This window comes from Diabrotica undecimpunctata, chromosome 4 (assembly GCF_040954645.1).
Source record: "Diabrotica undecimpunctata isolate CICGRU chromosome 4, icDiaUnde3, whole genome shotgun sequence".
NCBI classification, from domain to species: Eukaryota; Metazoa; Arthropoda; class Insecta; order Coleoptera; family Chrysomelidae; genus Diabrotica; species Diabrotica undecimpunctata.
The window spans coordinates 75,263,685-75,407,863 of NC_092806.1; the positions used below are offsets into that span (position 1 = coordinate 75,263,685).

At 33.5% G+C, this 144,179-nt stretch overlaps 1 protein-coding gene across 1 annotated transcript; it reads right to left on the reverse strand.

The window, feature by feature from the left end:
- Window positions 1-33,160: 33,160 nt before the first annotated feature.
- On the reverse strand, window positions 33,161-104,093 carry LOC140439694 (glutathione synthetase-like). Its single transcript, XM_072529779.1, has 8 exons — window positions 103,426-104,093; window positions 91,006-91,139; window positions 76,377-76,419; window positions 66,287-66,525; window positions 57,017-57,115; window positions 53,238-53,450; window positions 45,168-45,395; window positions 33,161-38,055 (listed from the first exon to the last, which is right to left on the reverse strand). The coding sequence occupies exons 1-8, from the start codon at window positions 103,789-103,791 to the stop codon at window positions 37,929-37,931; spliced, it is 1,449 nt and encodes a 482-aa protein (XP_072385880.1). The 5' UTR covers window positions 103,792-104,093; the 3' UTR covers window positions 33,161-37,928.
- Between the last annotated feature and the right edge of the window lie 40,086 nt (window positions 104,094-144,179).

Sequence of the window (144,179 nt, forward strand, 5' to 3'; positions counted from 1 at the left end):
TTTTTATTATACCGTATTGAATAGAAGAAAGAAGTATGTAATACAATATCTCAAAAAGAAATGTAATAAATAACGCCCACTGAGTGGTAAAATTAACAATAGCATTTTTTACATATGCGATCATTTAAAACGGAAATCAATGTATCTTTCAGAACCCAAATATATTTATTATTTCGGAGAAAACTAACTAAACACCGCATTTAAATAAACTCTAAAAATAAATCCACATGACACTGTGCCCACAAAGGTGTAGAACATAGTGTGTGTAGCAATATGGTGCATATGATAGTTAACGTGTTAATTGATATTAATGTCTTCGAAAATTTTATGTTACACAGTAAGTACCGTTATCAATATTTTTCTTGGTAGTATAAAGAATGTTTATTTACATTTGTTTTGCCATTTCGATTTCCTATCAGGAAATCGTTTTCAAAAAAAAAAATTTAGAAATTATTAAATTTAACTTGCGCATGTTAATAAATTGGCGCTGATTTATTATTCTCCCAGTTAAAAATTGTTACATTCACAAGGTATTTTATAATTGATCTCTCCTGTGTGTTATCGGGTTTGGTTTTAGAAATAATATCTAAGTGGGTTGTTGTTTTAAATGTTGCGATTTTGTATTTATTTCCTATTCTTTTTAATTTTTCTGATAAGCCTTTTACATATTAATTGTAATAATTAACTATGAGAGTTTATAATTAATCATAATGTTAAAACGGTGCTGGTATTTTTTATTTCGAAATAAGTTAAATGTGTATGTGTGTATGTAAGTTATATTGCACGGTACCTGTGATGATGAGGGTGGATGAGTACACAAAACTGAAGCGTTTCTCGCCCAGTGGATATGCAAAGACTGAGTTATGTGTGTGCACACCGAGTAATCTTCGTCTCCCTTTGTGAGGGGCCGTTTCTACATGACCGTATTAGTTTACGTACGCAAAGACATATGCACACGTTAATTAAAGAATTAAATAAAAAAAGAGAATAATAAAAAATACTTAACAAAAAATATATGTGGCGAGAGGGAGAGACGGAACACCCTCGCCCACCAAAATACATATTTTCATTTTAGTCAATATATGACAGAGGGATAGATTCACTAAAGGTCGCCTAAGTTCACATTTCGCGGTCAATATATGACAAAGGGATAGCTTCACTAAATGTCGCCTAAGTTCACATTTCGCGGTTTGTACGGTAGCGACAAGAGCAATACCATCTCGACCGAAAGTTAATGTTTTAATTCGACCCATTTGCTTTTGTAAGGGAGGCTTAGTCTCATTACTAATTAATACTAGTGTACCGATATCAGGATTATCCTCATTTTTATGTCACTTTGTGCGCTAATGAAGAGTGCGTAAATATCTTCTGCTCCATCTTCGCCAAAAGTCTGCATGTAATCGTTGCAGTAATTGCCAACGTCTATTTAAACGAACAATCACTTTAAAGGTTCTTCTTATGGTGCCTATCCGTTACGGATATTGGACACTAACATGGCTATTCTGACTTTGTTTTTCTGTTAAAGGTTCTAGTGTCAGAAAATGTCCAGGTGTTAACACTGAAAAATCATATGGATCATTACTGACAGGACATAAAGGATGAGTATTTAAGACAGCTTCTATTTGTACAAGTAATGTATTAAATTCTTCATAGGTTAAAACTGGTTTTTACACTTTTTATACTAGCTTCAAACAATCCACCAAAATGGGAAGCTGCTGAAGAATTTAAATGCCATGTAATGACGTCGTTTGTATCAAAATGTGACTTAATGTCTTCTAAATAGGATTTTGCGCCTACAAAATTCGTTCCGCAATCAGAACCGAGCAACGTCCTCGACGTGCTATAAAACGTCTGAATGAGGCTAAAAATGTCTCTGTACTAAGTTCAAATATCAATTTTTAAGCTTAATGGCTCGTATCAGAAAAGGACCGCTAAAGTCAACGCTAATGAAAGAAAATGGTTTAACTTTGGATATCTGTAGGCCGGGAAGAGCCCCCATCGGTGGCTGATAATTTTGAGGTTTTAGTCTTCAACAGGAAAGACATTTTGTACGAAATTATTCAAAAGTTTTGTGAGAAGACGAAATGCGTACCCTGAATGCCTGCTTGTAGATGTACAATATGAATTTTAGAAATGAAATAAGCAATTTGATAGAATTACCTTTAGAAGGTAAAAGAAGAGGAAAGCGCTTGTCATACGCTAATTCTGATTGATTAAAGTCTTCGCCCCACTATTAGGAGATCATGTAAGTCAAATAAGGGATTTATTTTTTTCAGATATTTTAAAGAAATAAATCTTTGTAAGGCTAAACGTTTTGTGTCACCAAAAGAAGGTATTTCGTTTTTAAAAGGTAGATTTACTACAAATCTACCCTCTGCATTTTTGTAAGTAGTACTAGAATATAATCGAAACAGAAGAAATCTTCCAGAGAACAAAATTTAACTTTTGGTACTTCTTGAACTGCTCATAACTGTTTTAATATTGCATCTAATTGCAAAAGAATGAATTTTTGTGATGTTTGTAGGTAGAATATTTTCCATCAAAACATAACCCAAACTTGTTTCAAGAGCTGAAGCCTGATCATTCCGGGTTTTAATAATTCCCCCTATTAAAATGTAAGGAACAATTTGCTCGTAATAGAATGTCAACTTTACCGTTAATATTTGCCATTTTATCAGCCAATCTTAAATGTTGGAAATGTGACAAGTCCAATAAAATTGGAAAAGTTGGCATGTTTTAACAGATTTGAGGAAGAATTATTGCATCTCCCCCCCCCCCCCCAATGTAAGTTTATGTCATAAGACGAAGAAATTTTTAATTTTACACCTCATTTAGCTGGAGTACAAATTCTATCAAGACCATGTATCGATAAAGCCGAATGGAATTTAGGGAGACTTGTCTGAACATTCATTAGTAATGAAGTTAGCTTGAGACACACTGTCTAACAAGACTTTACCTAAGGAGGGCTGTAAGAAGGAGTGGAAACGGAATGTGTGAATGCATCGTTTGTGTGTGTCAACTTTTCAACATCTAATTCAGCTTTCAGCAATCGCCGCTGGAGGTGCAAATGTTGCAAAGTGTGATACAAATTTAAAAAATGTAATAGTGTCAAATTATATACAAGCAGCACAACCCGAAGATCTAACGATCGGAACATATACTTTCGAAGTAATAAGAGAGTTTATATATCTAGGCTCATAAATTAATCAGAATAGTGCAGAAATTAACAGACGGATATATCTGGCAAATAGAGCCTATTATGGATTAAAAAAAATTTTAACAAGCCTAGTTACAAAAAGAACGAAACTAGTGATATACAGAACTCTTATCAAGTCCATACTCACCTACGCGTCGGAAACATGGACGATGACAAAGAGCGATGAAAAACGTTTAAGATGCTTTGAACGTAAAATCCTCCGGCATATCTATGGAGGAGTACAGGAGGGCGGATTATGGCGTAGACACATAGAGAGAATGAATGGTATGGAAACGCCAAAACATATTTATAACCAAAGAATAGATGGAGTGAGAAGGTGAGGCAGACCCAGAGTACGATTTAAGGATCAGGTGGAGGAAGACTTAGTAATGTTGGGAGTACGAAACTGGAAAGCCAAGGCGAAGAATAGGAGAGAATGGAGACTTATCCTTGAGTAGGCCAAGAACCACCATGGGTTGTGGAGCCAATGATGATGATGATGAATAGTGTCTTATAGACTTATTTATTGTGTTATACATGTTTTATGCCATAAATAAATTATTTTAACATTATAACATATCGACGTGTGGTCAAAAGTGTATTATTTCTATAGAAAAGATGGAGATATGAAATCAAATTTAAATTTGCCATTACTGTAATTTGGGACAGCTTATTTTGAAGCCGAAACATTTTGTCACACTATTATCTAACTGCCTCATTCATTTATATACCAACGCAAATTTCAACTGCAAATTAATTGATATTAAAAAGTTTGTTAGTAAGAGCTGGGTAAGATATAGAAGAGTAGAATGGAACGATCATATAAGTATGATGAAGAATGACAACAAATAGAGTAGTAAAGACGGCAAGAGACGATTCCCCAATAAGAAGAACACGAAAACGATGGAACGACAACTTACTGGAGGAACATTGAAAAACAGAAAAGTCATGTCTACAATAAAAAGCAGAAGAAGTTTGTTAGTTGAAAATATCAAATAATTATTAGTGAACCAAATTAATATTTTTCCAGGAGCACCTTCGTCTGATTTTGGAGATAGCTAGTTATACAGTGAAATCGAATTAATATAATTTATTAATGTTATTGATTGACGACGGATTATAATGATACTTTAACATTTTCCGAAACATCAAATTGCGACTGGAGCAAATTTACATAAGTACCTGCCAAGATTAATAAGTAAATCTAAATTTTTACGTGCGCGCTTTTAATTTTAACAAATAGTAGGAATATTTGTGCATTTTAAAATCTCAAGCCAAACTAATAAAGTTTTAACTTAACTGTAATTGTTTTTGAAAAGTTATTTAAATTATTTGAAGTTTATTGATCAAATCTTTTTTTGAATGAATCTTTTTATCAAAATATAAAATACTTTTTCCTTTGAACACTTAATTTATATTCTGAAGACTTCCATAAACAAGTTTAAGTTTAGTTAATAAAAATATATGTAAATTATAATTAACCATTAACAACAGTCTGATTTTTAACAAAATTAATGTTAATTTTTGTAAAATACTTTTGTCTCAAAAAAAAATGCATTATTTCGACAGAAAAACTTCAAGATCTTCTTACTATTACCACACAGTGGCGCACTTCGAATTTTCTTGTGTGTGGGGGTGGGGTTACGTAGCCCCCTAGCCAGGATGGAAATGGAAAAGGTATGTTAAATATGATATAATGTTAAAATTAAAAATTAATAGCAAAACATGAAATAGTTACTTATAAACAATAAGTCATCAAAAATCACAATTTTAATTACTTTCTCAAATTTTTTGTTCTTTCTCTGTTGTTTACAAACAAAATACATTCTCGTGACGAGGTAGAATCGGATGGTTGCAATGGTAAACTGTTTACATTCAACAAGATCACTATGTGTTTCTCCCAACTTTACCAAAATTTCAGAAAGCCTATCACTGAACACTGTTGGCTAATAAAACATCTAACACAATACACTCTATTGTTGATATCAAAGAACAGAGAGATGTTAAAGGATATAATTAATAACCTTTTACTCTTAACTTAAAACTTTTCAATTTTTTATCGGAACGATTCTAATAATATATAGGATTGTTACTGTAATAAGACTAATACCGCTGTCACTATTCTAATAATATATAATAATTTATTATTGGAAGCTGTAATTATAATCTAATATACCCCTCTAAGGAATTGTCTCCACTCTGATAATATGCTGTCACCATTGTAGAAGACGCCCGTTCAATCTCCTTAGCAATGCCTCTACAATCCTTAGGGGATACTTATCCCTGCGAGCGGGGCAAGGCTTACTGGCTCCACTAGTCTGAACTGACTGGTTTCGCCCTCGCGGATTTACAAGAGGGTAGAAAAATCGGTTGGGAAGGAAGAGGATCAAGGACTTCTCGGTCTCAGGTCCTGTAAAGAGTGAGAGGCTATGGGCTTACGTTAGAAGCCGGAGCACTGCATAGCGAAATGCGTATCTCTTCTAGTCTCGACCTGTAACGGCTAGGAATAACAAAACAAATCTCGAATTTACAATGTATTAACTAGACTGTACATTACAAATATCAGTTATGACAAAAATGTTCGCTCAGGCGCGAAGGGAGACGAGAAGAAATCAGCAAGGAATTAAAGATCAGACAATTTCCGTATTATTAGATATACCTGGGGTTAGTATATAGAGATCTTAGTTACCTCTGCGTATCTAGGCTCTAGCTAGGGAATACGCCTCCAGTCTACCGGGATTTGAGATTTCGTACCTTCGAATCTCCAGTTGCCGACACTATATACGTCACACTACCCCGTCGAGTTAATTAACGCGTCCACGGTCTGCGTACCTTCCGATCTCCACACCACGGCGTGGAGCTGCTGCGTGAAAACTTCCCACTAACTCCGCTGGCGCGTGGGGCCCTCAGGCGCCGCGCTACTACTGTCCCCTACGACCAACTTCTGCTTGTTTTTATGTATCGCCAACTTCTACCTTAGATTCTTTATGTCACGTATTCCATGTGTTAAACTGGATCACGCTATGTAAAACTACTTACTCAGCACAATTCTTCTTACTTGTTTAACAATTCGTACTATGTATTAATTTCCAACAAGGTCTAAGTGTCGTAATTTTTAAACATTCAGGCTTGTGTTAAACTGGGTCAATTATTTTGTTTTTAATTTGAAATGTATACGTTAAACTGTGTCGAATTTATTCTTTATTAATTTGGAATATATAATAATTACTTAAATAATTATTACTCTTTACTAGGCTAATTGTCCCTTAATTTTTTCTTCTTTATTTCCTTGCTGTTTACATTACATTACTCCCTTCGCAAAAAAAGAAATGGCCTGAGAGGCCTTTTCCTTTTCCAACCCATAATAATTATTCTACTTACATCTTACATTACTTATATCCTACTATACTCTTTTATATTAAGTCCCAATTATTGTGTTATATTAATTTGAAATGTATACGTTAAACTGTGTCGAATTTATTCTTTAATAATTTGGAATATATAATAATTACTTAAATAATTATTACTCTTTACTAGGCTAACTGTCCCTTAATTTTTTCTTCTTTATTTCCTTGATGTTTACATTACACGATAACCCGTTATACCTTCCAGTACGAAACAAGTTCTACTGGTGTAAGCTTTCTTAGCACTCATATTTAAATAATATTAACCACCAAAACCTGTAATATTATACTAACTACGAATTATTAATTATTTTCGAAATTTACACATTCTCTCCACTATACTACCAACACCCTTCTATACACCAGCGTCGCCCTAGCGACAAACCAAGCAAACAGGTAAAATAGTGTACACAAATTTAAAGGTCGCCCAATCTCGATCCTTCTACTATTTATAGGTCTCCATAGCTTTACCAAAACGATCAAGAACAAAGATTGTAGCTAGCAAGACATTATTTGTCAAAGTAGTTGATAAGGCGGAAACAGAAGGCACAGAATCGTTAGAAGAACTAGCAACCTCGTTATGAATGATCATTTGCATTGGGACTATCAAAGTGATGAGACGTATGAAGTTTTTTATTAAAATGTGTTCATCTTCTGGATGAAAGGGATGAAACCGTAACATGAGTATTAAGACAAACAGTTAATACAGCATTATTTGTTCTATTTAGCAAATTGAAAACGAGGTGATTCCGCAAGAAATTGATTGCATTTAAATACAGCTTGGTCAGAACCACACAATAGGCACTTATTTCTGACAGAACTGGTCAAAAAAAAGTTTGCGCTCCTATCGGAGGTTGGAAACCATTCTGGCAATTATAATTTTGTTGGTTACGCGCCTGAATAGTTCAATTAAACTGCATCCCAACCCTTCACGGAGATTGCGTAGCCACGAGATTTTACGTCTTCCTACGCTTCTTCTGCCTTTGATTTTACCCTGCATTATATTCCTTAGTAGTTCGTATTTTTCACCTCTCATGATGTGCCCCAAGTATTCCAATTTCCTGATTTTTATGGAATTTAAAACTTTGCATTGTTTTCCTAGTTGTTCGAGACGAGACGAATGCTTTACGTTATTAGAATTATCGGGACTGAAAGATTTAACATTTTTGCTGACTTGTCTTTTATATGACTGCAATGAAGTACAACGCTGCAGTGCGAACTTACAAAATTCCTCATAAGTAGGTATATTTTTTGAAGCAAAGTGTGATTCAAAAGCTCTAAAACGTTAATTAAAGAATTAAATATAAAAAGAAAATAATGAAAAATACTTAACGAAAAAATATATGTGGAGTGACGGAACATATGGTATTGTTGTTATCTTCAAATGCCTTCTTGTGAGCATTTCTGGATAGTTTTTGGTGTTTTATTGTTTCCTTGTTGTTTTATTTTTCCATGGTGAATTAGATTGATTCTTCTTTACAGGTGATGTTCATCAAAAATTTGTTCAGTGTTTTTAGTCTGTGAGTTCAAATGGAGCTCAGATCTAAGAAGAGGCCATCATCTACATATATCCACCATACTCTGGGATTTTGGACATGTTTTTGCACAATGTTTTGATCAAATGCTTTTATGAATATATCTGCTAATAATGGAACTAATAAAGAGCCCACGGTTAATCTAAAATCTTGTTTATAAAAGTCCTTGTCTAATTGAAAAGAGGTGTTGTCCGTGCATAGCGTTAATAGCTTCATTATAGTTCATACATTCAGTTTTGTTTTTGTTGTCAATGTATCATCCATCTCTAGTATGGTTCTTATTATTTTTTAAGTTTTTTCCAGAGGCACATTAGTGAATACGCTGGTAATGTCGAAACTGGCTAGCATATTGTTTAGGTTGTAATCTATTTCTGCTAGTTTTTTTATAAAAATGTTCGTCATATGTTCCAATGGTTGTATTATAACTAGAAGAAACTTGGACAGTTTGCTGCAAGAAGAACCCTTCTTCTTTGAGTGCCTCTCCTATCGGAGATTGGATATCATTAGGGCGATTCTAATTTTATTTACTACTATTTTCAATAATTCGTTAGTGGTACAGCCAAACCACTCTCTTAAATTTCTCATCCAGGACATTCTTCTACGGCCTAGATTTCTGCGTCCTTGGATTTTTCCTTGCATTATATTTTGTAGGAATGTGTACTTTTGTCCTCTCATCAGGTGGCCTAAGTATTCAAGTTTTTATATTCAGTATAACTTCTGGATCGTTATTTATTCTGCGTATTACCTCTTCATTTGTAATTTTATCCACCCAACTTATTTTTAGTATACGGCGGTAGCATCACATCTCAAAGCTTTCAAGATTTTTAACATTCCTCTGTTTAAGAGTGCATGCCTCAACACCGTCCAAGAAGAAGGATTATTAATGGTATTCTCAAAAATATTCCCGTTTATTGTTCTGTTCTGACAAGAAAAGGTCTACGTGAATGTTAGGATTGCACGCTAATATTGACAGGGTAAACCAATATAAATGTGATGCCAAACCAAAATATCGGAGTGAATCACAACGGATTAACTTCTGGATGAAAAAGTTGAGTAAGTATTTAGGCTTTATAATTTGGAGAAATATGACTAGTATAGAAGATACTATCATCATCATCACTGGCTCGACAACCCTTTTTGGGTCTTGGCCTGTTCCAGGATTCTTCTCCATTCTGATCTGTTTCGTGCTTTTTTTTCTCCAGTTTTTTATTTTTAAGGTTGTTATATCATTTTCTATTTGTTCTAAGTATCTCAGTTTCGGTCTTCCTCTTGTTCTTTTTCCTACTGGCATCTGTTTGAATATTTTGTTTGGTATTTCGCCTTCTTCCATTCTTTCTACATGTCCTATCCAACGCAGCCGTCCTATTTTAATGAATGTGATAATATCCGGATCCTGGTATATTTTGTATAGTTCAGAGTTGTATCGTCTTCGCCATATTCCGTTTTCTTTTGTGCCCTTATATATGTGTCGCAAGATTTTTCTTTCGAAGGTGGCTAACAACGTTTCCTCTCTTTTAGTGAGTGTCCAGGTTTCTGAGCCATATGTGAGTACCGGTCTTATTAGGGTTTTATATATTTGGCATTTTGTCTTTCTTGCGACGTTATCTGATCTTAGGTGTCTAATTAAGCCATGGTAACATTTATTTGCAATAAATATTCGCCTCTTCACTTCCTCCGTAACGTTATTATCAGACGTGACTAGGGATCCCAAGTATATAAAGTTTTTTACCCCCTCTATGTTGTATTCTCCTATTGTTATATTTTGTGGCTGCCTTATTTCTGCGTTTTTACTTACCTGCATATATTTTGTTTTGGTCTGATTGATTTTAAGACCACTATTTTGTGCAGCTCGTTCTATTTGGTTGTATGCCTCTATCATTTCTCTTCTTGATCTTGCGATTATGTCAACATCATCTGCGAATGCTAGTATTTGCACGCTTTTATTAATGATTGTTCCTCGTGTATTGACTGTTGTGTCCCTCAGTATTTTCTCGAGTACGATGTGGAACAAGATGCATGATAGAGCGTCTCCCTGGCGTAGTCCCTTTTTCACATCTATTGTTTCCGTTAATTCATTTTGTATCCGGATTCTACTTTCTACTTTTAGAGATTCTTTTATCAGTTCTATTAGTTGTGTTGGTATATTAAATTCTTTCATTGCTTTTATTAAGAATTCTCGGTTTATATTGTCATATGCGCTTTCAAAGTCTATGAAGAGATAATGTGTGTCGATGTTATATTCACTTGTTTTTTCGAGGATCTGTCGCAGAACAAATATCTGGTCTATTGTTGACTTCTGTCTACAGAAGCCACTTTGGTATTTGCCAACTATTTTTTCAGCGTGTGGTCTAAGTCTTTCATAAATGACATTGGACATTATTTTGTATGCTGCATTCAGCAGCGTGATTCCACATTCTAACTGATTTCCTTTTTTATGTAATGGTACAATAATACCGCTATTCCACTCCGTTGGTAGCTGTTTATTCGACCATATCTTTGTTATCAATTCATATATTGTTTTTTGTAGTGCGTCTCCTCCTTCCTTTAGTATCTCCGATGCTATTTGGTCCGATCCCGGTGCTTTATTGTTCTTTAATTTTTCTACTGCTGCTCTAATCTCGGCTATTGTTGGTGGAGTCTTTTCTCTGTTGTCTGCTTGGTCTAATGGTATGTCAGGGGTCGTCTCTCTCTGATCTCCTTCAAACTTTTCCGTAAAATGTTCTGTCCATCTACTTAGTATCTCTTGCTGTTCTGTCAATATATTACCTTCCTTATCTCTACACATCGTTGTTCTCGGTAATAGAAGATACTATAATTAATTAAAATACTTTTTGTTAAAAAATTAAAACAAAATATATAAATACGAGTTCTAACCTATAACTAAAAGCGCAAAAGTCCATTATCGCATTTACACCAAAATTGGACAGACATAATTTGTACCATGAGAGTCAAAAATAAATTATATGGAAATTTTCGCGAAAATAAATTGTAATGATAAGACTACCAAAGAGAATTGAAAAACTATTATAAAACAATAACTCAATCCAACTATTGGAGCTTATCGTCTAGCTCAGTCTCAAGTGTGAATTCGTCTTGTCTTAAACAATGAAAATTCAGTTGGTAACAAATAAAACAATGAATTAACTAATCATATTTATTTAGCATAAAACAAACAAAATAATGATATTTTGCACAAGCAAACCCTGCCTATTGCTTTACAATAAACAAATTTAAAATTGATACTTATGGCTTCATGTGGTTGACAGGTAAGTTGTTGATGGCTCCTGATGGTGGTTGGATGGATTGTCACTAAATGAGCAGATTTCAAGTTGATGGAACGCGTTGTAGTTTTAAGCAGAATTCATTGATATAAATTTCACCTCCGTAGACATCGTTCCGTCTTACTACACTAGTACCAATAAATTATTCCTAAACCCAAGAGGTTTCTGCAGACCATAAAATGAACCTTATAATAATTTTTACTTTCTTTTATAAATTTCAACTACACACAAAAAAGAATATCCCACCACGTTAGAAAAGTTGATTGACTGAAATAAGTGGGAGACAAAGGATATGACTACAATGAAGTATAGCACAGATGCCATAGAACATATGTCTATGATGGAAATAGCCCATCGAGTTAGAATCTATGGAGAGGGCATCACGTGACTAAAAACGACCTTCGGCCATATCGTTAAGATTGTTTTGACACTTTTGACAGATCGTATATATGTTTGTTTACGTTTGTTGTTTTTCGAATATTTTTAGTTTTATAATACTTTTATAGAAACTGTAATAATATATTGTGATAGTGCATAATAATGGTTTCTTGTTCTCAACGTAGTTGCAGTAGCAGAAGCAATGTTAATAAAAAATCTTCAGGAATCTACAGATTAGTATACAAATATGTAAACAAAGTAATGACCCGTACTTCAGAGAATAAATTAATAGTATTTGACTGTATTAATTTATCTTTATGTATAATATATCGTGTTTTTAGTGTTTACCGCGGGATAAATAAATCATAGTTTATTAAAAATGTATTGCACTTTTTTAGATTATGATTAAATCTTCTGAATAACTAGTCATATTTTTATAGTAGTTTTAATATTATTGAGTCTGGCCATGATCCCACCGCCATATTGGTATCATCGTTAGCCACGCCTACCTACGCCGTTTTTAATACACACGTTAATATGCTCATAGCTTCTCCATAGATTCTAACTCGATGAAATAGCCCCTCTGTCAACATAGAACAGAATATTTAGTATACCGGACAGAAAGAAAGAGGGCCAACTATTTTTTGAAGAAAAAATAGTAAAAAGAAACTGAAACTGAAGGTTAAGGAATTAATAAATTAATAAAGAAATTAAAATAAAATAATTATTTAAATATAAATTAATAAAGATTTGAAAATTTTTTAAAACTAAATATGTTAATAACTTTCAAAATAAATAATTGATGTCTAATATCAGCAAAAATAAAAGGCAAAGCCCCGATTAATATTTCATGTTATAATAATTAGAACTCAAAACTTTCTGATTTAAATTCTGCATTAGGTATTCTGACAAAATGATTTTTAAATATATCTTGATCAGAATAATTTTTCAGATGGTAAAAATTCCAGATCTTATCAAAATACTAAGTAATTCCCGAGTTTAGCAACGTATTCATCAGGTACATCAATCTCAATATCCACCAATAAATAAATTTTTATCTCAAAGAAATACTAGGAAAAATTCTTAATTTAAGAAACGATCTTCAAAGTAATCAAATTCGAGCCAAGATACACAATTAAACATTTGTAAGCTAAATCCGAATAGAAAGTTTCAGACAGGTACTCCAATAACCATAACGACAGTATTAACCTCCGAATCAGAATCGAAATATTTTCCAAAATCCAAATTTTGCAAATTGAAATCAAAATTTCATAGCTGATGAACTTTATAATATTTATGATTTAAATTTCTTAAAGAAATTAGCGAAAACAATTATGATAAAATAAAAATAGAAGTAAAAAATATTTAGATACTAGCTAACCCGGTGAACTTCGTACCGCCTTAGAATAAGTTCTGTTAAATTATTAGCCGAGTTCTAATAACATTTTTATATTAAGATTAAATTAACTAAGTTTAATAAAAGTTAAAAAATGAGCTAATTCACGTGGCATAATTGTTACTGTTTTATATTCAAGGCAAATGTAAAACGAATCGGATTTTAAATTCGAATGGCATATCGGTTGGCATCAGGAATTCCCGGAATGAGAACTTCCTCATTTTCCTCAGATATATATATATATATATATATATATATATATATATATATATATATATATATATATATATATATATATATATATATCCTTGTTTTTTCACTCAAACAATTGTGACTTTTGTGCGTAACGGTAATGTTCGGGAACATTTTATTAATGAGCTCGTATTTCGTTGAGACGAAATGTCAAAAATTGGTGAAAACAAAATCAAACTATTCCATTCGACGACAGAAATACGACCATTACCGATGACCAGCAATTGTTTAAAAAACTCTTCGACAGAAAGATCATTTACAAATGCAAGTTTCTGATTTGTCGTCAGTTAGTTAAATTAGCTTACCGTGTACTTCCTTCTATTGTAGGTTTAATATTGGTACATTCGTTCGAACTAAATGGTTCAATGCATCTCGATCATATTCACTGTTAAGTTACGATTCTCCATTGAAACCATCACTCAATTCACTATTTGGCAATGGCATTCCTAATTTGAATAAATGTCTTCATCTAAATCAAAAAGCAAAGTCTGGTTATGTATCTCTTCATTCACCTCTAGAATGGGATTCATTTTAACTAACATGAATTCAATGTAAAATGTCGTCTGACAGGTCATGCTCGTACTTGTTTCACAGTTCACGTTGATTCGATGTGAGACATGCCGAAATAATGAGCGCACGCAACAAGCGTATCTAACTTGGAGATGCAGAAACAATAATTGCTTCAGCGATTGTCCTATCCCAGTGATTATGGTTTTCAAGCAAATTGAGCTGTTGTCGCCTTGTTTCCTACGTTTAAATTTCTTAGATGAGGCGTTCTAAGTGTAATAACCAATTCCAAGTAGGATCTCAGAGTAGAGTTTCGTGCGTGATTTTAGCGTTGGTATCGGGATTTTCAACGCCAAAAACCGCCATATAGATAATTTTTTTACATGTTTGCTGTGTATTTAATGAATTTCACTCAATTGCAAAATTCCACGTTGCAATGAGTCTGTTTTGGACAGAAGTAGCGAATGAGAAACAAGTCATGTGTTGTCGACAACTCAATCGTTTTCTTTCACTTTCATTATGATAGTTCTGCCGTTAGAATGCTGTGATCGACGCTGATACACTGGGTAACCATGGTTGGCATTGATAAAAACTATTAATAAAACATTTAACATTAAACCATAATTTGAAAGAACATTCATTTATAATTTATAATATTTATAAACAAAAAGGTATACCGAGGTTACAATTGAAACAAAAACAATAATATGCTGCTTTCTGCTAACAATTTTTGAAACCTTATTAGGTGGTTAATCTAAAATAAATTAAACTTGGGATAATTAACTATTTGATTGCAACTATCTTGTGTTTAAATGATCGAAGACATATATTTAACAGTTAATTATTAAAGTGTTGAAATTATAATATTAACAATTTGTTAATTTATAATATATATTTCATAAACAAAAAAATTAGATTTTAAATAATTAACTCAACCTGGTTTTATTTGCATAGATAGCAATATTCATGCGCATCTATTTCTGCATCTTTAATTTTTTTTCTTAATAATTATGCTATTCCGGGCCGATACAAATAAAAAAATCAAACATCATGAAAATCGGTCCAGCCGTACTTCAGTTATAAATGGTGTAATATGATATAATGGTTCTTTTTAAGAAAAGATCAAAGATTAGAGCTTCTGCGGCATAATAATGTAAAACAAACATGTCATATACGTAACTAACACGATTTACGACCTTTTTTTATGTAAATATATAGGTTTCAAAAGTGAAAGACAAAAATGTACCAGCAGATTACAGGCTATGTTAAGCATGAATTAGATGTGGAAGATATACACTGATTACTTATTTATTTCACTTTAATTTGATTAATTGTTTAATCATTTATAAGATATAAAATTACAAAAGATAAAAAGTTAATGAATTTAATAAAAACCAAAAGTTTCTCACCGGAGAAAAATCGAACACCTGTCTTCCGCTTGAAATGCGGAGATGCTGACCAGTATACCACCGTATATTGCATTAAACTGCGAGCCAACTGACTCTTTTAAGCATTAAACTATGACTATACTACAAATTTGAGATTACGGCCATTAGATTGAAATGGCACGTAAAAAATCCTCGAAAAAAAAAACAAACAGCACCATGTTAAGTGGAATTACAATTTCTTAGTAATTGTAAAACAAGAAATTGTAACTTCACTTAACATGGTGCTGTGTTTGCTTTTTTTTTTCGAGGATTTTTTACATACCATTTCAATCGAATTACCGCAATCCCAAATTTCTATTAATGATGATAGTATAAAGCATACCAAAATGTATTTGATTATTGAAAAAAGACTACTCTTGGCTTTATTAATCCAGCTGTATACCCATTAATCCCTTCTTGTGTATCTAAAACTGATCTTACACTGATTAATACCTTCCAGACTACATAAAATCATAAGTGTTACATATTGTTGAACTAGTATTGAATAGGAGATTCCAATAATGACTGAATAAACAGGGTGATGAATTTGAAAAACCAAAGTTACTAATAATATAAGAGAAACGGCAAATCTGGCAACATTGCAAATATCAAATATGGTATCTCCGTGTCCCAAAATAGGTGTACCTCAAATTTTGTAAAATTATGACTAGCAATTTACGAGATAATTGGTCGTTTCCAGATTTTTGGGCCACTCTGTATATGTATATATATATATATATATATATATATATATATATATATATATATATATATATATATATATATATATATATATATAGTAAACTCCTAAATATTGGGGAAATCTGCAAGAAAGACTCTAATGTGTATCAATTGTTTCGCCGAACGTTTTCGCCAAAGAGAATTAATTTGGCTTCTTCAGGGCTGAAAGAGAATAAATTATAATTAGCTACCATATATTATCTATTAAAACATTATTGATCTTACCGTAACTTAGAATTGTAGAGTTAGAATATTAAAAAACTTTGCTAGTAACATAGTGGTGTTTTTTGTTACTATGTGCAAAAAAAGTTTTTTTTAAGGTTTGAAATGTATGGTAGCTTTGAACTTGACACGTAAAGGCTTACCCAAGGTTAATCGAAAAACCCAATGTAACTACATATATATATATATATATATATATATATATATATATATATATATATATATATATATAACCCTGTATATATATATATATATACAGGGTTGACCAAGAGTTAAATGTATAGGTAAATGTAATGGCATGCCTCACAAAACAAGAAAATAAAAAACAAAATAGGTGTATCGAACGTAATAGCTAGAATAATAACAAGGAAAGAGATCCTAAAAAGGGAACAACAGCAGACATAAACGCTAAAGTTAATAAACAGAATAGAACGAAGCCGCGCAGGCGTGTTAAGACGATCTAAACAATACTAGCCAAGCGTGTGTGGCTGAGGGTGGTTTTAGTAGGTAGGCAAGGCATCATGGACGCACCCGAGGGCACAACTTCCAAGAGGGAAATACACTCGCGTTTATCCTTTTGCTCTAAATCTAACACACGTTTTTAGAAGATCTTACACCCTCAACAAAAAAAAGGTCTCGGCGAGACAAGGTGGAATGGAATGGGAGAACACGTCGACATGGAAGGCGACCTGCTGATATACTCTGGTAAAATTTGTGTAGGAAGAATAAAAATGGAGTAGAATTCCTGTTTAGTAAAGCCTCTCTCATGTAATTGGAATCAGTTTCACAGCGAATAATCATTGTACGGATTAGGGTCAAATTAAGACAGGTATACTCGTTTTCATCGTTCTTGGCGTGTGCCTGAAATAAGCTACTACGGAATTTTTAATATTCGTCTCTCTCTGATACACAGAGAGATAAGTTCGGCCTCTTTACGAATACAGATAGCTGGCAGTGACGTGTTTTTTTTAACATGTTACCCTGATCTGTGCAGGTTTGAAGTAGCTGATGAAATAGTTTTTATAAGTAAACAGTTTTTAATTAATTAATAGTTATTAGTAATTAATTATTAATTATTAGTTAGTAATTAATAGTGAGCTCTTACTGTGGGGAATTCCATTACATAAAATAATACTCTCGACACCTTAAAAATTCCAGTTTATTATAAATTAACTCTCTCTCTTCCGATACCCATTGCAATAATGAGTTGTGGCGTTGTTCTTGAATGAGCTGGCTAATAGGTTTATAATTGTAGCAATTACCATTGATATTTTATGTTGTTTTAGTCGATTTTAGTCAGTCATTGTTGGAATTTGTTCCGAACAGTTTTACTTATTATTTTTTGTTGTGAATAACTAATTGTTCTATTTAATAAAAAAAAATGCCGGGAAAAACGATAACAGGAGAAATGCGACAATGTGTAGTTCATTTATTGGAGTATTTTAAAAAAGAAAAAGAAAACAACGGACCTTTGCTTTCGTTATCATCGGTACATGAACGAGTAGCGGACGCTTTGAAAATCAGTCTTCGGACAGTGACAAGAATAAAGAGTGAATACACGACAGGGGCAGCTCTTACTACACCAGGAGAGTCACGTAATGTACAAAAAAAAGACTAATGATGTCAGCGATACTATAAAAGGAGAGATTAGAAATGTACTGTATGGCATGAAAGCAAAAGGAGAGCACGTTACAATTAAAGTTCTAAATACACAATTAAGAAACAAGCATCTCTATGACGGTTCTGATACAAGTTTGTGGCGTCTTATGAAAAATTGTGGGTTTTCATACAAACTAGAAAATAGTAGACGAGTGCTATGTGAGAAACCATGTATTGTCTCCAAACGACTGTATTTTTTGAGGCATTGTATGAGAAATTTTTTAAGTCCAAGCCCACTTCAGTTCGTTTTTTTAGATGAAACATGGATATTCCTAAAAGGGGCATATAAACGTACTTGGCAAGATGACTGTGTGAAAAGCATCAGAAAAGGACACGAAAATACAGGTAAACGCTTTGTTGTTTTACATGCCTGAAGTAGGCAAGGATTTGTTAAAGATGCTGGATTACTGTTCTCTACGAAATCGAAGAGTGCAGACTATCATGATTCTATGGATAAAGAGTCTTTTAAAAAGTGGGTCTCCGAAAAGCTGATACCAATGTTGGAGGAACCATCTCTAATTATTATGGATAATGCCGCATACCATAGCTCTTTAATAGAAAAGTTACCGAATGCCAGTTGGAAAAAATCGGACTTACAAGAATGGTTAAGAGCGAAAAAAATAATTTTTGACGACGATTCGGGCAAGACAGAGCTATTGAGTCTTTGTCGCCAGAATAAACCACAAAATACCAGGTACGTTATAGACGAGCTACTCCAAGAACATGGACATCAGGTTTTGAGATTGCCTCCATATCACTGTGTTAACCATACTGAAAAATTAATTCAGGACGACTGGGCAAAAATGGTCACATATGATGAAAATGAAAGTAGGATTATCATCGATTTGGCGGAAGATTCCAATGATGAAGACAGTTCCAGTGAAGACGCTGACTGATTAGCTAATTAATCAAGGTCAGTACGTTGTAACAGTTCAGAATTCGCTACAGTGCTTAAAACTTAAAAAATCTGTATCATTTTTTTAATTAAAGTGGGTTAAATAATTAACACTTTTTTGGGTATATTTCAAAATCCTTTTAAAATGTACTTTTCGTTATATCCTGTCCTATTGTAATGCAAGCTAGAAAAATACTTCTTCGCAATTTATACGTATATTCCGTTATTAGAAATTTAATGAAAAATAATTTATAATTTTCTTTTATAACTGTTATTTCGTTTGACATGCTACATTTTGCTCCGCCACTGGAGGAGGTAAACGAATCGAGCTTAGACAAGGAAAGACAGATGAAACAACTTATTGCAAGTGTTTTTACACGCACACGCCAAGAACGATGAAAACAATTATAACACTGATTCGGTGCTATGCACCAACAGAACAGGCAATTGAACAGAACAAGAAAAAAGACTTTCTACGAATGCCTTGACGCCACATTAGAACAAATTAAAAGATCCGATATAAAAGTAGTGATGGGAGACTTCAATTCCAAGGTTGACACTAACCTTGACACGTTATGAGAAAGCATGGCACTGGTCAGAGAAATAATAACGGCTAACGCTGAATTCAACGGTGTGGTAGGTGTGGAGGTTGCACCGGTTAAATCGATCAAGTATCTGGGAGACTGGTTGTCGGAAGGACTAAGGTTCGGAGTACACATCCAAAAGACGGTAAAGAAGGCGAAGCGAAATCTGGAGGCGTTGATACGGCTGATGCCAAACATTGGAGGCCCAGGTAGCACCAAAAGAACGGCGCCAAATGGAGTTTTCCAGTCGGTGGTAACCTACTTCGCAAAGGCAAATGCTCCTCAGGGTATCTAGCGCATATGGGACGGTTTCAAATGAGGCTCTATATGTCACTGGGGCGGTGGTATCGATCGTTTTGTTGTGCAAAGAGCGAGCGAGGGTGTATGCGAGGAGGATGGATGTAAATATAGATGAGAATGAGAGAGAAATAACGATAGTAGAGTGGTAGAAAGAATGGGCGAATGATAGCGGATTCCCGATCTAAGGCCGTGGTGGGAATGTAAGTTCAGGAAACTAGACTACTTCCTGGCGCAGTTTCTGATCGGACATGGTAGTTTTGGCACATTCACAAATAGAATAGGCAAATCTGCCTTGGCAGACTGTACTGTTTGTGGGGTACCGGATGCTCCCGCCCACATTTTTAACTGCCAGAGATGGCAAATGAGAGGGGAGATTTCGAGAGGCAAACGGGTTTCGGATTGGATGGAAGAAACATTGTAAACATAATTTTCAGAGGAGACAAAGAATGGAGAGAAGTACACTGTGTGATTTCTGGGGCGATGAAGAAAAAGGAGCAGGAGGACAGAGGAGGAAATTGAACCAGGGATCTGAAATTTATGATTAATATTATTTATTAGTTTATGGCCTAACGTCTGAAATATTTTCAGATTTACGGTAATAGGTATGGTTATTTATAAGTTTTTAGTTTTTTATTTAAGTTGATCATTGTGAGTGGCAAGATCACCTCTCTGGAACGGTGGTTAAGATTTTAGCCGGAACACGGTTAATCCGGCACTACCCTGGGGTCTTCTAGCCTAGTATCCTACTCGGCCGAAAGATGCCAGGGTGTCTTGCTCTGTGACGTAGATATCCAAAAAAGATTTCCCCCACCGTTGCCTGTCAGAATTCAATGGATACCTTCTTAGGCTCTTACTGGAATCTGGCAATACGGCAATTAAAAAAAAAGATGGAAAACACATAGCTATGAAAGCACCTGCAAATAGCGGCAGCGTGTATTACAATTACAAACGATTTAATAGCATAGTGTTAATGGGATTGGTTGATGCAACATATTAAGTTTATATACGTTGATATTGGCTGTAATGGAAAAATTTCAGATTGAGGCGTATTTAATAATTGCTCACCATTGCGTGCTCTATCAACCAACTCAATCAATCTACCACCAGCTCAACTTTTACCAGGACGTACCAAAAATGTAACTTATGTTATTATATCTGATGACGCCTTTGCATTAAAAACGTATTTATTGAAGCCTTATCTGTTTCATGGACAATCAGCACCTAATCGCATATTTAATTTCGAAACTCGTGTGTCACAAGCTAGACGCATTGTTGAAAATGCATTTGGTATTATAGCCAATAGATTTCGCGTGTTAAGATAACCAGCGGAACTATCTCCGGAAAAACAACAATCATAGTATCCGCAATATGTGTATTACACAATTTTCTTATGACACGTCGCGCTGGATCTTATGCACCACCAGGTACTTTTGATACTGATGAACAACCTGTAGAATGGAGGCATATTGGATTACCAAATTCTATTGGACTTACCAAGAGTACAAGCTTATAATTACACTGAATCTGCCAAAGACGTACGTGATGAAGTTTAATAATAATTGAACAAATAAATAAAAAGTATTCTCAACACATGTATTTGATTTTTACTTACCAGGTTATTAATGGTTTTTGCGTCGGTGTGACTACCTCGAATAAACATCAATGCACGGAAAAATTTCCAATTACTGATACATATATCATCAGTTCTAAATCCACTAGGTTTTAGTTCAGATTTTCGCAGTCACTGATAAACTTTTTAAAGCATTTTTTTTATTCTATTGCGGTAATCTTTACTTTTTATGTCCCAGGGCTCCGGAAATAATTCCCATTGCGATATTAGGTCTACGGTTTTCTGTTTCAACCAATATTTTTAATCCGCGATCTTAATTTTATAAAACTCTCGCAAATTATTTCGGATGCTTACCGAAAGTTAAATTGGGGGAACCCGGGGTGGAACGGGGTACCTAAGTTTGATAGTAATTTGTGCGATATTTAATGAAACTACACCATCATTTGACAAATCTTATATTTATTTCTTTACAAGGAAAATATAGCTAAAGTTATAAAAAACAAACGTTTCTGAGAAAAATGTGCATTATAAAAATAAAGGGAAATTTCCCATTCTGCCCCACACCCCAAGGCACAATGGGGTGCCCCGTACTATAGCTAATATCATTGGTAAAGTTCACAGACGAGAACGCTTTCATCATAGTCACTATCTAAATCAGTACATGCTAGATGTGCCCATTTCTTACAAATGCTACAAGAACGCCAGCCTTCATTGGACTTAGATCTTCTTCTGCGCTATCTTCGGATTCAATTTCAGATATTTTTTGTTTCTTTGCCTTAGTTTTAACCTGTTTGTTCTTATTTTCTTTCCTTTTTCGTTGAGTTTCAATTTCTCTGGGTTTGTTTTTATCATTTTTAAACATTAAGCTCTGTTTAATTTTTTTCTCTTTAGCTTCCTTTAGAGCTTGCATCTTTTTTATGGATTCTTCCACCAGTTCAACCTTATAAGGTGAGGCGGTAAGGACAGCAGTCTTTCCACGCTCTTTTTGTTCTGGCTTTAACTTTTGGCAACGGAATTAGGTCTCTTGGCGACGTGACTGAAAAATGTGTGTCGGTATTAGTACGAACAGGGGAATCGGGCATCCAAGAACATCCTGGTTTAGGGACATTCACTGGTGGGGGAAGATTTTCGTCAATTGTCGTTACGGATGGATTATTTTTGACAGGATTATCAATTACGGGTGTGGGATGAACATGGGGTGAGGAGAAATGCTTCTGTACTGGTGTAGTTGGCGTTGAGTCAGTTGTCTCTGGCATAGCCGGCGATGTTTCCTGGATTGTACTGCCAACAGGATTTTCCAAGGGAATATCTTTTGTTGCTGATGGTAGAAAGTCATCATCGGTAAATTTATTCATATTGGATGGCCAAATACCAGATTTTTCAAAGCCATTAATGGCAGTTCTCATATTTGCTACACTTAAGAAAGCCTGGCCAAAAAGTGTTGATATGTCGAAAAACTGAACCACTCTTCCTGGATGCGACCTGAGCCACTTCCTTATTTCATCCTCATAATAAAAGCTCAAGGGCTTCATGAATGCAACGTCCAATGTTTGAATTTTGTGAGAGAGGAGGGAAGCACAATATTAACACACCATTGCCAGGTACTAGATCTATTGCGGCCAAGTTCTTTATGTGTGACGTATGACCGTCAAGAAGTAAGAGAACTGGGCGTTCTTTCGTCGCTTTAGAAAACAGAAAGCTGTTGTAGCCATTTTACGAAAATCTCTGCAGTTATCCAACCAGAGTCACTAACTTCAGCCCAGCCTCCTGGTGGGAGACCTGTTTCAAATTCACGTTGTTACTTTTTTTGCGGAAATATTAACATTGGGGGCATGCAACATCCCGCGGCTGAGCAACATATTTAGTCTGTGACAGTGGTGCCTCTTGCAGCAGAACTTAAGACACCCACTTGACGTTGTCCTCTAACAGCTATTATTTTCGAAAACTGCTTGGGAACCACGCTTTCAAACGGAATACCCGTTTCATCACAGTTGAAAATTCTAGTGGCATCCAATTTGTGCTTGTCCAGAATTTCATTAAAAAAATTTGATACTGCTACTCCATTGAATCCCATAGCATGTGCTCCAGAAGTTGCTTCGGGTTTTCTTAAGCTTAAATCAGGGTGATGTTTGAAAAAACCTTTACACCAGTCTTCTCCTGCCATTTCCGATGTTACGTTGAAGTTATGCTTGAAGTTATTTTTTTCTGCTAGCTGAAACTCTTTCACAGTCATGCCGAACAGTTCTTTTAGCATATCTTTCAGATAAACGACAAGCTCAAGCTCTTGCTCAATAGTGAAAACAATTTTATACTTTCCTAACGTTTTATCAATGACAGCGTCTGGATTCTCCCGTCTTTTCTGAACATATCGCTCCAGCGTTGATGATGGGACACCAAACCGATTAGACGCAGCCACATATCCCATTTGTCCACTGATAACCACATCTACAGCTTGCTTCATAACATCGGTAGACCACGACTGCCGGGTGGTTTTCTTTTTGTAGTTACGTACCATCTACGATCAATAAAAAATATAATCAATACGAGAATTTCAAACGAGAAAATACGAGAAGAAAAATATTTATCAATACTAAATATAATCGGGGGCGGAATGGGGTATACCCCATTGTGCCCCAGACAACCGTTCCCAGAAACATTAGTGTTATAATAGGTTATGTTTATTAGACGCGAGTCATTACTACAGTTTTAGAGAGCTAAAAGTATATTGAAACAAACATGTAAGGTTAATTTCGAAAAAAAGAATAGTAAACAGTATAATTACCTTAGCGACACAGCGAAAAAATTAGAATTTACAGGTTTCTTCTTTGATCTCCGATAAAACACCAACCATGTGTACTCCCAGACTGACAACGACTAGTTCATACGACTCGACGTGACGAACTAAGCGTTTTGTGTGATATTCGCGCGTCTATGTCGTTTGTAGGTAATATCACGTCGGTTTCCCATTCTGCCCCAGTACCCCGTTCCACCCCGGGTTCCCCTAACTATTCAGACACTATCGTACAGGTGTTTACACATAACTGGCCAGCAACTTGCTGAAAGCGACTATGTAAGTAACTTGCGCTTGCGGATGAACTCTCAAGACATGTCTATACAAGTCTGAGAGTCTCTCGCAGGAAATGTCGTAAGTTAACTTGCTAGTGGACCGGTGCCTTAACAAAGGTAAACTATAATAGAGGAATTTACTGGGGATTAACAAACAGACTGGAATATCTAGATTACGCCGATAATCTTAAAATCTTAGCACATACAAAATATGACATGCAACTACACGTAAACAGATTACAAGAAGAATCAAAGGTTGGTCTAGAAATAAACATCAACAAAACTAAAGAAATGCAATTTGGCACCAGAAACAACCAGCCCGTTGTGATCAACAACCAGGAAATTGTGAGGATGTAGGAATTTGTATATCTGGCAGCATTATTGACTGTAACTATGGTAAAAAGCGTGATGTGCAGGAAAGGATTAATAAGGCTCGTAATGCCTACAATATGCTTAACAACATATGGAAATACAGGATTTACCCAATTAAAAATCATAACATAAATGTAAAAGCTGTATTACTATATGGCTGTGAACCGTGGAAGATATCAGACATATAGTACACCAATTACAAGTTTTAATTAACAGAGCGTTATTTAAAATCCTTCCTCTTGTTTGGCCTAATCGAATCTAAAGGAAAATTTATGGAACCAAACTAATCAAGAAAATGTTATAAAGCAAATAACGCGAAGAAAATAGAAATGTCTGGGTCACACAAGCCGTAGACCCCCAGAATGACGACGGAAAATAGGCAGATCTAAAAAAAAAAAAAATGAAAAAAGACCGTACTGAACGAAAGAAAACGGGAAACTTCTGGCTTAAAATCAAAGCACTAGCTGGAAATAGAGTTCGCTGGGGACACTTCGTGGAAGGCGTATGTTTCTCTTAGGAATCTCGGACTATATATATATATATATATATATATATATATACAGGGTTGACCAAGAATCCACCCTGATATCAGCCTCAACTCCAACAAATAGTCGAGTTCTGACATCCGTACCATAAACAAATTTTTTAATGGGTTTTTTGTGGAGTCCAGTGTAGTCTTTTATGTATTTTTTTCAAAGAAATATCTTAATTTAAAGAAATAGCTTAAAAGAAAATTGTGGATTTTCTCACCAAAATGGGATCTCTCCCAAGCAGTGGTACTTTTTAGAACTTGACCATAGCTCTGAGGATGGATTTGTAACCCAAAGCGCTCTGTTAGGAAATACATGTTTACACACTTCAAAAATACTTTTCTTTTCCATTCTTTGATTTGTCATAAGGGTGTACAAAAACGTATCAGTCTTTTCATTTTTTATGTGAAATGTTAGCGACGAACCCCCGAATTGTTTCGCCTACACCCAGAGCCACCACATGGAATAGACCCGGACTGGAGAACCTGATATAAAGACAGATTTTGACGAAATCTGTGAATGTGGAGAAATACAGATTGTAGAACACCTGAGAGTATGCAGACTTTGTTGATCCCAGTGCACCCTCGAAGATTTATGGCTCGCAAATACAAAGGCAGTAGACGTAGCCCGATATTGGGCAGAAAAATTTAGTCAGATCCACAATCGAAAAAGTAAGTAAGTTTAATTAATAAGAAACTAATAGATACATTTTTTAAAATTAAATAAAAAGCTTTCTGACTGGTTGTGTTGACTTCCAGAAAATATACTCTGCAAATACTATCTTCGAGGTAGAGAAAAAACAATAGAATCAATATTTACAATTTCTTATAGAAAATAACAGGGAGAAGCCTCTCAAACGATCTACTCTAACAATCCGAAGAATCAGGCGAGAGTTTCTACATATATATATATATATATATATATATATATATATATATATATATATATATATATATATATATATATATATATATATATATATATATATATATATATATATATATATATATTCACAGTCGTTGTATGTCAGTAAACAAATTTTATTTTCCCGTTAACGTCATTATAGCTAGAAGTAAGAAAAGGAGAAAAAAAGGTACAATATTTTCACAACATTTTTTATTTTTACAATATTTGCATGCAATAGTTCTTAGTGTTCATGTTTAACAATGTTCTACAAACGAAACGAATAGTGAACACAAGTGAAAACATAACTGTGTATATTTAATTGTACAGTGAGTACACATTTTAAGTCGAATTTATTCTTAGCATAAAAGATGTGTGTGATCTTGATATAACAATCAAGTAGCAATATTACTATTAAGATTACCGTATATACCTATATATATATATATATATATATATATATATATATATATATATATATATATATATATATATATATATATATATATATATAGGTATCAGCACACTTCTCGTACAAATAGAAGCAGTACTAAACTCACGCCCTCTTTGTGCTATGTCAAATGATCCAAATGACTTTAACACATTGTCTCCAGGACATTTCTTAATAGGAAAACCAATTACGTCATTTCCTGAAGAGATAGTGACGGAAATACCTAACAATAAATTAACAATTTGGCAAAACTACATGAAGATTCAGCAATCATTTGCCAAACGCTGGAAAATTGATTACCTTAATCAACTTCAGAATCGCCCCAAGTGGTTAACACCACAGAAGAACCTTGAAGTTAACGACTTAGTTCTATTAAAGGAAGATAAAGTTCCACCCCTACACTGGCCATTGGCAAGAATTGTTAAATTATTTACTGGTAAGGACGATAAGGTCCGTAGTGTTAAAATAAAGACTAGAGATGGATATTTTAACAGACCTATTACAAAACTCTGTCCTCTTCCTGTGGACAAAGTAGAAAATTAAAATTTTAAATTTTGTTACATTTATATGTATTACTCTAGTTTAGGAATAGTTATTTCTTAAATTACTTTTAAGTTAAGTTTGCTTACTTTCTCAAATCACTCTTTCTTTAGTTTTGAAGTAAATACTTCAACGCGGGCAGTCTATGTTCCAGAAATGAACATATTGTTTTAAAATATGAAATAAAAGTGTAATTCTTTAGATTTTTCTTAGTGTAGAATAGCTCGAATAGTCATTTCATCAAGTTTGTTCGCGACACCCTGGCGTCTTACCCTCTTAAATATTTTTTTACACCTAAATAAAAGGGGAGTAATCTTAACGTTCACGTATCAAGTAGTGATTTATCAGATCAGTTCATTCTCACACTTCGCCCTGGAGGCATTGAATTTTTAAACACTCTCAATTCACGTATTAAATATTTCTCTCCGCCGAAATCGACCATTTTTCTCATACCGGGTTTCTCTTACGTGTTAGAAAAGAAAGAATTTTTTGATATTGTATAGTACGCTACGGCCGTGTTGGGCCTCTACTCTAAAAAGATTTAATTATAAATCGATAAACTTAAAAGTGATTTTATTTCTCTGGAGCTATATTTGCTCATATTAAGAATCCCTATCCTTCAACGGTCACTGAAGAACCAAACCTATGGAGATACATCCATTCACAAGTCCTTTGAAGTACACACGGAATAACCTATCGATGACATTACTTATTTATATGATTACGTTACAGGTTACGAGTAACTATAATTACATCTCTAACAAATGGACTATTATGATTTACTAACGAACTAATATTATGCTGACCTAAATTGCCTCTGTGTTAACTATATTTATAACAATATCGATTATTAGGCCAACGATGATGTTTTTGTAAAAATGCTGAGTCTTTAAGGTTAGATTTGTAGCAAAAGTATTATGAAACAAGACACATATCGCTGCTTTGAATGAATAATCACACATTTAAAAAAACGTAATTTTTCAGGAGAGGCCGTCAAAAATTAAACAAAATATTTATTCTCATAACTTTTTATTAAATTGAGATCCTTTCACATTAAATATAAACATTAGTGGGCGTTAATCATTATTTGCTTGTGATATAAACTTTTTGTTACTTGGCCATGACAAGAACTTCAACATAATGAAAAACATTCAGCACTTCGACTTATGACAAAGTAAGTACAACAAAATTATTTTGAATAACATCACAAAGCATAATGCGTTACTCGAGCTATTTTCAGGTTGTCTTGAAAAATGACACAAGTGGTAATAATACTTTAAGCGATATTAAGAATTTTCTAAAATAGTGACACAATTGCAGTAGAGACAATATTGATGAAAAATATTTTGTTATTACTATACATTTTCTGGTTTTATGTTAAGATTAGTACGTACAGTGAATTTATCTAATGATTTTGTGTTGAGTTCCATTAACACACTGTTAATTAATAATTCAAAAAAATAATAGTCTCATCTTTGGATAAATATTGCACTAATAATAAACAAGAGACAAAAACGTAACCTAAAGATACACAATTATTTTTTTCAGTAAGTAACAACCTATCAACACAATAATTATATCGAGCGTCTAGAAAATCAACAAACTTTTCTGTAAGGTAAAAAAAATTCTAAAAACTTAAATTTTGATATACCTATTCTTCTAAAAAAATTTACTAAACTTAGGTAATCACTACAGTTATAAATCAACGTCAAAAACAAAATTAGTCTAAAAAATTTAAAGTAGAATGGCAATTTTTTATTAGGTAGGTATTAAATAACTAATGGGGAGCTCATTATCAGATTTCCTTAAGTACCTACAAAAATGAAATTTTTAGAGATTTTTAAAAAATTGTTTATAAAACCTTGGAACTATGTTCTTTGTAATTAAATCAAGCAATCCCTTTTTTTTCTTATCACATACTGGTATCTTTTCTCTGTATGCTTGTTTCAAAACAACATTATTATTTGCAGTCTTTCTTGTTTTCCCAATGTTGTCTATTTTAACTATTTTAAGATCCGTGTCTTCGTATGATGTCTTATATAAGTAACAATAATTACTGTCCGAGTCATTCTTTTCCACTTTCAAAATTTTTATGTCTCCCATCTTTACTGTTTCTTTTTCTATGTTCTTAGAAACATTTTTGCCTATGGAATTTGCCAGCTCTTTTATGTCATAAAAATTATCGTGTATCAACTCATTTACTTCATAGGCTTTGCCAGTTTTCTTTGAGTTTCTAATTATGTGCGCATATTGGTCAGGTGAATATATAGGTCCTGACTTTAGAGCTTTTTTTATTCCTCTTTCGATGAGGGAGTGAACATTGTCTCCCTCATTTTGAGTATGTCTCTTAATTAGGTATTTATGAGTGATGGAGTTGATGAAATCGAGATGGTAAACTGCATACACATAAAGCGCTATAATAAACTGATTTTTCTGCTGCCCGCAGCAGTTATTAGAGTAAAAAATCAAGTCTAATTTTGAAGCGAGTTCCTCCGATTGGTTTTTTAAGCTGATCATAAATTTGAGCAGACAGTTCCAATTTCTATAGCTCCTCGTTTGCCTTCACCCTCATGCCAGACAAAACAAGCAGTGTCTTTAGACTTCAAGTTATATATCGTGAAGTTGTACACATTCAATTTTGATACGTAGTAAAAGTTTGACGCATTGCCTCTAGGACAAGGCACTGCAGCTTACACGGCTACAATACAATTATCGGGAGTATACTGTTTGTCGTCTTCTTTATTTTGTCTTGCTAGATTCTTTTCTTTTAAGTGCGTATCATATTTTTTCCTCAACTCTTCCTTATCTTTTTCTACGGCATTACTAAAAGATGTGCAATCCTCACACTGATCCTTTTTCGGTTGGAAAAAGGCAATGTTAAATTCGCTGTTAAAAATTTTATAATAAATTAAGTAATTGCCGCTTGGTAGATCTTTTGAATCGCAATCGAGTTCATAATCTCTATGCAACTCTGCTATAGTTTTACCTCCATCAATATAAAGCCTCTTTGTGTCGGCCCGACAGTAGTGGCTTTCAATTTTAGCTATGGAGTCTATGTGGCGTCTAATACCCTCTTTTTCGATTGTCCAGATCTAGTGTTCCACATGCGTTATTCTTCTTCTTAAGAACGGTGCGGACTGTAGTATCAGTAATATCTAAGGTGGCTTTAAAAATATTTTACATACTCTAATTCGTTCATTATTAACAGTAAGATAAAAAGCATTATTTTTTCCACGATTACTATTATGCATTTTGTACAAATATCTTGGTTCAACCACTGAAAGATGGCGTAGAATAAATTCACGTTGTCTCTGCAAGTCTCCCATGATCCAATAGTTATCAAAAATTTGCTGGCGTTGTATTTCTGTAACCTTTTGTACACAATTTTGTTTGCATTTTTCAGAACATGGTGCTTTTAATGACTTTTCAGGGACTATGGTCATTTCTTTTTTTGAATTAGACAAGTAAGACTTACCAGAATTTCTCAAAATTTTCGCTTTGGCGCGTAACCAGTTATTGGGTGTAGCTTTTCGTTTCCGTTCTTTTCTCGAATTAACATTTTCTTTACCTTCAATACATGGAAAAGCTGTATCTGCAGAAATTGTAGACCGTGAATGGTATATATATATATATATATATATATATATATATATATATATATATATATATATATATATATATATATATATATACCATTCACGGTCTACAATTTCTATATATATATATATATATATATATATACCATTCACGGTCTACAATTTCTATATATATATATATATATATATATATATATATATATATATAAATGTTTGGATGTTTGGGGTGGTATTGTTGGGGATTATTTGGGTATTGTTGTGGACCACATTTTTTTGACGGCCGTGTAAATGGTGTTATATATCTGGATTTTATAAATAATCATTTGCAAAATGTTCCACTTAATTTTTGACAAATAATGTGGTTTTTAGACGACCGACAGCCCAGTTCAACACAGCTCTTAATCACAATCATCTAAATAATAACTTTCCTGCGAGATGGATAGGCAGAGTAGGACCAACTGTTTGGCCAACGCGTCACATTGATTTTTTTTGTGGGACTATATAAAAAACCTTGTGTACCAGAAGCCTTCGCCAACGCCAGATAATATGAATAATAGAATACGAGAAGTTTTTAATAATATTGACTAAATATTGTTTAAATGTTAAGAATGTAGCTCGCTCATTTGAATATCGGTTACAAACTTCCATAGACGTTAGAGGTAAAAATTTTGAACATTTACTATAGACTTGCTTCCTTAATATCACAATAATTGTTACATTAATTGCATATTGTTATGGTTTATATTTTGTATTAGTTACTTATCGAATAAAAATAATTTTGTTATAGCACAAGTCTCATTTATTTCTACTTACAAAAATTTAAGGTATTTCTGAAATTTGAAGAAAACTAAAATATCTCGGGAAGTTCTGAGATTAGGTATATAGAGTAAATTAATAATACTTCATAAAAATTTAAGAATATCATAATTGAAATATTTAAACAAAATAAAATGTGGGATTGTACCTTTAAAAAATATGAGAAAAGCATACTTTCTTTTGTAGTTCATTGTGTATATGAATATTCGACAATGATTGTTAAATTTACTTTGAAAACTAGAACATACCTGTTGTTTACCTTATTATGTAAAATGAATAATTATTTATGAATTCCTTCTTCTTTATATACAGGGTGTTTATTTCATAGCGATATCGATGTCATAACTTGTTAAATACCCTATATAGTAGTGTGAAACTTCATATTGTACGAATAGGGATTATGAAAGGGATCTAAGTATGAGAAAACATACAACGTGCCCTATATAAAAAATTGTGTGTTTGCTTAAGCACGCAGTGATTAATCACCCTGTAGAATTCGGTATATTTTTTAAGTCTGGAGAATGTCATTGCCTAAAATTTTTCTATATAAATTTTTTTTGGATATTCTGTATCATAATGGAATTCTGGACAGATCTTCTTACAGTGCCTAACCGTTCCGGATGTTGGCGATCAGCATGGCTATTCTAACTTTGCTTGCAGCTATTCGGAATAATACGGTTGTAGACATATTAAACCACTTTCTCCTGTTTTGAAGCCAAGATATTCTTCTTCTCCGTGGTCCCCTCTTTCCAAATACCTTTCCCTGAAGAATGAATTGCAACAAGCCATACCACTGTTCATTTTTCATAACATGGCCAAGATATTTTAATTTGCGTTCTTTAATTGTGTTAATAATCTCGCATTCCTTGCCCATTCTACATAGGACATCAATATTAGTCACACGATCCATCCATGAAATTCTTAAGATGCGTCTGTAACACCACAGCTCGAAGGTCTCGAGCTTTTTTAAAGAAGCTTTAGAAGTTGTAAATAGTATCTCATGATAAATATTTTGGTAACAAGTGATAAATCGTGACTTCTGAACAGAGACTTCATCTTTACGAACGCTGATCTTGCTTTTTTGATGCTTTGTTTTATTTCAGTAGAGTTGTCCCATCGGCTGTTTATGTTGGTGTCAAGATAAGTGTAGCTGTTTACCCGGTCAATTGGTTGTTCGTAAACCAAAAGCCGTATATTTAATATTTCGCGTTTACTGACTACCATGTACTTTGCTTTTTTCGCATTGGGATCAAGTCCATGTTCTCTACTTAAATATAATAAGCGCGGCAATATTCTTTGGAAACCATCTAAGCTATCTGCAAAAACTACTAATATTGTTTAGACTCCGTTAGGTATACGCCTTCCTAATAGGTACGCCTTCCTGTAGGTCGATAGTATCGACCAATGTCCTACTAATATATATATATATATATATATATATATATATATATATATATGTATATTATATATATATATATATATATATATATATATATATATATATATATATATAACAGAAAATTACCGAAACGAAAGTAGTATAAAATATTTAATCTTATTTTTTATTGATTTTTTAACATGCCTATTTGTATAAAAGATTACTAAGTTTTTTATTAGTAAAAATACTCAATTCAACATTATATTTGTTTTTAACAAGAATATCAATAAAAAGAATTAACACATTAATATAAGTACTTTTTAAGTGCTTATTAAAAAAGTTATTGATAATTAAAATAAATTTTTATGATTTGGAATAAAATCACCATCACAATCATAAAATTAAACAATGTTTTTTCCTTGACCGAAGAAAGTATAACAATAAATGCAATAAGTAGTCTTGTGTGTTGTAAAGCTAGTTTACACTCTTTCAATTGTTTCAATAAAGACTGAATTTTATAACAAAACGTTTACTTTATTAATACATACAGACGCACGCACGCGTACGACCTCCACTCGCTTAAGTGTATAGAGCAGTAGCTGTTACTATTACCCAAATAAAGCGTAATGAAAATCATTCTGGGCTTGTTCATTTTGGAGATTTATAATTATGATTGGAAAAAATTTAATAATATAACTTTTACAAAAGCTCTTAGTTCCCGACAGGCGTTATATGATCAAAGGTACTAAAAATGTCTGAGTTATCTATGTAAGTTGCTACATGGAAAGTAAGAAGTTACCAGAAACTCCAGAAAAACTGAAAAATGTATTAGACGACATGGAAGGACTCCACGTTAATATTTTAGGTATCAGCGATAACCAATGAACTGGAACGAAAAAACTCAAACTAAGAACGACCTTTCCGGAAACATAGACCCAAATCACCGTTAGGGGGTGTAATACCGACAAACCTGTTAATCAATCTATAATTAGCTATTTAACATTATTAGACCCAGGTATACTTTTTAAACTTAAGGCAAAGCCAATCTCTTTCAATTTCATACAAATCATTGCACTAACACCTGACAAAGAACAAGATAAAATTGAAAATTTTTACCAAGAATTAGACAGTTTTGAAAACACACAAAAGGATAAAATCAATATTACCATAGCCGACATATAATACTGTGAATACCATTTTTTAAGACAACAGCGATATCATTGTACTAAATTAGATAGACTTTTTTATTAATTACAGATACAGAAATACAATTTCTGAACATTTATCAAACATATCATGAGGTTGATGACAATTCCCACACGATCCTTTTGTATATAGTCTTGAAGTACGTCTTATGTATTGTCTTAAGACCAATAACGAAATAATCTATGGAAGTGAGAAGACTAAAATATCCGCATATTTTGTAAGAAAAAAAACTGAAAATAAACCAAAATCTCAAAAATCTGCCACAATCTCAGAAACATCAAGAATAAAGAAATATGGAATATTATGAAAAAAGCAATAGCCACTGACAGTCGAAAAAAATCTAACGGTATTTAGAAATATACAAACAAACAGAATTGGAAGACTGATGAAATTTTGTAATTAATGGAATAGAGATGGAAAAACAAACAAAACGCACCAAAATACAAAAACTAACGGTAAATATTAAAATATAAATTAAAGAGTATAAAAAGAAGTATCGACTGTCGACATAAAAAAATCAAAGAGATTACTGGGGTAAAAACTCATCAGCAATGTATAATGATAAAGAATAATCTTGATATCGGACATTGAACAAGAGCTAACTCGTTTAACACCACAACTATGGGATTTTTTTTTTGTAAATAATCCTCAATTAAAATATTCATGAACCGAAGGCAGTCAAGTAAGGATTACATAAATTTTAGGGGCGTAAAACTATCTCGTCTCTACGTGGTGCACCCCGGGTTAATAAAATGAGCAGCAGCATGGAACCGCCAGACCGTCTTCCAGATCTACTTGCGAACACATTGCAAATAACCAATATACAAACAAAAAACGAGTTTTCTCAAAACCATCTGACAATCGGACCAACAATCAGAGAATGAAGGCATTAGCCAAAGTGCAAGAGCGAATACATACTGCTGATGACTTAAAACTGAACAACCTAAGTCAAATTCCAGGATATAGCTTAGTAGCCTCACTTAATCCCCCATAAAATGGGATTGCTACCTATTGCAGAACAAACATAATAAATATTAGCGCCATACACTCTTATTCATCTCAAGAACTCTTCATCCTGGCAACCATAATAGACAAAATCACAATACTTAATATTTATTTACAATCCATCAAACGCAATATGGCCACCAGATGTGCTCCCTTCATTACCGTATCTATCAATATACACAGGCGACTTCCATACTCATTACACTGAATGGGGCTATAACCAATGCAACCCCTAATTCGAACAAGTAATTGAATGGGCAGAGCTCAAAAACTCTTACACTTTTTACACGATGTAAAACAGAAGCCACCTTTTTTTCCGCTAGATGGCAAAAAGGCTATAACCCAGATCTAACATTTATATCCACCAAAGACGACTCCATAATCATGCCACCAAAGAAGTTCTTGCTGATTTCCCAAAATCGCAGCATAGGCCAGTAATAACAACTATCCCATTATAAATTCAATTCCTCTGCCTAGATGGAACTTTCGTAAGGAAAACTGGAATAAGTATCAAATCCAACTGGAGAACGATATCAGAATATTGAGCCTACACGCGGTGTAACCAAATCCTACATTCCGTGCTGGGCCGAAGAATGTAAAGACCTGTATGCTCCATACGAGCAAACCAGAGACACATAGGTAGGTGAACAACTTCTAGAATCTCTGAATTCTGTAAGAACCACCAGGTGAAGACAACCTCTCGAAAACCTTGACTTCACGCATAGCAGTCGCACTGCCTGGAACCTACTCAGAAAACTGAAAACAGGCCCTAACATCTAAATAACCAACTCTTCAACAAATCCAGAAGATATAGCGAAACGCATTGCCCAGCTCCCCAATCATTGAAACGTTCATAAAAGAAAAGTACGATATCAGCTCAAATATATCAAAGCTGCACGTCAGTAAAGCCTGCCAATCATGAGGCAAATCGAGACCGAGGAACTTTTTAATACACTAGACTAATTAGATTTAGATTAAGTGTCTACAGCTGCAGCAGTTGACAAAATATCTTCCGAATTCATAAAACACACTGGTCCAAAAATTCGGAAGTGGCTCCTAGTTTTCCAAAACGGCAGTTACTTTCATTGATCTGACTCGCGCTTACCATACAGAATGGAAAGGCCTACTACTTAAATTGTACCCGATGGTACCGTGCCAATAATTTAATAACCTAGTAAATCAAATGCAGTGTGACATATTAGCTATTTTAAATTAGCTTTAATGGGAAAACTAGTAAATTCCAAAGTTTCAGAATGGCTTACCTCAAGAGTCGGTTCTATCGCCGCTCTTGTTCAATATTTACACCCAAGATGCACTTCAGGCTTTGAGTATGCAAGAAAGAAACTTGGAGAACGCCCAAGCTATTCTAGAAGACGACCTAAATATTATTAACATATATTTTTAAAAATGGAGCCTTCAACCAAAAATCCTACAAAGACAGAAGTTATGGCTTTCCATTTAAATACCCGCGAAACACACCACATACTGAACAAAGCGAAGGAATTATAATACTAAAACATAATCCAAACCCAAAATATCTCGGTGTAATACTAGATCGCACTCTAATTTTCAAGCCATGCTTATATAAAACTGTAGCTAAAGTTAAAACTCGCAACATCATTCACAAGCTTGCAAACACTTCTTTGGCAGCCACTGAAGACACAATCAGAACAAGCGCTCAGACATTAGTCTATTTAACAGCCGAATATCGTACTTCAGTCTAAATCAACAGTCACCATACTAACTTCTTATATGCACAATTAAATCAAACCATGAGATGTATTACGAGGACCATAAAGAGTAAGTCAACTCGATGGCTTCCGGTTTTAAGCAACATTGCACCACCCAAAAGTGGAGCTTAATGCCAGAAATGTTTAAAAAATCCATCATTACCAATAAATACCGACATCTCTCAGCTAAACCAGGGCCAATTGAGTCTGAGATCACGAAACCCGTCAACAAGAACAGCTAACAATCTTCCAAACAATTTCACGATCGATGAGCATTGGATAGGTGACTGTAACGAAGAAGCTAAAAACGTACACCTAATAGAAAATCCAACAGTTTATTTTTCGCGCCGAATGGTATAATCTGAACCAAATTAGAGTAGGTCATAGAAAATACAATAAATTGCTTAACCAATGTGGAATTGCAGACAGCTCGCTATGTGAAAATGCAATGCTGCTGAACAAACAGTCCACCATATCATCCAAGAATGTCCAGCCATACGATTCAAAGGTAGTTAAACGAAATCCACGAACTAACTCTTGGGGCAATGGAACGGCTCTACGATAGCAATATCCGGCTTTACTATTTTAACCTATTTTAATATAATGTAGTGTAATTTTTTGTATAATGTTTAGAAATGTGTAAAGTTCATTCGAATATATACGATACACTCGTATACACCTAAACTTTTAAATCATTTGCTTCACCGTTGAATCCAACACACTATTCATTAAAATATATTCAAAAATGAGTACACCTTATATACTTAAAAAAATGCAACACTTCAAGTACTTTTTTAACTTCAAATAAAAGTTATATAAAATACATTCTTTACAGTTTGTGTTATTATCAGAATGAAAAAAAAATATATTAAAGTAAAGACAATTATTAAATTATAATATCCTTAATATATCATCGTATACCTATAGACTTCCTTTATGGTCAAAGAAAAACTAATGTTTATATGAAATTTTTGTTAAGATTGTTGTTTTAATCAATTAAGTAAGGACAATCTAGTGCTCCTGCTCCTGCGAGAACACCTCCTTCATTGGATGTAGATGCTTTACTCCTGATCATGTGGCCAGTTTGTTTATTAATAATAATTTTATTAGGGGTACTAAAAACAAAAAATAGATAAAAGTATATAATTAAGGCAGTTTAATATCATGCAATAAAACACTGAAAACTTTTGTTTTCAACACTTCCACAAAATTTATTATAATTTCGTATTATTATATATTCAAATATAATAATTTTATTATAATTATCGAATCCATCAGGCAATTTAAAATCTTTTAAATTTAAAAGCATTTTAAAAGCATCAAGAGCATTTAAAAAAATATTTAAAAATGGTAAATTATATAACATATATGCGGTAAAGTGTTGAGTGTTGGATCCATTCTACTAGCATTTAATGCCAAATTGTAAAAATAATATTTTATTTTTTAATTGTTGTCAATTTCAAAGTACCAAAATAACATTTGGTACTTTTGGTAATTTTCTTTGCCTAAATTAAATCAAGTCGAAATTATTTATGGGACGGGTAGTTTCATTATTAAATTTTTACTAATATACTGTAACGAACAAGCTTATTTCGACGTACCCCATATAACGGCTGCAACTCTCTAAACGATGATGTGTGTTCGAGAATGTTCATGATGTATCGACCGGCTGACAGATCGAGGCGTTCATACAAGCGAGAATAGAGGTGGACTATTCAAGATTATTCTAGTACATAACAACTTGTATATATAAACTGCGCTGATATTATTTTAGTTAGTTGATAAGATATTATCGTATTGCAAACATAAATAAATATATAACCATAAATTAGAACCGCTCGTTTTATTAAACATGCTTCGGCAATAGTTTCGAGAGCGGTTCTATTGGATGAACTGTAGAGTTGATGTAAGAAGATGGTGTCGGAAATGTGAACTGTGTGCAACCAGTAACGGTCCAGTTGGTAAAAATAGTACAATGTTGGTAGTCCTATGGAAAGAGTAGCAATCGACATTGCAGGTCCATTTCCAGAAACGGATGATGGAAATAAATATATATATATATATATATATATATATATATATATATATATATATATATATATATATATATATATATATATATATATCGCCTATGCGATACCAAATCAAGAAGCTGCTACCGTTGCAGAGGTACTTGTTAAAGAAATCTTTAGCCGATTTGGTGTTCCCTTCAGGCGAAACTTCAAGTCAACCCTTTTCCAAAACGTTTGTAAATTGATTGGTGTCAAAGACCATAACGGCACCCCTGCATCCTCAATCAGATGGAATGTCGAGAGAGGATGAATCGAACGATGGGTAAGCAGATATGTACAGGAAGTTGGTTTTTTTTATTTATTATTACAGATTGAAATATTAATTGATGTGTGTGAGTGTGTATTTGATATAGAAGGTGAACAGAATAATTAGTGTAATATACTGTTGGTATATTACTTAACTTATGACTTAAGTAAAAAGGCTCTACATGTAAAAACAACATTTGGTACCTGAGAAATATAAGGTGCCTAATTTATAAGTTTATCAATGATCACTTCCCTTATCTACGCATGCTTTCCTTAGGTTATGGTTTCGGACCTCTGGAGATCTCAGCCACTTATTAAGTCATTTTTCCTTTCACAACAACAATAAAACTTTACAAATTACAACTTTAGCCAAACAGATTCACCCTGTACCTATCAATTTTGTTGGTTTTCCATATTTTGTTCATATACATTAATATTTAATTAATTTTCTCCATCTACCTATCATTCATAAACTTATAACTTAGACACCTTATATTTCTCAGGTACCAAATGCTGTTTTTTTTTAACATGTAGGGTCTTTTTACTTAAGTTATAAGTTAAGTAATAAACCAACATATATTACAACAATTATTCTGTTCACCTTCTTTATCAAATACACACGCACATACATCTATTAACATTTCTCTCTATAATAATAAATATAAAAACCCAACTTCCTGCACATATCTGTTTTCCATAGTCCAGGTACCAAATGTTGAAAAAATATATAGGGCCCATTTTTAAAAATCTTTAGTTCTCCCCATTTAATCAGATATCTCTATAGTTGGTTGCCTACCTACATTCATAACTTTTATGAACTTTACTCATATATATCCTATTCAGTCACATACCCAGATAATTCCATGGTCCATCTATAGCCAAGCCACACATCATAGTTTATTTTTATTATTTACAATACTACAGTAACGTCCACACCATTTTTACAACAACTGCTCTAACTAAAATCATCCCTCCTCTCAATGTCCTTTATAGTATACTTCCTTTTTCCTTACCTACACATGCTTTTCTTGGGTTTCGGACCTCTGGAGATCTCAGTCTCTTCTCTCTTGCTCTCACAATAACAATAAAACATTACAAATTATAGCTTTACCCAAACAGATTCACCCTTTACCCATCAATTTTGTTGGTTTTCCATATTTTGTTAACATACATTAATTTTTAATTAACTCTCTCCATCTACCTAATATTTATAAACTTATAACTTAGACACCTTATATTTCTCAGGCACCAAATGTTGGTTTTTTTCACATGTAGGGTCTTTTTACTTAAGTTATAAGTTAAGTAATAAATCAACAGTATATTACACCAACTTCTTGTACATATCGGATTTCCAAAGTCCAGATATCAAATGTTTAAAAAACATATAGGGCCTTTTATAAAAATCTTTAGATCTCCACGATTTAATTAGATATCTGTATAGTTGGATGCCTACCTACATTCAAAAGTTTTATCAATTTTCAATCAACCCACAATAATACCTAATTTACAATTTTTCCAACAAACTTTCCGGGTAAATCACACTCTAAATTCCAACATATTGATGGTTGCTACTGTTAGAATCAATCAAATTTTAACATATTTAATTATACATATTGCTGGCTACTGTCACCTTTAGACACATACCTCTGGTTAAATTGACTGCTTTGTTTAGACTTCCGTCCTAATATGTCGTTTTAATCAGTTGCTATCAAACAAGTCCTCACAGACACTTCGTCTAAGGACTAGCAATTCTTTTTATAATTTAAACATCACAATTTTTAAATATCAAAGATGTAATTCAAAGTTAATCTAACTACATTTAAAGTATTTTTACCCACATATTTAGTGGCTTCAAACATGTAAATCCAGTAAGTATTAACCACATTTTTGTAATAACCTTGGTCAAAATTTTAACTTTCACGTTTCCTTTAATTAAAGTGGTTATACTTATTTTAGGATCGCACTGATGATGGAATAGTTATTCCGAAAACGTTCTGTGATACAGCCCGATACGGTTTTTATATTAATATACCTTTTATAAAGGAATTTTTTAAATAAAAAAATTTGTAATGCATGGTATACAGTCAACTACAGGAACTTAGTTTCCTTGTGGATTCCATTAATTTAATTTTCCGGTGGATTTAAATTTCACCGATGGCTTTATTTGGTTTTCTTGTGGTGACAACCAAAAAGACATTGCTTCTTGCTTGGATTGGAAATAGGAGCATCAGCACATTATTCTATTTATTAGTGGGTGGTCGTACCTTCACTGTGCGAATTGTTGAAAAGAAATTGGTAAAAAAATATATAGTGTTCGAATATATAATTTGTTCGAAAGGAGGTTGTGAATGAGACGGAATATATTAGACTGTTTGTTGAGCTCGGATATGGAGTTTGATGTGATTCTTATTTATTGTGTAAGATCACTCTCTCATTTTACACAATAAATAAGATTTATTTAACTCTATTTTTTAATTGACATATTATTGTCACAGAGTTTTGTTGCCATACTCCTTCGCAACCGCTTGACCAATTTTTATGAAATTTTATATGTATATTCGCTAGGTCTGAGAATTGGTCGAAATCTATTTTTCATACCCTAAAGGGGTAAGGGTGGTTCATCCCAATTTTTTTTTTTATTTTCTGTACAAAATTTTTTTATTGAAGCGAAGCTTCTATACTGGCGTTGTATTTTACTTTTTTCTCTATAGTGAAATGATGAGGCGAGGGTCACGGAACTAACGTCACAAGATGCAGTCGTCACCAATAGTGGGTCTTCACATCGATTCACTATTCTCAATCAATTAGTTTCTAGTTATCATATATTTACTCTAAGTAGGTTTAAATTAAATACTACGGGAAAAAAACTAACAAATTACAAAACTAATAAATTAAAAAAGTAAAAGTATATCTTTCAATAAAAGATAGTAAAAAGTGTTTTGGAGATATTTAATTCAAATATTTTGATGTTCCAAGACTCTATATATAAACAAATCCATGGTACACCGATGGGTACAAAGGTTTCTCCGATTGTTAGTAATGTTGTCTTAGATGACTTGATTAGTGATAAAAGAAAGAAAACTGATTTTGCAATTCCTTTTATAAAGAGGTTCGTAAGCGATTTAATCTTGGCTTTACCATCGGAAAAAATTGAGGATACTTTATTTATTTTTAATAGTTGGAATGAAAGTATCCAATTTACTTACGAAAAAGAGGTAAACAATTGCTTACCTTTCTTAGATTTGTTAGTTCACCCAGATTTTAATAATGTTCTTCGCACTTAATGGTACAGTAAACCTTTATGCAGTAATAGATATATTCCTTATCTTACTCAACATTCGTACAGAATGAAAATTAACCAAATCTTTGGTCTCAAGAACAGAATATGTAAACTATCAGAGCTTGTCAATTGCAACCTCACCAAATTAAAAGAAATTTGACTAGAAAATGGGGTTTATCAAAGGGGTTTATAAAATAAATTAATTTTTAGCACTAATCATAACAGCACACTGCAGGCAGATATCATTCAACAACGAGAAGAGGAGATAGAAGGTTTACCTATCCTATTTTATTTTTCTTTACCATATATACTGTTACGAACATGCATTCGACGTAGCCCATATAACGGTTGCATCTCGAGACGACGAGAAGCTTCCAGATGTATCGAGCGCGGGAGAGATCGACCCGTCAAACAAACGAATTTGAGGTGGACTACTCCAGAATATTCTAGTACATAATAACTTTTATATATAAGCAGACCTTTTATTAGTTAAAGTTAGTTGATAAGATATAACCGTGCTGTAAACTTATAAATAAATATATTTATATAAATTAAAACAGCTCGTTTTATTTAAAAACAGTACAATACCAACTTTTAACATCGAAATCAATTAAATTGTTTAAGCAAAATACAAAAATTAAGATTGCCACTAAAAATAAAACCTTGAACAGTCTTTACACTAAAACAAAGACTCCACTGCAAAGTATGGAAAGCTCTAATGTTATTTACTCCATACCTTGTAGCACGTGTAGTAAATGTTACGTTGGTCAGACCTCACGTAACCTATCTCTTAGATTAACTTCTCATAAAAGTGATATCAAGAGAAATTTTAAATCTTGTCCCGTGGCAGAGCATGTGATCAATGCGGATCATGTTTTCATTTTTCAAGAAGTAAAAATTTTGCAAAGAGAAATTAATTTGCGTAAAACAGAATTTAAAGAAATGGTTTGGATCAAAAAATCAGATTGTATTAATAAGAGATCTGATATTAATAATTTAAGTATCATTTATAATAATATTTTCTATTATTAATCATAAAATTTTAAAGTAACAAAGGAGAAATATAATAAAAAAAATTTCAATAATGGTTTGATAGTTTGTTTCATTATCTGTCCGTATTTAATTTTTAATTTATTATTCTTACTAATTTTTATCTAGAGATGTCTTTTTATCATTTTGCTATAGATTGTTTTTTCATTAATTTCTTTCCCAACCTACTGAATTATTTATCAGTCAAACGACATTTTAGTGATATCAAATTAACATCAAATTGAAATTGCAATTTGTTTAATTTTTATTTTATTTAAATTCTTCATGTTTATCGAAGTTATTGTATTAATTATTAACCACGAGCAGTAAGTTTTTTTTGTTTTGAAGCATTAGCTTTATTAGTCCTCTGATTTCTCAACTTTTATATTTTTTGGCTACATAACATCCTCGGTAGTTTGCACTGAGTGCATTTTCACCACAGATGAATTTTGGTTCTTCTTTTAGGGTTTCTGATAACCTGTTGTAAGTTTACCGATGCATTTAACACATATTGGTTCCTTATTACAATATTTCCAGGTATATCCATAGGCCTGGTATATTTTGCACGGTGGAACCAGCTTTAAACTCCTTAGTGGTTGAATTTCAACTCTCATGTTCAATATGCCAGTTATTCCAAAGATTTTGTTAATATGTTCATCTTATCTGAATGTCAGGATGAACTTTTCTAGAGGTTTTTTAGTTCTCCACGTTAAATTCTTATCAGCTTGAATAGCTATATGCCTTCTTCTGTGTGGTTCTTTTACTATGTCGTGTGGCTGACAGGAATGATGTACTTTTTTAACTATTACTCGGATCAGTTTTCCTTGTTTATTTTCATATACATGATACAAAAGTTTACTCGTATTTAAACTCTTTATTATTTTTCTGTATTGATCACTGATGGGTGTATTCATTTTTGACATCATTTTCGAAACCTTCTACTACAACTGGTGGTGGCAGTTTTGGCTTTTGAATATGTTTTTCAGCTATTGCTTTTTCTAGGGAATTTCTAAATATGTGGCAAATCTCTCTGCCTTTGCTCACTCCGTTTCATTTGCTAAATCCTCTTCATCGGTCCAGTATTCAGGATTGTCCGATGTTCATTCGTTTTTTGTTTTATCGGCATTTGCTGTTGACCCTGTATCTTGTTGGGTATTCCCAAGCTGTGCTAATCTTTGTTCCATTGCGATAATTATTTAATTTAGCCGCTGATTATCTATATTAAGTTTATTAACATTATTTTCTTATTGAACCCATGCATTATATAATGCTTCTTGTGTATTATCTTGTACACAAACATAGGAAACATTTTAAAAATAATTGTTCCTTTATTATCGATAAAAACAAAAACTCACTTATTAATTGACTTTTGGTAACTGGTTTCGCGATACCATAACAACCGTGAAATTGGATCATTGGTCATCACTCGCGATAAATAATGTCCTTAATTTAACTACTTGTTGATAGGAACGTCTCGGATACCATCTTACTGATAACTATCTACCCAATATGAACAGAAAATAAAATATATAATCAATAAAGCTAATTAAATTACACTAGACTACTCTAAACTTGCTCATACATTTAATACTTAACTTACCATATTAGAACCCCATAAATACCGATTTCAGACACGAGGTTAACCAAAGGCGGTGGATTGGGAGCTCCTGGCAAGATCATATATCCTAAAGATAAAGGCGGAAATATTCTTTCCATAAGTATATAACCAGTTCGTTCTTTAGTGTCTTTAATTTTAAGCAGAAGTTCTTTGATATCATTGTCGTAGTAATTATAACCACCACCTTCCCTTTGCGGTTTTAATACATACCTGAAAAGAAAGAGTTTTGGTCAAACATAATATATTTTTCAAACGTTAATTTTAATGTAAAACTTACGGCAAATATTTTATAAAAATAACAAACAATATAACTAACCTAACATATTGAATATAACAAACAATATGTTATGCTATATGAATTTTCTATGGAGAATTTACCATTACAAAATGTTTTGGCAGTTTTCCTAGCAAATATTCTAATAGTATTCATGAACAGCACGTTTCGGTGAAGTCGCATCCACCATTACGTTAAGCTTTGGAATAAAACTGTTTTATCTTTTAGTTTCATTACTAGGCTCAATTTTAAGAGCCATTTAATAATTATTAATTTCAGTTTCGATTTTATGCACCCAGTATACCCAGTATTTTAAAAAAAGTGTCCAATGTACTGAATCAAGCGGGTGTTATCGGCCGGTTATTATAAACCGGGCGATAAATTCTTTCGCATAAGACGATTCAGCATTTTTTATTTAGATTAGGCAATGTTTATTTTGTAAGCGGCAGCCGCAGCCCTAAAAGGTTATTCACGGAGTTCGGGTGGACGGGCGGTAAACAGATAACATTACATCACCGTGCCGCAATTATTATTCGTTAATCACGCTAAAAAATAAGGTTTTCGTTATTTTCGGAGTGTAACCAGCTTTTATATTTTATTTTGAAACTGTTTTTTAGTTAACCCTTTAACGATTTCTGGTCGATATATCAACCGGTTATGAATCACTGACTTCTTAATGTCGCACAGGCTTGTGAATAAGCCAGTTATTACGATTCTGTCTAAGGAACGATCTTTCGATGACATCATGAGATGATGTTTGAATTGCCTGATTTTTATGAAAAAAAAAACCGTTATTTAGGTAAGTTTTAATTATTTTATATATTTGTTTATACAGAACGTTGTCACATTATGTAAAGCAAAAGGAATGCAGCTTATTAGTGATAAACACAATAAAATATTGTTAGACGGCAAATTTTTTAAGTTAAGAGTGCTTTTATTTCTGTTTTAATTTTCCAATTAGAAGTTTTAGAAAAATTCTTTAAGCTTATTTTCATTAACTAAACATTATATGTATGAAATAAAATCCTAAATTAGTATATAAAGTTTCGGCTAAGATGTTATATCATGTTATATCCAGTTCATACTACCAACATGTTAGTTGATTTGAAACTGGAAATTATTTATTTTGTCTGTATAATAATGATAGCAATTATTATAACAAAATAATAATTATAAAGCATTGATAATAACAGAAACATTAAATTTTTTGTTACAGTAAATGAAGTTTCTGTTTCAGAATGTCCAGACTCAGGATTGGTACGCTACAAGAGCTAGATCCCAATCAAATCTACAAATGGATTGATGGTATAACTGATGACCAAGCCATAGACTCAGAAGATGGTGGTAAATTAAATGCCCAAAAGCAGTTTGTGATTACAATCGGTTTATGGGGGGCGTCGACACATTCGATCAAATGCTTTCTTGCTGCGCTCTCATGGAAATCCAGAAAATGGTGGATGAAACTAATGCACTATTCCTAAATGCTACAGTAGTAAACAGTTATATATTGTATAATCTTGGAATGAAAAAAAATTCACCAAAGCCTATGTCACATTTGGCATACCGCAGCTTTTTTGCCAATGAGTTCATACGTAATTTTTCGAGTCGAAAGGGGTCATGTAGCAACAACATTTCGTAAAATAAACAAGATTGAAGGACGAAAGATGTCTACTGATCCTGTGGTTAGAAGTTCGATGGTTGGTGAACATTTACCTGTAAAAGGTACCTCTCGGCAATGTGCTTTCTGTAGCACAGAGAAGAAGCCAAAGCGATCTCACATGATATGCAAAAAATGTGATGTTGCCCCTTGTTTGGAATGATTTACACCTTTCCATTTGTAATAATTGTCTTTTGAATAAAACGTTGTCTAAAGTGGGTTTTTTATTTAGTAACACAATTTCCTTAACAAATTGAACAAGCAGTTGATTTTTCAACCAGTGAAATTTTCAAAGTCGTTGGGACCGCAATGGTTTTTTTGATTGAAAAATCAACCAGGTCCTGTTCAACAAAGAAAAAAACATAATACTAAGAGGATACATTATGACTCTATTTATAGTTGTTTTGCATTGTTTTACTGAATATAAGCTTTGAATGACGTAAAAAAAGTTTTGCTCCTTAAGGGGTTAATAGAAGTTTTTGGTAACATTAGACTTTTATTTTCAATCGAACCGTGTACTTGGTGTATAACGGGTTTTACATCATTGCATTCGGCATTTGGCGATAGTGACAGGTCAAATTTCAGGTAAAATTAATCGCGTGAGCATACTAGGGTTTTCCTGGATAGTTGCGGTTACAGAGCACTGGCTTGAAGTCAACGAGTCTTTTTTGTAGAAAAATATACTACAATTGTTAGGTATAATCGTCCCAGCTCAGCTCATAGTGGCACCCTAATTCTTTCTACAAATAATTATTTCTCTCCGGTAACAAAATGTGACTGTTGAATGAAGCCTTATTTGAGTTTTTCTTTGATTATAATAAAAATCTTAATCTATTCATTGTTTTATCATTATCATTATTTTCTTTCATAGATCACCTGACTCTTCCACGGATCTATTTTTTCAGAACCTGCTAAACTTGTTAGATGACCTGTCCAATAAAAGCAGAAAAATTCTATGCGGTGACTTTAATATTAATTACGCTGCTGCTTGTGCTATCCAACTTCCTTGGTCAATAGATTCAAAACGTATGGTCTCACAATGCACCTTAATTCTATAATAATTTCTAAAACAACATCTACCATAATTGATTATATTGTCTCAGATTTCACACCACTTAATGTACGCTCTACAATTATTAACGCAGGACTACATGATCATGAAGCAGTATATACCAAGTTTAACACCCTCAACAAACTTTCCTCAAAAATCCGACGTTAAGGTAGGATTATTTCCGCTCAGAACTTTCGTTAATTCCAAAAATTTATGCTTGACTTCTGGGTGGCACTTTCCTTCTGTGGAAGTGGACTATAATTTCAGTGATTTTTTAGATAGGCTTGTCTGTATTTTCGATAGGCATTTCCTTTAATTACAATTAGGCCAACATATCGCAAACCCTGGACTACCAAAGTTATCCACATATCAGCCAAGAATAGCATATGCGTTTACTACTGTAGATCAATAAATTTACTACCAACGTATCTGTCACTGAATGCATCACCAAGTACAGAGAGGCCTATCTAAAACTCATCAATACAGCTAAAAAAGAGTACTATCAAAATCGTCTGGGAAGCTCTAAAAGTGTTGCGAAAGAAACTTGGTCCATAATAAACGATCTTCGAAATAAAACAAACAGAGCTCAAACATTTTCCATTCCAAACCCTGAAAAAACAAGGTGGCGTCATGTAAGACCACTAAACTCGCTCTATATATTTCAATCCCTGATATTTATAACTTTATTTGTTGCGTGTGTTTAACCGGTATTAATCAGTATTTGATCCTGAAATTAAGATTTATAACACCACAGCTATAACAATTATGATTAGAGAATTAAAAAATGTGCCGTATTCGTACTCGTATATACCTAAAGAAAACACTGCGTCACAAAACCTTTTTATCATAGTGTGTATTAGAACTGGTAAAATAAAAAACAAGATATATTTTTTACAAAAAAAGTCATTTACAATCTACATAAATGTTAAGGCGATGCTCAGCGCATACACTTTTATGGCAATGTTCACATTTTTCGAGCCTTTCTGTTCTTTTTTCGGGACGGAAGTCATATTGGCCTTATGAGTCATTTAACTTTTGAGCAGTTTGTTGTTCTTCATCGCAATTCAGGGATTTACGAATATTATTCCTAATTTCTCTTGGGAGGCGTGCAATGATCATTCTTTCTTTCAAATAATCTTCTACAACGGGAAAGGATAGATCTTTCAGTAAAACGTTTCGGTAATTTCGTTTATATATAGGAATTAAATCCAGTAGTATCAATCATAGCATACAAAATTCGAAGTGGCCACCTTCGAGTTTTCCTCAAGACTGTCATTAGAGACATAGCTGATCAAAAGTATCAACAACGCAGCCTTTTTCCTTTTGTTTCGTTGTAGAAAAAAATTATTTCAAGCTTCCTTATTTTCGTCAATGTTTGCTGTACATAATTGACAACAATATAACAGTCTTGTTTTTCTTAGGCACGTAAGAAAAAAACAAACAAAGATGAATATTTTCCGTTTGTTTCCGCTAATTGCTTTGGAATATCATGTTTATTTTTTCTTTTGTTCCTACCAGCGTTAAATTCTTTTCCTTTAGTTTTTCTGCGGCTTCATACGAGGTAAACCAATTGTCCATAGTGCAATTTCTATTTGTCCCATGAATATCTGTTGTTAGGTCAAGCACTCAGTATGATATGGGCATTTTTTAAAACATCACTTAAATATAACAATCTAAACAACGTTCGTATTTCAAAACTATCCGTTACTCCAAGATACCATTGCTCCCTCTTATATCTAATTTTTATTTCTTTAGATTTCCTCATTAATGTACTTCACAATTATATCCACCAGTTCTTCGTTAAAAAATAAAGTACAACATTTTTTAGATCTACCATATTTTTGCTGGTCCTTTTGGTCCTGGCAAGTGAAGCACTAAGTTTTTCTTCAAAACTCTGGTATTTTTGCTATGAAAACTATTTAGATACCAACCACGCCCATTTTTAGCATATTATATCGCACTTTTTGTTTTGGGTTGATTTGTACTTATACTTTGTACTGCTATTTCCGGAGAGACATAAGACATAAGGATTTCTGGAATTAACGCATCAAATTCATCATCCTCCGTATCCTCTGTATCTAATTGTTCTAGCTCAAATAGCATTAAAGACCGTCTTCATCTATTGCTGCAACCGGGTGTAACTACATCGAATTTAGGCGTCTGTGACTCCATCCCTATTGTAAACACTCAGCAACAATTGTAATAAATAAATAGTTCCAATAAAATTTTCAAATATTTACCGTCGTAAAATTCCAAACGTAAATAACAAGGTGGCGTCGTATGACACCGCTATCGTAAATCTCAAAACTGGCAAAACCTGATGCACTCACCCACTCGTTTATCAACTGATAACTAAAAAAGCGAAAGGTAGATAGACGCTTAGCCGCGCCCGTACAATTAAAACAGTTTAAGAGCGGATAGTAAGATTCGCCAGTCGCGGCTGACGCCACCTTGTGGTTATAGTGTTAATGTGAGTAAAAATATATCAACTATTTTTCCATAACAATATCCGATTTCCTATCTCCCAAATCCAAAAAAGAAATATCGAAATTAATCTTTACTGATCCAAACAATTAATAGTATCAAAAGCAAATCTTCCTGTAGAAGGACTATCCATAAAATTGTTCAGGGGCTTATAACTTTCTCGTTGAAAATAACATTTTATCACAAAAATCAGTTAGGCTTTTTATCTAATAAATGTATCAGTGATGCTATGTTGTCTGTACTACATGAGGTTTACCAAGCACTAAACAATAATCTTTACACTGCCACTACATGTTGTGAATATGCCAAATGTTTTGATTATGTAAATCACGACATTTTGATAAAAAACTAAATTTCTACGGAATTCGAGGTATTTCTTTGAATTGGTTCCAATCTTACTTGGGGAATAGAAAACAAGTTGGAGCAAATGATACTGACTTTAGTCCTAAAGGCATTGTATGTGTAATACAACAAGGTTCGGTATTTGGTCCTCTACTTTTCCTTATCGTTATAAACGACATCACTAATTTAAAAATCGATAGAAAAATTTTTCCTTGTGCTGATAATACTAGTATTACCTGAAGAAACTCTAATATTGCAACTCTTCATGCAACTATAACTTCTGATAGTAGAAATAAAACTTCTTTTATTTAACATAAAAACCTTTCTTCTTCTTACGGAGCCTATTCGTTCCGGATGTTGGCAATCAGCATACCTATCCTAACTTTACTTGCAGCTATTCGGAATAGTCGAGTTGTAGACGTATTAAACCACTTCCTTAGGTTTTGAAGCCAAGATATTCTTCTTCTCCCTGGTCCTCTCTTTCCAAATACCTTGCTCTGAAGAATGAGTTGCAATAAGTCATATCTGTGTTCATTTCTCATAACATGGCCAAGATATTCTAATTTGCGCTGTTTAATTGTGTTGGTGATCTCGCATTCCTTGCCCATTCTAGGTAGCACCTCAATATTAGTCACCCGATCCTTCCATGAAATTCGTGAGATGCGCCTGTATCTCGAGACATCTCGAAGGCCTCGAGCTTTCCTAAAGAAGCTTCCGATAGCGTCCATGCCTCTACTCCATATAATAATGTAGAAAATACATAGCATCTGATGATAGAGATTTTGGTACTAAATGGTAAATCGTGACTTCTGAAAAGAGACTTCATCTTTACAAACGCTGATCTTGCTTTCCCTACGCATTGTTTTATTTCAGTAGAGTGGTCCCATTGACTGTTTATATTAGTACCAAGATATGTGTAGCTGTTTACCCTGTCAATCGGCTGTTGGTTTACTAAAAGATATGTATTTAATATTTCGCGCATTACTAACTACCATGTACTTTGTTTTGTTCGTATTGAGATCCAGCCCATATTCTCGACTTATATCTGATATGCGCGACATTATTGTTTGTAAACCATCTAGGCTATCTGCAAAAACTACTGCGTCGTCAGCATATCTTATGTTGTTTAGACGCACTCTGTAACTAAGACGCCTTCCTCTAGTTGTCCCAGTGCTTGCTCGAAGATAGGCTCCAAATACATGTTAAATAGCACTGAAGACAGAATGCATCCTTGTCTCACTCCTCTATCTATTAAGATTGTCTCTGTCAACTAATCATCCACTTTAATGTTGGCTTCTTTCTTCTTTAAGTTCCATCTTCTATCGAAGGTTGGAAATCATCATGGCTATGCGGACTCTATTGACTGCCGCTCTAAAAAGTTCTGCACTACTGCATTTAAACCATTCCCTTAAGTTCTTAAGCCAGGATATTCTTCGTCTTCCCACATTTCGCTTTCCTCGGATTTTGCCTTGAAATTTCATTAATGTTGGCAGTTTGGTTGTAATATAAATTATATATAATTCGCAAGTCTCTATCATCCAAGCCCGCTTCTTTCAAGATGGATATGAGCCTGTCATGTTTTACTCTATCAAATGCCTTTTTGTAGTCGATAAAACAAATATATACATCACAGTTGACATCTCTGCACCTCTGGATAAGCACTTGTATAGCGAATAGAGCTTCTCGGGTGCCTAAGGTATCGCGGAATCCAAATTGTGTCCATGACACTTGTTCTTCACATTTTTATATATCCACAGCATCATTTCTGTTCACAAAATTTCCCAACACTCTTCCAAATCGAATGCAACAAGTTTCATTGAGATTCAACTACAAAAATTTGGCAGATTTATTGCTTCATTGCCTCGCCTAATTATAGGAATAAAGGAATTCCTAACATCGTCCTGTAGCTTCCAGTAAACTTGGAATCGCAGTTTATCTAAATAATATTAATGACATTCTTATGATGCCAGTAACATTGTATGTGTTAAAAAAAACTTAGTTTTGCTAAATATGTATGTATAGATTTACAAATAATAATCAACATTTCTAGATTTTTTTTACAGATTAAAGAACATTTCGTTAAAGAGTTATGTGAAAATTAAATTAAACAGCATAGATACATGTTATACAATAATTACATTAATAAGTAGATATTTGGAAAATGACTTCGTTGCCTTTTTTAACAAAAAAGGTTTACAAATACATAATAGTAATAAAATGTTGCACATAAATACTCATACTTACTTCTCAGATTGCTCTAAAGCTAACTGAACAGTTCTTTCTCCAGCTTCATCAAATTCAAGACCGTGTATGTTAACAAATACTTCTCTTACTGCTTGAACTTTCTTCGTCTCCGTTAAAAATAATTCTAAGACTCCTGGTTTCGTTAACTCTTGTTGAAGTTTCTTTTGACCGATTAAATGATATTTTACATCCGGGCATTTTATGGCCATCGATCTGCAACAGTCTTAATACAATCATATGCTACAACTACCAATATCAGTACTAAACTAATGATCACGATACAGTTCACATTTGAAAGTCTTCATAAACAATAAAGTTAAAGAAAGAAAAATAAGATTGCGACAGTACAGATTTTCTAGAAGGAAAGTTAGGTTAGGTTACGTTAAATAAAAGTGGGCGCTTAACCGTAACAACCCTTCCACTCGACCTAAAAGATCTATTGTTGCTCATCCCTAGATTAAAATTATCCTTTCACCCGAACTTTTTTAACAAAGTCTATTATGGTATATGACACTTCTACGAAGTAGTAGTGCTCGAGTTGATAATGTTCAAATGTATTTCAATGCTCAAATTTAAGCCAGACAGAAAATGCAATTCGCACTTTCTGTCAGTTCGATTTTGATGATGTGCCCCTTAAAGCGACAATGTACTACATTGTCAACAATGATACATTCCTATTCATATCCAGTAAATCTTTGGATCTCGTTTTCGAAGTTTATGTATAAAAGCCTTCGAATGTTTGAGACCCGTTTGTTCGTACCAGTCCGGTATTGTTCTTTCGGCTGTGGTTCTTACTATGCTAACGAAAGGTTCTGGGCCTATGAATGTTCCTTTTGCCCATTCCCTGGCAAGTAGGTCTGTATTTTCGTTCCGATCAGAATCAGATACTGAGGACAGATCCAAACTAACTTAAAGTCGATCTGATTTGAGTCCAGTGCCCTTATTGCCGCTTGGCTATCAGACATAATTTTTATAGACATGTCCCTGCAATGCCTCTTTATCAGTTCCTACAGGCACATCTCTATAGCATAAATTTCGGCTTGGAAGATAGTGAAGTAATTACCTAGGCTTTCACTAAGGCTTAGCCTTGGTTTCCCTCCGTATACTCCAGTTTCAGCTCTTTCATCGGTTTCAGAGTCCTCTGTATACCAGCATTGATCTGCCATTATGAGATTACTATTCTTATTTGTTATTCCCTGGAAAGAGGACGGTAAACGACTTTTCGAAATTATATTTAGGTTGCATTGCATCTGGTATCCTTGCCAACTTTGGGTTATTTTTAATTATCTCTCCAGATTTTATCGGTATATTTTCGCAATGCTTCCTGGCGTCTTATCCGCCCTCTGTATGCTCCTACCTTCGCCTCCTTCACTATCCATCCTATATGTAATGGAGGGAGTTCAAGTATGACCTCCATGGGGGCGTTTGGGGTAGTCGACACCGCTCCTGTTATGACTAAGCATACTTGTCGTTGAAGCTTATTCAGTTCTCTCTGGTGGTCCTTTGTTGGCATTTAGCTCACCATACTAGTGCACCATACGTAATCATAGGCAATGTACAGTGATGAGTGCCTTAAGAACCGGCAAAATAACGCAAAAGATAGAAAACATAATACGTTGTGAAATAAAAAGAGATGAAAGTAGTAGAGGTGGGAAATTATCGATAGAAACCTCTAATTTACATTACATTATATTAGGACTATCGATAGTTTCCCACCTTTAGACGTTAGCTTATGAGCTAGTTGACTTCAGTCATAATATTACAAGTATGACGTCGAACATTAACATTTTATAAATTTCGAATAAAGTTAAAACTGATTGAAGGCAATAAAGCAAATGTAAATAAACAGTTTCATTAGTAGTAATTTGATAATTAATTCTGTGTTGACGAATACAGAATAACAAGCTATGATAATTCTGTATTGAGAAGAGTGTATGCGACGTCTCAAATCATAGTTTATTATTGATCAATACTTTAATTTTGGATAAAAAAATACTCCTACTTAAACTGTTTTTACATTCATTACGTGATAGGTATTACTATGACTGAAGTCAACCAGCTCATAAGCTAACGTCTAAAGGTGGGAAATTTTCGATAATTCTAATGTAATGTAAAGTAAATTATAGGTTTATATCGATAATTTCTCACCTCTACTACTTTCATCTCTTTTTATTTCACAACGTATTATGTTTTCTATCTTTTGCGTTATTTTGCCGGTTCTTAAGGCACTCATCCCTGTATAGCCAAGCCAGTACATCTGTTTGGGTTTCATACCTTATGTTTTTACACATATCCTTCGACGGAAAAAGGAAAGCTTTGATTTGTTGGGTATTATTTCCAGATAGGCGTTCCACGTAAGCCGCTTATCTAGTATTACTTCTAGATATTTGACCTTATTCGCCTCTTTAACAGTTTCTCCGTACAGAGCGGGTATCCAGATGTTATCTAGGTTCCATCTCCTTGTGAAGCTGACTACAACTGTTTTAATAAGATTGGCGGAGGGTTTTTCCCTGTCGCACCACCTAGTAAGGATATTTAATGTTCTTTTGAGTGTGCTCAATAGAACTTTACCATATTTTCTCTTAACCTAACTACTAGATCATCCACATAGGCCTGTACTTCCACTTCCTGTGCGTCAAGGAGCCAGATCAAATCATCCACCAGGAGCGACCACTGGAAGGTAGAAAGCTGGCCCTTCTATGGGTACCCCTTAGCTTTTTTGGCCAAAATCTCCTCGTCTTGCAGGTCTGTTAGAATTAGGCTATTTTTCAGCATGACTTTGATCCAGTTGCACACTGTAGCGAATATTCTTTTTGATGCTGCTGCATGATAAAGAGAATTTGGTAGTGCATTATTAAATGCTCCTTCTATATCTGAAAGGGTCAAAGAAATGCAATATTTCCATGATTTTAATGGAGTGACTGATTTTTTGAACTACTTCACCCAGTGCTGTTTCTGATGATGTTCCTCGCTGGTTGACATCGAGAGGATGATCTCTCAATGGTTCTTCCTTAATATGTCTATCAAGAATTTTTTCTATTGCCTTCAACAGAAATGATCTGCCTGTAGGATTTAGGTAAGGCGTTGTCTTATCCTATTTTGTGTATGTACACCATCCTTATAGTTATCCAATTCTTTGGTATATAACCTAGTTCTATACTAGATCTAAACATCTTTGTAAGGATGGGCACTAAGATGTCCAATTTTTTTAGTAGAACAGGAAATATTTCATTTTCAATTTCTCGCAAGGTGGTTTATGATCCACTTATTCTCCGGTTTGATGTTTATTGCAGATAATTTCCAATCTTCTTTCCTAGGACGTTTAGGTCATGTTAGGTTTTCAGCACGAGTCTGCTCATCGATAATGTTGATACTGCGAAGTGGTTATGTAATAAGAGCTCTAGCGTTTACTATGTATATTTGATAAAGGTGCTAACCGGTCGTTGTAAGCTTGCTCCCTGTGCCGTATCCTTATAAAGTGTCTTTCTAGTACTGGCAGGTATATCTGAAGGAAGTCACATATAGACGATCCATATCTAAAGGCATCTTTGAAGGCATCTAAATGAATGTCTTTAGATGCCTTTAAACATAAACAGAAATGTGATGATACTCAATTTCTAAATAAAAAAGAACACAAACTACAAATCGATTAAATTTAAAACGCAAAATCTTTTTTCTCTGAGCAAGTCACCTCATGTCCTCTTGAAGATGTTTAATCATTTAATAAGCCAAAGCATTATTAAATTATAAAAATATTCTAATAATATAACATTACTTACCGTTCGATCATTAGTCTAGCATCCCACTCACTTTCTGTTGGGTAATGGTTAGGAGCGTAACCTTCTCTAAAGTATACCACAGCTATAACAGTATTATCTCTACAAAAGTAAAAAAAATTATAGATTTAAGGAAATTCGTTGAGATTTATTGTTATCTACAAAAGAATTTTTATACGCTGCAAATTCAATGAAATTGTAGTCTAGTCACATTTGACGCATATCGTGAAGAGTCTCAAAATCATAGTGGTAGTGTGTATCGCCATCTTCCTACATTGGAGTCATAGTTAATTCTCGTTTTTATTTCGGTTTATACCTTTATAAAGGTCTTCTATATGAAATCCAAAACATGAATGGATTTTATTCTTTCTATACAGACTTCTTATTCCAATCCGAAAAGTACAGTTTAAAAAGAAAATGTGGGTTTCTATTTTATTCTACACTACCAATTTGCCATATCGTGTTGTTCCATATGGTGATGGGATTTGAACCAAGTAGACTGCTGCCTAGTTCAATCATAATGGCACTATCATATGATAAGAAAAGGTATACTTATCAAGATCATCGGACACCAAGATCCGGCAGGAGAAGCACACAGGGCTTCCCAGGCCGTTATCCAGCGAAATCCTTGTGATAAAGGAAAATAAATAAGAATAAAATCAGGTATCAGAATAGGCACATGGAATGCGAGAAGTCTCTACGAGCCTGGTAAGATACAAAACACCATACGTGAGATGATAAGGCTCAATATACCAGTTCTTGGGATAAGCGAAATGCGGTGACCAGGGACTGGTAAATGTAACATAGACGACCACGATGTATTCTATTCCGGAGAAGAAGGCACTAACCACCGGAATGGCGTCGCATTCATTGTATATAAAGAAATCTCTTCCTGTATTAAATCTGTAAGTTACATTTCGGACCAAGTCATCGTGATGCAATTAAACTCAAAACCAGTAGATATAAATCTGGTCCACGTTTATGCGCCCACAGCGAGCAGTAGTGAAGATGACAGAGAATTTTTATGATGGTATAAAGAAAATAATGAGTCAGCTAAAAAACAAAGACATTACTATAATAATGGGGGACTTCAATGTCAAAGTAGGAAAAGGTAGACAAGGAAACATTATAGGGAATTTTGGACTTGGACAACGTAATGACAGAGGAGACCGTTTTGTAGAATTCTGCGTAGAGAACAATCTTTGTGTGACAAATACATTCTTCAAACTATCCAAGCGTCGTTTATATACTTGGAAGTCACCAGCAGATAATAAAGAAAAGATCATAAGAAATCAGATCTATTATATAACAATTAACGAGAGGTACCGAAATTCAACCAAAATAACTAAAACCCTACCTGGAGCCGATATCCCCTCAGATCATAACTTATTAATCAGTGACATAAAACTCAAACTTAAAATAGTAAAACGACAACAACCGACTAACTGAATAAACACTGATTGTATTCAAAATAATGGTCATGAAATTACGCAAGAGATAAAAAAGAAGTTCGAAAAATCGAAAGATACACATAAGGTCGAAGACCACTGGAATCATGTCAAAAGCATTATGCAAGAAACAACTAAAAAGTATAAAACTATTAATAATCGCAAACAATAATGGATGACTGATGAAATATTGGGACTAATGGAAAGCAGGCGAAAACAGAAAAATAAAAACACTGAAGAATACAATAAAATTCATAAAGAAATCAGAAGGAAAATCCGGAATGCAAAGGAAAAATGGTACAGCAACAAATCTCTTGAAATAGATGAACTGCAGAAAAAGAATGACACGTTTAATATGTACAAAAAGGTGAAAGAAATAACTGGAACATATACATCAACTGCAAGTAGTTTACTTGATTAACAAGGAAATATTATAGTCAATGAACAAGACATATTAGAGAGACGGAAAGAATATATTAAGGAGCTGTTTGATGACGATAGAACAGAAATTCAAATCAAAAACATATCGACTGGTCCAAACATAACACTTGATGAAATGTAAAGTGCTATAAAGCTATCAAAGAATAGGAAAGCAACCGGTCCAGATGAAATTCCAAGCGAAATAATCAAACTGCTCGACGATAAGGGCAAACATTATCTTCTAAGCCTCTTTAATAAAATATACCAAACAGGACATATACCAACAGACTGGCTACTGTCAACATTTGTAATGATACCGAAAAAAATAAATGCCAAACAGTGTGGCGATCATCGCACTATCAGTCTGATGAGTCATGTACTGAAAATTTTTCTAAGAATACTGCACTCGAGAATTTACAACCAAATAGAAGTACAACTAAGTGAAACACAATTTGGTTTCAGAAACAACCTCGGAACCAGAGAAGCACTCTTCAGTTTGCAGGTCATGGTTCAAAGATGTAGGGATATAGAACAATCAGTATAGCTGGACACAACACGACGGAAGCAGTGGAAATACGACGTGGAGTGAGGAAAGGATGTATTCTATCGCCTCTACTTTTTAACACATTGACGGACAGACCTGCTATAGCCGTCATGTATACTGTGACGCACCTGCTACAGCCGTCCAATTATAATTCGCTTTGTAGGACAGACCGGTTGAGGCTGGCACATTTTATACTATTATACCATTAAAAATACATGTCGGTGTCCCACGAAACGTGTGTGCAATGTTGGTTGCCAGCAGTTTAGGTACCTACTGCCAATTAGAAGACGTGGGTGTATGGAGGGGAAGGCAGTTGTACCGGAATGCCACATGCATTGTTATTGTTGACTCGGACATTGTAGAAATTGTTATTTTGAATAATATTCAGTGGCTTATGGTTTTGATTTAGTTATTTTTGTGCGTAAAAGAATAAAAAAATATACAGGGTGTTTATTTTTGAAACAAGCAATAAATCCAAAAGAAGAAAAACGTCTTTTGAAACATTATGAGGAAGTAGACAGCGATGAATATATTGATAGTGATATATCTTATGGGAAATCAGACTCCTATCATCCTGAAAATGACGATGTTGATTCTGATGACAGTAACATAGAGTCAGAGGTAAGTTCAAGTTTTTTTTATTTTTGTTGTTATTTTAGAACATTGACTTTCAGGTTCTAGAAACTCTTAATGAAGAAGATCATGTTTCTGCAGAAGTGAGTCCCGAATCAGATGCTGACGATAATATTCGTGCAAACGCAGACCCAGTCGAAGGAAGTGATAATGAGGATACTAATGAAAATGGATGGAATAGTGATACTGTGAGTATAGATGACTTCTTATTTGATTATTCACAAATGGGAATCAAGTTATTTGGAGATTTGAACTCGTCACCTTGTGACATTTTTACTCAACTGTGGAATGATGGTATAATAGATTTATTGGTAAAATCTACAAATCATTATGGGAAATCCTTAACTAGACAATCACGCCCCAAAACCAGACATTCACGTAGTATTACTTTTAAAGAGACTTCCAAAGAGGAAATGAAAAAATTTCTTGGTTTGTGTTTGCTACAAGGGCAAATTAAAGTCCAAAATATTAAAAAACTGTTTAGTTTCGATCCATTAAACTACCATCCAATATTCTCGTACATAATGAGAGGTAGACGATTCGAACAAATTTTACGGTGTTTTTCCGTGCACAGTGGTGACGATATTCTTAACCCGAATGGTCGACTTTACAAGATTAAAAGCCTACTAAATATGTGTCTCAGAAATTTTCAAGACTCTTATACACCAGGTGCACAGCTGTCTTTGGATGAGTCGTTACTATTATTTCGTGGTCGGCTATCATTTAGAACTTATATGAAAAATAAAAAATCGAAATACGGGATTAAGTTTTACGAACTTTGTTCTCACGATGGATACGTGTTGAATGTGGACATTTATAAGGGTCAGGGGGAAGAGGGGCCAGATAATAATATGACGAAACTAGAACATCTGGTTATGACACTGATGCAGCCCAATCTAAATAAGGGATATCATCTCTTTATGGATAACTATTACAATAGCATAACAGTTGCCAATAGATTGTTGCAGAATCAAACACACGTAACAGGTACTCTACGCTCAAACAGACGAGGAAACCCGAAAGTAGTTGTGACTAAACGTCTTCGTAAAGGACAGCATATCTGGAAACGTCAAGGAAAGGTTTACGTCTCAAAGTGGAAGGACAAGAGAGATGTTTTTTGCGTAACAACTGCTCATCATCCTACTTTAGCAGAGGCTAGAAATCATCATGGTCAGATACGTATAAAGCCAATTGAAGTATCTGAATACAATAAATTTATGTCTGGAATTGATCGGTCAGATCAAATGATATCATATTATTCCTGTCCGAGAAAAACCATTTTCTGGTACAAAAAAGTTATTTTTCATTTGTTGGATATAACAGTTTGGAACTCCTATTTTTTGTACAAAAAAATTACAGAAAAAAAGATAAGATACATAGAATACAGAGAAGCTCTTATTAGATCGCCATTAGGTCTCGATAACAATTTCAAGGATGGTCGTTTCTGTGCCAATTTCAAGCCAATTCATGAACGTAGTGACAATTCAGAACCTCATTGTGCTACTGGTACAGTATCTCAACACTTCCAAGAACTAATACCAAGACCAGATAACCATCAGAGAAAGTTCTATTACCTACGCTGTAAACGGTGTTCCAGAGACAAGAAGAGGACAGAAACTCATTGGAGATGTAAGACAAACCAGGATACTCCAGCTCTTTGCCCTGGACCATGCTTTGAATGATGGCATATAGAAAAAAAACTAATTTGTTTTGTTCAAAAATGACTTTCTGTAATGTTCTAAATACCTAATAAACCAATTTGACGTAAAATTACCTTGAACGGTTGCAGCCGTTGTGTCCCATTAGACATAATATATTTGCCGGATGGAACGGTGACGGCCCCTACCGTCATAGTTTTTTTTAGTAAGTCACTTAATTTTAAGCAGTTTAGTTATATCTAAAAATTTGAGTTTAAAATATTCCATAGTATAATAGATAATCAAGTGCGTTGGTTTGGTCGAAAAAACGTTAGCTGGTGTCCGTCAATGTGTTAATATCTACTCCGAATTTATTTTCAAAGAAGCCTTAGTTGAAGATGCAGGCATCAACGGAATTAATGTCAACAATCTCAGATATGTAGACGACACGGTATTTGACTCCAATGAAGAAGACCTGCAACCACTTATAAACATGGTAACCGTAGCATGTGATGAATATGGGCTAAAACTTAATACTTCTAAGACAAAACTTATGGTTGTCAGCAAAACGGAGTTACAACCAACGAACATCAGAGCGTATGGAATAGAGGTAGAAAGAGTCCACAATATTACCTACTTGGGTGCAAACGTTAACGATAACTGGGATATAAATAAAGAAATAAGAATACGCATTGAAAAAGACACAGCCGCCTTCTATAAATTAAAGAAAATTCTGACTAATAGAGATATTACGTTAAACCTTAAAATCAGATTAATACGCTGCTACATATTCTCCACATTGCTGTATGGTATGGAGAGCTGGACCCTTACAGAGACATTAATGAAAAAATTAGAGGTCTTTGAGATGTGGATTTATCGACGAGTATTGCGGATAAGTTGGGTTGATCGAATAAGAAATGAAATAGTTTTATATCGAATGAAAAAGAGCACAGAAATAACAAAAGCGATCAAAATTCGAAAGTTACAATATTTCGGTCATGTAATGAGACACCCAGAGAGGTATAACCTTCTACACCTCATAATACAGCGTAAGATCGCCGGAAGGAGAGGCCCAGGCCGACGAAGAACATCCTGGCTCCGAAATCTCCGAGAATGGTATCAAGAGACCACCGCTAATTTATTTAGAGCCGCCGTAAACAAAGTTATTGCTAATATGATCGCCAACGTTCGATAATCGGACAGGGTACTGAAAGAAGAAGAAGACTGCTGCCAGATACTATGAGAACAACAACACTCAATGTAAAGGCATATTGTACTATAACCAAACCAGTCAGACAGTTATGTGTCTAAAAAGAACTGTCACAAACTGTCCACTGCAGACATCTGAAGTCCGTACCTTGTTTCATATTACACTTTATACTTATATTGGAAGTACGGTAGGTACATACCTACATTTTCCCATACTCGTAAGATCAGAATGGATCAAATTAATAAGAAAAAAAAAGAGGAAATCTTAGAAAAACGAACGAAAATAGCAAAAATACTTGCTAAACATAATTGGACGATTCTAGTTACAGAAAATACCGAAACACTTAAGGTATCTAGGCAATGCTTACCTGAAATTCAAAGAAGATTGATCATGATAATGAGGAATCAGGCTGTTGACGCTAGCAGGGTAGTCGTACCACGAAAACTTCCAACTACTTCTCTAGAAAAAAACTGGTGCATAGGCGGCTAAACAGATTGTATCAACTAGAAGTACTCCTAATGAGATAATTATATCGCATACCGGTATCTTCACCTACCCCAAAAGATTGTGGAGGTGGAAGTTACAAAATTGCTTTAATGAGGATCATGATAGCAGTGATCCTCAAGAACTACATGGACAAAAACGTGCCCGAGAATGACACATAAGAGATGTCTTAATACAACTTATCTATGAAACTCCATGTGCTGCTCTTTATGAAGCACGCCAACTCAGCAAATCCAAATGTGTGCCGTTGTACCTTTCAGATATCTATAGTATTCATCTGACGGTTTACGGATCTTGGTAAACAAAATAAAGAACTTAGGTGAGGCTCTGAGCCTCCATCGAACTAGTTTCATACAGTAGAATGGAAAGAAATCTTTGTAGTATGGAGACTACTAAGGACTGTAAGTCAGCGACAATCACTTCCAGGACCAAAAGAATCAGATGACCAGATTTTAGAGAAGTGGACCAGCAATTATATTTTGAAAATGGGTATACAGTAGAACTCCCATTATCCGTGCTCCATGGGATCAGACGTGGCACGGATAATCCGAACATATATTTTTTATATATGATACATATGTACACACATACAAATATGTCCCTATCATAAAAAGATAAAAGAAAAAATAAATCTCGTAAGTTTAAACTCAATTTTAAGTTACATAAAAAGACACGAAATAAAAAAAAGTATTTTTAGGTAGCTGTGCTTTTGAAAAAAAGTCAGTCACTTTGGCATGTGATAAAAGTCTTCGGTTTTTTTAATCTTATAACGTATTCCGCATACGTCAAAATATCAACAATGTCCAAAGGTAATCGGTGCTCAAAATAGCTTGGTAGAATATTGGCAGCTTCCTCAGCTTCTTGATTAGTAACTTTTTTTGATTGATACTATCATTTTTTTCGTCTAGACTCTCATTTTCGGATGAATCAGTTTGAAATGTTCTTTCATTTGCATGTGTGTTCGTGAAAATCCGCTTGCTTAGTACACATTGGCCCAGACATTGTTACGCCCTCCGATTTTTTCTACAGAAACCACTTGGTTGAAAAGTGCTTCATCGAGTTAATCAAAAATTCGATTTTTGAAATGATTTTCGTATTTTTAAAAGAGTCAGACTGAGATACAAAATTTTGTAGATTGACTTTGTATTTATTGATATGGCTTGACAACTTAATAGATTCGTGACAATGATGCGACACGTTCATTCTTTTCACTTCTGTTTAAAATCCATAGTTTTTGTGCAATCGTTTGTCAAATCTTTCCGTATAACATTGGTTATTGCGATTTTAGAAACACGTGTTAAGAACATAGCAGAGTAGCGTCTCTCTAGCGCGCAACTAAAGCTCACACATTCGGAATAACATGCAGCGGCAAATGACAAGCAAATGATTTCCAGGCATTCTCCGAGCACTGTTGCCATCAATATTCCATTACGCGTCTCCCTCACGGCGCCGCAGTGTGTAGTTTCTGTCGAGTGATTTGCGGTGGTATTTGGATAAAACCTCAAAAATGCAATTTGAGTAATGGCAAATTACAGCACGGATAATCCGCAGCATTAAAGGTGCATTTAAATCAAAGCAAACGAACGAATTTGTTCGTTAAAATTATTGTATTTAAACAGCGAATCAAACACGACCGAATGAAGTCGTTCACGTTCAGACATGTTCCAACCGATGTAGGTAAATAAATCAGCGAATCATTAAAAGAAATCGCTATTCAGTGTGAACAGTGGATAGAACGTAGCAAACGAATTCGTTGGGAACTACTGTTTTTAATACTAATTTATTTACAAATTAGTTTGAGAGAGCTATTTGTTGTGTAGTGCTGAGAACTTCTATGCGTAAATAATTTAGTAATATGGAATTTACGAATGAACAAACTTCAAAAAACGGCGACAAAAAAACCGCAAAATCAAGTAGCCCTATGGTGGCTTCATCTGGAATAGCTGCAACTTTATTAGAAGGGGGACGAACTGCACATGCTAGTTTATTGCTAGGTTATGAAATTACTATTAAACATTCAACTCAATGAAACACCAGCTTGTAATATCGTCAAAAATAGCGCAATGGCAATACTTTACGGGTATGCAAATTAATCGTTTGAAACGAATGTACGATGGCACACAAGAGGTCAATGGAGGGAAAAAACTTTGAAGATATTCGTGACAACAATACACAAATTATCCAATTCACAACTAACATGCGAGTGTTTTCGCAATAAGATCAAAGTTAGTGCAATTGTGTTTTCGAAGTAGTTACTGTACATTGGAAATAGTAAAGTCGCTATTGACAACTCCACCGGATCAATCACATAATCTACAGATTTACTGTTACTTCACAGACTCGAAAAAGAAGCTTATTCAGCGTGTTTTCCGGACATGGAGTGAACGAGGAATATTGGCGGCAAAAAATACAGATGCCGATGATTTTAATGCGACCATTCAGAATTTTCTTCCAGGAAAGATCTTTTCGTTGAAATCTACAGGTTTTTGAATTTATTGGAATTGCCTGGACTCCCACCTCACAATTTACAATAGAATTCGTTGTTATTATGCTGCGTAACGATATCAACCTCGACTGTGCAATGGAATGAGACTAACTGCGAAAAGGCTAATGAATAATGTCATCATTTTATATTTAATAACCGCAAAAAAAAACAAAAATATTGTTTAGCAGAAAGCATTAAATTGATTTAACTTTTTTACATAATATTTTTGAGTATTTTTTGGTTTTCTGTTAATTTTTAGTTACTGAAATTTGATACATTATTTAATTCTAAGGCGGTACAAATTTCGCCAGGTCAGCTAGTATATTTATAATATATATATATATATATATATATATATATATATATATATATATATATATAAGTTTACTTACACAATTAATTCTTTTGTATCACTCAGACATCCTTTTGTACTTATATCACCAAACGTCCTTCTAACTACTTTTGTTTGTGGACTTAGTCGCTTTATTTCAAATTCAACTAATCTTTGATCAGTTATATTGTGAGTTATATCCATGACAAGAAATAATACAGCTGCATTTGGATTAGCATACATTTTCCAAGCATCTATGAAACCTTGAGCTAAATTGGTAAGTGCGTTGTTTTCAGGAAGCTGCAAATACCATAATCAGAGTTATTGGACAATATCATATGGGATCAAGTTAAACAAATTATTGCTATTTTATATACAACAAGCAGCAAGAGTATATGTTCCTAAAATATTTAAAGAAGTCGTTGAACATGGTGCGGGTATAGAATATTTTCTAACCAAGTTCCTAATACAACTAGGTATGAATGAAAAATAATGAAAAAATGCATATAAATAATTTATGAAAAAATATTGAATCCCGGGAGGCTGTAATACAAAATAAATTATTTTACATGGAAGAACAGGAGTTGTACTACAACTTGCAGAAGAGCATATGATAAGGGACACTGCATTTGAACAATTTACCATATTACGGCGTGCTATATAATTAACACTTTTAATAATTTAATTCTTTTTCTTCTAGTTCAGCTCCTATCGGGGATTGCAAATCATTCTGGTAATTATAATTTTGTTTGTTAACCATCTGATTACTTTATAGTTATACCATCATTATTGGTTACACACTCGTACACCTCATAAGGATTTGTAATTTGTACTTCTAGAGGTGACGTTATGCAGTGCCGCATAATTGGTCATATTACAGTTCCACCATCCACCAGTAGTCTTATTATAGTATTATAATGGGATTTCTCGTAACTGGTTGCAAAATACGTATAGGAATTATAAGTCTTCGTCATAACAGATAATATTTACCAAATGATGCCTACAGAAAGAATAATAAAAAAATTAGTTAGAGTATCACATCATCACCATTCTAGCTTTACAACCCTGACTGGGTCCTAGCCTCCTCAAGAATTTTTCTCAAGTCGTCTCTATCCATCGCCTTCTCCGCCAAGCCCGTATTCTCATATTCCTCATGTGTTTATCGATGTTCCATTTTGTTCCATCTGCATTACATGTCATATCTACCTCAGACGTCCTATCTTAATATGTTAGAGTGTCACAATTATTTAAAAATATTACGCTATTAAAGAATTATAAAAAATAAACATTACTTGTTCTTATACTGCTGGGGTGTTCCATTAAAAAAATAGATGACATTGTTTATACAGCTATATTGATGCTTACTTCGTTTATCAGTTTCGCAGTAAAATTATTTATTGTAAACAAACAGTGATCTTTGCTGCGACTATCATCAGCCGCAGGGGTTAGCCTCTCTGGATTGTTCAGTTACTTCTTTCCATCTCTTCCTGGATCTTCCAACATTTCTTTTAACTTTTTATTTGTAGTTATACACCAGATTTTAAAACCGGTCCTTATTAATTCTGTTCAGATGGTATTTCCAGTTATTCCGATATTCTGGAATTCTGTTATTAAGGGTGAATATATTCAATTCTTGTCTAATCTGTTCATTTGTTATTCGCTATATGACCTCGTATAACCTCTAACACTTCCCAAAAATCTCAACTCTGCAGCCTGGATTTTACGTTCATCTTTTTTTTTGTTAGGGCTAACGTTTCGCTGCCATATTGAATTGTTGTAATTGTCGTTGTTTTATAAAATTTCATCATTTTATCTCTTCTCATGTGTTTCCTTTAGATCTTCTTATAGCTCCGTACATTCTTTGTAAAGTTGTTCATAATCATAATCAAAAGATAAATCTTAATTCAGATAACTAAAATTCGATACTTGTTTGAGAGAAATTATCAATGCATATCTTGTATAATGTTCTCGTTTCCCTGAAATGCTAATATTTTAGTTGTATGTATAGATATTTGGCACCTATATTGTTTGCTTACTATGTCTAGTTTATATAGTGCAGGTTATGTTCAGTCGTTACTACTATAGCTTGGTCATCGGCATAGAAGATTGTACTTAATTAAAGATTTATTGTGCCCGAGGTTAACGCCACAGGGAGAGCAGTTTTTCAATTTTCTAATTAAGTCATCGATATACAACTTGAAAAGAATTAAGAATTAAGGAGAAAGGATTGAAAATCCTTTCACTTTTGGTATGTTCCATAGCACTTCACGATTTACCTTGTCTAAAGCTTTTGTGTAGTCTACAAAAGCGATACGAGTTTCTAAGTTGAATTTTATTCTTTTCTCCATTAACAGTTTTAAAATAAGTACTCCATCTGTGCGCAATCGGGCTTTTCTGAAATTGTTCTTCTACTTCTACAATAGTTTGTACTCATTGGGTTACTATTCTTGCATATAGTTTATATGCAGAGTTCAGCAATCTTATTCCTCGATAGTTGTCGTAGTTTCCTCTGTCTCGTTTCTTAATACACCTTCTTAAAGACCGTTCTTCTTCTCTTTAGAAGTCTTTTCCACGACTCACAGATTGTTTTGTTTCTCCTATGTGGAAAATATTTTTCTATCTTTGTCTACGTCAAAGTAATACATTGTTTCACACATCGCAGGTAATATCAAAAATACTTCTCCTATTGAATGCATTTTTACCTCCCGTCTCGTCTCTTCTTTCTGTAGTGTTAATTTTAATTATTTTTAATCTTTCTAGTAACTGATTGTAGCGAAATATTTCAATAAAATGTTCGTTCCAATTATTACTCCTACTACGTTGTCCAAAAACTTGGTTAACCGTAAATTCGTGTCACAATTTAATTTTTTCTGATTTTTGCGATATTTTAAGGTCACACAATAGCGTGCTTCTTGTGAAAATCTGCCCTGGAAACTATCAGGGCCTTCTATTAATTGTTTACCATAAATTGGTTGCATTGCTCCTTTAGTGATCCTTTTCCCAAGTTGTTCTCCTATTCTAACTTAACTGCACCGTACTTGACGACCAAATAGTCCATTGTTTTTTCCTTGTTGCGAGCTATGCCGATATATTTTTTACCTATTTTACTTTTCAGTCGCATTAACCTTTCACTACTTGTTTTAAGCGGTTTATACGTTTGACATTCCATTCCTCAGGTAGCTGTAGCTTCCTCAGTGGTTATTTTTAGTTGTTGCCCTAGAAACTATCAGGGTCTTTTATTAATTTTTTGCCACAAATTGGTTGCACTGCTCCTGTAGTTATCCTTTTCCCAAGTTAATGTTCTTCTATTCTAACTTGGCTGCACTGTACTGATGACGAATTAGTCAGAAATACGTATTTATGGTTAACTTCTATCTTATATACCATTGTTTTTTTCCTAGTTGAGAGCTATGCCGATATATTATTTATCTATATATATATATATATATATATATATATATATATATATATATATATATATATATATATATATACAGTAGCAACGACTGTCAAACTCAATAAGCAATGATAAAACAGGGAAAGAGTTGAAAACTCACACTGATATTATATATATATATATATATATATATATATATATATATATATATATATATATATATATATATATATATATATATAGTGAAAAAGCGATAAACGCTTGTCATCAACGCTGATCAAATAGAATACAAAACTCAAATATTTGGGTGTGCAGCGGAAGATAGGACAAAGAAGTACTCTTTTTAGTTAACCAAGCTTTCGCAAATCTTTATTTGCATCATCAGGGTGCTACAATAAACAAAATTAGTACAAAATACAGAAAAGAATTATTTTGCATCTTACACTAATTGAGGTTAGTTGTCGTGATGTTTATTAAATGAAATGTGCAACTCATTTGATCATCATTTGTAGGGATCAAAATGAGTTGCACATTTCATTTAATAAACATCACGACAACTAACCTCAATTAGTGTAAGATGCAAAATAATTCTTTTCTGTATTTTGTACTAATTTTGTTTATTGTAGCACCCTGATGATGCAAATAAAGATTTGCGAAAGCTTGGTTAACTAAAAAGAGTACTTCTTTGTCCTATCTTCCGCTGCACACCCAAATATTTGAGTTTTGTGTATATATATATATATATATATATATATATATATATATATATATATTATATCTAGGGAGGTTAAAGTTTTTAGACACGCGCAATGCGTGTTTAATTGGGTTAATTAATAAGCAAAAATAAGTGTATTTTAAATAGCAGTAAACAATGGGTACAACGAACAGACAATACACAAAATTTTAAACCAAAAACTGCATAAGAAAGTCCTGAAATTAGTCTTTCTGTCAGTAACCCAGTACTTTCTGCTCGATTACATATATAGGCAAGATATTAACAAAAATAGCCAAGCACATAAAAAAGAAGGGAATAACGCCAGCTTTCAGAACAAACAACTTAAACAAATATATTAAGAACAAGAGACAGAAGAAAAAGCACTTACACAGTGGTGTATACAACCTTACATGTGGCATCTGCCCAAAAACTTACATCGATCAAACGGGTAGAAACTTTAACAAACGTATAGCAGAACACAAAAGAACTTTCAATACTAGAAAAATAGATTCTACGTACGCATTTCACCTTCTAGATCAGGGGTGAGCAACCTTTTTAATCAACGGGTCAATTTAAATTTTAAATGGCCGCATATAATGTAACACTTATTAATAATTTCCAAAACTTTATTTATAATAAACAGTAGAACAAAAAACATAAAATTAAAAAAAATAAAGATTGCATATACGAATTTTACCGCAAAATGAAAACAAACAAAAAAAGAACAGAAAAACGAAATTGGGCATTGTTTTTTCCATACATGCTGATTAATATCAGCCGGAGGTGATGAGGTAGTTACACGTACGCAGCTTTCTAACCGTGTATCACTCAGTCTTGATCGGTGGTAATTTTTGATTAATTCATGGTTGAAAATAATTGTTCGCAAACATACACTTCCGAATAGAAACATCATTTGCTTTGTATTTTTCGTTAAAAACGGAAATGTCTCAGGACTCACATAAGATTTATAAAAAATTTTTACTGAGAAACATACATTTTTTAAATCGGTATTATTCTGCATGTCAATCATTTTCATTTGAAAGTCTTCGGGAACTGAACATTTGTAATTGTAATTAAAATTCGTTACCTAAAATGTCTACATATTTTGCATATTTTTGAGAAGTAATAACGTTTTCCACAAGGAAACTAAGTTCCTGTAGTTGGCTGTATACCATATATTAAAATTTTTTTAATAAATTCCTTTATAAAAAGGTATATAAAAACCCAGTCGGGCTATGTTAAATAGACAAAACGTTTTCGGAATAAGTATTCCATCATCAGTGTCAGGTTAATACATGAATGTAGCCACTAAATATGGGGGTAAAAACCCTTTAAAAATTACTAAATGAAATTTAGTTTACATTATGTCTTGTTTAAAATTAAGATGGTAAAGTTACCGTTTAATTGGTAACATGGCGACATATGACTCTACATTAAGTTGCAAGTCCTGAGACGGTATGTCTACGAGGACTTTATACACCACTTTATATACCTTTTTATAAAGGATTTTATTAAAAATTTTTTAATAACGTTTTCTTTTTCTAAATGTGCAACGTGAGACACATTATTCTGCAAAGGACGCTATTTCCACAATTTTAGTTTGCGCTCTAAGCCCTGAATTTTATCATACAAATTAAGAATAAACTGTTATTTTCCTTGAAGTTGCAGATCATTGAGATGCTGAGTCATGTCGATAAGAAAGCCAAAATCGCAGATCCATTCTTTATTACCAAAATGAGGAAAGGCGTATCCCTTCATATCCAAGAACAATTGTATTTCGCCTTTGAAGTTGTATACTCTTTTCAACATTCCACCTCTAATAATCCAACGTACTTCGATATTAAAAACCACCTCGCCATATTCAGTTTTTAATAATTTCAGAAATTCTTTAAATCCATGGTGATTTAACGCGAGGGACTTTATAACATTCATTATTTTTTCACAAATTTTCCTGGTGAATTATACAATGGTTAACTAATATTTCCCTTCCAGTGATCTTCTTAATGTCTTGAAATAATTGCTCGTGCTCCGTCTGTCGATATACCAATAATCTTTTCTAATACAATTGAAAAAGTTTTCTAACACATACTTTAGTTCATCGTACAGGTCTTTGCTGTTTGTAGTCTCTTGCAATGGAATCAGTAAATACAATTCTTCGGTAATATTAAAATTGGTGTCAAAAACAGGTAAAAATATAGCCAGTTGTGCTGTATCGCTAATATAGCAACTCTTCATCAAGTGCCAAAGAACGTTATTCGAATTTTGCAATGTGTTCACGAAGCGTTGTTGCTATGTTCTTGGACAAGTCTTCAGTTCTCCATGTAAGGAGAACTTTCTTTTATTATATCTCCATCCACAAAGGGTTTCATTTTTTTGCCACTACCTGACTGACAACAAAATTTGTCTTTACTGCCGTATTTGATAAAAAAGCTTAATTTTTAAAAATATCCTGTTGTTTTTCCAAGGTTTTCTCCATATATCCGGAGCTGTCCTGTTAAGTTTTAAATTGTTGTTTATGTTTTGCTTTCTGTTGTTCAGATTTATCTTTGACGAAAGTGAAAAAATACTCAAATTTCCACATTTTTGTTGGAAATGCCTGTGCTCATCCGTAACTTTCCGTTTTTTGTTTGCTTTACCAATAGTTTATTTATTATAAATTAAAAATTTGAAAGTTAAATATTTAATTATTTTAATTAAAAAAAAATCTAATACCTTTTTGACAATATATTGCACTTAGGACTTTCAAGAAGTACAGGAATTACTAAAATTACTATAAAAAAAAAATAGTTCACAGCTTACCAGTCTGACTAATTACGTGACAGACTTGCATCTCGGGACAGCAAATGCGGATTGGGATTCTCGACTACAAGCGTTTATAACCGAGGCCAGCCGAAGTTAGGAGCGCTGTCGTGCTTATGCGGTTATACTCATGGTACAAAGAATAACAGGTATGATAGTCCCGAGCGCAAAATTGGGACGAGTTTGCATATTACGTCACATTGAGAGTGATTTTAAATATTCCCCGTAAGAACGTTAACAATCGAAACACAATTAATTTTTAATCATCATTAAAAAGTGATTTGAATAGATTAATAGAGTTTCTATTGAACTATTTCAGATTTATTGAAATATAGATGTTTTATTATTTTAATTGAAAAAAATAACAAATAATTTAGTGAAAAGAAAAATAAATCTGTAAAATAAATTTGTGACTTTTTTGTGTTTTTCGCTTTTTAATCCTAGAAAGGTAACCTTCGTACATTTTACGAGCTCGCTTTTGATTGTATTGCCTTATTTGGCGCCAGTGTCGAGGAGGAGAAAAAGCCTTCGTCTAAACGTAAACGGAAGAAAATAATTGATCATTAATTATCTGCACTAAAATCGGAAAACAAATCAAACACAAGGTTTTAAGTTACAATTTTTATTAATTTTCTTTTATTTCTTATATCTTCTTTAAGTTTTAGGTTTAATTTCTTAATTCTGAAATACGTTCGACTGACTTTTTTGGTCCATAAGCGAAGGGTTGAAACAGCAGGATATGGATAACCTTTTTTTAGCAATGATTTATATTCTTTTGGTCCAGCTGCATGTATGGCAATGCCTTGGGAGACTTCCTCAGTAGTCCATACTGTTCGAACTTTGGGCCTTTGCAGTCTTTTTAGCTGTCTTTTGGTAAATGTCTTATCTACTCCTGACTTTATTTCTGTTAATTCATTAACCTGTTGAAGTAAGGCTTTGTTCTTGACACAAAACTTTTGAAGTTCAAGATCTTGTGCAGGTTCCATATCTGTATTTATTCTAAAAACAAAAATCATATTTTCAATCTACTATACATAATGCATAAAGGTAAGACTATTATGTTTTCATTCAGACGACTGATCACAGCATATTTAGAACATTTTATATATCCGACTGATTTTATAATTTCAGTTAAATCAGTTTTGAGTTTTTGAGTCCACACCTGGTTCTCCAACTGTAGAACTAAAAAATAAATGTTAAGATATTACTTTTATGTTAGAATACTTTGATGTGTTTCTGAAAAAATATGTAGAATAAAATAATGTTTACCTAGATTGTGTAATTATCTGTTCCACAATCCTCTTTGACTCCCTTTTGGAAAACCTTTCCTGTCTTTTAAGCTGATTTATAGATAAGCTTTTTGATTGTGGTAGATGAAGAGAAGGAATCGCATCAACCTTCAGTTTGGGTCCTTTCTTTGATTCATATTGCAGCAATTCATGCTGCAAATTTCTTTTAAAGCCTTCTGGCTTAAAGTGTTTGAAACAACTCCTTGAGGTTCACGGCAAATCAGTTGTCTTCACGGCAACAAGCAATAACCCACAGTTTTTCCACTACCGAGTCCTTGGTAAAACTATAAAACCTAACAGATTTATCGGCACCTCTTGTCTGATTATCACTTAAACAACTAGCTACTGCACAACGCATGTTATGTTTAGCTTATAAACTATTTCTAGCAAAACTCCCCTAAAAAATACAAGAGGGGTATAAGTATGGTTGAGTATTAAGTACTGACTCAATAATAATTAAACATACCTTATTTACAACGTCTAAAAGACCAAAATGTTGTCCATATAAAGTAGGTATACCTACAAAGCCACTATCACTCAAAAAACTAGCATAAAGAGTTGAAAATATTCTTAATAATTCTTTCTCACTAAAATGCCTACAAATGAACTTAACTCTCACAAGCTTACAAGCTTACCAAAGGCGCCAAAAGTTAAAACATTGATAAAATTCCCATTATAAACAGATGTATTACAATGACGGCCGCTCTCATTACTACGTCGACAGTAGGGGATCAGCTGATAGTGACCTGCGCAATATCATACCTGTTATTCTTTGTACCATGGGATATACCTATATTTCCCTTTTACTCTCCCACCCGGAAGTGTGTCTGTTATAATCAGTCAAGTTTAAATTACCAGAGTGCTCGGATTTCATAAAAATATAAATAATAACAAACTACATAGATAAAAATATAATAAATAAGTACATTAATTGGTTAATTTTCATATAACTAATATATTATTATATTATATTAAAATTTTGAATGTGTTGCTTGTGTGAGTCCATTTCAAATAGGTAAAAAGAAATAAAATAAGACTTACTCACAATCTATTTAATTATACCACCAACGACCAGTTTCGCATATATACTACAATTTGCCTTGCATCTTCAGGTCTTACGGTACCTGGTAAATTAAATGATGCTGGTACAAGAATTATTAATTAGTGATCTAAAACATAGTTTGAACTACGTTTTCTAAATCACTAATTAATAATTCTTGTACCGGCATCATTTAATTTACCAGGTACCGTAAGACCTGAAGATACATTGCAAATTGTATTATGCGAAACCGGTCGTTGGTGGTATAATTAAATAGATTGTGAATAAGTCTTATTTTATTTCTTTTTACCTATATTATATTAATTTATATTAGGGTATGCGTTTTCAGTTTATATTCGGTTGAACTTATATTTTATAACAACATAGTGATATACTTAAACATATATTGATAGATGAAAGTCAATAAAATAAATTCAATTTTAGAAATGCTTGGCGGGCCGCATTAACACGTTTAACGGGCCGCAAGCGGCTCGCGGTGCTCATCCCTGTTCTAGATCATAATCATTATTTTAATAACCAATTTCAAACTCTTCACATTGAAAATAAAGGCCTTAAAGTCTCATTATTAGAATCTATGGAAATTAACAAATTAAAAAATACAGATATAATTGTATATGACCAACTTGGGACAAACAGTTCCCCTCTCCTTAACTTATTTAGTTATACTTATTCAGTTTAAGACTATAAAGTGTTAAAAACAAAAGTTTTCAAAGTTTTATTGCTAGCTTAAATTTTATCATTTGCACGTGTTGTTATATCAGTTATATACAACCGTGGTCATTTGTCAAAATAAACTCAATAAATACAGTTAATGTGACAGGCGTAGCTTCAACAATATACGCCACTTAAACATTTAAAGATGTCTTTAAAAAATTTTTGAACAATACTTACATTTTTTACTTTATCATAATATCCTAGTTCTTCCAAAATATATCTAAAATAAAACATTAAACATGAATTTAGTTTACATAACATCACATATGAATTATTTTTCGTTGTAATTTTCATGTAACATTTAAATCCACAATTATGTACTTAACAAGTTTGCAGAGAGATAACTATTCATAATCGCAGTATATGTTAAATATTTGTTAAAATTTAGGAAATAATCTCATTAATTAATAAAATTTATGTTGAAATCAATATCAGCCCTTTCAAGGACATATCGGTCTTGACTGTAGAAGCGCTTTCATCAATACAGTGAGGCAATACTGTACTGTTTAAATCTCACTAGAACTGTTAAAATCGCTACCAAATGTTAACAGTATACTTTATGTTTTCATAAATAAATAAATTTGTATGTGTACATTTGTTTATGAAAACATTAATGCACTTAAACGGTATTAAAAAGATAAAAAATATACCAATTCCAGAGTTCAATTTTGATTGAAGTACAAGTTGTGATGAGTTTGAAGAATATTTCAACAGCCTTGGTAACAGATTTCTTGCCGGGGGTGACTATAATTCCAAACACACCTTTTGGGGATCTAGGATTATAAACCCTAAAGAAAGAGCTCCTCAGAGCTATGCAAAATAACGACCTTAACCAACTGTCCATTGGAGAGCCTGCGTATTGGCCTACCGACAGAAACAAAATGCCTGATCGGCTCGTTTTTTGTGTTACAAAAATCATCCCAACAATACTTTTGTCTACAAAGTCGCGTTTTGAGTTATCTTCGAACCACTTCCCTGTTCTAATAATGGTAAACTCAGAAGCAGTTATAAGAGACAATTCAACGTTTCTGAGTAATAACTATACTTACTGGAACCACTTTAGAATCATCTTAGATGAAAAACTGCAACTAAATATCCCACTAAAAACGAGTTACCAAATCGACGCAGCCGTAAAACACTTCACCCGTTGAGTTCAGTTAGCTGCAGGATAATCTACGCCTAATCAAAGAAAAAATATGTATTATAATAATTACTTACCAACACTCATTAAAGTTGAAACCGCTAACAAAAGGAGACTGAAAACAACTCTTAACAATCACAATAATTTGAGCATTAACAACTACCTTAAAAACTTAACGGAGACCAAGTCAACAGAATACTCATAATGAAAAGCAACAAAAAAAATTATTACCCCAACTCCTAATCCCCTCCAATCCCTATGGAAAATAATAACTGAGCCTTCTTCTCGATCCAGTGGAAACTAGGGAAAGTTAAATTTATCACCAAGCCTGGGAAACCTCTGAATAGTGCCACCTCCCATAGACCAATTAGTCTGTTGGCAATTCCAGGAAAATTAAGATCTAAACTAAAATCTCTAGATAATACCAAATCATCAATTCGGTTTCAGACCGCAACACGCAACCATCGAACAAATACATCGAATATCAAAAAAGATAAGTCAAGACCTTGAAGACAAATTGTATTGTTCTGCGGCATTGTTAGATATTTCCCAGGCATTTGATAAGGTTTGGCATACTGACCTCCTGTATAAAATTTCAATTTGTTTTAATTTTATTCATCTATTGATTTTATCTTTTATTTTACTACATATTTTTTTTAAAAATAGTTGACGCTACAACATGACTTGTTCTTTGAATTTTGATTGATAACAAATTGTTAACAAATATTAATAAATACGGTTCTTTTTTCTTTCAAATCTTGCAATTTTGGTACTTTTTAATTCATTTTGACCTTAAAAATGTTTTTGGATAAACTATATTACTAGTTAATATATATATATATATATATATATATATATATATATATATATATATATTTATATATATATATATATATATATATATATATATATATATATATATATATATATATATCAGTCCATCTAAATTACTTACCGTTGCACGTCATTATCATTGACAGAGATCGAAGTTGACATAGTTGCCAAAGTATAAAAAAATCCTGAATCCATTTTAAATCAAATAGGTCACATAATTGTATAATACTGAATCAAAGAAGCTACCATCTCTTTACAACGACTATTTAAATTCTTACGTGACATTTTTGAAATAAAACAAACTAATTTTGTTCTAAAAAGAACAGATTTTAGTAAATAGGTAAAAATATAAAACAAGAGGTATTCACTTTAAAATTCAAAACAATAAAGTACAAAAGGTGTCAACACCGCAACTGTCGAAGCTCTCTGGAATTTCAGGGGGCCAGCACAAGCCTCCGTAAACATCTCTTCATCTCATCTCAAACGCGTTTTATGAGATTCTGTACTGCTAGAAGGACAAACGAATAGTGTGATTTGAACTTCTTCAAGATAATCAGTATCTATCCAAGCAGTGTGGGGGCGTGCATTATCATGCATAAATGTTGTGTCGTCACCATGCTAAAACTTAACCTCCACCAAATGGAAGTCACCCGGCAACACCTGCTTAAGTATATCTGTTACTAGATGTCGCCACACTCTTACACGTTTGTCTGGGCCCGTAAGACAGAAACTCGATTAATCGGAAAACAATACACGACTTCAATCATGTGTTGTCCAAGCCAAGTGTTCTCGTATAAAATTCAATTTGGCAATTCGGTGTTCATAGGAAAGTGTACAGTTACTCTAGTTCCAGAATATAAATCAGCAGAATGAAGTCACTTCCTAACTGTCTGTTTTGTATAAAACTTAATGAAGTCGCTGGTTAAATGATAATCAATCAATAATAATAACGAAAAAATGTTGTTTGTAAGTAAATTAGCGAAAAATAGCAAATGTTCGTAAATAGATATGTAAAATAAAATGCAATTCAAATAACAATTGGCAGATTTAATATCTTATTGTCAATTCTATATGAGATTCACTTACCTTTTGTCTGTGGTTGGGCCTCGCTCGGAGTCTAAGGTCTAAGGGTAAAAATGGGATGCACACCCGATGCTGGTGTGCTTGCTTCTGTCCACTATGAGAGGTTGTTGTAAAGTGGCCGATCATACGAAACAAAATATGTATGTACGCGAATCCATTGGGGTGGTTCTTCTGTTCTTAGGACCTCCGTGAATGGTCGTAAATTAAGCTTAAAGTGGCATTTTAAATTTTCTACACAAAGAATGGGTACGTTTCCTTAAGGACTCTGAAGTGTTTGGGTTGATAAATGTTTCCCAAAAACATGTTGTTTTCAGACAAGTGAATTCTCAGAACTTGACAATAATTAATCAGCCAATTTGAGTTCGAGAATTTAAAGGATGAACTAAAGCCATATTATACTTAGCTAATATACTATGATTGAATAAAAGATTTAAAACTAAATAAGGTCATATTCTGAATATTAAAAATAAAATATTTAAATCAGTCTTGATACTTTTCCAAACAATCTCTGCCCCAAAACGAATGTTTTTTAAAAACAACTACAATGATAAGGATAAAAAACAAACACTTAACTATTAATATAATAACAATAGAAATGAAGAAAAATATAGTTGTTAACAAATAGGTAGTGGACAGATCTTGACCACCGGACGTTGTAGGATGCCATCTGAAGCTGTCCTCAGACTAACAACGCGTACAATACCGTCGGTGCCGTAATGCAACTCAATGATTCTGGCCAATTGCCAGCGAAGAGGAGGCTGTTGTTCATTTTTTATGAGGACTAGAGAACCTTTAATGAGAGATGGGGTTGGACTATGCCATTTAGATCGCTCTTGAAGAGAATGAATATACTCTTTAGACCATCTTTTCCAAAAGTCCCCTCTTATCCTTTGGATTAACTGCCAACGATTCAGACGGTTAATCTTTAAAGCGCTTAGATCTGGATCGGGAATTGAATCCACTAAGGGTTCAAAAACTAAAAAATGACCAGGAGTCAGTGCCTGCAAGTCATTAGGGTCAGAGCTTGCTGCACACAAAGGACGGGAGTTAAGAACTGCCTCGATTTGAGTCATAAGAGTATAGAACTCTTCATAAGTCAAAATTTGTGTACCCAAAACACGATACATATGGTTCTTGAATGATTTGACCCCAGCCTCGGCTAACCCATTAAAATGAGGGGCACCGGGTGGATTAAAATCCCAGGTAATAGAAAGAGTCTCAGCAGCAGATTGAGCTAGTTTAATGATTTCGTTGCTGGCTCCCTTAAAATTGGTACCTTGATCATTCCTAATGGTTAGGCACTTACCGCGTCGAGATACAAATCTACGAAAGGCAGCCAAAAAGGACTCAGAACTAAGATTTGAAGTTACTTCCAGATGAATGGCCTTTGTACTCGTACACACGAATACACAAACATATCCTTTATATGTTTTTGCACCTCTATGTTTGGACATTAATAACGAGAATGGTCCTGCAAAATCCACACAAACAGACAGGAAAGCACGTAACAGAGTAACTCGGACAGTTGGCAAGTTTGCCATAAAGGGGTTGTAATATTTAGGTCGGCATCTAAAACAACGAATGCACTTCGACAAACAGCGATGAATGGCACTTTTCGGAGACAGAATCCAAAAACGTTGAAGCAATAAATAATGCATAGCCTTTAAACCAGGGTGCAGATGCGTTTGATGAGTCCATTCGATGATTAAATCGGTGAGACGATGAGTTTTGGGTAATAGCAATGGATGTTTTACATCAAAACACAACCGAGACTTTTGTACTCGACCTCCTACTCTCAAAAGACCATATTCATCAATAAAGGGTGCGAGTTTACGAAAAGGTTTGGGTAACAGCGAATTTTGTTGAATTTTGAGGAAAATATCCGAAAAAACGTCAGCTTGTGCGTGCTTAACAATGTATCGTAACGCAGATTCCATCTCTAAATGACTGTTCAGGGAATCGAAAGATGCAGCATTGTTTTTTTCTTTGAAGTTTAGCCACGAATTTTAAGACGTAAACCATGACTTTCTGAAATTTTATCAGGGATGAAAATTTTGAAAGTAAAGTAGAGATGATATTATCCGAAATGACCGGTATCAATGATAATACAGTGGGCAATTTTTCTTTTAACATTTCCGTGGAGTGGGAGGAGTGAAAATTAACTTGAGAGGGCCAACACTCCCTTGACTTCGAAAGAAAATCAGGACCACGCCACCAGAGTGAAAATTGTAGTAGTTGTGCCGGTGTCAAACCACGACTAGCACAATCAGCAGGGTTTTGGTTAGATGGCACATAATGCCAAGAAGAACATGGTATAAGTTGTTGTATGTGTCTTACTCGATTGGCAATAAAGGTTTTCCATTTATGCGGAGAAGAATTAACCCAAGTAAGAGCAATCGTGGAATCCGACCAAACATGAATATCGGAAAAAGAAAAGATATGCTTAAACGACTCTTTAATGAAGGCGACTAGATCCGCCAACAATACAGCTGCCAACAGTTCCAATCTTGCAATAGATTGTGTCTTCAGAGGAGAAACTCGACATTTAGCAAACACAAGTACAGTTTCAAATTTATCAGAAGTACTAAATCGGAAATATACAACGCTGGCGTATCCTAACTCTAAAGCATCGCAGAATCCATGAATCTCAACTTTAGAAGATTTATTAAAACCGAAGTGTCTAGGGATTTGAATGTTTGCAAGGTCAGGTAACTCGGTTTTAAACTGATGCCATACCTGTTGTATTTGTTCAGGTGGTTCATCATCCCAAGATACATTGGATTGCCACAACTGTTGTAGCAGACGTTTGGCCCTTAAAAGACACGGGGAGATGAAACCAAGAGGATCAAAAATACGACTAATTTCCGAAAGAATAGCCCGCTTTGTACAAGTTTTGTCAAGGGGACAGTAAGAATAAGAAAAGACGTCAGTCGACGGGTCCCATTTCAGGCCTAGCACCTTAATAACGGAAGGTTCCTCTTTATCAAACGAACAAGATGTCAGAATATCGGAGCCAAAATCTTGGAGTAGACTGGGATGGTTGCTGGCCCATTTGCCTAGCTCAAAACCCCCGAGCTTTAAAAGTTGAATGAGCTCTAACTGTAGAGAGCGGGTAGATGACAGAGAATCACTTCCTAATAGACCGTCGTCAATATAAAAATGTCGCGTTAAAGCTTGTGAAGCATTAGGGAAACGAGACTCTGCCGACTCAGCTAACTCTTGTAAGGTTTTTAATGCGAGATAAGGTGAAGAAGAAACACCGTACGTAACAGTACGTAAAAAGTATTCTTGGAGAGGTTTAGAAGAATCCGACCTCCAGAGAATTCTTTGATAATTCCAAAATTCTCTGTTTACGTTAATTTGTCGATACATTTGCTTTATATCGCACGTGAAGCAGTAACGAAAATATCGAAAATTAAGTAAAAGCGAAGAGATGTCCTTTTGAAGCTTAGGACCTGTATATAAAGTATCATTAAGAGACACACCTCGAACGTCACGTAGACTGGCGTCGAAGACAACACGAATTTTGGAAACAAGAGACGAATTAACAAGTTGTTTTTTGAAAACTGCGTGATGAGCAAAATAATACGAGGTAGGCGATTTAAAATCGGATTCAGGAACCGGGACCATATGTTGGGAAGTAATATATTCATTCATAAACTCAACATATTTTTCTTTTAGATCCGGAATTTTCTTAAAACGATTCTCTAACATGCAAAAACGACGATATGCTTGAGAATAAGTATCGCAAAAGACAGGATTGGGTTGTCGAAACGGTAGAGGAACAGAAAATCTGCCTGTTGACTCTCGGAAAGTAAATGCCTTATAAATATTTTCACGAACTTGATCGTCATGGGACAAAATGACAGGCTTAGATATATTTTCGACTTCCCAAAACCTTTGTAAAAGACTATCTATGTTTGTATCCATAGACGTATGTAAAGCGGTAAAATTACAATTTGAAAGATCCGTAGAGACTCGCCCTTGTAGCACATAACCGAAAATGGTTTCTAAAGCGACAGGTTGATTTGGTTCGCCAAGAATTCGAACAGACTTTAAAAAGAGAGGAACTAATTCAGCACCTATCAGCATGTCTATCGGACCGGGTTGATAGAATGTGTGATCTGCTAATTTCAGATCACGTATATGAATAAGATCGTGAGGATTGATAAATACCTTAGGTTGATTTGAACACACCTTTTTCACAATGATTGCGTCCAACGAGAAGATCGGGCCGTCACGATCACACGGTTTAATATGACAGAACGTGGTACCCTGAGTGGTACACGTCGACATTCCGTTTAGACCTTCCACTGGGATTGATAAATTATTACGGGAAAGACCTAAGCGTCGAAAACAACTATCTGAAATAAAATTAGCCATCGAGCCTGTATCCAATAGGATACGAACTATCTGAAAATTACCGTAGACATCTTTAATGTGTATCAAACATGTTGACAATAATACAGACGAGAATGTTAAACGTGATTGTGTGGAAAGGTTAGCGTTTATTAGAGACGTCGGCGCAAAACTAGACGTTGAGGTTTGAGGCGTCTCTAATGTAGGGTTGTGATTCTCATTAGAAGTTGGAATTTGAGGAGGCGGTTGACTGAATAAACAAGATTCGTTGGAACTTGGGTAGAAATGAAGAACAGTGTGATGTCGTGATTGGCAAACCCTACATGTTCCCGAAGAATTACAGTTCACGACGGGATGAGATGTACCCAAACAGTTGAAGCATCAATTATGGCGTTTAACTAACGAGATACGTTCTTGCGTCGTTTTAGCGAGAATGGATGAACATCTATATAAAGGGTGAACATCAGAACACAAGACACATTTACCCCCTTGATAAGTTACCTTCGTTCGATTGGTGGCACTGACGAAACTAGATGTAAACGGTTTTTTATTAGAATGATGAGCAAATGATCGCGAGTGAGACTGGGTAGAAAGGGTTAATGAATTAAACTGAACAGATTCCAAAGCTATACATTGTCTTTCTAGAAATGAAATCAATTGCCTGTAAGTGGGAATGTCACAGCTTCGACTGTTTTCTAATTCAAAATCTGTACGAGTTTTATTGTCCAATTTGTTCGACAACATATTGAATAATAGGAAATCCCATTGCTCAACCGGGAAATCAAGAACACGTAAAGCAGCAACATTTTCCGTGAAAGTATTTAAGAGATTTCTTAAATTAGAAGAAGTGGAATTTTTAATAACCGAAGCGTTGAAAATATCGTTATAATATTGAGTAGCAAGAATTCGTTTATTCTGATACCTTTTCCCTAGAATCTCATAAGCAATCTGATAATTTGCATCGGTCAGGGGAATGCCTTTAATAAGAGCCAAAGGTTCTTGACTAATAGACGTAATAAGAAACCGGAATTTTTCCACATCGGACAAATCGTGATTGTGATGAATTAAACAATAGGTCAAAGAAACTAGGCCAATCTCGAAAATTGCCTGAAAATGTGGGTTTATTAAGCTTTGGAAGTCTAACTGAAGGCCTTGAAGATTGTGCATTGGAATGTGAGGAGATATTCGAAGAAGAAGACGAATCCCTAATTAAAAAATCACTCTTGATGGATTTTACTCCGCAGTATGCCTGATCGGCTGCCACCCTAAACTTATCTTGCTCTGAAAATTCCTCATCGGTTATTGATCCGATGATTAGATTGTGAGCTGTATGGAATTCTTGGTAAATAGCATCGATTTCCTCTGCCCTGGCTAAGAATAACGATTTGACAGTATCATCCCTTGAAGCTTGAATGCCTGCCTCATGGGCTTCCCTCAATCTAGAATACGCTGTTTGACGCGCCAAGTTGGCTTTGTTTATTTTGCTGGACATTGTAAGGTAAAAGAAACGAAAAAGTCGACAATGCAAACAAAATTAAGCAAATCGAACACTAAACAAATGCCCTAGATTGAAAGAAGAGAAATGCGCTACTTGGTTTCAAACAAAATTCTAAACAAACAAGTGAAGTATCGATAAAAAGGTAACTAACGAAAGGTATCGTAACGAAAGAAATCAAAGGAACTGTGTTTAAATTATTACGCTAGACGTAGAGAATGAGTTGAAAAATTATAAAAGAAAAAAAAAATAATTCATAAAATCAACACAAAAAAAAATGTAAAAATGTAATACAACGTTAATAAATCATAAAAGTGATATATATGAATAATTAATATATGTAATATAAGTCAAAATGTGTAATATAAAAGTACCTATTGATATTATAAATTATAAAAGTCGAAATAAATTTAAAAATTGTTACGTAAATATGACCAAATTTAATTATGTAAATTAAGTCTAAAAATAATGCTGAAGGACCGAATCAAAGTTAAATTGAAAAGAAAAAAAAACAATTAATTAAATGAAACAAAATGAATTGAAGTTATAATTATTTATCATCCGGCCGAAGTAACCAAATGTTTTGTATAAAACTTAATGAAGTCGCTGGTTAAATGATAATCAATAAATAATAATAACAAAAAAATGTTGTTTGTAAGTAAATTAGCGAAAAATAGCAAATGTTCGTAAATAGATATGTAAAATAAAATGCAATTCAAATAACAATTGGCAGATTTAATATTTTATTGTCAATTCGATGCTGGTTTGCTTGCTTCTGTCCACGATGAGAGGTTGTTGTAAAGTGGCCGATCATACGAAACAAAATATGTATGTATGCGAATCCATTGGGGTGGTTCTTCTGTTCTTAGGACCTCCGTGAATGGCCGTAAATTAAGCTTAAAGTGGCATTTTAAATTTTCTACACAAAGAATGGGTACGTTTCCTTAAGGACTCTGAAGTGTTTGGGTTGATAAATGTTTCCCAAAAACATGTTGTTTTCAGACAAGTGAATTCTCTGAACTTGACAATAATTAATCAGCCAATTTGAGTTCGAGAATTTAAAGGATGAACTAAAGCCATATTATACTTAGCTAATATACTATGATTGAATAAAAGATTTAAAACTAAATAAGGTCATATTCTGAATATTAAAAATAAAATATTTAAATCAGTCTTGATACTTTTCCAAACACTGTCCATTCACTTAAATTTAAGACAGGCAGAATTAAAGCACTAGAAACGACAAAGCGGTCACCTCTAGCTGTTTTAATTCTGCCTCGGCTTGAACCAGACCTTGAGTAAGCTACTTTAAGTAAGCAGACCGGCCTCTTCGTACCGTCGTCATACTCGTTAAACACTCAAGAGACTACATCAACGTTTCTTGCAGTTTCGGGCTGACCGTGCCCATCTTCTAACGCCGTCTCAATTATTGCCTCTACAACAGTACTAATGTTAATATCAATACAAAGACAGTGACAACAACAATTTACAATTGACGTTAAAACCACAGAAACAAAAAATATGCTAATAATGGTTTTTAGGAATTAGAATAAGTGACCTTTTTATCTCAAACGTTTATCGAAATAGCAAAAACAATTATCTTTCTCAAGAAATCTACAAGTTGACAAGTTACAATAGAAAATAGTTACAACCAGCAACAACCTAATTTTATGCTCGGCAGTGTGTATACAGGGTGTGACGCGACAAGCTTTGATTAAAAGTATTGGCGGATAAAGTTATGTTAAAAATCTGAAATTACGAAGATATAGGTTTTGGATGACGCTGAGTTGAAATATAATATGAATGTAGCACTTCCGGTTATACCGGAAGTAGACGTCAACTTTGTTATTTTGAATAGAACGTAATATTTTTTATTTTATTTTCGAATTCTATATGATATTTTAAATAAAATTTGTGCACACTGTCATATACCTAAAATGAAGCATTTTCGAGATATTACGATTTTTTTCTAAATTTTGAAAAAATCCTAGTCCACATTGAATAAAGATATCTCCATTAATAACAAGGATAGTGACGTGAAATTGTAACCAATAAACAACAAGCGCTTGCCCGTTACTTTCATATGTCTAACTCATTGATATTTCATACAGGTTGTTTTTAACTTAGCCGCCAACATGCACAAGTCAAATCATTTATAAGTTTTTATAAAAATGCCCTGATCGGCCCCTTGGCGAGAAGAGTGTAATCCTTGTATTATATCTGTTTTTAAAAATTTGTGTCTGGCTGTGTGGGTATTTACCCTAAAGCCAATAAAAAAAATTATAAGTTGCTGACTTTAAATAGAACATCCTGTATTTTATTACATTTTACGCTATATTTTTTTAAGATAATTCGTTCGGTATCAGTATTCCCTATACTTAAATCCAATCCTTTTTGAGATATTTCATTATCTAAGTTAAAATATAATACCACTTAATTCTTTCAACATTAGTAAAGGGCACGCCATGATTTTCATTATTTAAGGTGATATTTTATTATCTGAAGGCGAAACTGAAGGAACGTTAACTTTTTGTCCAATGTTCTTTTTATGTAAAATGCATTCCAAAGAGAAATGTCTAGTAAATGGAACATTACTTTTTTATACCATCTAATACTTTTTCTCGAAGATGAATAATAACTAATCATCTGGTTACTGCGGTCAACGCCAGACATAAACTTGTTATAATTGGCTAATTCCTCTGGTTTTACTTTTTCACCGCCATACCTGTTTTTAGAAGTAATCAATTTGGGATGATATTTCGTAGTAATGCAAATAATATCCCGTTTATCCTCCCATTTTGAAACGCATACTTGACCACATCGGGTCCAACCGTGTTCACCTTTCTTTAACTTGGCTTTTACGATTACGGCAGGATTTCTTTAACTATCTTTTCGTAAGGTACCAGTTGTATGGGTTTTTCGACGAAGAATAACCTTAGAAAGGGAGAGGCTATTATAAAAGTTGTCCATGAAGATATGATGTCCACGATCTAGGTATCACTCCACCAGAGAGATAACTAGTTGCCCAAGTTTTGGTACACCAGAGGCTTTGGCTGTTTTCCAGAATATATTTTCAGATTTAGCACGTAACTGTCGGTGGTACAAACAGAGTAAAACTTTATTCCGTACCTGGCGCTTTTACTTTTAATATACTGCCGAAAACTCAACCGGCAGATAAATAGCATTAGTGACTCATCTAAGGACAAATCTTCTGGAGGAAGAACGGCACTTCTAAAGTTTGATAATAATTTATTCAAAAGTGGTGTAACCTTTTATAGTTTGTCGTCAAGATTTCCACCAATCTGTCCGTAAGAGCAACTAAAACACCTTAGAACTTCTTCAAAACGTCTTTCAGAAATATGACGATGAACAACAAGGCTGTAATATAATGGATACATCGAGAACCTTTTCCTTATTGAAGAAAACTCCCATTTGGAGTGACTCTAAGATACACAGAGCTAGGAATACTTTAAGTTCAGGTTTAGTTACTGGTTTAATAGAACCTATATCTATATCTATAATTTCGTGTGTGTGGTTTTTTGGTATTCTTCAAAATGTCAGCATAGGCATTCATAGAAGTGACAATCATGTTCATAACGTCATCATCCTAGAACTTTTCAAAACATTGGGCTGCAATCGGTTTATTTTCAAACACATATTGGATACCACTACCAGCATTTTTAAACTGAAAATCAGGAATATCTGTTGTGGTATCACACCACATATCTTCTGGTGCTTGCAAATTAAGGTCACTCACAATGTTATCCTCATCACTACTATCGTCTCTAATAGGGTGCTGGTGACTGAAGTCATCACTATCATCATCATCATCACCGCGATAATCAGGGTCTAAGATGTTATCGTCAATACTGAATGCCTCAGGCTCTGAGTAAACGTCATCAGATTCAGATGATCCTATACTGACTTCTTCCATCAGTTGCAAAAGCCTTTGTTCGTCTTTCTGATTCATTTTGCTAATCGCAATGTCGATAATCAAATTATATTTTTATATTACTCCACCCTGTAAATAAAAAAAAATCTATGTTTCCGAACACTAAACATTTTTGTAAACTAAATTCAGCAATCATTAGCAAAGATCCCGGATATACTAACATGCAGTACTTACAAAAATTAGAATTGTTTAAAAAAAAATAATAACTTTATGATTTTAGAATTTTATGTATATATTACTTATTAATTAATTAATATATTACTAAAATTTCACACCAAAAACCTAATAAGAAATTGTTTCTAATGTACATAACACAGATTAGGAACAAATAAATGAATAACTGGATATTTGTTGACATAACCTGTAAGTATTTTTTGACTTCTTTGTTCTTACTTTATAAAATCCAAATATATAAAATTAAGGACTTATTGACACTTACCAACACACATAAAACTGCTTGCACTAATTTTAACACACTGTATAACTTTTAAAGCATAAACATGTAGGAATATATTAATCACGTGCATTACCAAAACACAAGTCAACAGTCGTGTTCGTTCAGTTTTTAAGCAATCTTCTTACAATATCACCAGTTGCATTTAGTCGATGTTAATATCTTTCTGCAAAAACAAGGTAAGCCCGTTCAACAATTCTATTGCATTGGGATACCTTCAACAATTCTATTAGACTCACCTGAAACAACTGTAAGTAATAATAAGATTTAAAAAAAAATCATCATTGGTTAATCCTACATTTGCCATTATTTACTACGAAATACAAACTGATCTGTCAAACTGAGAACACAGTCAAAACAATACATATAAACAGTTAACGTTCTAATTATCAAATTTTTAACAGCCATGGCCTACCCTTTATTAATATTGAAATAATTAAGTGTTCTTATGTTTCAACTTAGATAATGAAATATCTCAGAAATAGTTAGATTTAGGTAAGTTAAAATAAGCAACTTATAAATAATTTAAATTGTGCATGTTGGAGGCTAAATTTAAATACCCTGTATTACATTAATGAGTTGGATATATGGAGTTACCGGACAAGCGCTTGTTGTTTATTGGCTACAATTTCACGTCACTAACCTTGTATTAATGCATATATCGTTAATTAATGTAGACTAAAATTTTCAAAAAATCGAAATATCTCGAAAATGCTCTATTTTAGGTATAGGACTTTGTACACAAATTTTGTTTAAAATTTTATGTAAAATTCGAAAATAAAATAAAAAATATTAGGTTAAATTTAAAATAACAAAGTTGATATCTACTTGCGGTATCACCTGAAGTGCTACATTCAGGACGATATTATATTTCAACTCAGCGTCATCCAAAACCCACAGCTTCATAATTTCAGAGTTTTAATATAACTGTAACCGCCATTACTTCTAATCAAAACTCTAACTCAATAAGAGAGACGACAGCATTCGTTTACCTACGACATGGAGACCTTTCATAAAGACAATATCGTCCGCTACACTCGTTAATCAAAATCCTACTGTCAGAAATGTTCGCGCCAATCCCCACGCCAACCTCCATCCAAACCACGTCATCATCGACGATATAAATGAACCGTCCTCTGTTCCTAGTACCCGTAATGCATTGTTTAGTGATCAGAGTAGTAGTGTCTGGGGGCTCGGGAAACTGAGACCTCGTAAGCCCCGAAGAAGACATCAAAGAGGATGTCGAAAGCTCGACGCAATGATAATCGGCGCGAATCAACCCGGAAGACTTTTGAGTTGAATATTATTATATTATATATATATATATATATATATATATATATATATATATATATATATATATACAGAGATGAGTGCTGCCTTAATAAGACATAATATGTTGTGAAATAAAAAGAGATGAAACTAGTAGAGGTGGGAAATTATTATGTATGTATGTATGTATATATATACATGTGATTAAATACTCACTTATCATACTGAGTTAATATAGTTGATAAACTTCCAAAGCTTGCGGCAATAGTGTTGAATTCAACTTGCTTCAAATTGTTGTTTGATAAACTATGCATTAAATAATCTGAACGTAGATGTAACATGCTGATTTTCTAAAAAAAAAACATTTTTTAAATAAATGATTATTTGTTGTACTCTAATGTGAGTTGTTAAACGAGTAACATCGTTTTGATGGCTTTCTAGTGTTAAGTAAAAATATTAGTGTTTTTGAAGTGGTTTAAAAATCGAAAGTTGGTTTATTTCCTGCGTGTAGTATGTGTACAAGGAGAGATTAGATTAGATTGAGAGAGGTGGTCTTTCGGCCTATTCCACTGCGACCTTTTCAGATCTATTGTGGTCCTCTAGTTCTAGATAGCATTCTCTAGCCTGACCCTTTTTATAAAGTCTAGTAGCTTCGAGACTGTACCTTTCATGTAGCTATTTGCCGGTGGATTTTCTTCTCCTAATGCAAAGAACCGCACATTTGTCAGACTGTCACACTGACATAAAATGTGCTCTGCTGTTTCTTGTTCGAGGTAACAGAATCTGCACAGGTCATCATCTGATAATCCCATCAGCTTCAAGTGCCTATTCAGCTTACAGTGCCCTTTTAGAAGACCTACTATGGCTTTGACTGTTTTCCTGTCTTTGCTTATTAGGTCTGCCGTTTTTTTGTATTTATACATAGTTTGTTATTTCGTGACTGTGAATTTTTAAATAAAACCTTTTTATGTCCTGAGTTTGTCGGTCTGTTGTAAATAAAAATACTTAACTATTGCTACGTTTCGTCAAATTTGCCATTTTCAATAGGCACTTTTTTTATAAACATTACATTATACAATTATATTTCATGTTTACACTCTTTAGAAGTTTAAAATGGATTAAAAAATTGGTATCTGACATTGACAGATGAAATCTGGCAAGTATCTGAAAACACGAGTGGGTCAGGGTCATGTCTTAAATATTTGCCATGGTGCATTTAAAAACAACTCAATTTATTAAATTATGATACATATTTTAAAGATATTTGATGTCAGTCTTATTATTGAAAGAATTCGGAACTTTTTTATGTGAATCATCTCCAATATGCATCTTTTGTTGTATTTTTGTTCTTTTTCCAAAATCTGTACATTTTTAAAATCAAAGAAATGGCTATTTTCTAGAGAATGTTTGGCTAGGGCTGTTGTGTTTAATCTGTTGGTTTGTACACTATGTTTATGTGCAACTACCCTTCTATGCAGGTATTGGTGTGTTTGCCCAATATATGTTGAATTACAGTCCATAATCAAATGTTATTTATAAAATAAATTGTAAAGACTGTAATTCAACATATATTGGGAAAGCACACCAATATCAGCATAGTTGCTAAGAGTGATTATTTTAACGGTAGGAAAAGCCCTAGAACAAGAACCTTTTGCCTTTTGAACGACTTGCAGTGGATACTCTTGGTCCATTTCCGATGACAGAGAGAGAAAACAAGTACCTAGTGGTCGCATGGATTATTTTTCGAAATGGCTTGAAATTGCACCCCTTCCTAATCAAGAAGCGATTACAGTAGCAGAAGCATTCATAGGACAATCTGATCAAGGACGAAATTTTAAATCAGAATTATGGCAAGAATTAATGCTGGAATACTTCGGTCACATTATAAGGCACCCTGAAAAATGTGAACTTTTACATCTGATCATTCAGGGAAAGATCCAAGGTAAACGCGGTCTTGGTAGAAGAACGTCATGACTTAAAAATCGAAAACAAAGGTACAGAAAATCAACTATATCATTATTTAAGCTGCTTTCAATAAATATATCCAACGAACGATAACGGTTGTGGAACTAAAAGAAAAAGACGAAACGTTTTCCAAAGAAACAGAGGATCTTATAGAATACAGCGAGGGAGGAACAACAGTCAATGGAAACCGCAAAGAGACCACAGAAAAAGTAACACAGCGGAAACAAATATCGCGAAACATGAACAACGAACAAATACAATGCCCGAAACAGATTTTTTTCGTAACTCCACGAAAGCTAATCAAATCGAAATAAACGGATTGAATTATGTATTATAACTGAATACTGCAAAGGTAGGCACATAAAAGTATTAATAGACACAGGATCCTCCGTTAGTGTAATGTTCAACAAATTTCAGGAAAATACCGAATGCATAAATAAACAAACAAATCTAACTGTATGGAATAACGGGAAGTACGTTTACAGCTGGGTCGATTTGGTCATATGGTGTGACCTTGAATTATTACATGTGGAAAGAAAACATTAAATTACGACATTAATTTGTTATCATGACAAGTTTTTCACATAGTGTACACGAAATATTAGTTCCGTTCTTTTATCAACTATGGTATGTTGATAATGCCTTAGGTACGCGCTACTTTGACTATATCTATGTTTTGTTAAAATTGTTGGTAACTTGCGTTTATAAACAGTTTTATTGATTTTATTATTATACTTATATAAATTTTTTCAGAATTATTCATATTTTTCATACATATAACCTTTATACGTAGTGTATGATAAAATTCTTGTTTTCTTTACATCGTTGGGTTGTAGCAATTGGTGGTGAGTCATTACTCAAATGAAATATTTTGGTGCCTTTCGAGAACATAATCTTGTGATTCACCGCAGATAAGCGAATTCATTTGATGTGCAATATCTTTATATTGTGTATAGTTTGTTTACGGTTATAATAGGTTTGTATCTTATTTGTTAAATACTTTGTCGCTTTATTTAAGCTATCATTATTCTAAACTTAAAATAATTGTCTTTTTAGTATAGTTTCGTATCAACTAATATTTAAGTTTGTAGATATTCTTGTTTAATTATAATTGTATGTCTGTTTATGTATATTTGTGTTTTGATTTTACTTGTTTTTATAATAGAGTTTTATATAGTCCTCTTGCTTTCATTTTTCTATTTTAAAATTCATACCCAAAGCGAAAGAGATAAACCAGCGCGTTCTAGATTCAACATAGATATTCTACTCGATTTCTGATGACCCCAATTTTATATAGAGGTCATCATATGTGCACAACGCAACATAATGGTCCTTCCAGCCGGATGGTCTTGTTCTTTCACTGTTTTATATGTGTCTAGGTTTCTCTGCTAGTAGATACCTTTTTTCTATGTTCTTATCCATGTCTAGTTGCGCTTTCCTTGCGGTAGGAGCCTAGTCGGTTATGATAACCATTTTACGTGTCGTTGATTACGGTTTCCTTATGGTAGGAGTCTAATTGGTTATTGTAACCATTCTACATATTGGTATGTAACATACCATTGTTGCTTACGGTTTCCTTAGGGTATGGGTCTAGTTAGTTATCATAACCATAATATATTCCTGTTACCTAAAAAGACACCTAGTCTGCAGATAGACATTGTTTACTTTGCTCCAGGGTTTCTTATGCTAGAGACCTTTTTTGCGGTTAGTATAACCATTTACATTAAGGTATTTCTTTTGTCAAAAAAGACACCCAGTCTGTAGAGACATTTCTGTTTTTTGTGTTCGTTAGTGTTTGTCAGGTTTGAAAATTATTTTCGGTTATTGCAACCATTTTCTGTTTAATTTTTCCTGATTGTAGGAATATTAGTAGCATATTCTAATCATTTTATTTCGTTTCCTTTATAAGATACCTAGTCTGTAGAGGCTGATTATTAAAAGCATTTCTTTGGTTTTTTTCTGTGAAGAATCCAGGAATTTAAAGTTATTTTTACACTGTAGCAATTCTTTTGTTTTTTTTTATTTTAAACTTTCATATATTAGCTGCTATATTTTACATCTAAAGAATGGATATCTTCAAACAAGCTAGGAGTGCAAAGGCTGCAATCAAGAGGCAGAATAATTAGATTCAGGATATTTCATTGGCAAATGCTCACCAGTTGAGGATTCGTCGTGAAGTCCTACTGGTTGTAGGACTTCACACAATAAATTGTCAATAAATTGACAATTTATTGTGTGAAGATCCCGCTGCTGTAGACAGCGAGGACGCACCATTGTAGAAGATGTAGCTTTGAAAGCTATAGCATTGATATGAAATAAGATCGAGTCACTGCACGTTGAATCTTCCAATGATTCTCCCAGAACGCAGGTAAAATTGCCCGAAATTAATATTTCTCATTTCTCAGGTAAATTATCTGAATGGAATTCGTTTTATGAACTTTTTTTTGCTTTAATTGTTTTGCAGGTGACTAATGACAACTTTCAGATTGCTCTAGATAGGCTCACGCATCGCTATGCGAATAAAAACATTTTAATTCGGTCATTATTAACTTATTTATTGGATATAAAAAGTGTGCCAAACAATGCACAATCCACTCATAACTTGTTACGAGAATTTCATGTTTCATTAAAAAATTCAATTCGAGCTTTGGAAAATCAGGATCTAAGTGACCGTCAATTATTCGAACATTTAGTAGTTTGCCTCTCTGAGAGAAAATTGGATTTCGCGACAAGACGTCATTTAGAATTTGATGACAATAAGTTGAATGAACTACCAAATTTACGTGAATTTCTTAGCCATATCGATATAAGAGCAACTCATTTAGACAACTTAAATGGTCACGCAAGGGAAGGTAGAGAAAAGTTAGGCATGGAAAACAGGTAAAATCAGTGTTTCATGCTAGCTCCAGCCCTAATAGTGGAATTGGTCAGATCCGAGGGCTAGATAGTGCAACAAAATGTTTTTGTTGTTCCAGTAATTTTCTTAAGTTGTACACGTGTGAGAAAAGTTTTTATGTTCGTCAGGTTTTGAGAGATGGAGATTTGTAAATGATAAGGAACTTTGTTCTTTGTTTGAACTTTACGAAGAAGAATATCCTGGCTGCATAACCTGCGAAAATGGTTTAACTTAACCACTACCGGACTTTTCAGGGCAGCAGTCAACAAAGTCAGAATAGCCATGTTAGTGTCCAACATCCGTAACGGATAGGCACCATAAGAAGAAAGGAACTTTGTATAAATTGTTTGTATCCTAGTGTAATGACACCAAGAATTGTGTGAAGTGTAACAAACCTCATCATCACACTTTGTTGCATAAACATGTGGGGGAAAATCATTTGTCAAACGTTTCCACATAACGTCATGACACTTCGTTCCGGTCGTCTCAAGGTAATAGGTCGCAAAATTCATCGTCTCAGCATCAACCTAATTTCGAGCCATCTACTTCCCAGATAGCTCATGTGAAAGTTCGTCAAGCCAGCATCCCCCGACTTCTCCGCATGCTTCAGTAGCCTCTTTTTGTGCCCACGATGGTGTTGTATTGCTAGGTACTATTCTGTCTTTTTGTATTCTTCCGAAGGTCGGAAAGTTAAGGCCAGAGCCCTAATTGATTCTTGGAGCCAAATCTCCTTCATAACAGAGGATTTACTTAGTAAACTGAAATATTCGCCTTATCAGAGATTCCTTTCTATTGCTACACTTAATGCAAGTCCTCACGTCGCTAATGATATGGTGGATATTGTCATTCATTCTCACATTTCTACGGACCGACTGAAAACTATCACTTCTCGTCTACCACAAATTCAAATAAATGTGGATAGATTAAAGATTCCACGCAATTGTGTTCTAGCTGATCCTAATTTTGGAGAACCAGATGATATATACCTATTGCTTAGTATGTACCAAGTTGCTCGTATCTTGCAAAACGGTCTTATTCGATTAGGAAATAATTTGCCAATTTTACTAGATTCAATTTTTGGCTACATTGTTTCCGGGAATGTTCCGGCTTCTTGTTTACAACCCGCTACGAGGCCACGACACCTGTCTAGTAATTTAACTTATGTTTCTCATCATATGGTTACCTATCAGTCGAGTATCGTCGCAGAGGATACTTTGACTAATATTGTCGAAAAGTTCTGGACGTGTGAGGAAATGCCGGAGGAGCACGGGCTCACCTGAGACGATGCCACTACAGAACAGATATTCTCAGACACCACTCTGCGTTTGCCAGATGGTGCTTACCAGGTGTATTTGCCTTTTAGGAGTCCATTAGAAAAGCTAAAACTGGGTCATTCCTATAATATGGCTGCCAAGCGTTTTTCTTCGCTTGAAGAATCCCTTAATGATGTACTATTCACTGGGCCTCAGGTCCAGCTTAATTTGTACGATATTGTACTTCGTTTGCAATCATTTCGATTTGTTTTCATGTTTTCACGGCGGACATCCAGAAAATGTATCGGCAGATACACGTTAATCCTCAACACCAATTTCTACTAAACTTCCTTTGGGACAAACTGCAAAGTATGCAGCAAAATAGATTAGTGTTTGCACTAGACCGGCTCCTTATTTGGCGACCCGTGTGTTAAATCATTTCTTCTTCTTCTACGGCACTACAGCCCAAATTGAGCCTTGGCCTCCTTTATTTTTTGCGTCCACCCTTGTTTGTCTGTGGCTGATCTTCTCCATACACGGACTCCTAAAAGGGCTTGTGCGTCGCTGTTTACTGTGTCTTTCCAGCGCTTTCTTGGCTTTCCAACCGGTCTCTTCCCTTGCATTCTAGCATTGTGTTATATCATTTGGCGGAGGTTAATAAGGAGAAATACCCATTCTCCTATGATGCCCTGACCAGTCAAAGTTACATTGACGATATTTTGTCCGGATGTTATCATGAAACGCACCTAAGAATCCTATTCCAGCAACTTCATGAGGTGTTGACGTCAGCCAAATTCTCTTTGCATAAGTATTCGTCTAATTCACTACATTTTTTGAGATCTCTTTCTATTGATTCTCCGGCTATTGTGGATGTGGATATAGATCCATGTACTAGTACATTGTTAGGTCTTAAGTGGTCTCCTTGTGACGATTGTTTTTTTTCCCATCCCCACTTTTACGGTGTCAGGAGCCATCACAAGAAGGGTGATTTTGTCCATTATGGCGAAGTGCTATATTGCTCGGAAAATTGTTAGTACAAAAGGTGTGGATGCTTCGTGTGGGGTGGGACGATCCAGTTACGGATATTGCAGTACTGACCGAATGGAATACGTTGCTCAAAGAATTGCCCCAAATATGTATCAAAATTCCTCGATACTTTCTACATTCATTCGATACTTCTACTATCAAACTACATATATTTTGCGACGCCAGCTCGATAGCATACGTTACCGTAGCGTATATTCGTGCATTATACACAAATGGTTCTGTGTCTGTACGGATGTTGACTTCACGAACAAAAGTAGCACCGTTAAAAAATCCATAAGAAACACGTACAGTTGAGACATTTAGGACCTTAGGGTACACTGTCCAATTTCAAACTTCATTATTGGCCTTTACATGCATTGCGTGATGTTAAACGTGTCATTCATCATTGCGTAACTTATTTTAGATTTAGAACTGTAAGCTCCAACCAATTGATGGCAGATCTACCCAAAAATCGTCAGCCAGTTCGTCCTTTTCAGAAGGTTTCTGTAGACTATGGGGGATACTTTCTTATAAAAGCCTCTAGATTGCGAAAGGCCAAATTGCTTAAAGCTTATATACCTAGCTATATTGTTTGTATGGTCACGAAGGCCATACACATTGAAGTTTCTAGCTTGTCTACAGAAGAGCTTTCATTTTATTTCGCCCAATAGTCCGCACTATGGAGGACTACAAGAACGTGCCATTCGTAGTTGTAAATATCATCTACACCATCTTCTGGGATTATTCTAAACTTAAAATAATTGTCTTTTTTGGTATCGTTTCGTATCAACTAATATTTAAGTTTGTAGATATTCTTGTTTAATAATAATTGTATGTCTGTTTATGTATATTTGTGTTTTGATTTTACTTGTTTTTAAAATAGAGTTTCATATAGTCCTCTTGCTTTCATTTTTCTATTTTAAAATTCATGCCCAAAGCGAAAGGGAGAAACAAGCGAATTCTAGATTGAACATAGACATTCTCCTCCCTCTCTGATGGCCCCAATTATTATATAGAGGTCATCCTATGTGCAGAACGCAACAATGCCAAAACTGGCAAAATAACATATAAACCAGGAGACAAGGCATTCGTTAAAAACGAGTGGAATTCAAAACCAAATCCTTTCTTTTCAGGTCCATATAGCGTTATTGGGAATAAACCACCTAACATTATTATAAATAAAAATGATACATATATAGTCATATAATAAAAATAATGTTATACTATAAAGTGACTGAATTAAAAGAAATAGTGATCAAACTTTGTTATGACATAAAAAAGTGGGTGTGAGAAAGTGAAAACAAAACTATTATTTAGTACTAAGAATTAACATTAATTATTCAACATTGTTGTACATTTTTTCTCTTGTTCGAATTTTTTTTCTATGTAAATGATAAGTACATCTATTATTGTTGTAATAATACAATAAATAAATAATATAATAATACGATAAACATAATGTAGGGGAAAACAAAATGTAGGGTGATGTTAAGGTAAATATGAAGAGATGGGAAATGAAACAAAACAAAACATGCATGTTGTGCATATGACGCATACAGATTTTAGAGATAAAAGTTTATTATCCACCTTGATAACACAATTAGAGGAAGAAGTGCGATTATAATTAAAGATAACATAAAATATCATCAAGAAATGGGATATAGTAATTAAAATTCAAGCTATTATAGTTGGACCTAGTTAAGCAGAAGTCATCCAACCCAAAAAAGTGATTATCAGCAAATTGAATTTAAAAGTCTGTAATGTGCTCTAATTAGATGATGCCTATTTGATTTTTATGCCGTTAATTTTAACATTTGGAATTAGTTTGCTAAACACTTTCTTTGTACATTTTTTTGAAAACATAATTTTGAAGCAAGTTATTTTAAAAAATATGGATTGGATTTATTTAGTGAAAAAAAAAATCTTTACAAATTTTTTGTAAAATGAAACTTATATGGGTTGGAATGTTTTAGATAAATAAATAAACCAACTTTTTAATCACTCCAATGATGCAAAGTGTATTACATTTTATTTATAATCTTACATTACAATAATTAACTTGTATCCTGGATATTTATGTCAAAATCCAATGTGCACATCTTCTATCACACAGGCAGAACTCAAAAAGTTTTCATAAAAAGGTTAAGCATCATCAGGAACGAAATGTAGTTAGCTTTTGATATTGTGCATTTTTGCTTCTGCCAAGGAATACCATTAGACCAAAGCTATGTAGCCTAGTCATCAAGTTATCTGGGTTTAGTCATCCTCATTGCTCTATATTCAAACATATGTGATTGACATTAAAATTAGACATCATAAAAATGTGTTTCCACTGTGTAATAGAATTTGTATTGTTTCTAACCAGTTAATTTTTTCTTTATTGATGCCATTTTTTCTATTAACTGTTGCCTTTTCAAGTTTTTGTGTGCTGAAAAACTTCTTATGGCAAGAATTTATATATATATATATATATATATATATATATATATATATATATATATATATATATATATAGTCCAAGCGAGTATATATTCGTTCATAACAGAGCTGGGTAGTATCCGGATACTTTTTATGTATCCGAAAGCTGTATCCGGATACTTTTTAAATTTTGTATCCGGTATCCGTATCCGTGATCAAATTTTAAAGTATCCGGCATCCGGATACTTTTTTTAATATTCGGATACTTTTAAATATTTATCGCCCGCCGATAATGCACCTAACGTAGGCACAACACTGCAATTCCTTCAATCCAGATGTGTCTAATATGTTAAATCCCATTTTTCGTACTCGTCACCTTTATAATATATTATTATATAGCTAATGGAGCTTTGTTTTTACCTAATCAGTTATAAATCTTCCTAACTACGTTGTTTAATTAATTACTTACATTTACTTTATATTTTCTATATCTCTCTTTTCAAGAAGCCCTTTTTGTACCCTGTATAATTAAAAGAAATTATTTTTCGGATTATAATAAAGTACATCTTAATATTTATAATTTTATTTTAGTGTACCTACATGTACCACATCACATAGTTCTAATACTAATAATTTATGTCCTTAAAAAAAGTATCCTAGGAAGTATCTGAAAAGAATATCTGGATACTTGTATCCAAATACATTTTTAAATGAAAGTATTTGTACTTTTTTAAAAAGTATCCGGATACATTTTGAGTATCCGTATCCAGATACTTTTTTTCAGTATCCGACCCAACTCTGGTTCATAATACTTTAATTGGTATTCTATGTCACAAAAATCGTTTGGTACAAAGCCATAAAGCCATGGCCAGAGATCAAGAATTTAAAGATAGAATTTTTAAATTAGCGTTGGCTTGAAAAGTGGTACTTTAATAATGCAGTGCTAACCTTTACATAGGTCAGACCACAAAATTTTCAGCATTATTTGCTAGGTTATCTGCATGTCTTAAAATATAGGTACCAACCTCCTTCACTCCTCTCCCATTAGTTCCTTCACGCTATACATAAAAATAAGTTTTATTACATAACATCTGCATGCATAAATATATGCTTATTTATCAAAAAAATATATTGAATAGCTTCTGGTGTGCAAATACTTTTCAGTGTTCCTTCCATAGAATATTTATTATCTTTGGAAGTTTGGAAGATATATTATTTTGCTAATCAAGTACCTATATCTACTGGTATCATGGAATGGAACCATGATGAATCATAGAAAACTATTTAAGGATTTTTTGATATAATATTTAAAAAAAAAGAACTTAAAACAATTCACTGCCATTTAACTTCCCCTTAAGAGTGAAGGCGCAAAATTTCGGTCAATGCTTTTTAAATGCTTTCATTTTTTTCGAATCCAGAGAAAACTAACCAATATTTTTTAAAAATTTAAACGTAGAATGAAAGATTACATTATTACCGAGGGCCGAAAGTCCCTTTGAATAAACAAAAATTTTTTTTTATATTTTAAAATTAATTGAAAATTAAAAATTAAAAGATATTTGAAATTAAAAATCATACTAAATTTTCTCTTCTTTTTCACCCCTTTAACTTATTACAATAAACATTATAGAAGTTTTCAGGGACTTTCGGCCCTCAGTAATAATGTATTCGTTCATTCTGAGTTTAATTTTTAAAAAAATACTTATTAGTATTCTCAGGATTCGAAAAAAATGAATGCATTTAAAAAGCATTGGCGCGAAATTTTGCACCTACACTCTTAATTAAAAAGTAAATTAGAAGATATACTATTTAAACTAAGTTACAAGAGGTTGAGTTGGTACTTACATCATCCACATTAGGGTTCACTGTGTAAGCCTTGAGGGCTTGTACCAGTTTTTTTGTGTAATATCATGGTGTCACTATTTGAGGCATGTCTAGATCATAATTAAATTATGTAATAATCATGCATTGGTTAGTTTTATTACCCAACATGAGGTTTTAAAATAAAGAAGCTTCTCTAACTTACCTCAACATAAGTTGTATCTATTTCTATACTTTCTTCAGATATCATTTTACTATTTGCTTCCTTCCCACTGAATTTTGCTAACTCACATAAGTACTTGCCCCTCCCTGTCTAATAATTTTTTTTGGCATAAAAATTAAACACGAATGAATAAGGGGAAATGGAGAAGTAACGTGAGTAAAATATACTTTATCGATCTAGTTCGGAGATTCACATAGTAATTATTTACTAAAAATTGTTTTAACATATTAGCTAAATACAAACTGTAAAATGATACAAAGTGGTTTGGACAATTTCTGATCATAATTGTATTTTTAATATTTACATTAAAAGTAATAGGTAGAAAATGTACAACCCACTTGAAGATTTTTAATCCCAAAAAAACCTATTTTTAGTCAATCAAGAAGTGCTGAAATGATTCACATCACTAGCATGTTCCTACTGTTATTTTAATAAGGCTATTGAAATCAACTTATATTTTTTAGAAAACGCTCAAACCACTTAAACTTATGCATGATTGTGGGTTAGATTTTGATCATTTTAATATAAAGAAGTAGTGTTTTCGCTTGGAAGGTTTCTGCAGATTACAGAAACAGAAATTTTGTACTATATGGTATTAAAATCTCATTTTTGACAATTTGCTGGTTGGCGTTTTCTGCTTAACTATGTTCAGTTATGTCAAGACAAAAAATTGCAAAATTCTAATAACAGTATGATTCCAAGAGTCAGTATGTCCTCCAATATATGCTTTAAAGAAAAGTCAGTATGTATGCAGAGAATTAAAATGTGAAACTATATCCAAAGGAAAGCCAACATACTGGCTAACTGATCCTAACAAAATACCAGATTTAATAGACTTTTTCATAGAAATACTTCTAGGAATTACATACAAATTGAGAATGTATATGATATGAATATGAACAAGAGAACAGTTAGATGATAAAGTAGAGGTACTAACTGAAAACATACAAACCACTGTTTGGAATAATTAATTACAGCCAGTAATTACGGTTTTATGCCGGTTTTACTGAAAGCATGTTATAAATATTGCTTACCTGTGCGCGTCCTTCTGCTTCAACAGTTTCATAAATCTTGTATAATCGTGCAGTAAAATCATCTGCTTCTATAACATCTCTAAAACACTGTTTAATAAATGCATCATTGTTGGTTATATTGTGTAAAAGTTCTTGTAAAATACTTTGTAGATTTACTACTTTGTTAAATTCATTTCGTGGGAATCCTGAAGGAAATAAAATAAATGGAGATATTTGCACTGTATCTTCATTATAATTCGTCTTGGATCTCATAGAAATACCATGCATTATGGTCCATTCTTTTGCTTTAGTAACAATTCCTTTCAGTTCGTCTTCAGGAAATGGTACTGGTACACAACCAGGTAATATTTGAACATCGTTAGACATTATTTAACTTATATTTTAGACACTAAATCTAAAAAATAATGAGATACTTTTTGGAAAATATGTAACTAGTTTATAAAAAATAAAATTGGGGAGAAGGATAAAAATTTCTTATTCTTATTCAAAATTTTAGAAATAAATCAACTATTTTGTTGTGATTGAGTAATAGTTGTGTCGTGTCATTAAAACTAAAACTGATGACAGCTGTTAGGTTAGGTTAGCCACCTGCACCTGATGATCAAAGATCAAAGCAACCACAGAATAAATAACAATCAGAATGCCCACTCTCAGATTCCGCCTTTCAAGTTTGTCAGCACGCGATCGCCATATTTTAAACGGAAACTTAGTTGAGAAATTTTTGACAAGCTATTAGTACATTTGAAATAATTTAATCTATTCTTCAACTAAAAGTACGAATAAAATAGTGCATATTATGTCTATAGTTGCCGTAAATAAATTAAACCTGGTTAATTTTTCTATGCACACAAGATAAAATGTCAATGAACAGCACTGGTTCCGTCTAAAACATGGCTGATCCCGTCTGCGCGAACGAGATGCGCGTACTTATTTTTTCAAGCAGAGTGGGCTGACTTCTTCCAGTGAAAAAAGAAGAATTATTCTAAAAAGTGGAAGCACAGTATAGACAACAACTGTTGTTATTTATACTGTGGTGGAAGTGTATACTAACCCATAAAATTTTCCCTGTATATTTAAAACATCGAGTTTACATTATTTAAAATATAATATTTGAGTTGTTACAATTTGACATATTGTAGTAAATATTTGTATTATTCGCGTTGTTTATTTTAGTTAATATAGTTTTATTGTTTTATTTTTGTTTAATTCTTTGTTAGTTCTATTTAGTTAATTAGTTAGTTCTATTTTGAATTTTATTATCATGGATGTTCCATCAGCTAATGCGTTGGTAAGTTTTTCTTACATAAATTAGATAAATGTTCTTTAAAAGTTAATATTTTTAGATAAATAAGGATGCTGTTAAATTATAAGATAATCAAACTGCACAAAGGCCAAAGGTTTATTCAAAATACCTACCATTTTTTTAAATTATTTGCCGAATGAAATCCTGTTGAGGTAAGTTGATCATTAAAATATATTTATATTATATTATTTATCTATGAATATATTTATTAAATTATGTAAATGTTACAAATGTTCTTAATAACAAAAACATTTCAGTTAACATCCCGTTCAACAAAATATATTTTATAAAAAAGTTAGGCTAATTTCAGTATCAGCAACAGATACAGACTAGCTCTTAACATAAAGAAAACCAAATTTATGACAATTAGTAAAAAACCAATACTAAACGCTCAACTTACAATCAACCAACAGAATATCGAAAGAGTCGAGCAATATACATATCTAGGCACCAATTTAAATAGCCAATGGGACCACTCAACAGAAATTAAACAGCGAATAATAAAAGCAAAAGCAGCATTCGTTAGAATGAGAACCATTTTCAACAGTCGAGACATATCATTAAAAACAAAATGCCGTCTATTGAACTGCTACATATTCACAGTTCTGCTCTACCGAATGGAAGCATGGAAGCATGGACACTGACTGTTGCATCTATGAATCGGCTCGAAGCTTTCGAAATGTGGTGTTATAGGTGCATCTTACGTATATCCTGGGTTGACAGAGTTACTAATGTGGAGGTCCTGCGTAGAATGGAGAAAGAATGTGAAATTCTCATGACCGTCAAAACTAAAAAGTTGGAATATCTAGGACATGTAATGAGAAATCAAGAACGTTACGGCCTTCTCCAGCTGATTCTCCAAGGGAAAGTAAATGGTAAGAGAGGACCCGGAAGAAGACGCATTTCCTGGCTTCAAAATTTACGAAAGTGGTATAACACGACTACCACTGAACTGTTCCGCGCTGCAATAAATAAAGTAAAGATAGCCGTGATGATCGCCAACATCCGGAACGGATAGGCACTTTAAGAAGAGGCTAATTTAGTTTATATCGTTGAGTTGCGCCAAATGTAGGCAACCAACTTAAAATTTGGTAGGATTTAGCTTGAGTTTCTTGAGGATATTTTCAATAAATGTTTAATATTTTCCAGTTAATTTATTATTTTTTTAAAAGTCATGATAATAATGCTGAATAAACAATATATCAAATGATATATAATCACAAAACGTACTCAATATTGTGTTATATAATCCACATAATAAAGTACATTAGATAAAAAAGGTAAAATCCCGGGTCGTCCAAAACTAGTTTCTAATTTCTAGTTGCTGTTTCTAATTTCTGAGAGGAATAATAGAATATTAGTATAAGTTTGCAAAACAAGTTCGACGCTTTCGAAGAAATACTCTAAACTAAAAAAATACGCTATGAGCACGTGTGCTTGGTTGTATAATAAATAAGATTAAATAAACTTAAATAAAGGAATATAGAATTAAATAAAATTAAATCAAGTTAAACAGAATTATGTAGAATTAAATAATTTTTTAAGCGCCTTGTAGTGGGGGTAGAATAGTTCGTCGGATCGTGACGTATGATATATCATTAGAAAGCAGAGGCGGTAGCGAATATGTTGAGACAGAAAAAACACACATAGCGACATGGCTAAGAGGTCATTACATCATATTATCTCCTTTATGTTTGGTCCGATTGGAGCGTGTGATACGTTAAATGAAAGGGAAGGATATAAATGATATATTAAGATAGAAAAAACAAACAAAGCAACTACCAAAAAGGCACTACACAGTGTCTTCATTATCAATGAACGTATAGTTGCATACGAGATGTCATAGGGCACTATGCATATAATAGTTTAAATAAAAGACAAAGTTTGATTTATTGACTTAACGAAGGCCTCCGGCTGAGTAAAAAATAAACAACTGAAAGAATCCTAATATGCGACATAGCAAATGAAAGGGGAGGATATAACGAATATATTTAGATAGAAAAAACAAACAAAGAGAGTACGAAAAAGGCACTACCTATACATCGTCTTCGTTATTATTGAACTGGATAATCGGATAGATAACCCCCATCTAAACCACGTCACCAAGTGATCATTGTAGTAGTGTCTCTAAGACCTCGAAAGCCCTAAAGAACACATATGTGTATGTATATATGTAGATTTACCTCTTTCAAATACTTCTGTGCTGAGCTGCAAGTGGAAGGATAGGACAGTCGATATGTTAACATACATGTTGATAACAGCATCTTACACAAACTCCAACACTACATCAGGCTTTAGCTTTTTCAAACGACCACCACCTGTATCCAGCATGCTGTAACGCTATGTTATTGTTTCTCTCTATCGTTAAAAATTCTAATAGTCAATACTTCGTCAAGTATTCTACTTTTGTTTTAATTTGTACCAAAATTTAGTTTGAGTTTATCTTTTTTATGTGTTTTGATTGTTGCTTCATTGGAAGTTTCCCCTCCCCAAGTCGAAAGTTCCCCATCCAAGACAAATGTCAAGATGCGCCACTCGTCATACCATCGATCTTATGCTTTTGCACAAAAGAATATCCATAAAATGTATTAAGTTACTTTTGGTTTAAACCATGTTTCTGATATTAGAGCAACATCAACATCATAATCTGATAATATTTTTACTATTTTTAAGCTATATTTATTGGTATACACGTGCGTTCCACTGACAAATTTTTACTTCGTTGAGGTTAGAATATTTCGTCATCGTCAAAAATAAGCAATATTCGCAATATGCATTATTCGACCTGTTTGTAAAGTAATAGAATTAGTTGACTGTGATAAAAAATGTTGTCTACAATTTTTGATATTAGACCTTATTTGGGCAAAGGGGAAAACTCTACCTCTAATAAATAAGATAAAGCTTAAACTTTACTGTTAAATTTTATATTTTTAACTTTTTTATTTATTTATTTTTATATATTTATTTTTGTTTTTTATTTAATATCGTTAACTTTTAATGCAATGATGTTTTATTTAAATTTTTTGCTTCCCTTAAAGCTAAATTCTCCTTTTTCTTCTTCATTTCACTTTGTTTTATATTTCGTCCACTTACAATAACAAAGTTCTAACTGCACCTTTTCTCAAATTGTAAGTTTTAAGGTTGATTTATAAACTTTACGTTGGTGTTGGTACTGGCGTTCGCCGTTGACTTGGCGCTGGCTATCATATACTGCATTTATAAACTTTCGGTTGGCGTTGGCGTTAAAGATCATTTCTAACCTTACATTTTAGATTTGGTATTATTAATTTTTTCTTGAAAATTAATACAATGGAAAATGAAAATTTTAAGTACATATCTCTGGTTCATCTTGAACGTTGGCGTTGGCGTTCGGAATCACCGAACGCCAACGCCAACGGCGACGATGTTTATAAATAAATAGTTTCCCATTTGACCATGTTGTAACGCGAACGTCAGCGCCAGCGCCAACGCCAACGTAAAGTTTGTAAATCAGCCTTTAGCCTAATAAGGTTCTAAGCCTAATAAGTGTTCTGTTTTATCGAATTTAATAAAACGTAGCGCCATCTAACCACGGGAAGATGTTTTAGAAAAATCGCAGAGTTCTATCTGCAGCGATTGTTCGTCAATTTAATTTAACATGGTTGTATCTACATACACTTAGGACTTTGTAATTCCCAAACAGCAGTTATTTTATACACCGTTGTTATAGTATTAATGAAATTATTTTTGCTTGTATTATAACCTTAAAAGTGAGTGCATGTGTAAATATAAAAATTTGGTAACAATTTATTCAAACTATCATGAATAGAAAAACTTTAATATTAGAAATGGGTAAGTACCTATCAGATACCTAAAATTATGACTAATATTTTAAGAACATTAGTTCCATTAAGTAGTGTCATTACATTTAGCTCGTGAGAGATGTGATGAAGTTGTGCGTGCTGACAAAGACACTATAATCTGAAACGCCGCAAAACACTACAAGTGATAATATTATTATTATGGAAAATAGTAGCCCTTTACAGACAATAGAAGATGTGATAGAAAACGCGGAAATAATTATCGACCCTGGCGATGCTTCCGTTAGGTCTACAATCATTCCTTCCCAAGCTTCAGATTATATGATAATGGAATCTGCAGAAATCACGACAATAATTTCCGAAATTACAAACGAAGGTGACCATTTAGAAGAAATAGTTCAAGAAGTCGAAATGGGAACAAGTAATGAAGTACAGGTAGTAAAATTTTATTATCGTAAAAATAAAAATAATATAAAAAATAAATTTTTTTAAGCTCCTGGGTTAGAAATTAACGAGACTTTAAAGACAGACGAAGAGGGAGAGAGTAGAGAGTGAAGTAATTACGAAAGAGAATTTGGAATCAACAAATATAAATAAGTCAAAAAAGGCCGAGAAAACGCTTGTGAGAAAGAAATTATGCAAGCCAGAATCTTGGAAAAAGAATTTACGAAAAAAGCTTTGTCAGGCAGGTAAAGAATATGTTAGCTCAAGAGGAAAGCAGGTTAGCGAAAATGGTAGTAAATAAAAAAGATTGCCTTAATACACGCAAATTTCAATGCGTCAAAAAAATTGGTGAAAAGGCCCGAAAAAGATTGTTTAATTATTATTATAAATTAAATCAAAATGAAAAGTAATAGTATGTGTTTCTTAATCAAGTAATTGAAAAATATATTAAAGGGCGCAAAACCACAAAAGTTGCTTCTCGTCGTACCTATTAATTTAAATACTTTTTTAAAGTTGACGAGGAGAAAATAAATGTATGCAAAATTTTTTTCTTGGGAACTCTAAATATTAGTCAAAAACACTGTACATTCTGTTGATCCTGAAGTTCCAAAAATAGATATGAGAGGAAAAACTGGTACTAGAAAAATTAGCAATATGGATAGAAACTCTCCAGGGACGAAGTGGAAACTGCCTAGCCAGTGCATTTAGAAAAATTATAGAAAAGGTTTTAGAAGAAAATCATCTTAGACAACTTATCACTTGGAGTGACAGCTGCGTCCCCCAAAATCGAAACTCCCACATTTCTTTTTGTGTTATAGATGTACTTAAAAATCATCCAGACCTGGAGGTTTTAACAATGAAGTATTCCATTCCTGGACACGGTGCTGTACAGGAGGTAGACAATATTCATAGCCAAATTGAAAGGCGCATAAAACAGAATTTTTCTCACCTCTTGGCTTTATAAGGGAACTAAAACAAATTAACAAAAAAAAACCAAATAATTCAAATGAAAGAGTCAGATTTTAGGGATTATGAAGAGTATTCAAAACAACTAAAATTTGAAAACATTCCATTTACCAAAGTATATTCTCTAAGATTTTCAAAACATGACTTAACCGAGGTATGTTTTAAAAAAAGTCACACTGAAGATGAATTTACTAAAGTGTCAATAAGGCCGGCTAATCCAGTACTCCCACGCCGCAGCAAAAAAACCGCAGAAGTGAAAGTTCCACCTAATCTTGTACCTAAAATTCTTTCCGCAAAAAAAGAAATTTCAAAAGAAAAAATCAGTGCCATAAAGAAAATGATGCCATCCATGCCACAAAATGACTAAGACTAAAAGCTCTGTTAAATTTAGAATAATATTTCATTTATTTACTTATAGTTACGTCAGTTAATACACACTTTACACTACATGATTTATCATGTGATTTGTCTATGATTTGGTCATAAAGTGAAATTTACATGTTTACACTGTGTGATTTGTCATATGATTTTGTCATAAGCACTGTCATGCGGCTCGTCATAGCTTGTCACAGGAGAATAGGACGGTGCCTATTCCGCATGATAAAATCATATGATTTTCGGTAATAATACGGGTAACACCAACATATTTAAATATCGCGCCTTATTCTTATGTCAATTCAGTAACATTCCCTTACCCAGAGACAACATTCTTTATTTATTTATTTATTTATTTTTTGTTTGTTGCATTGATATTGAACCTATTATCTAATGTGTGCTATTGTGTCGTATTTTTCTTTTATTATTTATTTAGTTTATTTTATTCTTAGTTTAGTGTTTTATAGTCTTCTTAGTCATAATTTTAGTTTAGTTTCTTTATTAATTATTTTTAATTTGGTATAATATCAACACTAAATTTGATATACCCTGTCCACGATTTCTTTGTAAGAGCCACCTGCAAGCCCAAAGGCGTCTGATCTTCCATTATAATGGTTTCAAAATCTAATAGTTGATACCTATACTGTGTCTAATATATCTATGACCATAAATTAAAAAAATCAATAAAACCTCACTCATTGTCACTCATATCATAAGTCATAACTTATCATGTAATGTAAACACGATTTTTTAAAACATCATAGAAACGAGGAATCATAACAAATCTCATATGATATTGTCATATGATAAAATCATGTAGTGTAAAGTCTACTTAAGGTTTTATATTTGAAATATTTGTTTTGATTTTAAAAAACCAATAAAATCTTTAAAAAATGTTCACTTAGAACTTCGTTTTAATTTCATGGGATATGATGGGAAAATCATCTGAATCTAACAAAGTTGTAACTGGCAGTTAAAACCATGTTCGATTAAATATTTATGAAAATGTAATTTTACAAGGTTCTATGTTCATTTATGACTTGCCAGTTCTAGATTTAGCAAGTTCATCTCTAATATTTGTGAATTAAATTTACTAGAATAATACTTAAGAAGAATAAAAATTATTCCGCATCGATATTAATAATTTTACAGTTCATAATTGGTTACGCAAACTTTAGCCTTTGTTTTCTCAAAATGGTTGACTGTCCAGATACAACTTTATTATTCTAAGGGAACGATATGTTGGACAATATTTAGAGATTGATTTATGTGTATTTGTTTTACAATAAATACAACAATAAATTATTCTGTAGATCCTGTTTCGCTACGTGACCATATTTAAGACACCAGTAGCATTGTGTAACGCTGTGAATATAAGCTTCAAGCTTCAACTGGACAATCTTTCACTTGATTCTCCGAATTTCAGTAATAGTTATAGCAGATAGAAAATGTGTAAAAAAATATTGCTCTTCAAAAGAAGTATCAACATTCTTAAAAACCCACTTTCTCGGAGATAATGAATTATTTGGAATATAAGCTATTAAATTTTCGTTTTTTAATTCTTCATAAGCCATAAGTTTATTAGAGTCTTTAATTGAACCCTAATTCTGTTTTTGCCTCTTTTATCAATTCTTACAATATTTTGAATAATTAATTTTTTATGGAGAATATGACCAACTGCCATAGGATGTAATTTACCTATATTTTCATTATTGGTATTTTCAATATATATATATACAAAGTCTGAATACAGGTTCGATTTTTGTGGATTGAAAACCTTACTTTTTTGCTTGATATTTGAAGGTGTGTCCTTATCTTTATCAGTTATGTTTTTATGATCTTAATTGTTGGCTGTCGTGATGTTAAACGTGACCATATCTACGCTTGCTCCTCCGTCATTGTTCCACCCTTCCGTCCAGGTCCAGGGGTGGTTCATCGTCCAATCGTTTTATTTATTTAACTTTTTAAGTTGCTGTAAGTGATTATATTTTGTGTTGGTTATTTTGATAGGAGCGTTACGTAATGGTTTAAACTGGCCTAGTTGTGAAACATTGGTTTTTGCACTTCTAGGTTTTCTTGTAGGTAGATCTATAAACTCACCACAATAATCTAATTTTACTTGGATGATTCCATCAGGCGTATACTTAATGACTTTAATATCAGTTACGGTGACATAAGTGACCTCTTTTGTTTGGTATGGTGTTTGTTTCCTCGACTCCTTTGTGAGTCTGATATAATCACTTGGAAGATAAATAGACTTATATTTTACTGTCTTTTCTATTTGAGCGTGAACGGAATCTGCCTCCATTTGTGTGTGGCCACGCTCAAGATACTTTTGGTAGATAATAACATTGTTTTCGACACTAAAAGATAGAAGCGCATTTGACAATATAGCATTCCTATTCTGATAGGGGCAACCATCGCTCCAAATAATAATAGGAATATTTACAGGACAGAGGTCTAACAAGTAATCAGTGATACAAGTTGCAAAGGTATTGGCGGATAGGTCCGCTTCTGTTTCTGTAAACCTTTAGCATCTTACATGATGAGTATTAACATTAAATATGGTAAAGTTGTGACAGCAAAGTTTTGTTTTATAGTATAAAGCCGATGCATTTAACATGGGACATACTTTTACTGCCTGAAGATCTTGTGTTAGGACAATGCATTGTTTTACATGCCCTGACTGTTTGTCGTTCTCCTTTTCTTGCCTTGCTTTTTCTTTGTTGTTAATGTGCTCCTTATAGACATTTTCATCTAGATTATTTGTTTCATAACTGCAGCATGTATCACAACGATCTTTTTTTGGTATGTGGAAGGAAATATGTTTTTCTTTTACCATTAAATCAAAAGTGTATCTTGAAACTGGTTTCAATTCCTTATTTTGTTTACGGCACATTCTGGAATATTCCTAGTATACTTTGCTCATATTGTCTCCAAAAATCGGCTCAATATATAATTTACTTGTAGATTTGCGACAATAGTGAGCAGGGAGTTTGGGAAGAGAATCTAAAAATTACGCAATACATCTTTGACGCTGTGACTGGACTTATTGCATTGAGTTTCTTTTTGGATCTCTGCTATTTTTCTCTTCTCTCTTCTTCTCTCATTATTTACCTCTGTTGCTGCTATCATTCCATGCTTTGTTTCTGATGTCAAATAGTTAAATACATAATGTTCTGTAAGAGCAAACGTTGACAAAAATAACTTTTTGCAAACAGTCAAAATCTTGCCATCTAATGTTTTAAGTGTGTAGGTTAATGTACTTTTCCTCCCTGATTCTTCAGTCTCTTTCTTCGTATTTCTGTTTTTTTCTTTTTTGCAAACCAGAGAAGCGATATAGATTTTTTTCTGGTCCCATGTGAAATTTGCTACTGGTTCTTCCCCTTCTTGTTGTTTGCCTTCTTCCGAACTAGTTGAGTAATCTGACTTATTTTCGTTTTCTGGCAACCACGATTCATCAATCTGATCAGCAATTACAGACGATGAGCTCGATATCACTTCATTTAAAATACCTTCGTGGTTTAGTGCTACGTCATTTCTTAATTCTTCTAGATGTGTTTTGTCCCTGGAGAGCTCATTTGTCGAAATTTCATTGGAAACTGTTTCTAATATTGCGTCACAATCTAAACGTTCATTGTCACTATCCCTTAGCCAGTTACACACTTTTTCAAAATCAGATTCCTTTGGCAATCCATCAGTAACATTGTCTATGTCTGTCGAAAACGTTTCTTTTGTTCCTGCAGACTCCCCCAATAAAAACAGATTGGCTGCGGCAACCTCTTGTTCCAAAGATAATAATAATATAGGTCCCAGCTCATCCGCATCGGTATTTTCCAATATTGTGGCTTCTTCATTGTTTGTTTTTATGGCACACTTAATGGTGTCCTTGATATTATTGTTTAAAACGTGAACTATTACGTCATTTCTTGCATGTGTTACCATTTGACGACCTCTAGAGGTACTCATTTTAATCTGGATCAAAACAGTAATCTAAAATATTTGATGGAATTATAATTATAATAAAATAAATATAAAATAAACAGAAGTCTTTGGACAATAATTTACTATTTATAAAAAATATACTGGTATATCGCTTTAGTGATTTCTTAGGAAGGTGGGAAGGTTAGGTATAAGACAATTCTTAAACCATTTCTCAAACAGCTCTGCCGTTTTATGCTCATGGTAGTACACGCAGGAGTCTTTAATGTTCTTTGCAGAAAGCCATAAGGCATTTGGGACCCAACCATTTTCTGATCCTGCATGTAAAATTGTTATTCTTTTCCCTTTGTTTGATAGAGCTTTTGTTTGACACCTATTGGAAGAATCGGACCATCCTTTGGATGGTGTTTCATGAGTGTCAAACCATGTCTCGTCCAGATAAATTATTGGTCGATCTTCTGTACGGTACTTTCTTATGGAAGTTATATATTCAGTACGCCACTTTTGTAAACGATGGGACTCCATAAGCACTTGCCTTTTGTCAGTTGTACGATATTTGAAGGAGGATTTTAGACAAAATCCTCCAAAGACTAATGCGGCTACAGTTTATTTGTGTATCATCATTAGTAAGCCGTTGTTTTAAAGCATCTAATGTAGGTATCCGTTGCTCTTCGTACATTGTGTAAATTTTTCGTCTTATTAAGTCCTTATCACTTTCGTCAATACATTTGATAGAACCGGCATCCTTACGCTTCCTTCTTGACTTAATGGGATTTGATGTAATTCTTTTCACTGTGGTTAGAGGTATTTTCGTTAAATCAGATATTTCACTGGCAGCAGTATTAGCAGTAAGTCCTCTTGTAAGTAAAGAACTATATATTGTTTTTACGATTTCTCTAGCGTCAGCAGATAAATGCTTTTTCTTTGCTGGAACACTGGAAGAAGCACCATCAATGTTTTTCCACGGACGCCACATAATGCTGTTTTATTGATATAAATAGGTATAACACTGTTAACACTTGTAACACTTTCAATTAAATGAAACAAAATGTATATTTAAAAATTTCTCATCGGTTTTATATACTTTTACAAATTATACAGAATAAAGGGAACCTGTATAATTATTCCAGGAAATACTTAACGATCAACAAATTTATTGTGGTCATTAAAAGATCAACCATTGATAGTGAAACTCACTGTTAAAATGTTTACAACTTTGTGAAATAAAATGTATTCTAATCGTTTTTATAATTTTATACGATTTTTTAATCGTTTTTATATTACCAAGAATTTATTATACAAACAAGATAACGGCACTCCACAGTAGCTTCAATTTTACCTAAATACTTACCTGCTCAACTAATGTTGACTAAGCTGGGGTACTTGCGGTCGGGTTTTATTGCAATGATTAACCACTCAACCATTTTTCGTGAAATAAACTATACATGGGTTTGTCCTTCCAAACTCTCTACAAAGAACATTGAGTAGACCGACTCTGCTTCTAACCTTGTTGCAGGCTATGTCCAGATCAGTCCTCCAGTTTAGTGTTTGTGTAAAGACCACACCGAGGTACTCAATCCGGTCGCGGAGCGTCTTTGGCTTGGAATTCAACTAATATTTATACATAAATTTTACAAGATTCCAAGCCAAACGACCAATGGTAAAATTGGAAATTGGTCACTCTGATCGAGCACTTGGCGACAATACATATATATATATATATATATATATATATATATATATATATATATATATATATATATATATATATATATATATAATATATATATATATATATATATATATATATATATATAAATACATATATATATATATATATATATATATATATATATATATATATATACAGTAGACTCCCTCTATAACGAGAACCGAAATGGCAGACTAATTACCTCGTTATAAGCCGATCTCGTTATATCAGACAACAATAATATTGTGCATTTATATGAATATGTAGTTTACTAAAACGTTACCTTCCTATAGTTTCCTATAGTGAAGCCATTCGGAGCAATATAAGATGCTAATAAATATTGTTTGAATGGCGTTTTTGAAAAAAGTTGTTTACTTTTATTATCAATGAAATACGTTAAGACAAAAAAGAGTTGTTTACTTTTATTGCCAATGATATATGTTAAAGCAAAAAATCTGTACTTACATTTTTTTCCACCTACATAATGTATGAAGCGTATTTTGAAGGGTAACATAAACTATTGCTTCTGCAATTGGAAGAAGTCTGTCATTTTAGACTGCTTTAAATTGTCCGGTATAATTGTATCATATTTTCTATTTTCTAAAGAAGTGAAACAGTTGTATTTATTGTAAAGAAGTTCATTTCGGGAGGCAGTTAAGTTTATTGCGGGTCAGTTAAAAAGGGTATTTATTTATAACCACAGCCAGGCCAAAAACGTAAAAAAAACACTTTTTCGATCTTATTTTCTCTCGTTATAACCAAATTTGCCTCGCTATAGAGGGTTATAGTTCAATAGAAATTTCACGGGACATCTAATGTACCTCGTTGTAAGCGAAACCTCGTAATAACCGTGTTCGTTATAGAGGGAGTATACTGTATATATATATATATATATATATATATATATATATATATATATAAAGGAGAAAAGGAGTACGACCGTCAATCCAATATAAATTACGGATCACTCAAAGAGTGGTGGGTTTTTCGGTCAAAAGGTGGAGAAAAAAAAAACAAAGAAGGTGGCTACTTCATCTATTTATTGAAGACGTTTCGCTTTCTAATCAGAAAGCATCATCAGTTAATCTAAAAAGAAGAGTATGAAAAACCAAACATCCATAGAAAAGTTATTACAAGTGTGTTACCTTAAAAAGACATGTAGCAGTTAATGATATTAAATGTGTAAAAAAGCTTACGACAATGGACATTATGAGATCAAGTTGTATAAACAATTAATTGAAACTAGATACAGTTTACAAATTAACAAACTTAGCACAGCAAAAGAACATGTGGTAATTGTACATGTATATAAAGAATTTATGTAAAAAACTTAAGTTAAAAACATTAATATTAATATGCAGAGAACTAAAAAGATCATAGGATGCACTTCCAACAGTATAGTATTAGTTAAATTTAATTTTGACTTTAGGTAACATTATTGAATAGATTAAGATTGAAATATATTTAAAAGTAAAATGAAGTTACCAGTGTTTAGCTTATTAGGTGCTGCAGGTAAATGAAAGCAACAAGTATAACACCCACCCAACAACGTGAAAAGACAGTGGCCTTGAGGTCAAAATATAACAGAACAGCAAGGCGAAATACAAACCTCTAATGCAATAGAGCGGTACATTTAAAGAATATGATAAATTTGGGTGACAACTTGTCAGTAAAAAACCAAAAAATGAAAGGAAAAGGTGGTTAAGATCACCATTTCCCCCCAGTGATTGGTTAAGAGAAACAATGAACAAACAAGCGAGGTCAATCCAAACTATCATATATTATAGTCTACGTTGTGACTGGTTAGCCAGCCACAGGTGAAGATTGATTCAACTTCCACAGTCCAAGGTTCATAGCATTTGGAACTGAGATTAAAAAAGATTCTATGAATCAGTTTTAATTAAAAAATTTTATTAAACAATCTGATCAAAAAAACAATTATTTAATATATGTAAATGTAATATTGACAAAATAATTAATAAAATGTCAGTTGAATGAATCTAAGTTAAATAAAGAACGAAAATATTATTTTATTTTTATTTGAAATTATTTAATATGAAAATATGATAAAACATACACCTTAGGAGACAATTTTAAAGTAAACAACATATTAAGCCTAATTCTGTAAAATTAATGCATGATAAATTTGGCTCAAGTTACTAATGTCAGTTCTCTTATTAAGAGCATTAGGGTGTTTAAGTATTGAACCCATTTCCAAAAACTGTCTTTTATCGAAATTGCGTTCATTGCCAAGAATCTTAACTTTTATTAAAGTCCAATTTGTGCTTAGTGTTAATAGCATGCTGGGCAAGAGCACAAGTATGCTTAGATAAGTTGATATCACTGCGGTGTGTCGTAAGACGCCCTCTCAGTGATCTCCCTGTCTGGCCGATGTAACATGAGTCACACTCAGCACAAGATATATGATAGATGACATTTACTTGTTCCAGAAGGGACAAGGGTGTTTTTGTTTTAGAAAACAAATTTCTGACAGTCTTCGCATTCTTAACTGCAATTTTAACAGGTACATTATTCTGTTTGTACAGTTTAACAAGTTTTTCAGTAACTTGAGGAAAATAAGGTAGAGATGAGTAATGGGTAGTTGGAGTCCCAAGTACAGTATTAGGCAGAACAGTGTTATTAATGGAATTATTTGATATTATTCTAAGTTGGTCACTATTGGGTATGTCATTTAAAGAGGAACCATAGCTTTGTAAGAAAAGGTATTTATTAATGAGGGAGGATGGATAGGAATTCTCAATCAGAATATTTTTAAGTAAATGAAGGGATTTCCTTCGATTAACCAGATGTTGTTTAATTAGGTTTGATTTATATTTAAAAGGATGACAAGAGTGGTAGTTGAGAAACCTATTAGAGGCCATTGGTTTCCTATAACAACTTGTGATTAAGGTGTTATCTCCCATTCTGATGACACGCATGTCTAAGAAGGGAATACTATTTGTGCTGGAGTCCTCAAGTTCAACAGTGAACTGTAAATGAGGATCAAACTCATTGAACAAAGACAAGGTGGCCTGAATCTTGTCTGGGGGTAAGGCTAGTAATAAGTCATCATATTGAGGCCGATTGTTTCCTCCATTAATTCACCTAATATTAATATTTCTAAATTTTTAACTGACATCTTATCTAAATCTTATAATTATAATAACAACTTTAATATTGTTGATTCTTTTCACTTTAGTGAATTTATTAATAACTTTGAACTTCCACAAAGTTACATTTTAGTGAGTTTTGATGTGGTATCTCTTTTCGCTAATTTACCTCTTTCTAGTGTTATTACCTCCTTAAGAAATCACTGAAACTCCATCCAACCTAACTGTCCTGTATCCTGGGATGTATTTGTAGAACTTTTGCAATTAGTATTTGACACTAATTTTTTGGTCTTTGATGACAAATATTATCTTCAAATATTTGGGACACCTATGGGTTCCTCAATCTCTCCCATCCTAGTTAATTATGTACTGGATGATTTAGTATCTGACCGTTTGGGTCTTTTAGATTTCTAAATCCCTTTTATTAAGCGGTATGTTGATGACTTATTACTAGCCATACCGTCAGACAAGATTCAGGCCACCTTGTCTTTGTTCAATGAGTTTGATCCTCATTTACAGGTCACTGTTGAACTTAAGGACTCCAGCACAAATAGTATTCCCTTCTTAGACATGCGTGTCATTAGAATGGGAGATAACACCTTAATCACAAGTTGTTATAGGAAACCAATGGACTCTAATAGGTTTCTCAACTACCACTCTTGTCATCCTTTTAAATATAAATTAAACCTAATTAAAGCTTTAAGCTGCAGGCTAAATAGACTAACACATCCGGTTAATCGAAGGGAATCCCTTCAATTACTTAAAAATATTCTGATTGAGAATTAATATCCATCCTCCCTCATTAATAAATACCTTTTCTTACAAAGCTATGGTTCCTCTTTAAATGACATACCCAATGAATGGTGACCAACTTAGAATAATATCAAATAATTCCATTAATAACACTGTTCTGCCTAATACTGTACTTGGGACTCCAAGTCATCTCTACTTTATACTCATCTCTACCTTATTTTCCTCAAGTTACTGAAAAACTTGTTAAACTGTACAAACAGAATAATGTACCTGTTAAAATTGCAGTTAAGAATGCGAAGACTGTCAGAAATTTGTTTTCTAAAACAAAAACACCCTTGTCCCTTCTGGAACAAGTAAATGTCATCTATCATACACCTTGTGCTGAGTGTAACTCATGTTACATGAGTCAGACAGGGTCAGACAGGGAGATCACTGAGAGGGCGTCTTACGACACACCACAGTGATATCAACTTATCTAAGCATACTTGTGCTCTTGCCCAGCATGCTATTAACACTAAGCACAAAGTGGACTTTAATGAAGTTAAGATTCTTGGCAATCAACGCAACCTCGTTAAAAGACAGTTTTTGGAAATGTGTTCAATACTTAAACACCCTAATGCTCTTAATAAGAGAACTAACATTAGTAACTTGAGCCAAATTTATCATGCATTAATTTTACAGAATTAGGCGAGGACCCGGTAGAAGGAGAATATCATGGCTGCGGAATTTAAGAACATGGTTTAAGAAAACCTCAACGAAGCTGTTTCGAGCCGCAGCGAGCAAGGTCATGATTGCCAATATGATTTCCAACATCCGAAACGGATAGGAACCAGAAGAAGAAGAAAGCTTAATATGTTGTTTACTTTAAAATTGTCTACTAAGGTGTATGTTTTATCATATTTTCATATTAAATAATTTCAAATAAAAATAAAATAATATTTTCTTTCTTTATTTAACTTAGATTCATTCAACTGACATTTTATTAATTATTTTGTCAATATTACACTTACATATATTAAATAATTGTTTTTTTGATCAGATTGTTTAATAAAAATTTTTAATTAAAACTGATTTATAGAATCTTTTTTAATCTCAGTTCCAAATGCTATGAACCTTGGACTGTGGAAGTTAAATCAATCTTCACCTGTGGCTGGCTAACCAGTCACAACGTAGACTTTATAATATATGATAGTTTGGATTGACCTCGCTTGTTTGTTCATTGTTTCTCTTAACCAATTACTGGGGGAAAATGGTGATCTTAACCACCTTTTCCTTTCATTTTTTGGTTTTTTACTGACAAGTTGTCACCCAAATTTATCATATTCTTTAAATGTACCGCTCTATTGCACTAGAGGTTGGTATTTCGCCTTGCTGTTCTGTCATATTTTGACCTCAAGGCCACTGTCTTTTCACGTTGTTGGCGTGGGTGTTATACCTGGTGCTTTCATTTACCTGCAGCACCTAATAAGCTAAACACTGGTAACTTCATTTTACTTTTAAATATTATATTTCAATCTTAATGTATTCAATAATGTTACCTAAAGTCAAAATTAAATTTAACTAATAATATACTGTTGGAAGTGCATCCTATGATCTTTTTAGTTCTCTGCATATTAATATTAATGTTTTTAACTTATGTTTTTTACATAAATTTTTTATATACCTGTACAATTACCACATGTTCCTTTGATGTGCTACGTTTGTTAATTTGTAAACTGTATCTAGTTTCAATTAATTGTTTATACAACTTGATCTCATAATGTCCATTGTCGTAAGCTCTTTTACACATTCAATATCATTGACTGCTACATGTCTTTTTAAGGTAACACACTTGTAATAACTTTTCTATGGATGTTTGGTTTTTCATACTGTTCTTTTTAGATGAACTGATGATGCTTTCTGATTAGGAAACGAAACGTCTTCAATAAATAGATTAACTAGCCAGCTTCTTTGTCTTTTATCTCCACCTTTTGACCGAAAAAACCACCATTCTTTGAGTGATCCGTAATTTATATATATATATATATATATATATATATATATATATATATATATATATATATACATATATATATATATACACATGTATATGTATATATATATATATATATATATATATATATATATATATATATATATACATATACATGTGTGTAACAGCGCTGCAGGCCTTGTAGGCACCTGGCTTCCAAAAACTTAGTTATTTCCCTCCATTATTTTCGGTCTCTTGCTTTCTTTCCCAAATCTTTCACGCCTATTTCCGATAGGTCTCTCTTTACTGCTTCAAATCATTTCTTCTTTGAACGTCTTCTTCATTTTTTACCCATTTCTCCCTTCTTTAGTATTGTTTAATATTTCAGTTCTCTGGCATTCGTATAATGTAACGAAGCCAATGTAATTATTGGTTTTCCATATATCCTCATTATTTCTTTATTTGTTCGTCTTCTTCAAATAATCTATGCCGTCTTTATTCCTCCGAAATTTTCTCTGGGTACCTTTCTTTCCCAGATCTCTACTTTCTTTTCTTCCTTCTTCGTCTTAATTTCTTTGGTTTTGGTCTACATTTGATATTATCCATGCTCCTAAGTATTTGTAGGTATCCACACTGTCAATTACAGTATCCTCAACATGAGTTTCCATCTGCTTATTTAGTCATGATCATGCATTTAGTTTTTTTTTCAAATTCATCCCTAGTCCGTATTCATATCAGCATTCATTAAGTCGTTGCATTACGTTCTGTAAATTATTGTTGCTATCCGGCTAAGTTTAAACCTCTATTCACCGTAAACTGTCTTAAAAAGCTTCCTTCCATTCACAAGGAAACTGAATTCCTGTAATTGGCTGTATACCATAAATCACAAAAAATTTATTTAAAAAACTCCTTTATAAAAGGTATATTAATAAAAAAATCTTATCGGGCTACCTCACAGATCATTTTCGGAACTATTTCATCATCAGTGCTATCGATTTACATGTTCGAAGCCACTAAATACATGGATAAAAACCTTTTAAATATAATTGAATTAATTTTAGATTACATTTTTGATGTTGCTAGAACAGTTGCTATCAAGTCCTGCCTTTGGTCGTTTATAGCTTCAAATATTTTGTGGAGTATCTTACGCTCGAATATTCCCAGAAGTCTCTCATCATTTTGCGTTAGAGAGAAATAACTTCCAAAAGCTGTTTTTCTTTCCTCATTTGCTATAGGATCCTTAGTAACCAACATGTACTGGGTTTTGTCTTCGTTGATGACTAGATCGACCCGTTTCGCCTCCGTTTCCAATTCTACTAAATATTGCTCAACATGTCGTTTGCTACGCCCTAGTTTGTCAATGTCATCAGCATATGCTAAGATTTGTACCAATCTATTGTAAATAGTACCGCCGTTTCTAATTCGTGTCTCTCGGACTGCCTTTTCCAAGGCAATGTTAAATAGGAGGAAAGTTAGGGCACCCTCTTGTCTGAGTCCATCTCAAAGGATCGAGAATTTTCTCCATGTATCCCAACGCTGGCTTTTAAGTTATACATTGTCTTTCTCGTTAATCAGATACGTTTTTCTGGTATACCAAACTCACGCATTGATTGGTATATTACTGTTGTGTTGACACTGTCGTATCCACCTTGAAGTCAACGAATAGGTGATAGGTTTCAATATTAAATTCTAATGTTTTCTCGAGGATCTGTCTTATTGAATGAATTTGGTCAATTGTGGATTTTTTTGGAGTAAATCCGGCCTGGTATTTTCCAACTATGTCAACTGTGTAAACTTGTAGCCTTTTCTAGAGAGTATTTGCTAGTATGATGGAGTAGATCGACAAAAGATGTTAAAGCAACTATCTATGTTAGGGATACCATGTTAGAAAACTGGATATAAACGGCTGTATTAATACAAGATCTATGCAAATATGCGCATATGCGGATGATGTTGCCATAATAAGCCGCAACAAAAGGGTATTAAGCGAAAAAGTTATAGAACTGAAACGAGAAGCTGCTACGTTTGGTCTATATATAAATGAAAGCAAAACAAAATATATGGATTGCACAAAATCGTTTTACCAGACAAAAAGTAAAAGTTTATGCAGAGCTTGTAACAGGGCGTCGCCAACATTCTTATAGAGCTCACTACAAATTTGATCAGTTCCTGATGCTTTATTATTTTTAAGCTTTTTAATGGCTTGGGCAACCTCTTCAGTGGTAGGTGGTCTTTCGTTTAGGTTGAATAGATTCCAATCATTTCGATATGCTACGGTGTTATCTGCTTCTTCAATATAATGGCCGTTAAATTTTGCATCGAAAAATTCAACCCATCGGTTCAAGATTGAGGCCGTATCACTTCTTATATTTCCTTCTCCTTCCTTACAGCTCCCTATTCTTGGCTTAAACTCTTTACTCATTTTGTTTACATTCCTGTAGAACTTTCGAGTTTCGTTTTAATTTGTTAGCCATTCTATGTTTTGTAACTGCTATTCTTCAAATTGTCTTTTTTTCTTATATGTAATCTTTTTTCTTCCCTTCTTAGGGTCCGGTATTCCTCCTTTGCCCTTCTTGTGCATCTAGCTTGATTTGTCTTTAGGTCTACTCTATTGTTGTTATCTGTTGCTTCTTGGCACTCCTCGTCAAACCATTCATTTTGTTTAACTGGTTTGATTTTCTCTAATATTTCCGATGCCTTCTCAGTTATTGTTTCTACATTTTGTCTACAATTCCTCCACATTTTCCCCCGCTTCCAGGCTCTCTGTTTTCTCATCCATTTGTATGCGACTTTCTCCTGCACTTTTGTTATTTTTTAAGTCTCTTATTATTTCTTTGACTTCATTCAAAGTTGGTTCCTCGCACTTCTCGCCACATAGTTTTCTATCGTATTTTGGGTATTTTCTTTATCTTTTTGTAGCTTCGCTTTGTTTCTTCTTGTCAAAGCATTCCTACATTATTTATTGAACCGGTCTTGCTCTCTCTTTCTATACACTTTTCCGCTGCTTCCGACATGGCTAGACTGTACGGTCTGTGCACTTTTCCCATTTTTATTTGATTTCCAATGTAAACCTCGTCCCCCTGTTATTCTTCTGTATATTTCCTCTTTTCCGACTTTCGCATTCATGTCACCAATAAATATTTTTATATCATATTTCTGTATATTCCCTATTTATTAGGTAGGATCTAAAAAAACGTTTTTTCGAATTTGATAATGGCCCGGGTGGCAAAAGTTGCCATCCATAAAAGTAAGTTTTTTGCCAAAAAATTTTTTTTTTAAATCAACCCCTTCAGGTGCCCCAACCCCCTAAAAAAAAGTTTTTTTTTTGGAAAAATTTTTCGATACGGCCCTACGTGTAAACTCTTCTTGAATGTTTAAAAAGTGTGTGTTCAAAAATTGGAGGCACTCGGAACATTTTTGGAGGTGCCCCAGTTACGTAAAGAAATATGTGCTTTTATTTATTTTGACTTTCAAATATATTTTGATTACTTTTCACATTATTTCGTTTTATTCAAGTTAATTAAATTTCTATAGTTAAAAATATTATAATAGTTGCTTTTGTTTCAGATACCAAACAAAGTAAAATGAGCGCAAGAACACCTACCAGGAAAACCACCCTTTGTCCTATCTTTGCAACCCTTGCCGAGATGTCCCAGCTAAGACTTCCCACGAATGCGGATATAATTCGACACTACTTGTTTGTCAGGAATGAGAAAAAAGGCATCATGGCAGGCAAAGATCCACCAGCTTCAATAATAGCAACATAAACTGCAAACACTCTAGTGAACATCTGGAAGAAGTCATCGGTTCCAACAATTACATTTAAAAAAGTTACTGAGAAAGTAAAAAAATTGAATACTGACTATAGGACTCTACTCAAACCATATAAGGGCAGGCAGCAATCTGAAAGCTACACAAAGAAGCTTACAGATTTAAAACTTAGCTGGGAGGAAACTCTCTTTGATATTGCTAGTTGTAAATGTAAAGACCTCAACGATTGCCATTGCTCCAAAGAGAAGAAGATTCCAGCACAAGAAAGGGAATTTGTAATAGATCAGCGAACTACCAGAAACCTAGTCATAGGATCAATTGATGTAGCATCATCCAGGAAATTAGCAAAAAGAAACCAAAGAATGATGGAACGATCTCAATAACATGAAGAACAATTTGAAAAACGCCCAAAATTAAAGTCTAGAGATACTGCATCTGAGCCAGGAAACTCTGAGAATGAGACTAGGACTGATCCTGGAAAGTTGTCTGACTCTGATCCCCAGCCCTGTTGTTCTTCCACATCTGAAAACGTTACAAATTTGCAAATGAGGGTAAATCTCACAGCTTTTGCTAGGGAGTGCGATCGTTACGGTGTTTCAGACAGAAGCGCTGCATCACTTTCTTCCACTCTGTTACAAGATTTGGGCATCATTAATGAACAGGACACTTCCAAAATAATAGATCGAAATAAAGTTCGTCGGGAAAGGGAAAAGCACAGGAAAGAATTGCAAAATGAGAACATGGAGGTAGTAGAAGCATTATATTTTGATGGACGGAAGGATAAATCCCTGACACAAACTAAGAAGGGCGATAAGTATTACTATAGTATCATCACAGAGGAACATATATCCTTGGTAAAAGAGCCAGGTTCCATTTATCTCGGCCATTTAGCCGTATCGTCTGGATCAGCTGTCGTCATCAAAGATGCAATATTGGATTTCTTTAATAGAAAAGAAATATCGACTGAATCATTAATAGCAGTTGGATGTGATGGTACCAATGTCAACACAGGGACAAACGCAGGAATAATAAGACTACTAAAAATTGTCCTAAATCGCCCTCTTCAGTGGTTTATTTGCATGTTACATCTAAACGAACTTCCGTTACGCCACCTTTTAATCCAACTTGATGGTGTTACTCAAGGTCCGAAAGCTTTTTCTGGTGCGATTGGAAAATCAATACAAGCTTGTGAAACCCTCCCTTTAGTCAGATTCTCGAAAATTGTGAGTAACACTATTCCTGATTTAGATAGAAAGATTTTGAGTACTGATCAGCAATATTTGTATGATATGTTGCATGCAGTATCATCTGGAGAATTCAGCGAAGACCTTGCGAGGATTAAACCAGGACCAGTCGTACATTCAAGATGGGTGACAACGGCGAGTAGAATCCTTCGGTTATATGTCGCATCGGAGCATCCCTCCGAAAATCTGGTACACTTAGCTAAATTTATCATGAAAGTATATGGTCCATTATGGTTCAGTATCAAATGTAAGCCATTGTGTACTGAAGGTCCACGACATTTGTGGAGATTGATTGCATATTCAAGATATATGCCGACTGATTTAAGGAAGATAGTAGATGGGGTAATACAAAGGAATGGCTATTTTGGCCACTCAGAGAACCTGCTTCTAGCGATGTTGGCAGATACCAGAGAGCACATCCGCAAGTTAGCCTGCCGCAGAATAATTGCTTCTAGAAAAGAGAACAAAAATTCAACATCTGTCAGACAATTTCGCGTACCTCCTTTAAACATGCAGGCAGAGGATTATACAGATATAATTTACTGGTATGAAACAGATAGGTCAGAACCACCAATAATAAAGCACGTCTCCGACGAGGACCTGGAAAGTTTTGTATCTGGTCAAGAAACTGCAGCACCCTTTCTAGATTTTTCCAAGTTCCCCTGCCACACTCAGGCCACTGAAAGATGCGTACATTTAGTTACAGAGGCATCATCTAAAGTTTGTGGAGAGGAAAAACGAGATGGTTTCATAAAATCTCGAATCGAGTCCAGGAAGCTAATGAAATCATTTAATTCTAAGTCAGAATTTAAGTTTAAATTACCTTTTGTTCCTTTTAATAATAATATACGTTATAAGTTAAATATTTGTTAATAATAACATATTTTTTGTAAATCGGTACACGTTCCTTTTAAGGTAAATACGTTTTGGCAGCTTAAGTGTTTTGTTGAATTGTTAGTTTTATTTTTATTTTTCTTACCTACATGATTGTTCCTACACTCACTTTTAATATTTAATATTACCTTATAGAAATGTAACGAGTCGTATTACCGCCAATAAATGTATTATTCCGTTAATTTGTTTAGATTTCAGCTAAAATTGTATTATCTACATGAAACAGGATTTTTTTATTTTCCGTTAGGTCTTTGGGGCACCTCCAAAAATGTTCCGAGAGCCTCCAAATTTTGAACACAAACTTTTTAAACATTCAAGAAGAGTTTACATATAGGGCCGTATCGAAAAATTTTTCAAAAAAAAAAATTTTTTTTAGGAGGTTGGGGCACCTGAAGGGGTTGATGTAAAAAAAAATTTTTTTGGCAAAAGACTTACTTTTATGAATGGCAACTTTTGCCACAAGGGCCATTATCAAATTCGAAAAAAAGTTTTTTTCGATCCATCCTACTATTTATGTTTTACGAGTATGCTTTATAAAGCTACATAATTTTATCAAAATATCAAATTTGTTCGAATCAGCTAAAATACTTATTAAGCGATAATAATTAGATTTTAACGGGAATTTGATAAATGTTAATTATTATTTAGCAAAGAAAAATATTTTTAAAACATCGGCACTCTACAGATAACAATCACGAGAATAATATTGTTACTGTTACGCCAGTAAATGGCCGTTTTGGAGTGTAATTTTCCTCGTCACGGCGGATTTGCTTGAAAATTTTGATTAAGGTTCATCTACTTCACTTTTGAACTTAATCCCAGGGTTGCTTTTACTTGGGGGTGAAAGTTAATATTTTTTATTTTTCACAAATAACTCAAAAATTATTTTATCGAAAAAAATATTCTTAACAAAAATTTAAATTTTACTAAAATTAAAATAATTGTGTATTTATTAAGTCTGTAGACCCAATAGAAGCAGAATTGTATCTCATAAAAAGTAGGTTTTTATTTGTCGAATTCCAAATATAATATTTTAACATGAAATAACGAAAAAATTAAGTACTTTTCGGGGAAAACTCATCAAAAATTTTTTGAAGTGTTTTAAAAAAACTTTATTTTTGTTTTTTTTTTAAAAGTTTCTAGCGTCAAATCTAAGCGAGTTACGCTCAAAATAAAGTTGGTCTCTTTTTTTCTAGTAAATAGATCGTGAAAACCATCCCCTAAATAGCACCCCAAATGAAATTATTTGTTGCTGCTTTACTATTTATTTTATTTATGTATTGTTTATATGATTTGTAAGATTGACCGATTCAAAGTACCTACTTATTTTAAAAAAAAATTGGTTTTAAAGTAATTTTTTTTTAATTCTGAAAAAATGCCTTTTTTTTCAAAATAACTTAAAAAGTATTAGTGATACGAAAAATCTTGTGAAGTAAAAAATATAGGTTTTGCTTTTCTGAAGCATTCTGAAGCCAGACGACGTGGACATTATAACAAGAACCAGGACGAGAACTGCGGAAATCCTAACCGAGCTAGTAGCAGCAGAAGAACGAATGGGGTTACATATAAATAAAAAAAAAACCAAATTCATGGCGACTAACACAAACACAAGAGCTGGAAATGTTGACGCAGATTTAATCATCAATGACCAAAACTTCGAAGCAGTCAAAGAGTTCATATATCTAGGGACATCGGTTAACCCCAATAATAACACATCTGAGGAAATAAAAAGACGAATAATAATTGCAAACAGGTGTTATCATGGTCTATCAAAGTACTTAGCTAACAAACGTCTGTCTTAAAAAACTCGTATAAGGCTGTATAGAACACTGATAGTCCCCGTTCTCACATATGGATCAGAGGCATGGACGCTAACTAAAACAGATGAATCCACTCCATCGATTCTTGAAAAAGAGGTGCTACGCAAGATATTCGGAGCGGTCTGTGAGAACGGAATATGGAGGCGTAGATTTAACTTTGAACTGCAGAATATCTACAAGCATACGTTTTGTGGTAAAGATATTACCACTATAATTAAGCAAAACCGCCTGCAGTGGGCAGGACATGTAGCTCGGGCCCATGAATCGAACATGATAAAAAAGATTCTAACAGCGCAACCCGTGTGGATGAGAAGACGGGGTAGACCAAATCTGAGGTGGATGGACGGGGTAACACAAGATGCCGAGAAGATCGGAGTCGGCAACTGGAAAATGCAAGCAAGGGACAGAACAGTTTACACACACTCGTGATTAGTGACTTGTTCAAGTCCTTTCGAAAAAAATTCTTTTAAAAATAAGGTTTTAAAAAATAAATTGTAATGACCTTATTGCCCTTAAAAAAACCTACAAAATGGTTTCTTTAAGTACTTCATAGCTTAAAATCTGCCATTGCCAAATCCAATGTCAAGTACAAAAAAACCGCGTGCGACCCGGGCGGTAATCAGGGAAGACCAGACCAAGCCAGGAGGAGAACGAATTCTCTCCCTGACGTGCGAAATTACCTTAAAAGAAAGGCCTCCCTAAGGAGTAGCGATCACCACAAGAAACGTACTTGCAGTCAAGCTACCGAATCGATAGACTTCCTAGACGATGTAAGCAGAAATCTAGATTTATTCATGAATTTACTCAAAGAATACCCTAACATCCCTAAACCGGTAGAAGAGATATGCCGGCTGATGCATAAAAGACAATCCATGCAACAGATGCAACACATAAGACAATGGCTACAAGAACGCTCCACAGAGCCTGTGGATAAGATGTACATAGAAGCCGACATACAGACAGATTTATGTCTCGACGTTGAGACAAAAAATCGGAGATCGGAGATTGGCGCGCAAACGGATCCCTGGCATGGTCCTCCCAGGCCCATCAGACTGGCGAGCCTCAAAGGAGTCAGTACTTACACCGTCTTCCAGAGGAACGTCCAGCACGATTGACCGGAGGGCCTTTACAGGCAGACAGATATCACAATAGGAAACCCCGTCGAGTCCCAGTGTAATGTTAAGGTCGTTATACCTGAGAATACGGACATGACTATGACTCACAGAGTCCAGCGGCTATAGAGGGATAAATTCCCTGAATTAGCTGGCTTTGAAGAGAATTTCGAAGTGCTGGAACAGACAATAACCATACGAAAGGGCACGGACAGACGCTTCAAATCTCAGAAGATTTTAAAAATTAGAACGGCGGGCACGCAAGAAGACATGTGGTACATCCTAGAATGTGTCAGAGAAGAGGCCTTCCCAAATGTCTCCGTGGCCTTGCACCACGTGAGCTTTATGTCAGTTGGAGATTTCAGGAAGATGGTAGGGGTCATCACAGACAAGGACACAAGCTACACCCAACTCCTAGAGGTGGTACAGGAAGCCGTGGGCAATACAAACGCTACTGAGGCAATTCATAACATCCGGAGTACTAGGGATGGTAAGTTACTTATCACCCTAGATAAGGATCCAGATGCCGTCAAGGCGATAAAGACTGCCAAGCAAGACAACTGGGACAAGATAGGTCCACGGTCATACATGTCAGAGATATGACCGCGAATACGAACGCAGAGACATTGCAAAATGCACTGTCTGTAGTGATAGGCAAGTGGGAAAAGGACTTCCTGATTAAAAGACTAAGGAAGATGCGAGGGGACATGCTGGTAACCACGGTTGTTCTGTCTATCGAGGCGACCAAAAGATTGGATACATTAAAGTATGCCTCGCTAGATGCGATGTCGAAAAAAGATACATATTTAGGAGATGTCAACGGTGCTGGTCGTACACACATGATATCTCAAAGTGCGGTGCGACTGTCCTGACTGCATTGGCCTCAAAGCGGAAAGAAGGATTGTAAGGAGAAGGACACATGCACAAATGAGGAGGAACACATTGCAACCGCCTCTCCAAATGGCGCGACTAGCCGACAAGACGCGCGCAAAAGAAATCACAGAGATCGTGCCCGCTAAACCGCCATCAACACCCTTTTCCAACCGATAATTGAACATACTGCACGGCAAGAAAATGACGTACCCTCGACATCCGAACCAAACCCTGAGAAAATGACTATAGATGACGACGTTTTTCGTAAGGCAAAGTCCTCCTCATTAATGAAGGAATTCGAGAGTATGTGCGCCGAGGCCATGGAAACGGCTAGCAACATAGCGGAAAACAAAAACAACAACCCCATCCCCGACACTGAAGGACCGCAGGTATTGTCTGGACTATCTCCGGACAACACCCTGCGAAAAATACTCAATTGATCCCGGATAACTCTTATCCTAGTGACCTAGAAGAGCTAGTTATAACGTCTTAAAATGGCTTTAATCCAGACGAAAGGACTTAAAATACTGCAGGTGAACATCGGAAGAGCAAAGGTGGCACACGACCTGATTTACTCCAAAACCCTGCAAATTTACGCAGATATTATCATAGTCCCAGGACCGAATAAAAATATCTCAAAAAAAATCGGTTGGACCTTCGATAACAGAGCAGACGTTGTTGTATTGCGTTGTTGTGTTGCAAATTTACGCAGATATTATCATAGTCCCAGGAACGAATAAAAATATCTCAAAAAAAATCGGTTGGACCTTCGATAACAGAGCAGACGTTGTTGTATTTTTGGTGAACAACAAAGTGTGCATAAATAGAATTACCAAGAAAGAGGGATTTTTAAAGATAAAAATAAATGAACTAGTAATCATAGCCTGTTATATCTCACCTAATATAAAAATGACACAATATGCTGAGCGGGTTGAAAAAATCATAGAGGCGTCACAGGGAGAAACAACATATATAATCGCTGGTGATATACAAGCCAAATCCATTCTTTCGGGGTCCTCAAAAATGACAAAAGAGGCGAAATTTGGAACAAATGGATTTCCTCCGCAAACCTGGCTGTGTTAAACAACGGTAAACGGAAGATCTCGGGAAGGGATGTACGACTTCCTGATTAGAGGCGATGAGAACTGTCCCAAAGAATTATATATCTCATCAATATCTCATCAATATCATTAAAATGTATCTACAGTGGCAAAAAAAAACAGAACAGAAGTTAACAGCCGGCGTACCGCAAGGTTCCGTATTAGGTCCAACACTTTGGAATATATTATATAACGGACATGAACTGGAAAATCGAAGATAAAATTAGCCAACAGCTGGATGGCTAGAAACGATCTCGAACTGGCAGGAAGCAAAACGGAAGTGGCCATATTAAAAGGACCACGACGAAGACCTGAGATGACTTTTCAAATTGGTAGTATTATTATAATGCCTACAAACTGTGCAAAATACCTAGGCATATAAATCCCTACAAAGCTACTACAGCCCTACAAAGAATAATGCGGGATATAGAAGGCCCAAGCAGCCAAAAACGAAAAATGTATCTGCAAGTGGTATAGTCGACCCTCTTATATGGAACCTCCATTTGGGCATATGTACTAAATTACAAAAAGTCCAGAGACATGATAACCAGAGCTCAGCGAAACCCCTATTAAAAGTGAAAAGTGCGTGCAGGACTACTTCAACGATGGCCCTACAGGTGATAGCGGCTATGCTCCCCATTCACCTCCTAGCGAAAGAACGATAGTCGCTCTATAACTCTCGAGACGGCCACCTACCTCAGGTCAGAGCCGCCTTTAGAGAACAATTACTAACAGAATGGAAGGCACAGATATACAAGGCACAATGGACCAAAAAATTAATTTCCAATGTGATAGAGTGGTATAAATGTAAGTTCAAGTGAGTAAATTTTTATTTTATGCAGTTCCTGACTGGACATGGATCTTTCAGGTCTTATACGTATGGTATACAAAAAACCAGCGATATTAATTGTGTCATATGTAACGTAGAAGACGATGAGGAGCATTGTATCTTCAGGTGCAAGGTGTTTGCGTCGGAACAACATATACTGCGAACAAAGCTAGGAGAAATATCCTCTGACAACCTGATACGTGTCGCTATAGAAAGCAGAAGAACTTTTAATTTTTTATAGACCAAGTAACAAAAATTATGAAGAGAAAGTCCATGATAGAGAAAGAAACTAAGACAGGATGAGAGTGATCTAGAGCAATCCGCTCCCATTCAAAATTAGTTATCATTATATATTACGTATGAATATATAGATCTGTGTATATGTGTGTGTATATATGTATTTGTGTGTGTATGTAGGTGTGTATATGTGTATGTACGTATGTATGTCTGTACATATGTATGTACTACACTTGTTTACCATATTTACTTATTGTTACCTAGTATTATATATTACCTAGTATTACCTATTACCTAGTATTCCTATACCTTATTGTTACCTAGTATACCTATACATTCCATATACTTTCCCCCGATTCCTTACCGCTCTTAGGTAATACCATCGGTAAGGCCATGTCTCTATTTTACATACATTTTCTTCTAGTTCCTTGCCGCTGCTAGCTAAGAACCGTCAACAAATCTTCATTATCAATTTAGGCAGCGCAAGGCACCCCTAAGTTTCGTTCGCTCAATGAAGTAACTAAACGAGACACTTATCTCTTACCTAATCTGCATTACAAGTATATGAATCTTAACTTCCAAAAGTATCACGAGTGGACGGGTGAGGTCTGTCAGGACATATTTTCACATATCTTAAAACCGAAAAATAAATTTGTTCCAAGCCATTAGTTGGTGTGAGCAATTATTGAAATGTACTGAAAAGGTCGTTTGTATAATATAAATTATAAATAACAGATAAAATACAATCATTTTTCATTCTTGCATGGACCAATAGACCATACCCGTTCCTATGTCGATCTTTCGAAAGTCCTTCGTTTCGAAGGACTGTAAGTTTCGAAAAATTGGATGAATTTTATAGCTATAAGTTTCAATATAAAGTTTAGATTTTCATTCAAAATTTGTGCAAATTTTACTTCTTAATGTTTATAAACAATGGAGATATGATTTTTTTTAAAATAGTCCCTACCTTCGCTCCTATTGGACATGAAGGTTTTTTTATTGTGAGTTTTTTTACTAGCTATTCAATGGTTGTACGTACAAGTCTGTAGCTTGAAAAATATGAAAGTTATTACAATTGTTTATAAGTAAAAAAACATAACCCTTTTTCAAACGTTTATTTTGTAAATAATTTCGATGAAAACGCAATATGCATTTAACTTCTGAGATAGTTTAAGTCTTAAAGAATCCTATGAAATTTGCTAAATATGTCTAGCATCATTCATAGGGCAAGTTCAATAGTTTAAATAATTAGCCTCAGGGATAAATAAATTAAATAACTTTTAAACTATTTGACCGATCGGGGGAAATTTCGCACACATTTAAAAGACGGTAATTCCTCGATGTTCAAATGTATTAATAACATTTTATTTTGTTAATAAAAAAATTAATAAAACATAAATTAGTGCAAAAAACTGCTTTTTTGCAAATATCTCCGTAAATTATTTATCAATTTTAATTGAAAAAACGGGAAAATAAAGATATTCTTGATATAAAAAAATGATATAAATATTGTTTATTTAAACAATAACGGAAAAAACTTATAGACAAAAAATCAAATTGTAACCATAAATTATTGTTTTAAAGAAAACGCAAGGTAAAAATACGAGTACCTTTTCATCTATTCGTCATCTAGTAACTCCTACCTATGTCTTAAAAGCTTCAGATATCTGCGAAAAATTTTGCCGTGAAATCGATGATTTTTGTATAACCAGACTGGGCTATACCTACATATATAAAACGTTTGTAAATTATGCTCGCTTGTGTGTTTTAGTTCTCGGAAATTACTCTTCTTATTTTAAAAAAACACTATAGTATATAATTATAATATGAATTTTAATAGATAAGTTGTAAAGGTGTTAGACTAAAAATGTCAAAGATTTACTTTCCATTCCACTGATTTTTATTAGTGCAATGGGATTTACACGAGCATGATACTCATAATAGAAAGAGATTATGTATGTATCAACAGAAATATTTCATGAAAAATACTCACCTGTCTGCAATATCTTTAAATATAACTACAGCAATAATTAGTGTTTGTTATTATTTTTCATAGATTCAAATGTCTTAACCAATTAATTGCTTTTATTTACTTGACTGTAACTTCTAAATCAATTTTAAATACAAATAGGTCCAACGTTTACATCAATAAACTAAAGCGTGTTTTTTTAGAGGTATAGAAATGTAAGCTGGTAACACTTTTTTAACTGTTGGCCATTTTAACAGCTGTCAAGTGATTTATGTTAAGTTTGGTTGGGCATTTCAGCATGAATAGACTTGACGCCTGAAAAACGCTTCCAAATTGTACAAATTTGTTTTGTAAATTGTGGTTCTGTTCGAAACACGTATCGCGCACTACATCCATTTTATAGTCAACATAATAGTCCATCAGAGCAAATAATTTGATTAACCATGGAACGTTTTTGCACCACGTTTACTTTAAATGATAATATGCATTCACAGACACGTCGTACAGTGCGTACATAAGTTGTTGCTGCTGTAGAGCGTAGCGTACAGGAAGACCCGAATCAGTCTATCTGCCATCGTGCACAGAGGTTGGATACGTGTCCATCGACTTTATGGAAGATTTTGCGGAATGATCTTACTTAGCATGCTTACAAAATCCAACTCATACAAGAATTGACGGTACATCCTCACTTAGCAAGTTGATTCCGATTTTCATAAGCGAATTTTGTTTAGCGATGAAGCTCTCTTTTTGTTAAATGGCTACGTCAACAAACAAAACTGCCCTATTTGGAGTTAAGATAATCCTCAAATGTATGTTGAAAAACCATTATATTCAGAAAAACTGACTGTTTGGTGTGTTTTATGGTCTGGTAGAATCATTGGACAGTACTTGTTAAAAACGATGTTGGCTAGAAAGTTACAGTTAATGGTGACCGCTGTAGAGCCATGATTACTACCTTTTTCATTCTCCAATTGAACAACCATGATGTGCGGTTGTTTGTTGCTGTTGTTTCACGCTGTTGTTTCAATAAGACAGTGCAACATGTCACACAGCTCGTGCCACAATTGATTTATTGAAGGAAACGTTTGGTAACCGCATATGTTCACGTTTCGGACTTAAATTGGCCTGCAAGATCGTGCGATTTAACACTGCTAGACTATTTTATGTGGAAATATGTGAAGGTGCTAGTCTACTCCGATAAGCATGAATCGATTGAATACTTGAAGGACAACATTCGCCGCGTTATTGCCGATATACGGCGACAAATATTGGAAAAAGTGATCGAAAATTGGACTTCTAGATTAGACTACGTCAGAGCCAGCCATGATAGTCATATGGCAAAAATCAAATTTAAATTATAATTCCAAAAGATTATCTTTCGAATAAAGTCAATTTCATGTCACTTGATAAAAATCATCTTTGTTTTATTATTCCATTTCAAAGTTCTATACCTCTAAAACCTTTATTAACCGATACCATTGATTAAAAACTACACAGTGTAGTAGTACACACTGTATAGTAGTTTTTAATCAATGCCGATACCGATATACTAGAAAAGAGGTTATAAAACAATTAAATTTGGCCTGTAATATATTTTTTTTACTTAACGACGCTATTAAGGAAATCAACAAGTTCATTTTATCAAAAGTATGTTATAATTCTACAAATCTTTCCTGTATATATTTATACATTATAGATACGAATTCTTCGAAACCAGTTTTCCATGGTAGTATCGTTTTTGGGAACTGAAGTTAAATTTAACCCCTCTTCCGAAATATTCCGTGACGCAGATTTCTAGCCCAACTGTGACACAAAAGTAGCAGCCAGCCCTTATTGACTGGTGGTTCTCAGAATTTTAATACGTTCACATGCTCTGCAGAGCCGTATTTGAAAATTTCAAAAATAAATTTCGGAAATTATATAATATATTAACGTCATATTTGTTAACAAATTTAGTGTATTATATTATGACGTATATATATATATATATATATATATATATATATATATATATATATATATATATACATATATATTAATGGCACGCTATATACAATCTATGTACTATACATCTCACGTCGTTTGATTTGATGTGTCATGTGCTAGTATTAGGCTAGTTGTTTATTTTGTAACTTTACGCTTTATACATAAAGCAAATATGCCTATTTTCATCCATAGTGCCATGTGTATATTTATTTATTTATTTATTTATTTTGTATACAGCCAGAGGCCTTCTTTAAGTCAATAAATTAAAATTTGTCTTATAGTAAATATATTTTTATCTATAGTGCCATATGATATCTCGTATCTCGCTATACGTTCATTAACAATACTTTTGGTAGTCGCCTTGTTTGCTTTTTCGGTCTGAATATATTCGTTATATCCTCCCCTTTCATTTGCTATGTAGCATGTTAGGATTCAATTAGTTATTTATTTTGTATTTAGCCAGGGGCTTTTTTTAACTCAATAAATCAAAATTTGTCTTATAGTTAATCTATTTGTATTTATAGTACCCTATGATATCTCGTATGTCTCTATACGTTCATTATTAATAAAGATACTGTGTAGTACCCTTTTATAGTCGCCTTGTTTGTCTTTTTTTACTTAATATATTCGTTATTTTCTCGCCTTTCATTTACTATGTCGCATGTTAGAATTCATTAAGTTGTTTATTTTGTACTTAGCCAGAGGCCTTCTTTAAGTCAATAAATCAAAATTTTTCTTTTAGTTAATACAAATAAATAAACGAAACTATTAGAAAAAATATCAAGGAGTGTAAACGGAGAGTACAGGAAGAAAAGATAGAGAAAACAATTGAAAAAAATAGAAATATGAAGTGCTTAAAGCAGAACCTGGGAAACATACAAATTAATAGCATAAAAAACAAAAAAAGAGTGGAGACCAACAATATAAAAGAAGTTTTACAGATAACGCACGAATATTATACAAATCTCTATAAAGCAGAACAAAAACCAACCCAAGAAATCCCTAATCAGTTACAACTGAAAATAAAGAACGTTAACTCTGGCCTACAACCAGAAATCAGTAAAAGTGAAATACAAAAGGCACTCAAAGAAATGAAGAATAATAAATCTCATGGGGAAGATGGAATAACTGTGGAAATGCTAAAAAATGGGGGGAAAACTACAGTGGAAGTCCTTTATGTACTAATGAATAAAATATTGAACACAAAACAAATACCCACTACATGGAACGAGGCAATAACACTATTACTATTTAAGAAAGGGGATAGAAAATATCTAAAAAACTATTGGCCCATAACGTTACTGAATGTAATTAACAACTAAGTTAGATAAATACCAGTCATGAGAGCAAGCCGGTTTTAGAAAAGGATTCAGTACAAGCGACCATCTGCTTACGATAAAAATATTAATTGAAAAGACCAACGAATATCAAATCCCAATGTATATGGCATTTGTAGACTTTGAAAAGGCATTCGATAAGGTGGAACATTGGGCAGTAAAGAAGTCTTTACAAAATGGAAGAATAGACTATAGATATACGGACTTAATTTCCAATATATATGATCAAGCAACAACATTTATCAAAATAGTTGAACAAACGGAGCCCATTAAGATACGGCGAGGAGTCAGACAATGTGACACTATATCACCCAAACTACTCAATCAAGCTTTGGAAGACGTTATGAGGAAACTACAATGGGAGAAATGGGATATTAACATAAGTGGCCAATACTTGAATCACTTGAGATATGCAGACGACATTGTATTCTTCTTCTTAAAGTGCCCTCTCCTCAATGGAGGTTGGCTACTACAATTTTAAACTCTTCTCTATCTTCAGCTGTTCTTATTACCTGTTCAAAATTTAACCCTGTCCATTGTCGAATGTTTCTGAGCCACGATAGTCTTTTCCTTCCTAGGCCTCTCTTTCCCTCGATTTTTCCTTTCACTATAAGTTGGGCATATTGGTACTTATTATTTCTCGGTATGTGGCCTAGGTATGATGTTTTTGACATTGTATTAATAACAGATAAAAGGGAAGAATTACAAAATATGATGGATGAATTAAATAGCGAATCAACAAAAATAGATCTACAAATGAATTATAATAAAACGAAAATTATGACCAACCAACCAGAAGAATTAATAATTACAATTACACAAACAACTATAGAACAAGTAAAAGAATATGTATATTTGGGACAACTAGTTAAATTAAATAAAGAAAATCAGACCGGAGAAATAAAGAGAAGGATGCGGTTGGCTTGGGTATCCTTCGGAAAACTTTCCTATATACTAAAAAATAGAAAATACCCCCAATATTTAAAAACAAGAGTCTTCAACCAATGTATACTTCCTGCTCTCACCTCCGGTTCTCAAACTTGGACGTTTACAAAAGAAAACATGGAAAAAATAGCAAAGACCCAAAAAGCCATGGAAAGGCAAATGCTGAACATCAGGCTATCAGACAAGAAAAGAAATACTTGGATCCGCAACAAAACAAAAGTGACCGATGTATTGACGCAGATAGCAAAACTTAAGTGGAAGTTCGCTGGACATACCATAAGACAGAAAGACGACAGATGGAATAAGATGATTATACACTGGAGACCATATAGTTACAAACGAAAAAGAGGAAGGCCACAAATGAGATGGTCAGATGACTTAAAGAAACACGCAGGCCCGAAGTGGATACAAACTGCCTACAATAGAGAGACGTGGAAGAATGAAGAGGAAGCCTATGTCCAAAGTTGGACAGCAAGGGCTGTATAGATGGATAGATAGATTCTTTTAGTTAAAGTATTTTTATCCATAGTGCCCTATGACATCTCCTATGTAACTATACGTTCATTAATAATCAAGACACTGAGTAGTACCCTTTTTGGTAGTCATATTGTTTGTTTTTTATCTTAATATATTCGGGATATCCTTCCCTTTCATTTAACGTATCACACGCTCCAATCGGACCAATAACAAAGAAGATATGATGTAATGCCCTCTTAGCAATGCCGCAGTGTGTCTTTTCTGTCTCAACTTCCTCCTCTCCTTTCCAATGATGTATGGTACGTCATAATCTGACGAACTATTCTACCCCCATCATAAAACGCACAAAAAATGAGCAGAATGAACCTTAGCATTTTCTTAAGGGATTTTACAAGAGAAATGAAGCAGAAACGGTATACTTAATTTTATTTAAATGGTATTTAACTTTACGTAGTTCTGTTTCACTTGATTTAATTTTATTTAATTCTATTTACTTTTATTTAATTTTATTTAATTTTATTTAATTTTATTTAATTTTATTTAATCTTATTTAGTTTTTACTTGATTTTATTGAGAAAGTGTTGACGTTTGTTAAACGTCATTTTATTTTTATAGTAAGTGTATGTTTATCTCACCCAATGACATTATATAAGAAATACATATTATACGTCATTGATCCTACCTTACAATTACAGTAACCTATATTTTTAGCAATTCTGCGAAAAAAGATTTACTGTGAAGTAGTAAAATGTCTGATTAACAATATTTGAATCATCAATTTGTAGAATGAATTAGCAATAAATCAATCATATCGTTTCAAGAACAAAATATGATTGAAATGTCAAATGTTGGTAGTTCATATTTCTTTCATAGGTGGCGTGACCTTAGCTTCCATCAATATACCTTTTTTGGTTTTCTGTTTTTCGAGACCTTAGCTTCCATCAATATACCTTTTTTGGTTTTCTGTTTTTCGAGACATGTCATTATATTTTATATTATTACTATTTATTTCAGTTTTCTTCAAGCACCAGCAAGAAGCGTTATTACCTGACTTAATAATGACAAGTGCGACCTTGCCGAAACGTCGTCAAAACAATTGTTTTCTCACAAAACCAAAATTATTCACCAAATTATTGTAAAAATTTTGTGAATTATAAAAATTTACAAACCCAGAAAACCACCTAGGCAAACCTGTTACCTTTGGTTCTTCTATTCTTATCCAAATTTAGTAAATACGAGTATATTTCACTTAAATGTTTAATATCTGATTTTTTGTTGAGACAACTATCACACTCTGCTATGAAAGCCATCTCTAGAAAAATTCTCTTACTATAGTTACTTTTCAACACCTAAGATTTTAAAGGAACTATAATCCATAATATATAATATATTGGATATAGTAAAAATAGTATACTTTGTCGTTACTAAATACTGTTTAAAATCTTAAAAATAATTATACACAGGCTTTTAAGTAAAATATCTTAAAAATTTAGGTTAAATAAACAAAACGTTTTGGTTTTGCATCAGATAAGAATTTCAAATTATTGTTTTATAGTCAATGCCTTTCATATTATTTTCCACGTGGGTAATGGTACGAACCAGACGTTGTTTTTACAAATACGGATTTGCCTGTAAACACAAAAGAAATGTTATTCAGATTATCTTCTACAAATTTAGGGAAAAATCTAGTGGGTACAATACGCTTGATTTATTAAAAATTAAAGTAGGGATTTTCGAAAAATAGATAGGAGGAATGAATGTGTATGATTGGCTATGGGAATCGAGGAAAGGAGGATAAAAAGTCGATGTTAAAATTGAACGACAAAATTTCGAGCATTGTATTTGTACCAGCCAGAACAAGCGGTCCAATTTAAAAACCGTGTGTTAAAAGATAAATACAAGTTGTGTTGTTCTGTGGGTTAAGTTGGTGATTGCTGAATAGTAGAAGGCGAATGGAAACCAAGTCGAGAATTCCAAACTCTTTGTGTCCGAAGAAGTTCCAAATTCTGTAAGTAAAGAAACGAGACAGCCAAACGAGGCGAAAAAACTTTTGGGCTGAAAGAGTGCCCTTGTTATTTTGAAACGAGTCGAAGTTGAATTTGATTTGTGGAGAGAATCTGAAGGACTGCTTTTTTCGTAACAGTTTTGGACGGAGGTAGCAGAGAAACACGTGTTGGAAAATTTGGACAGCTTTGTGGGAAAACAATGAGGAGAATCAATAGGTGTCCCTAATAGAATCGCCCTAATGATATCCAATCTCCGATAGGAGAGGCACTCAAAGAAGAAGAATAGGTGTCCGTCGGAAAACATCGCGGAGATTACATTAAAGGTCAGTCAAAATTTTTTGTGACATAAGAGTTGTTTTTGTACCATATATTTTTTGAAACTCATATCAAGTCACAGTTATTGGGATACAAATTATTTATCCATAAATTCATAGATTTATAAATTAACTGATTTAAAGAGTAGAGTTTCACAGGTAAAAATAAAATCAGTTGAAAGTAAAATTAAAATCAGATAATTGATACAGAATTAAAATTTGTTTTCTTTTAAGAAATAGATTTGGTTAAGATTAAGGTTTCTTTTGTTTGAAGATTAGATAAGAAATTGTGCACGGTCTTTATATGTTTTATATGATATAATAAATAAATTTTATTTGAAATTTTATAAAATTTGTGTTGGTTATACTTATTCTCCTTGTCTATCCTGAAGAAAGCAAACAACAAAGAAATACTAGAATCCACGAATTAAAGGTCAATTTTATGCAGTAAAGTAACCCTGAGAAATTTGATTTAAGCAGATCATAATAATATATATGTCGAAAATGTGGTTCATTGTGTTAGCATCTGAATATTAAAAGCCAAAGTGTAATCTTATCAACGATTTCGTTATATTTCGTTAGATTTCTTTACCATTTTCAGAGCTACAATAGGTTACAAAATGGTGAAATTGTACAATTTACAAAATTAGATAAACCACTCACTTATGTGAGGTTGCAGCAAAAAGTTATACTTTTCAAATTCTTGAAAGCTTTCGTTATCTTTTGGATATCGAACTTTCAACTGACTTTGGAAAACTTGCTTTTGCATTGAGTTTAAATTTTGATGTTAATCAATGTTAATAAAGGTCACCAGTAGGTTATTTATAAAATAAATTGTATCAGTTTAATGCAGTTTTAATAATCTATTTAGTATAGTAATATGTATAATTAAATAATTGAGTCACATCACTTTATGTAAATTTTTTTAAGGATTACTATAACTTTTTAATTCTAGAATCGCTGTTATTTTCGATTTTCAATAAAATAAACAATATTTATATTAAGGAAATAATATAATTTGCTCTTAATAATGGGATGCAGGTATATTAATGATAACTTGCGTTAAAAAAAAACACGCTCGGTAAAAACTTTTTTTTAAATTCAAGTCCGTCTCTGACACCGTTACCTACACATTGACTCAACTTCGTTATGACCTGGCTGTTTTGAGTTTACTTTCCTTTCCTATACCGTATTGATTTATTCTATATCAAGAAATGGTTATTTATAGACCCGACAAACTTCCCAAAACTGGATAATTGGTTAGCATAGCTAGAAATGATTTGTTGATGATTAATGGCTGATTCCATTCCCGTTCTCGCAAAATCTTTCAATAATTTATGTATAAATTTTAATACTTCAAGATAAAAAAAAAATTGAGTAGAATAATTTTATATATGTAGACGTAAAGAATATACAATTTTACGATGAAGATCAATAAAAAACTACAAATTGATGTCTTGATTG

What these genes read in the sequence shown, in the direction of transcription:
- LOC140439694 (XM_072529779.1), bottom strand. Translation starts at nt 103,791, where the DNA reads ATGTCTAACGATGTTCAAATATTACCTGGTTGTGTACCAGTACCATTT. An exon ending in ATATTAACTCAGTATGATAA is followed by an intron (nt 76,420 to 91,005) that starts GTGAGTATTTAA and finishes GTTTTATTTTAG; the next exon opens with ATATATTTTGGAAGAACTAG. An exon ending in GATACAAAAGAATTAATTGT is followed by an intron (nt 57,116 to 66,286) that starts GTAAGTAAACTT and finishes TTACTTTTGTAG; the next exon opens with AGATAATACTGTTATAGCTG.